The sequence below is a fragment of the Globicephala melas genome, chromosome 12 (assembly GCF_963455315.2).
Source record: "Globicephala melas chromosome 12, mGloMel1.2, whole genome shotgun sequence".
Taxonomy (NCBI): Eukaryota; Metazoa; Chordata; class Mammalia; order Artiodactyla; family Delphinidae; genus Globicephala; species Globicephala melas.
This window is the reverse complement of record NC_083325.1, coordinates 35,896,459-36,040,637: the sequence shown is the minus strand read 5'-3', so window position 1 is coordinate 36,040,637 and position 144,179 is coordinate 35,896,459. Positions and strand designations below refer to the sequence as shown.

The window sequence follows — 144,179 nt, the reverse complement described above, 5'->3', positions numbered from 1 at the left end:
CAGGCTCAGTAGTTGTGGCTCACGGGCCTAGTTGCTCCGCGGCATGCGGGATCTTCCCAGACCAGGGCTCGAACCCGTGTGCCCTGCATTAGCAGGCAGGTTCTCAACCACTGCGCCACCAGGGAAGCCCTCTCAAACTTTTTTTTTTTTTTTGCGGTACGCGGGCCTCTCACTGCCGTGGCCTCCCCCGTTGAGGAGCACAGGCTCCGGACGCGCAGGCTCAGCGGCCATGGCTCACGGGCCCAGCCACTCCACGGCATGTGGGATCTTCCCGGACCGGGGCACGAACCCGCGTCCCCTGCATCGGCAGGCGGACTCTCAGCCACTGTGCCACCAGGGAAGCCCCTCAAACTTTTTTAAAAATTAATTTTTATTGGAGTATAGCTGATTTACAATGTTGTGTTAGTTTCTGCTGTACAGCAAATCAGTTATACATATATCCATTCTTTTTTAGATTCTTTTCCCATATAGGTCATTACAGAGTATTGAATCGAGTTTCCTGTGTTATACAGTAGGTTCTTATTAGTTATCTATTTTCTATATAGTAGTGTGTATGAGTCAGTCCCAATCTCCGAATTTATCCCTCCCCGTCTTTCCCCCTTGGTAACCATAAGTTTTTCTACATCTAGGGGCTCTCAAACTTGACTAGCTTCAGACTCACCTCAAGGGCTTGTCAAAACAGATGGCTGGGCCCCACCCCCAGAGTTTCTGATTCACTGGGTCTGGAGTAGGACCTGAGAATTTGCCTTTCTAACAAGTTCCCAGTGACGCTGGTGCTGCTGTTCTTGGGACCACACTTTGACAACCACAAAGGGAACTGGCCTCCTGCCAGCTACTTAATTGTCCCCATAACACCCTCCCCTCCCCCCACCTCACCCCTAAGCCTTTCTCTCCTCCTTGGGCCCTTGCTTTCACCGCTGTAAGTAACCAGTGGGATCCCTGGCCTCTAGCTGCTCCCTCTGGGTGGCCCCTGCTGGGAGCTGACGTGAAGGAGTCTTACTTCCTCACAGCCCCTCTAATGCGTGACTCTTGATTTTTTAAATGAAAAGACAGACATAACTAGAGGGAATTACAAACATTAGTGGATAATGTGAAACTGAAGCTAAATGTGATTGTTCTAGTTCACAGAAGCTTGGGTTGAAAACCCCACCTCTGCCAACCAGTGATGGTGGCTCCATTACGATGGCCACTGTGGGCCATACTAGTGACTCCTACTTCCTGTCCTGGAAAAGACATTAGAGGTACCCGACTCGAGCCTGCTTATTCTGTACTGAGGAGTGAGATCCAGATGGGTGCCCTTCCTCTTCCTTTGCTGTAAGTTCAAGATTCTGTTTTTCTCCCAGATACTACTGGGATCTGTAAAGTCTCACTGTAGAGAAATCTTACAGGTCTGTCTGGGTTTAGGCTCCAGTTTTCTGAAGAACTGAAGGAAACAAAGTGACCTTTTTGGCTTCCAAATATGAGGTTAAGGAGAGACTACAGAGGAGGCCTATAGGTTTATGAGAACTTCCCCACATTTTCAGGAACCTCACAGTGAGCTCCAAAACATTTTCCTATGGTTGCCACACGACCAACATGGAAACCAAGAAAGGAAACAAGGAAGCTAAGGGTGAGGTCTGGACAAAGATTTCCCTTTCCTTCTCGAGTTCCTCTTCTAGTAGAAGCAAGATCCAATGACATCAGCATCTTTGGTGAAAAGGAAGACAGAAGTGGAGGGTATACAGGGAGGGGATTAATAGTCTGGAGGCACCCGACCTAGCAAATCCGGCGTGGGTGTCCAGCATCTTAATTAGTGAAAGCACCATCTGAATGTGGCCTCAGTTGCAGGTTTGGGCCCAGATTCATCTGTGACTTGACCCAATTCAAATCAACAAGTAAACATTAAGCAATGATTATGTGTCAGGGAAGTGTTATGGGAAATAGAAAGAAAAGCATGACATGGATCCTGCTTTCAAGGAATCTATTATCTAGAAGGGGAGAGAAGAACTGTATACAAACCACTAAGATGCAAGACAGACTGTGACTCTCTGGGAGCCCTGGGCTACGGCTGCAAATGGGCTCCTGGCCATATCCTGTGCATCTGGGCCACTATCAGAAGGTTAGAGATGGCTGAAGTAGAGGCCTGTGCTAGGGAGTTGGTGGCAGTCAGTTAGGGGATTCGGTGCTAAAGAGGTTATTAGTTGACTGCAGAAGCAACTACATACTTCTACCTAGCTATTTGTGATAATTGAGGCCAATTTTCAATTTTAATCTATATATTTGCATCCCTAATTTTGGTGAGGCCACTCTTCCCACTCACAAATCTGTGCTTGTAAATGACTAATTGTTGTTCTATCCACTTGAGTAGTTAAGCAACTAAATGACTGTATGTGCAAATTCAGGGGTTTGGAGACAAACACAACTGTGTTAGTGGTTGCATAACCCCAAGGTGAAAAGGGAAAATTAATAGGCAACCTGTGAAAATCATTACTAATGGTTTTCTTCTGAACTATCAAGAAATAAAATTACGTCTTGGTCTTTGGAACATGATAGATGGGGTAGACTATCAGACAAGGAACATAGCAATCTTCTGAGTAGCTGATGCCTTGTTATTTGAATCAGTAGAATCGGTATCAACAACAACAACAAAAATAAAACCAAACCATGAGATCCTGAATATTTTGAGGCCATTCCAATTTGTTTCAGTGGGTCTAGGGAGTTTGAAATTTTGTGTGGCTGAAATTGTTACGAGATCACCTAAAATTCATCATCCTCCTTCCATAATGGAACTGTTGCTGGGAGGTGGATTGAGGCCCAAAGAAAGATGAATCTTTGTGATCCCACAAAGATTCCTATGTTCCTGCAACCCTAGAACCACTTGCCTCTGCCTGCCCCCTCCTCCCTGATGGAATGCCACAGGAGAGGGATACCAGGAGGATGCAGACAGAGTAGAAACAAAGAAACATTTCCACTTCTCATTTTTGTATGAGGCTGTACCCTTTACATGGCTGGACTCTTTTGGGAGTACTGGAAGAAAAGGGTAGGGTCATTTAGGAGCTCCAGGGCCCTTGGAGATAGGCATGTTGGGTGGGTATGTGGGATGGGATGTGGGAACTACAGGTAGAAAGGAAAGCTTGTGATGGAGCCAAAGTGATACAAATGCCCAGGGGCTCCAACTAGCTAATCCCCAGGCACCTCCAGCAGGGCACTCTTATCTCTCTTGCTCAGCATGATGGTTAGGCTCCTGAGAAGAAGTAATTTAAAAAAATAAAAGTGAATTTTGTCATAAGAAAAAAATGAAATCATGCTCCAGTAGGTTGAAAAAAAATCTGTCGGGCTTCCCTGGTGGCGCAGTTGTTGAGAGTCCGCCTGCCGATGCAGGGGACACGGGTTTCTGCCCCAGTCCGGGAGGATCCCACATGCCGCAGAGTGGCTGGGCCCGTGAGCCATGGCTGCTGAGCCTGCGTGTCCAGAGCCTGTGCTCCGCAGCGGGAGAGGCCACAGCAGTGAGGGGCCCGCATACCGCCAAAAAAAAAAAGAAAAGGTGGATGGTGACTAGGCCTGGGCTTAGATCCTCACTGCACAGGGTATTATATCACATTACCCCCACCGGCAACACTCCCAAATGACACCATCAGCTCCAATTCCAAAATATTTTGGTGGGCAAAACTAGTCTTAATTTCTTCTTTGTTTTATTAAAAAATTAAAATAAATGTGTGAAAATTGGGAGATTGGAGTATTGTGTGAGTTGAAGCCTTGGCAACAGTGTGTAATATCTATATCTGGGAATAGTTGAAACCAAGAGTTAGACTGTGCATTGCTTAGTATTACAGGCTTCAGTGTATTAAAGGAATATAAAATAAGTAGGTAACTTTTGCTTCTTCCTTTCACCTGAAACGTAGTTAGTAAAGAGTAAAGTAAAGTTCATACCAAAAAATACATCGGTTTGAAAATATAGCAGGAAAAGATTTATTTTTTTAAAGAAGCCAAATCTTGGTGTTAACAAAGCACAAGCATTGTGATTCAAACTTTATAATTTGTTGAAAGTGCTTTCACATTGGTATTACTATTATTTCTAGTCTATTTTCCCAGAAGAGCAAAGTGAAGTTCAAGATGAGAGAACTGGCAGAACAGGAGGCCATAAAAGTGATGGAATGCCCAGAAGGCATATAAGAAACTAAATATTGATCTTTTTCTTTCAGCGAGGACTCTCAAGTTTCTAAGGATGTCATTACAGCTATGGTGGCGTTGGTTAATCTGATCTGCTATTCAGCTGTGGTCTTGCTCAGCACTGAAGGAACACTTTGTTCATGAGCTTCAGCTGACAACCAGAGAGTTCTCTAAAGCAAGGGTTATAGAGAGAACATTCCTTTCCATGTGTTATGTAAGATATTCAAGGTATGTAGGACTCCGAGGCAATGAATAAAACTTGTTTTAAAAAATGACACAACTAGCTAGTGGGAAGCAGCCGCATAGCAGAGGGAGATCAGCTCGGTGCTTTGTGACCACCTAGAGGGGTGGGAAAGGGCGGGTGGGAGGGAGGCTGAAGAGGGAGGGAATATGGGGATATATGTATATGTATAGCTGATTCACTTTGTTATACAGCAGAAACACACCATTGTAAAGCAATTATACTCCAATTAAGATGTTAAAAAAAATGACACAACTTATACATTCAAATTACTTTTTATCCTTCAAAGAGTCATATTGGAAGACACATACTTATCCTAGCAAAGCACTGCTCAAAGCATTTTGGAATTTTTTGTTTTAGTGTTGCCTTTAGAGCCAGGGTTAGGGTTTGTGAACCGCTTAGGACTAAATACTTAGCATGTCACCTCAATTTTTAGCCATGACATGGAAGGTTGATTACTTGTTTTGCTTCTCCATAGACTTAACTCTAAATAACTTGGGATATTTTTTTAAAAAAAAATCTATTCATTTACCCATTGATTCATTTAATCAGTAAATATCCATTCAGTGTCCTGTGTGCCAGGCTACATGTTAAAAGTTGAGGATTCAGCGATGTACAAGACAGAAATAGTCCCTGCTCTGTTGAAGCTGACATAATAGGGAAGACAGACCACATCCATCCCCACAGTAACATGCTAACAAACAAATTTTAAAAATACTTGCCACTTGGGATAAGTGGTATAAAGGAAACAAGGGGCTGAGCTAGAGAAATAACAAGAAGAAAACAGTTTGTTAGATGGGAAAGGTGACATTTAAGCACAAATTCAGCCTCTAAAGATGTCTACTTGCCACCATTGGGAGTATTCAGATGAATACATTTTAATTTTGGAGAACAATTTTGAAGCCCGAGTGGGGGCACAGCCCACTTTCCCCACAGCAAATTTTCTTTCTGTAGGATATGAAAGTGTGACCCTAATCAAAGAAGTGGCTTCAAATGTGATACCTCAGTTACCATAAATAATCTGATAGCAAATAAGTTGTATCTCACTTGGCAGCCCTGACCAACTGATAACAGCCCTTTCTTTTTTTTCTTTTGGATTAAACAAACATACACACAATTTTCTCCCCAGACGGTAGAGCTGTCTGACATCTCGACTGTCCCATTTGCAAGGCCCCAGGATCTTTAATCCTTCATCTACTGAGGCTCTCAGAGCCACCTGGGAGATGTCCTGGAGGTCCCCAATACTACAGAGGTAGTAGCACTTCATGCTATGTCCACTACTTGCAGGACAGCATCAGCACCCTGTTTAGGTTCTCAAACACCTTCTCTAGGATGATGCCAATGGTCTTGAGAGAGATTCTGAGTCTGTGCCCTGGCTTCATGGGAAACCATGCTGAGAACCATTAATGATGTCTGCTAAGGGCTTGGAATGGGGTCACATAATGTCAGTTTGCCCATTATTGGAGATGTTAAGTTTGATCACTTAGGTTAAGCTGGTGTCTGACAGATTTCTCCATTGTACAGGCACCCTTCTTCCTAAAGAGTATTAAGAAATACTCTGTGGGGTAACATTCTGAGATTATGTCAATTTCCTGTTCTCCAACAATATTTCACTGCCAAATGACTTGCCCAAGTTCATAGCTAATAAGTCACAGAACTGTGACAGGAGTTCTATTTCTCCAACTCCCAGCCCTGACAACTTCCACTCCACTGTGCTGGTTCCATTCATTAGCATGTGAACATTTCAGGTAGGATATGAAGAAGTCAGGGTTTCTAAAGACTCTAAGATAATCTAGGTGCTATTTAGACCTTCATAGACCTTCATTAAATGCATTGGAAAATAAAAGTTTCATTAGAAACTCCTATTTTGTGGGAAATAATTAGATTTCCCTCAATGTGGCTAAGGAAGCAATAAATGGTAACACTGCTAGATAGATGAATTGTTGCTATTGCTATTCAAAAGGAACAGACAGATATTGTGGCCAATTCTCCTGCCCCCAAATATTCTTAAGCAGGTTTGGATCCTGTTTCCTCTGCCCTTCTTCACTTGGAATTTTTGTTTTTTGGCTGTGCTGCTCAGCTTGCGGGATCTTAGATCCCTGACCAGGGATCAAACCCGGCCCCGGCAGTGAAAGCACAGAGACCTAACCACTGCACTGCCAGGGAATTCCCTGCCCTTCTGCACTCTGAATACCAGTATAGATTTGTTGGAAAGAAGACTCGGTGCTGAGTGTGAGTACCAGGATCTTTCCTTAGAATCATTAACTGTAACTATAAATCAGATGGATTTATGTTCATTTCATTTCTTAAACCACACTGTGGTGGTTTTTATATGAATTGAGTTCCTATTGTTGAGTCTTTCTAAACATCAGAAGCTGTCCCAAAGACTTCCTGTGGCAGTATAGTCCATGGGGTAATTGTATTAGGATAATAGGGTTGAAACATTTCATAATTTAATGAGTTCGTAGATTTCTTATTCCCAGAATTAAAAAAGAACCTCTATGAATGTCAAATTCCATAATTATCTGACAGAACAGAATTTGGCTCTATTTAACCAACTGGCATACTCTCCATAGATAACATGGCTTGATTAATATAAAGAGCCCATTTCCCACACCCCTCCACTCAGGCATCAGAAATTCATTAAATATAAAGCCTTACATAATTCTGTAAAGAAGCTCACTTCTCTGCAGTTTTTCTAGCTTCTAAATTAGATATTAAAGAAGAAATATCATTCTTTAGGTGCAGGCTTTCAGCTTTCCCTGAAATGGAGTGGCTGGTTATGGTCCAGCATACAAACTGGCTTGGGTTTGATGGAATTTAGTTAATAATAATAATAATAATAATAAAATACAAAGTCCCCTTGGTGTTAACAAGCAAATTCTGGGGAGAGAGATGAGAATAGGATGTGGATCGAGTCTATAAGTGGCCTAGGCCTCGAAGATTCCTTCTGGAACTAGGTACACACATTTGGGTTTCTTTGGATTAGAAACATAAAAGCATAATGTGTGCCTTTAATTAAATTTTTTTTCCAGTAGAACTCTTGCCAAATGGCCAAAGAAACATAGAGCTGGATAGAAACAATAGCTGACATTTATGTTCTAGGTATTTTACATGAATATTGTTTAACCCTCACAAACAACCCTTTAAGAAGGTACAATTATTATTTTCCTTCTTTGAAAGATGAAGAAACCGGAGCCCAAAAAGTTTAGGCAACATCCCGTAGGATAATCTGGCTTGCAAACACAAACAAACAGTAAGACTGCAGAGTCTGAGATCCTGAGGTCCCGAAGATAGGCCCTATCGCCTCCCAAACTCTGCTGCCTCTCCATGGAGGGGTAGGGAGACTTACAGTGCTTTTCACAGGAAGACTGCTAAGTGCTTCTCTTGAATATTATGATTATTTTCCACAGCAATCCTTTCATGCAGCTTATAAGCCAAGAACTGGGGGTCCATCAAGTGGAAAGTGACTTGTGTAAGACATTCCCTGTGTTCCTGGGAGATCCTGGCAGAAGGCGAAGAGGCTCTTACCATTACTCCTGGGAATTCACCAATGGCTAGTACTCCTCCCAGCTCCTCATTGTGAAAGACAAACAGCATCCGTCCTAGTTGGAGTGTACTCATTTGATACTTGTTCTGTATTTCTCCCTAGTGGCCAACATTCCTGGCAGAGAAAAGGAAACCAGGATAGTAACCATTGTAGAGTATGAAATTGCTTCTTATCTGAATCCATACTCTAAACCTCCTTCAGTGCTTTCATAAATCATCCCACACTGATAGAATTATTTTTTATGACTCATAGGTATATTTTACTTTTCCAGTTTTATCCTCTTTACTTTCAAGGAGAAGATTGGATGATGGAGAAGAGAGATTCACCTGCAGAGCTATGTTGGATTTTATTTAACCCTGACACATAGACTGTGGACTAAAAAAAAGAAATATGCCCAGCTTAGTGTTATGTATAAAAATACTTTTTAAAGTTTTACAGAATATAATCCAATGACAAAAGTCATTCACTTAACAAGAATTTATTGAGTTCTTTCTAGGTATAAAGCACTGCAATAGGTGCTGAAGTACAAAAATAAACCTACCTCATCCCTGCCCTCAAGATGCTTATACTCTTGGGTGTAATATTGTGTGACCATTTGTCTGGGCCTGCCTGAGGCAGTCTTGGTTTACACCTGTTTCCCCAATGTAATTATAAACAATACTCTCTTTCACTCTCAAAAGTGTCCCAGCTTAGATGACAAATTGCATATACCCTAGCAAGACTATTTCCCACTAGACGATGTTTTTAAAATACTTGTAATTCTTGGATATACTATAAATAAAAAGTACAAACCGCAAAGCTGCAAAAAGTATACTGACACACTGTCTTCATTTTGGAATCACTATTCCTGTCTCTATATGTCAGCTGAAGTAAGTTCATTGCGAAAGTGTGGCATTTGGTCTTACATTATTCTTTAAAATGCAACTACTGTTCAATCTCTATTGAGAGGATGAAATATATTGGCTAGAAAACTTAAGAAGATGAGAGAATCCTGCCATAAATGGAGATAATAATAGGTATCATACACTCAACCCCAGTTTTATAGGAGCCAAAGGTAAATAGGACACAGGAGCCCTTGGGGGCCAGGGAAGTGTCAGGTGGAGCAGAAAAAGCAACGATTGGAGGCATTTGGGGTCACGAGCCTCTGATCTCAGAGTTCAAGGTGGCGTCTTTCCCTCTCTTGGACTCTTTGGTCTCTCTCCCATTCCTATACGTACTGAACTCATTAGTTTTTAAAGTCACCTGCGATGTGCTTTTGTGAAAGGTTGGTGTCTGCAGAACTTCTAATTATACATTACTTTGTGTACTGTTGTCTGAATATGTATATGTACGTATTTTGATATTGAAGACAAGCTATTTTTAGTTTCCTTTTGGGTATGTTTGGAGAAACTCTTAACTGTGGCTATGCTGCTATGGAAACAGTATCCATGTATACTGACATGTTTACAATTGTTTAAAACACTATAAACTTTCTAGGGCAAAGGCAAACAGCTTACTTCCATCAAAGTTGCTCCCTGGTTTCCTTTTTTATTAGTTTATTTATTACTCTCAGACCCATGTTGGAATCTGTTTCATCTGTGCCTGCATTAAAGAGCTGTTTTTTGCTGACGCACATCATTTAATTGATTTCACATTCTTAACTACAGTAGCCCTGAGAACAGATGAAAAGTTTACCCTGAAATCAGGAATATTCTTTGGCCTTGCTAGAAAGTGAGAATTAAATACCTCCTAGGCTCCCAAATGAAAAAAATGGAATAATACCTCTTGAGGGTATGTTGACTATCTAGAATTTTCAAGTGTAGGATAATCATTTCAATGGAACTACTGTAATTATTATTTCTGTGTACAGAATGAATTTAAAGACTAGGCTAATTGCTTCAAAACATGCAAACCCAAAAAGGAGTTTTCTGGCTTATTCCAAGCATGGAGAAAAGTAGGTGGCTAAGAATCTTTACAATTTCTGGAAAAAGAATCTTAACAAAGCCACATGAATTGAAGTGAATAAGAACCATGTTTGTTTGAAAGTACCAGGAAAGTGATTTTTGGCAGGGTAGTTTTCCAGGAGCCAAAAAGTATTTTAAAGTGGAACCGGTAATTGTGAATCATACAATGGTGTGTCCTGACTACATAAAAGGGCACATACTCTAGCGGAGCATAATATTTTAAAGGATTTTAAACACAAAGTACTTACTCCTTAAAAAACTTCTCTTTTCCAAAATTTTGTATCTATTTGGGGTAAGTATACAGTAAAGAAAGTTTCAGCTGTCATGAAGTCTACTTTCCTCTCTCTTCTACTAAAATCTCATTTTTGTCATCTTCCTGAAACGGTCATTTAAAATCACAGATCAAGGGGCTTCCCTGGTGGTGCAGCGGTTAAGAATCTACCTGCCAATGCAGGGGACACAGGTTTGAACCCTGGTCTGGGAAGATCCCACATGCCGCGGAGCAACTAAGCCCGTGTGCCACAACTACTGAAGTCCGCGCACCTAGAGCTCGTGCTCTGCAACAAGAGAAGCCACTGCAATGAGAAGCCTATGCACCACAACGATGAGTAGCCCCCGCTCGCTGCAACTAGAGAAAGCCCGCGCGCAGCAACAAAGACCCAATGCACCCAAAAATAAATAATAAATTAAGTAATTAAAAAAAAGATCACAGATCAAAAAAAAAACACCCAATGGAGTATAGTTGATTAACAGCTATACTCCAGTATAAAATAAAAATTAAAACAAAAAACAAACACCCAGTGGAAGTCCTGCGGGAAGGGGCATGCTTAGTGGTGAGCTGGGACGTGGGCCTCAAGTGCACGTAGAGATCAGTGAGCCATAAGCCGACAGTCCCCGTCCCCCTCCCTCCCAGGCCCCTTTCCAACAGTGTTTATATACTTTCTCTTCTCCCACTCATCAGCGGACATTCCATTCTAAGCCCTTCAAAGGGACAAGGTTTCTATGATTCTGTTTTTCTTCTTTGTGGGAAGGATTCCTCCCCGACAGGAGCTTAGCAGCAGCTAAGAGACGTGACCCCAAGGCCACATTCAAATTAGAACTCAGTAAAACCCCAGGGTTTGTTGCTTCCTGGCTCTAAAGGAAACTCAGAATGACAACGGTGGCTGGATATTCTACCGTAGGTATGGAGAGTTTACAGGGGGGCCTCACGGGACGGGAATCTGGGAAGAGTGGGTGTCAAGTGGCTCTGACAACTGGGTCCCTTTAGGGTTGCCCTCAGGATCAGGATGAAAAGGTGGAAGCAGGGTAGCAGCAGCAGTTGGGCTTAACACAGAGCACTCCCCAGACAGCCACTAATTGGCTTACTCCTTTCAGACATCTCTTAAGCAGCAGATTTCCGTTTCTGTTCTGTTGCCTCTGAGGGGATTTCCCAAATTAACCTCCTCTAAGCTTTCTTGAGGGGCTGTTTTTGAGGGCTGGTGGGGAATTTCCCTCTTCTGACCAAACTGTTGCTGGGAGAGATTTATTGCTGATCTTCGTCTGGGGATTTTCTCACAGGCCTTTGCTACTTCCTGTTTCCCAGGAGTTTCTGCTCTCTGGGAACTGAAGAGCCATCGGGAGAAGGGGACAAACAGGCTTTAGGAAAAAGGAAAGCGGGCATGTTTGATACAATGTTACTCTTCTCTCCTCTTCCGGTTCTTTGCCATAGTGATACTGGATTTGAAGATCAGGCCCAGGGACCTTACTGAGGGTTCAACTGGATTACACTAAACATTCCACAGGAACTTGGGTTGGACAGTGAAATCACAAATCACATGAATGACTGGTTTATTAGAGTAGCTTTCCTTTGTTGGGGATGGATGGAAACTCTTGTTAAAAGAAAGCATTAAAGAATCATCAGTCCTTTTACTTAATGGTAATACTCTACCACTTCTTGAGTGCTTTCTGCGTGTCATGCATGGTGCTGGGTGTTGCATACATTTCTCATTTGATCCTGGCAAAAACCCAGAGAAGTAGGCTTTATTAAGGCCCATTTAACAGATGAGCAAACCAAGGCTCTGAGATGTTAGGTAATTTAGCCACATTTTCCTGGCTGGTATTAGGAGAGCTCCAATTTTGTGGAACCCCAAAGCCTATATTCATTCAGCTACAAATGTGTCAACTTGAGATTTGTTTCATAGATCTCTGAGGTGCTATTACCAGCAGAGTAGTAGAAAGGATCCTGTATAGAAGCAGCCCCCCAAAACCAGGAGTGAAAATATTTTACGGGCAGTACCGACAGTTGTTAGCTTAGCTCTGTATACCTGCCAGGCCCTTTTGCTGTATATTCACCATCTTCACATCACCTGGAAAGTGATGCTGCTGACCTGGGAGTAGGAATCAATATATAAAAGAAGCTCCACTTGAACCAATTAATTAGTTGTTTCTCTTAGAGAACCCTCTACCTAACCGCTGCTTTTCACCTTGCTATTTTCTGTCCTAGCTTTGTACATTTTATCAAGGTCCTTAGAAATAATTCCCCTGAGGACAGGTCCCAGAATATCTCTGACCCTGCTCTGGCCCAGGGAAAATAACATTCTTGATTGCTCTGAAGCTAGATTACTGTCTCTGTGTGCACAGGTATGTGTGTGTTTTCTTTTATGAGTTTCTCAGTGGGATAGATTATTAGCCACAGTTGACATTTGCGAAGTTCTCCATATACTTTCAGTTCCACCAGAGGAGTTATGAGTGAGGGTGAGGGTTTGGAGGGCAGTACCAGGACTGATATGGCAGATCCTGGGAGGTCCCAAGGGTCGGCTTGGACACCCCTTTCCCACTGCACACTTTGCTGCAGCATCTCCTCTCCAGGGTCTGCCTAGGAGGGCTCCTGACCATATCCTCTTCATCCAAATAGTGAACTCTGATAGCTACCAACTGTTGAGAGTTTACTAGTTGCCAAGTGATTTACCTGCCTTAACGGACCTGACCTTCACCCATGAAGGTAGACAGAATGATTCTCATTTATTTTACCAGTGAGGAAACCAAGGCCCCGGCAGGTTAATGATTGACCCAAAGCCATCTAGTAAGTAATCTGAGAGACTGGGACTCAGATACTGGTCTGTCTGATTCCTAGTTATGGCTTTGTTGTGGGAGAGGAGAGTAAACCTTATTTATGTGTTTATTTTTTATTTATATTGAGATATTATATTCGTTTCAGGTGTACAACATAATTCAATATTTTTATATATTATGAAATGATCACCAAAATAAGTCCAGTTACCATCTCTTACCATGCAAAGTTGTTACAATATTATTGACTATATTCCCTATGTGTACATTACATCCTTGTGACTTATTTATTAAATAGATGAGTTTGTACCTCTTAATCCCCTTCACCTATTTTGTCCATTCCTCCACTCTCCTCCCCTCTGGCAACCACCAGTTTGTTCTCTGTATCTATAAGTCTGTTTCTGTTTTAATTTGCTTGTTTGTTTTGTTTTTTAGATCTCATATGTGTATATATATATCTCACATCGTTTTTTATCTATCCATCTATTGATGGACACGTACATTGCTTCCATATCTTGGCTACTGTAAACAGTGCTTCAGTGAACATAAGGGCATGAGTTCTTTTTGAATTAATTTTCTTCAGATAAATACCCAGAAGTGAAATTGCTGGATGTTATGTAGTTCTATTTTTAGGTTTTTAAGGAACCTCCATACTGTTTTGCATAGTGGCTCCACCAGTTTACATTTTCACCAAAAAACGCACGAGGGCTCCCGTTTTACCACAACCTCACCAACACTTACTGCTTCCTGTCTTTTTGATAACAGCCATCCTGACAGGTGTGAGGTGGTATCTCACTGTGGTTTTGATTTGCATTTCCCTGATGATCAGCGATGTTGAGCACTTTTTCATGTTCTTGTTGGCCATCTGTCTTATTTGGAAAAACGTCTATTCAGATCTTCTGCCTAATTTTTAGTCATGTTGTTGGTTTTTTGATATTAATTTCTTCACTTATGGTTTGATGGATTCCTTTATTGTTATGTTTGGATTCCCTTCTTTTTGTGTGTGTGTATCCACTGTAGGTTTTTTGTTTGTGATTACCATGAGGTTCATACATATCAACCCGTATCTATAGCTGTCTATTTTAAGCTGATAGTCACTCAAGTTTGAAGGCATTCTAAAAGCACTACGTTTTTATTCCCGTTTCCATGTTTTATGTTTTTGATGTCATATTTTACATCTTTTTATTTTGTGTGTCCCTTAACTACCTATGTAGCTATAGTTGATTGTACTATTTTTGTCTTTTAACTGTCACACTAGCTTTTTAGTGGCTGATCCACTGCCTTTACTATTTATTTGCCTTTATGAGTGAGATTTTCCTTCATATATTTTCTTATTTCTAGTTGTGGTCTTTTCTGCTTAAAGAAGACCCTTTAACATTTCTTGTAAGGCTGTCTAGGTGTGATGAACCCCTTTAGTTTTTACTTATCTGGGAAACTCTATCTTTCCTTCAATTCTGAATCATAACCTTGCCAAACAGAGTATTCTAGGTTGTAAGTTTCTTCCTTTTAGCACTTTAGATATATCCGGCCTCTCCCTTCTGGCCTGTAAAGTTTCTGCTGAAAAGTCAGCTGACAGTCTTATGGGGTTTCCCTTGTATGTGATTAGTTGCTTTTTTTCTTGCTGCCTTTAAGACTCTCTTTTTATCTTTACCTTTTCCATTTTCATTTTAATGTCTTGGTGTGCATCTCTTTCAGTTCATCTTGTTTGGAGCTCTCTGTACTTCCTGTACTTGGATGTCTGTTTCCTTCCCCAGTTTAGGGAAGTTTTCAGCCATGATTTCTTCAAGTAAGTCTTCTATCCCATTCTCTCTTTCTTCTCCTTCTGGGATCCCTATAATGCAAATGTTATGATGCTTAATGTTGTCCCAGAGGTTCCTTAAATGCTCCTCAATTTAAAAAATTCTTTTTTCTTTTTGCTGTTCTGGTTGGGTGATTTCCATTATTCTATCTTCCAGATCACTTATTCGTTCTTCTGTATTATCTAATCTGCTGTAGGTTCCCTCTAGCATATTTTTTATTTCAGTTATTGTACTATTCAGCTCTGATTTGTTGTTTCTTATATTTTCTAAGTCTTTGTTGAAGTTCTCCCTAAGTTCCTCCATTCTTCTCCTGAACTCGGTGAGCATCTTTATGATTGTTTCTTTGAAAGCTTTATCAGGTAAATTACTTATCTTCATTTCATTAGGGTTTTTCTTCTAGGGTTTTATTTTGTTCTTTCATTTGGAACATATTCCTCTGTCTCCTCATTTTGTTTTATGTATATCTATATCTATCTACCTACCTACTTACATTCTTTTTCAGATTCTTTTCCATTATAGGTTATTACAAGATATTGAATATAGTTCTCCATACTATACAGTAGGTCCTTGTTGTTTATTTTACATATAGTAGTGTGTATCTGTTAATCCCAAACTCCTAATTTATCCCTCCCCCACTTTTCCCGTTGGTAAACATAAGTTTATTTCTATGTCTGTTAGTCTGTTTTGTAAATTAGTTCATTTGTATCATTATTTTTAGATTCCACATATAAGTGATATCATATATTTGTCTTTCTCTGTCTGACTTACTTCACCTAATATGATAATCTCTAGGTCCATCCATGTTGCTGCAAATAGAATTATTTCATTCTTTTTTTCATGGCTGAGTAGTGTTCTATTGTGTGTGTATATACATATATATATATATATATATACCCCATCTTCTTTATCCATTCATCTATCGATGGACATTTAAGTTGCTTCCATATCTTGGCTATTGTAAATAGTGTCACTCTGAACATTGGAGTGCATGTATCTTTTCGAATTAGAGTTTTCATCTTTTCCAGACATATGCCTAGGAGTGGGATTGCTGGATCTTACGCATCAAGGGTCTTTTATAGCAGAAATTATTTTATAATCTCTGAAATGACCTTATACCAAGAGTAATATTAATAGTTTGTTAAATAACTCCATAGTAAATAACCATGTTTAGGACACGTTTGCCTGCTTGAAAGAAAACAGGGCATTAATTTGGAAATTATTAATTTTTCATATTAATACATGAATAAACATTTCAGAAAAATGAGGGCCATAGTTCCATTTCTTTGTACTCTTTTAAGCAAAATTTTTTAACCAGTTATCTATATTTGCTGCCTCTAATGTCTCTCTTCTTATCACCTCTTAAAACTTGCTCCAAACATGTGTCTCCCATGAATGCTTCATTGAAACTGCTCTTTTCAGAGATGCCAATGACTGTACTTTTATAGGTCCATCTGTCATTTCTCAGGCCTCAGCGTAGGTGTGTGTCAGTAGCATTTGACATAGCTGGTTTCTCCCTCTACTCTGGAACAGTTTCTTCACTTTGCTTCCAGGACACACCCTCTCTTGGGTTTCCTCCTCCTCACTGGGCATTCCTTCTCAGTCTCCTTTGCTGGTCCCTCCTCTCCTCCCTGACCTTATAATCCTGGAGAGCTGCAGGGTCTTCTTCTTAGGCCTCTTCTCTTCCTTACTCCCTCCCTTGGTGATCTCACCCAGTTTCATGGCCTTAAATATCATCTACATGCTGCCAAAAGTGTATCTCCAGCCCAGACTCCTCTTCTGAACTCCAGGCCTTTATGCAACTGCCGACTTGACATCTCAGACTTAACAAGTCCAGACTCAAACTCCCATTCTTCCTTTTAAAGCCTGCCCCATCCACAGTCTACACCTCCCCAGTGGATGGCGACTCTATCCCTAATTAGTTCTGAACAAAAACCTTACAGTCATCCCTGACTCTTCTTTTGTCTTTTTTCTCACATCCAAGTCTTGCTGGCTCCTCCTTCAAAATATATATGGAATCCAACCACTTTTCACCACCTCCACCTCTCCTAGCCTGGTCTGAGCCACTGTCATCTCTCTCTTGGATAACTGCCATCACTTCTTAACAAGTCGCCCTGCTTCTAACCCTTGCCCCTTGCTTCTACTACAGGCTAGTCTCAAGAATTCAGTCAGAGAGATACTTCAAAAATAAAGTCAGATCATGCTACTCTTCTGCTCAGAAACCTCGCCATGGTGTCCTATTTCACTCAGAGTAAAACAAGTCCCCTCAAAGGCTTATGCAACCCAGATGACCTGCTTCCTCATCACCTTTCTGGCCTCAACTGCTGCTAACTTCACCTTCACTCATTCCCCTCCAGCCATGCTGGTCTTCTTGTTGTTCCTCAAACACCTCAGACCTTTGGCCTGGAAAGCTTTACCCAGATGGCCACATGGCCCGCCCCCTCACCTTCTTCACATGTTCCCTAGGTTTTCACCTTCTCAATGGGGCCACCCTGCCACCTATTTCAACTGAACTTTCCTTCCCTCTTCACATCTAGCACTCTTGAACTCTTACCCTGGTTTACTATTTCCATTTTCCATAACATTTATGCCTTCTAATGTCTATTGAAATCACTTACTGTATTTATGGTTTATTTTCTGCTTCCCACCTATAATGTAGTCTCCATTAGGACAGGGATCTGTTTATTTTGTTCACTGATGTATTCTAAGCACCAGATCAGTGTTAGCTGCCTGGTAGGAAATCAGTAAATATTTTTAAATGAATGAAAATTCAAATCTTCAGAGACAGAAATTACAGGTATGAGAAAAGTCTGTAAAGACCCTATCCATGTTGGTTCAGTGATTTTAAAAGGGATTTTTGTCTCTTACTTCTTAATGACAGAACTGAGCATATAACTTCACAAACTCACAAATTAAAAGCACCCACAACAGTCTGTTCACTTCAACTGTTGCTTTTGAAGAACTTGATAAAATATCTTGTCTTTCTATCCCTTCTTTTTTGGTAAGCCTCCTTTTAAATACTCAAATAACCTGGGTGTTACTGCTGGGAAGACATCAGAAAGCATTTAGGTGAAGGATAGAATTTATCAGGGCTCATGGTCAAAACAGCTCCTCAATATTTATTCTATATTGTCTTTGAACGATAATATTCATAGTTCCCATCTGGACAGGCCTCATAGTGTTCATGGTACTGTGAAGGGCCTTAAAATTCATGTGATCTGTTTTCTCCGATGAAAGTGGGAAGGATTCTCACAGCAAGTTGGTTTGTGGGTAAAAGCAATGACACCATTGGTCGAGGTCTGATGGCCACCATAGCTGTTACATGTTTATATTAATACTTCCCTTTTTGAGACATTTCAAGAAGTACTTTTCTCAGTAGTATGAGGCAGACTACATGTACTAATGACAAAATTTCTGAGGTTGCTCTTGAGTGTTTCCTGGTAAACCTAACCACGACATGGTGGGTACTTCATAAATGACAACATGGTGGGTACAGAGGTTAAAATAGGGTCATTCATCTCACAGTCTTTCTCAATGGAAGGCCCAAAATAATATATGCTATTTTATTCTCTAGTTTTCACCCATGCTCTTTTCCCCACTCCAGGGAAGGTTTAAGTGGATTTGCTATAACTGTGCTATGCATATGATAGATAGAATCTGTTACTATGATTAAATAATTGATTTATATTTTAAAAAAGCAATTGTCTGTTATTTATAATGGCAGTCCTATTACTTAAAGTAACTTTGTTTGGATAGATCAAAATTCATCACTCAATTTTTAACACTAGGGCTTGAAATTACTGTTTTTTTTTAAACAAAAGCATTAGAAGAATATACGACAGTTATAGGAATATGATAACATTATAGGAAGTTTGGACAATTAAAAAAACTACCTGTAATTCCATCTAACCATTATGATCATTTGTGAGCCAATAAACTAATCAGTCTGATGTTGGTTGTACCTAAGTTTTAAATCCTCTGCAAACCCACTTATTAATTCATTCTTTTGGCAATAATTTTTCAAGCATCTGTCTGTACCAGGCCCTGTGCTACACTATGGGTATTTTGTTGGTTCACAGGGAGAGGCCAAAGTCTCAACACTTTGCAAACATCAGCCATTCTGTGACTTCCTCTTTTGCCCAGAGATCTAGAAGCAGCACAGGGGGGATGCCAGTCCAATGGTGACATGGTCACTCTTCTGCTTTGCTTGAAGATAAGGGCACTAATTCCTTTGCTTCTCCACCCTTCATCTGCAGATTACCTGGGCCTAGACTGGCCTTAAATCTCTGAGACAGACTGAACCCTAATAAATGGGTTGCTGATCCTAAAATAAAATTGCGAATCAGGTTTGGTGTTTGATGTAAAAGCCTGAGAGACACAGGTTGCTAATTTAGATTACAAATGTCATCAAAAATAGAAAATAGATAGAAACAGAATCAAAAATAGAAACCAAAAAGGTTAGGTAATTTCTAAATTAAACACTCTTTCTTAGAATAATTACCATGTTACAGCATCTGTGTACTTTGGTAGAATTTGAATAACACTTTATTGTTCAGAATAATGTTCTATTCTTGTTACCAAACAATACTTGAGTACATGCTCTTGTACTCCCTGACTGCAGGAAGGGTGTTGCCCTGAATGCTGGTACACCCTCTTCAGTGAAGCTTGGTTTTGATGGAACTTTTCAGGTACTAAAAGAATCCCTTTTTCTATTCCCCATTCATTCACAAGCAAGAGACATAAGCTTTGTTCATTTGTTTTCTAAATCTAAGTGAACTGAGTCAGGCTTGTACAGTCACCACTAAGGACAGACCATGGCAGCATGGAAAATATGATTTGAATCTCCTTTCCATGGAAACTGGCTATGAAAAGGGTAGGTCCATCAATCATAATTTGAAAGGCAAGTTACAAATCTTCTGATGAAGCCGTCTCAAGCTATCATCACAGCAAGTAGAACTGAGAACCCGTTTTTCAGCTGAGGAAATACACCTGGTCATTTTGGATATTTCCATCTTGATAGCTTAGCCAGTGGGAGAAGCTTCCTGGGCTTAAATAATAGCGTTTCAGCATTTCATGTTTCTAAGTTTGAGTCTGAATTTAAGGAATGCTAATCTGTAACAGCAGTTACAGAATTCCACAGAATTTTGTCTAAAATGACATGAACTGGTTGTCATAGTCTGGGAGATAGTTCTTCACTAGGACACAGCTTTGCCTTTAGTCAAAGGTCATATATGCACAAGCAAACAATGGCTGTGTTTTGTATATTTTTCTGTTACTTTAATGCATTTAAATTTCAATTATGGTGTACAAGACACGAGTTGTATTATTAAACTCTCCTTTATGCTTCTTAATGAGGACTATTTTTTTTTCTTCGAGTTGAAAACAAACCTTTTTAGCTTAAAAGCCTGTGTATTCTAAAAATGAATAATCACTATACAGAGACCATGATCACTATGCTATTTGTCCCTTAATATGTGCTCTCCTCTCTTCCACAGTAATAGAACCCCTGATTCTTTAGCTGGGCATGTAGCTGTTCAGAGGGAAAAAAAGGCTATTTCCCAGTTTCCTTTGCAAAGGACTGAGTGGAAGTTTTATATGGAGACTTCTGGAACTTTCCTTAAGTGACAGTTGGTATGTACCTCTTGCCCTTTCTTTGTCCCGTCCTCCATCCTGCTGCTACAATTGTGGACACGCTAGCAGGAGCTCTCACTGACATCTTGGCTCATGAAGATAAGGGCAACACGGCAGATGAGTGGGCAGAAATGTCATACCAGCTTGCCTACCTTTGCAGCTTTATATGAAACAAAGATAAACTATCCTGTTTAAATGACTGCTCTTTTGGGTCTATGTTTTTCAAAATGAAAACTAATCCTCATGTACACCATCACCTATAATGGAAAATAATGGACTGTTTAATCTCACATGAAGAAATAAACATACTGTAGCAGACACCTATTGGCTCATCTGCCCGACACCATTTTCCAGAACTGACCCTCTCTCTGCCACCATCTACTTAGTTATAGTGAGAGTTTCCAAGCTCTAGAACATGACCTAACCTTTTTTTTTTTTTTTTTGCGGTACGCGGCCTCTCACTGTTGTAGCCTCTCCCTTTGCGGAGCACAGGCTCTGGACGCACAGGCTCAGTGGTCATGGCTCACGGGCCCAGCCGCTCCACGGCATGTGGGATCTTCCCGGACCGGGGCACGAACCCACGCCCCCTGCATCGGCAGGTGGACTCTCAACCACTGAGCCACCAGGGAAGCCCCATGACCTCACCTTTGACTGAAGGATGAGCCCCTGACCCAGCCTGGGCCAATCAAAAGCTTTCCCCAGGAACTTGAAAATAAAAAGGAAAAAAAGAGATTAGTCTCTTTGGAGTATAAGACTATAGTAGTAAACACATGAGCTACTGGCAGCTTTGTTTTCCAGCAGGTGTTGGGAGAAGTAGAAGAAAACAGGCTACAGTGGGAAAGAACAATGAATCAGAGTCAAAGAGAGAAGCAGAGGAACTTCCCTGGTGGCTCAGTGGTTAAGAATCCACCTGCCAGTGCAGGGGACATGGGTTCGAGCCCTGGTCCAGGAAGATCCCATATGCCTCGGAGCAACCAAGCCCCGTGCACCACAACTACTGAGCCTGTGCTTTAGAGCCTCCGAGCTACAACTGCTGAGCCCACGTGCCTCAACTACTGAGCCTGCACGCCTAGAGCCTGTGCTCCGCAACAAGAGAAGCCACTGCAATGAGAAGCCGGCACACCACAACAAAGAGTAGCCCCCGCTCGCCGCAAGTAGAGAAAGCCCCGTGTGCAGCAACGAACACCCAATGCAGCCAAAAAATTAATTAAAAGAGAGAGAAGCAGAGATTTAGGGATGGAGGCAGAGAAGATTCCTAGGTTCCCCAAAGTCCTCTCAGGCCTGGTTGTCTCAGCACTGCTACTTGCTTACTTAATATCCACTCTCCACTTTCTCCTTTCTAAGCAATGCTGATGTTCTGAAACCCCCTCTCCCCCCATCCTTAGAGGGGGTTATAGATCGGCTGAAAAAAATATGTGCCTGACAATCCCCTGGCAACTCTATTGATCCAGTGATGGGCATGCCTCTTATATTGGCCCAATCTGATTGAAAATTTATATTCCATTTCTAGGGGGGCAACTTATTCTTTTTCCTGCTGGAGATGAACAAGGAAGCACATAGTCCTGATTGCCATTGTCAGCTCTCTTGCCTCTATGAAGGCGACCATCCTGGGATGAGGGCAACACGAAGATGGCAGCAAGAAGAATTCTAAAAAGTGTGAGCCTTTGATAGCATTTTTAAAATTATTTATTTATTTATTTATTATTTGGGGCTGCATCTGGTCTTAGTTGCTGGCACATGGGATCTTTCGTTGCGGCGTGTGCTCTTTGTTGCGGCATGTGGGCTTCTCTCTAGTTGTGGTGCACAGGTTTTCTCTCTCTAGCTGTGGCACGCGGGCTCCAGGGTGCATGGGCTCTGCGGTTTGCGGCACTCGGGCTCTAGTTGAGGTGCCGGAGCTCTGTAGTTGTGGCGCATGGGCTTAGTTGGCCTGTGGCATGTGGGATCTTAGTTCCCCAACCAGGGATCAAACCCACCTCCCCTGCATTGGAAGGCGGATTCTTTACCACTGGACCACCAGGGAAGTCCCTGATGGCATTTTTGAGCCCACCCTGGACTGAATCAAATATATTTAGATAATAAATGACCTATTATAGAAGACAGGGGTCATCAAAGTTTTTCTTAAAGGGCCAGACAGTAAAAAGTTTAAGATTTGCAGGCTATAAAGTCTTTGTCCTGACGAATCTACTCTGCCATTGTAGCTCTAAATGAGCCTTAGGAAATACATATATGAATGGCTCTGAATGTGTTCCAGTAAAACACCTGGTGACCAACCTGAAGGCCGTCATTTGCCAACCCCTGTTATAAGCCAGTTTGAGTCAGTTTTCTGTTACTTGTTGCCCAAACTACCATATATGATACACAGGTCCTAGTTCATTTCTGAGGGCCAGCTACATCTTGCCCTTGGAGTCTATGAGAATCTCCAGTGTCCAGAGCAGATGGCCAAAATATTTATCAAAGGGTACAGCATAAACACCAACCAACCACGAACATGTACAACGGTCATCTTGGGGTGAACTGGCTAAATATTACTTTGCTATTATCTCTCTATGAAGTCCTCTTTGTTACTGAAACCAGCCAGGGTTTATTTCTGTTATTTATAAACAAAAGCATCTTCACCGTTCTTTTTAGATTTTCATTTTGAGTACTCCTTTAATGATTTTACTCTTTTTTTTGGTTAAAATGCTGATCAGTTTTATATTATTTCTTCTTTTTGAATCTTCCTTTCTTAAGTTCAGTATTCCAGTGACAAGATTGTAATACTGATTCTTTTAAAAACTGGCAGATGACAACGTTCCCTGATAATGAGCTCTTTTTTGAATTCCTGCAGGCCTTATGATCAATAACACACAGTCTAGCACTTGACACAGGGGGTGTGACTATAAAGTATCAAAAAGATTTTAGCACACATAACCACTGCTCAGACACCCAATGTAGTTTGTTAAACGCAGTTGCAACTATAAGTTATATTCCAGCAATGCCGCCATTTCTCAAAGCATCTTTGGAATTCATCCAATCTCCCCACTTTATTTTAATATCTGATGTTGATGGAGATCTATCGCACTGTCATCAGGTCTGGCTTTGAATGAATTCCTGCCATTTGCAAAAAAGTAGATCCATCTTAAATATTTGCAATCATGGAGTATTTTCTTTTTCCCTTTCCTCTCTCACATAATTATTAGGCACCAAGCTATGCCGAATATGCACCTTTAACTCTTCTAGGTGCTTGTGAGATAAAGTCCCTATTACCAGTGTGTTCATAGTTTAAAAGGAGAGAAAATAAATAAATTACTATGTAACCCAAATTTGTCCAGGCTTCACCAGTCCATGAGTACAAATATGGTCCTAAGTCAAATAACCCAAATTTCACAAGCTTTGCCCCACTTACATATGTGGGAACATAGCCTCCTGCCAGGCTTTTGACATGGGTTCCCACACTAACCACTTATGTGTTTCCATTTCAGGTCTCCTCTCTGCTGCTTTCAAGCCTCAAAGATGTCAGGTGCCTGGGTTTTTTTTGTTTGTTTTTGACTTTCAAAACTTTTCTTTAATGGTGAAGGAAAATGATACTATGTTACACTAGTTTAAAGCTTTTAACTTTGTTTTCAAAAAAATTCTAGAAAACCATCTAACAGGGGGTAAATCTCTGTAGTAGGTAGCCTGACTGGCAGCCAGCGTCTGTCAAACAGTTCAGAGTAGAGAATTCTTATTGTTTTCCAGACTGCCCTGCTTCAAAAAGGAAGAGGCAAGTTTAACCCAGTAAGCAAATGCAGAGCTAAAAGACAGGAGGAAAATGGGCCAAGAGAATGGCTGAGACATATTTTCTTTTCAATCGCAGACAGTTGCCCTCCTTTCTGGGGACAGATTTTAAAAGAACATAAATTTCTGCAGATGGTGCTTCCTGGTCATCACAGCAGCACTGAGCTCCAGGAAGGCAGGGGCTTTGTCCATTTTCTTCAGTATTGTATTCTTTGGGCCCACAACAGTGCCAGACACTTACTAGCAGCTCAAGACATACATGAACATAAAATGAATGAATGAAGCCGAAATAGAGTTAGTCCTTCATTCCACATTTCACTGCTACCCAGCTGTCTTCCACACAGAAATGGGAAGAATGCCCCGCCCTTCACTGGGTGCTACGTTTTGTTTTCTGGGTCCTAATGCCCTTTCTCTTTCTAAGTCCTTGATGATCACAGCCTTTTTCAAATTCTCTCAGCTCCTTTCTCTAAGAACTCAGGCCTGGTCCTTGGGTCATTGGTGGGAAAGACATACTTGAACCCCAACTATGGCCCAGGCTCAAACTTACTTTCCTGACTTAAAGATAATATGGAGTGATAAGTATTACACTAGATGCACATACAGGGACATAGTAAACAAGATGAGAAATTGAAGACAGTAGGAAATCATAGGGAGGGGGACAGATGGTGTAGAAAAGATGATGGATAAAACTGCCTGCTTCATAGTTTTGCCTTTTACTTGCCCTGAAAATTTTGTCTTCATAACCTGATTGTTAACGTCCTCCTCCTTGTTTTATAATTTCCTCTTTCCAAGTATGCAATAGGTGCTAGTTAAATATTTGTTGACTGGTTGACAAAGAGAATTAAGACCTTAGTGGAGTTTCATTGCTTTTCCCCTAATATTTGCTTTTCCATATTGATTGCTCTGTGGTCACACTGGTCTATGAGACACTGGATAATGAGAACTCAATGAACGCTCATTTGTTCAAATCAAAATCCACTTAAGGACTACATACAATGGGTCAAGGCTTGTGCTAGATGAAAAGCCCCAAAGATTAGTAAGATCTAATAAGATGCTCTAAAGAAGCATACAGTGTAGCAGTAGAGATAAAGCAGGTCAAATAACTCTAATGTAAGGTAGGAGTTCCATGGTGTACTAGAAGATCACATAACTTGCTATGGGAATACAAAGGAAGCAAAGAGATCTCTAATTTGTACGCTCTGAGAAGGGTACACAGAGGAACTCTATGAGGAATAAGTAGGCTTTTAACCAGTGGAGATGGGTGGGGGGAAGCATATGGGTAGCGGGAACTCCATGAATATATGGAGGTGAAATTCAATCTACAAAGGAATGTATATCATAGATGTTTCCAGTATTCTCTCCCATTGTTTAGCAGTTGTGTATCAGTCTCTTAAAACAGAACCAGTAGAACAGTGGTACGGCACGTTTTTTGGTTGTTTTTTTTCAAGTTTGCACTGAAGGAGAGGGTTTCATGAACAATGCTGCTGGCAGTATTTTAAAAGAAAGACTAAAGCACCACGCTGCATGTGAATTGCTCCGTCCAACTGTGCATGCAAAGCAGATGGTTGTTAAACATTTGTTCCATCCCTGGTATTGTCTGCCTTATAAATGCTAAAGAGTAGGTGAAACGGAGAATTCTATCATGTTAAAGGAATTTTTGCCTATAATTTGTTTATAACACACTCCTGACTAACGGGCAAGCTCCCTGCTCCCTGGGGCTATGCTCCAAGTGCACACACATTCCAGAAAGATTAGCCTTTCCCTTGTTGCTGCTAAGAGCCCTAAAAGCCATGGAAATCAATACATACAATGATTTATCACTAACAGATTAAAATTTTCCATTGATTTCTTCTGGAATGGAAATTTGTGTCCCCCAAGGAGCTTTATTCTTTTAATAGACAACTAGGCACTCAGTTGTAATTTTAAGTTTTGAAACGCTTTGGCAACAGTTTTTATGAAACACACAGACGAAAAATGGCAAGGGGCCCTGGATAGTTTCAAAGTCTGGCTGAGATGTACAGAAGTGAATAGCGCTTGCTTGCCTGGGCCCACTGTGAGCCTTGGTCCCCTGAAGCAGATGCTCCGTCCCTTGCCATTGCCATGTATCTAACGACTGCTGTCAATTTGCAAGCACCAGCAGTCTGGTGGGCTCCTTGTCTTTCTTTCCTTTCTGAAAACAACTGTCTACTCAAAATGTACTCTGAGGCTATACATCTCAAGAGACCAGCAGGCAGTTAGTATTTGGAGGATCCATCATTCAAGCAGGCTTTATACTCGTGCGTTTCAAAGTTGAATGTGTGCATGAGTCTCCTGGGGACCCCATTAAAGCTCAGATTCTGATTCTGGGGTGAGACCTGAGATTCTACAGTTCTAGCATGCTCCCAGGGTTACCTGGAGTGGGATTTTAAACTCATCCTTCTCCAAGGTAGGAAGGACATGTGGTATGTGACAAGGACAGTGTGCTGAGCACTCAAAGGCCACGTGATAACATGTCACCCTGACCAAATGTCCCACAAACATCAGGAACAGAACCCAGAGGGAGAGTCTGAGCTCTTCACTGGGAAAGCCTGACCTTATTTGTTTCTCTGAAGCAATATGGCGATGGGATAAACAGAGGAAGAGAAAGAAAATAGATGGTTCATTCCCCTATTCCACATGTTTTAATCCCCTACTCCGTGCCAGGCATTTTCGGCACAGGGAATATAAATATAATAAGAAAATGGACAGAGGAGTAGACTATTTTGGAAAGGCAGACATTGAAAGCATTCCCCTCAACTCCTTTATTTTTGTCAGGAAACTTCTGCTCCAAGACCCTGTAAGGAATCTAGCTGTTCAGCATCGCCCAGGAGAACAACATTATCTGTCGTTGTGCTTTGTGTTCAAAGATACTTCTGGCAATGATGTTACTATTCCTGTGTGTGAGTCTGGCAGAAAGCCCTAAGATGTGACCTAATTTCCAAATAGCGTGTCCTTCTGGTGAGCTGTTATTAGTAAAACCTGCTGTAGTTTATGACTCTACCCTATAGACACTGAGAAAATCGAAGGAAAAGGAGGTTTCCAACTGGATTCATTTGTGTGACTAGATGATCTTTATGGAATAACAGCTTATGCCCATTATATGAAGAGATGATGTAGAAACCAACACACCATCTTTTCTTTCTGAGAGAAGGGCTCTTAAAAGCCTGGAAGTGGAAGATCATTAGGTAATTTGTTGTTAGCTCAAGAAGGGCACATCCTGGTATATTTATAGTCATGCTGCCCAGGGGGAGAATGTTTATGTATGGACCTGTTTTATCATCCCTTCTCTCCTGAGTGGGTCTTGAAAGTTAAATTATAACATCGCATTATGCTTAAAAGGAAAGGATGCTTCATAGAAAAAGCATTTACTAAGTTCTTAAGGGACTGTTGTGCACTGATCAAATGACAGATGGTGTTCGGTTTTCACAATGTAGGAGTGCTAAAAGAATGTAGGGTCACAGTGAAGGCATGGAAAATCAGAGTAAAATATGGTGCAAGTTGTTCTCAGCCTGGCATAAGAAGAGGAGGTACCAGGAAAATGATCCTAACCACCAAGGGAGGAAAGGAAACTGAAATGAAAAATGACAGTACTTCAATTTTTGAAAAGCAGGTCTGCACCCTAATTTAGCTATGGGATTTTGGGTAGGTCACCAGTGTCTCTGGGCCTCGCTCTATGAGTGCAGCAGATAAGAGGTTTTCGATGATCTTTAAGTCCCCTCCCAGCTCTGTAACTCTGAGTGCTTACTCTGTGTTAAATGCACCATAAAACAAACACCTTCAGAAGCACCATCATCTATCTCTGGGAGGGTTTTTTTTTTTTTTTTTTTAAATCTACATTTTGCAAAAGAAACTAAGGTTTGGAGAGTTTAAGAAACCAGGCCAAGCTTACACATCTAATTGGAGACAGAGCTGGGATTCAAACCCAGGCAACTTGACACCACAGCTAATGCTTTTAAGCTTTACAACATGTTGCCTTTATAAGAATTGTATGGGTAAAGAAGGAATATTTTGTCACTTTCTTAGAAAATCAATTGGTGAGGTAGGGAGGTCCCTTACAATATTTGTTACATACCTGTTTTATAATTCTTGACATATTGGAGTTTGATCCTGATAAAGGAAGATGTTGTTACTGGTGTCATAATCTAATGTCCAGGAATTTAAGATGTGAGATGAGCAGCACACACCTTCCTCAGTTCCTGCCTTCCTCAGCTCACTTAGCTGCAGGTATTGATAGCTTTACTTCTCAGGTTCTGGCCTGCCCAGCTGAGCCCAATTTGTCAGGCCAGGCTGCTTAAAAGTAACCACAGGAGCACTGACTAGTGGCATCTTAGGATTCGTGTTCCTATCTCCTGGACTCGAGATCCTGGGAGCTGGGAAGTTCTAGGCTGCAGACAGCAGCTTCCTCTCACTCTCTTCCAACAAAATTTCCCACACCCACATGACAGGGTTCCAGTAGAGTTTCCTAGTTTGCACGTCGACTTTCCTCCTGAGACTAGAATTCTGCACTAAACACCACCCTGCCTGGATGGGGCTAGGCTACCCTCCTCACCCCTTGGAGGAGGTGTGACAAAGGGCAGTGGTGGATGCCACCTTCATCATTTTTGCATATTTGCATCCCACTTGTATATACTCTTATTTACTTATATATACTCTTATTTACTTATATATATATTTTAAACAGACTCACTTTTAAAATTTAAATAGCTTAATCTTTTTGAGAGAGAAAACTTTGTCAAGGAGGTTTATAGTTTTAAGTTTTATATTTAGGTCTATGATTTATTTTGAGTTAATTTTTGAAATATGGTCAGAGGTATGGATTGAGGGATTTTATTTTTTGCATACAGACAACCAATTATTGCAGCACGATTTATTGAAAAGATTATCTTTTCACCAAATGATTGTCTTTGCATCTTTGTTCCTCTCCTTGAGAGTTAGGCTGGGTTCTTTGTTCCTCTTGATTTCCAGCTTGGGAGCCAAAATTTGAGCTACCACCCACCTGGCTTCAACTGTTGCCCCTTCTAGGAGGTTCCTGCTGCCCATTCATTAGCCTGGACTCTATGTTTGCTATATCTTTGGACATTGTAATTTAGTCTCTTATTGACCTCTCTTTGGTTACTTCTGCTTAATAATATAACTCTCCCTTTTCTTAAGGGTTTACTAGGTACTCCAGCCCTAACTCTGCCAACCCTCCAAATTCTCTCTTTTTTTTTTTTAATATCAACTTGCCCTTGATGTCCCAAAAGTTACAACATACAAAGTGAATTTGAAATTTTTTAATTTCAAATTAGGAAAATTAGGAAAGGGTAAGAAAAGTTTTGAATTTTGTACAGAAGAAAGGGGTGGGTATTCATAAAGCAGTGTCATTAACTGCTGGCATGTCCCAACTGGGATTCACTATTAAAGGGCTCTTGTGCATAATGAGTTATTTCCCTCATGTGATTTCTGTTTTAGGGTAGGACCAAAGCATCTATGTTCTATCCCACATATATCCCACACACAAAGGTACACATACAGACATCAACGCACACACATACACAGATATCCGGAAATATTTTTGCACTTAACTGTGGCTCCCCTTCCAGTTAATTTACAGACATATTTTGTAGTTATACTATAGGGGAAATTTCTAAGTTATCGGATTTTAGAGACTATAAGGATTCATCTGGGTTAGGTGGGCTGTCAACTCTGATGAAATGATGGTGATGGTTTTGGAGCACTGCATTGAAAAGGATTGCCAGGCTGAGTTTAGCTCAGTGGGGAAAAACAACTTTCATTGATTAATCATGCCTGCCACGGTTCGGGGTGGTGGCATATATGTGGTATATTACTAACTCTGATCTAAGACTAGGCCACTCTGTTTTCCAGTGTAATAATCTCTTCTACACTATCTCTGAGTGCTGGCTTCTGTCTATTACAGGAATATTTTCAGTAACTGTGAGCTTGCTATTTTTCAAGAATGCTTACTGCATTGTTGAACAGTTTACATGTTGAGTCCAAACTCTATCATTGCAACTTCCGATCATTCGTCCCAATTCTACTATTTGGACCTGTACAGACCAAATTAATACCCTATTCCCCATCATAGCTCTTCAAATATGAGAAGATAGCTATTATATGATCTCTTCTCCTAGATAAACACCATTTCTTTCAGTTATTTTTCAGATATTGTGGTTTCTGGGTCTCCACCATCCTGGATGTTGTTTAATTTTTCCTTGCTACCTTTCAAGTTTGCTAATCAGAAAGGGACAAAGAATTTTGTCCTACCTTCCAGGTAGGATCTGACCAACTGGAATTAATTGGGACTCTCTTATTGACTTACACTTCCTTATATTAATAAGCTTTAGTTTGCACCTGAAACATGTTACTTGGCTATTTCACACTGAGCTTACAGTAAATATAAAAAAAAATTATTTTTATATAAATTACTTCACTCATTTCTTCTCTTTCCTGAGTTCATATTTGAATTTTTACCTTTTAAATTGTATCTTAATAATAACTGCCCTTTCTTGAGTACCGTGCTGCATGCTCTATTTGTGTTTTCTTTCATATCTAGAAGTAGATATTCATTCCAATTTAGCAGTTGTGAAAACTGAGACTCAGAGATGCCCAGTGTTACAGATCTAGTAAGTTGCAGAGCCTGCACTCAAATTCAGTTCTTTCTAGCTCTAGAGTCTATTCTCTTTTGGCTGCCAAATGCTCAATTTGATAATTTTGAAACCTGAATCCATCACAGAAAAAAAAAAAAAAAAAAGGTGGGAGGAGATAAATAGGCTGTCCTTTTGTCAAGATGTTCTTTATTTTTGGCATTCTGATGTACCAGTCAAGCACTTCATTTAAATACATAAATAAAAAGGAAATAAACTTTTCCTGACCAGTTCCTGGTGAACTCTTGTTGGTTCCTAGTGGTCATCTGTTTTAAAGTGTTCATGAGATGCCTGCTTAACTATCCAGTCTGGAACTTTTCTGGGGATTAATGGCAAGTTTATCAGTCTATAATTTCCAGAATCCATGATTACTGGGACATTTGTCTGTGTCCTTGGTCTGGTCCCTGTCCTACTTCCCATAAGATCTCACAGCTGCTCACTGATTCTACCCTTACATCTGCATATGTGTCCAGTTCTCTGGGATGGAAGTGGGGTTGGGGGTTGGGGAGTTGCCCTCCTTTAAAGTAGCTAAGTACTTTCACACCATATTCCCCTGTCTTTTTAAAATTTCTTCTCCATACTGTTATTTTTTCCATTTCCACTTTGTAGGTAAAAAGCAGAGCCTCTCTCTTAATGGAGGGATTAATGGAATAGACGCACTCAACAAAGTTTCCAGCAATTTCTGTTAAGTGAATTCTAAAGTGAACTCTTATGTCCCCAACAATAACAAAAGACAGTGAGTGCACTTTCCCGAAAGCCCAACTTGTATTACAAGTCAGTGAAATGCATTTGGGTACTATCCACTCTTTCAGATGATCTGTGCTGGGAAACTTCTCCGTCAGTAAAAATAATAGAGCCAAATATGAGTATTAATAGATAAGGAACCCAGCAGAACCCTGCAGGGCCCTCCCCAAGTACAAAACCGAGCAGTTGATGATTAAGACAACAGAGTCACAGACTTGGTGTCTGACGCACATTCCTGAGTCATTTTACAGATACTGTAACTGCCACGAGAGGACAAAAAAAGAAAAAAAAAAACTACTGATAACTGCATGATGACCAGACTGAAGCCATGACATAAGCTGCTCCAACTTAAGCAGTACTGAACCTATGGCTAGCACAATTCCAAGAGCTGGCCTTCAGAGAATAGGATTAACATTATTGCTCACAGTAATCTATATCTTTATGGGCATCAAAATAATTGCAGCTTGCTCTGCCCATCTATGTAAGGAGGCAACTAAAATAGTCAGCAAAGAGATGCTACAGACCCATGTTGACATCTTCCACTGTGAGAATACGGCGCCTATGTCTGCACGAAGAAGTTACAGAAGATGCATCTTTGGCCCTAATCCCACAGAAATGAAATGATGTTTGACAGTAGGGAATTGAAAGCAGCTCTTTTGCCCCTTTCCTGCTTGCCCATTTCTGTACCCCTCTAACCTTAAAAGAACCTAATTATAGGAATGAGATCACTAGGCAATTTAACCTAACTCCTGACCATGCTCTCCTGAATGCACACCATGCCTTGCCTAACCTGTTGATTCTTTTCCCAGATTAAAAAGAAGTACGAATGAAGAATTAAGCAGTTTTTTAAAAAAATGACTAGGTTTCTACCCTAACAGTGCCCCTAAAACAATCCTGCGGGCAGATCACTCAGGCAAGATAACATCTGGAGAGAGAGTCAGCCAGTCTGCATTAAAGGGAGAAAGATGCTGCGTTTAATGAACGGAACCTCCTGCCTCGACGATTCACTGAGATTCTTCACCACCACCCCCATTTTTCCCTTTAAAAACTGTCATGGGGCTTCCCTGGTGGCGCAGTGGTTGAGAGTCCGCCTGCCGACGCAGGGGACGCCGGTTCGTGCCCCGGTCCGGGAAGATCCCACATGCCGTGGAGCGGCTGGGCCCGTGAGCCATGGCCGCTGAGTCTGCGCGTCCGGAGCCTGTGCTCTGCAACGGGAGAGGCCACAACAGTGAGAGGCCCACGTACCGCAAAACAACAACAACCACAAAAAACTGTCATGGTTGAGCAGAATCTTCGGAGTTGGTCTCTGGACACCATGCCACCATCTCCCCAGACTGCCAACTTTTCTGATTAAAGCACGTTTCCTTTCTATTGACACTTGCCTCTTGAATTAGTGGCTTATATTAAGCGCAGTGGGCAGCCGAACCTGGTTCCATTAACAGGTGTGGTTAATTCCCTGATTACGTCCCAACTAGATCTAAGAGTATATGTATGTTGAAAGTTTAAAGTTTCTAGCCTATGACATAGCCTGACACCCATATAACCGTCAAAAGATCAGTAGACCGTGCAAATTAACACACCTGCCAGGACCCTGTGTGAGAGGGGTCCGGTGTTAACACAGAGCTGTTTCCTGGATAACAGTTAGGACGCAAGCACTTAATAAAAGCTTACTCTCGGTTGTTTTCATGCTTCCCAGTGCTACAAAGAGAGCTTGTCTGTGAAACACTAGTAATTGCACATTGTTGGTGTGGAGGGACATTGAAAAACGATAAACTACAAGGAGCAGCGAGCTCCCTTTATAAATCTTACCTCGCCTAGATTAGCAACCGTGGACTTCAGTTTCCATGTGCTCTCTCCTCTTTGTAGTCCTCAAAGGCAAGCCCTGACTAAGCCCAGCTCCCTCCTTCCTTCTGACTCCTTATCTGGAAGCCCCCACCGTCCTTCTAATCCCTTTAGAGGCTTTGAAATCCGGGTCTCTGAGCGCAGGCGGTCATGAATATTCATCTAGGGGCGTGGCCCCGCAGCGTGCTCGACTCCAGGCAGCTGGGATCTGCCGAATGGGCGCGCCAGCTGCGTGCCGGGGCAACAGTTCTCATTTTGTGTGGGGGGCTGACAAGATGTCCAGCCTCACGCCGGCTCGAGACCGCACATTGTGCGTGCGTGGGAGGGGCTTTGCCAAGACGAATGGACTTCTCTGAGGCAGGGCCTAGGAGCTGTCATTGGAGGGGCTCAAATCTCCCTGCCACCCACCTGCCAGGGCCTGTGAAATTCCATTGACAAAAATTCAGGCATTATCCTCTCCAGGAGTCTGTCACTTTTTAAGAAAACAAATATCCCTTGTGTGAATAACTGGAGGCTTTTATCCTTTGGTGGCACCTCCTCCTTTGCAATTCTCTCTGATGGAGACTCTTCTGCCTTCTCAGGACTAATCACAACTGTTCCTCACAGCAGTTTTGTTTTGGTTTTGTGTTTGTTTTTAAGATTATCAAGCCATCTTGTCTGTCTCCCCTCCTCTCCATCATCTTTATTTAGTAGTAGTATAGCAGTAGGGGTTAAAAAACAGACATCCTGAATTAAAATTCCAGTTTGACCACTTACAATCTGTATGAATGTGGCAAGTTAACTGCTTTTGCTTCAGTTTCTTCAACTGTATCATAACAGGAGGTAATAATACCACCTACATCATGGTGGTCTGAGGATGAAATTTCATTTTTGGATTTATTTATGTATACACATAAAATATGATACTGTAATATAAAATAGTCTAATATTAATCGGGTATAATATATACTTATATATTAATGTACGGTGGTTGCATACATTATCTACTATATATGATCATAAATATAAAATGCTTGTACAATTCCAGGCATGTATTAAACACTCAGTAAGTGTTAGTTATTGTTGTTGTTCTTTTGTCTTTTGACTGGACAGGACTGGCAGAAGACAGCTGAGTGTAAAACAGTGGAAGTCAGCTAGAGTACATGTTGCTGGAGGCGGAGTTCCATGAGAAGCAAAGGAGGCAAGAAACCACATCCACCCAAGGCAAGAAGAAAGTCAGGCTGAACCCAGAGGAAACAGGGAGGAACAGAGAGGTCAGCCTGCAGTGGGAGCTGGGATGCAGCTGAGAAGGGGGGTGCCAGTGGGGAAGTGTGGGAACCAATCCCCTTGAGGAAGCACAGTGTGCAGCAATAATGATCACAGTACCGCAACTCGCTCTTTCCTTTGTTTGATTTTAGGCTGAGTCCCAGACCCTAGTCTGCTCGCCACTGACTCTTAAAGCAACAGGAACCTCAGGCAGGCCCTAGGAGCAGGAGCTGGCGCTTTCCTTGGGGTGTCTCAGTTTGAGAAGCTTTTGCTCTAGGATTCTCCATCGACCCCATCTTCCTGTCTTTGCACTATTCCCATCTTTAAAATCCCATTATCCACAGCACAGCACTCAGGCTCTGAACCCCACCCAGTCCTTCTAGTTATGCTGGCTTTGACTTTACCTACCTTCCTATCTCTTCTGACATTGTCCACCCACCCTTTTATTTCCCCACAAGACGTATTACCCCCACCACCCCCCATTGATTTCCAGGTATTCCAGTCTTCCTATGGTTTCCTAAACATGTGGTTTTGGAAACAGTGCTGTGTTCACTACTTCATTTCATTTTCCTGGGCAGCTAAGAAGATATTTCCCAGTTAGGTTAGGACAATGAGCAAATTCTTAACGACAGAAAAGTGGGCAGAGGCATATGACACTTCTGGTTCAAGGAAGGTAAGAGGGGATCTGAGTTCTTCGTGGTCATCCTCTCTTGTCTATAATTCAGGAAGTGCAGTAATCTAAGACAGTGGTTTGCAAGATGGAAGCAGACTGGATCCCGAGTTTCTGTTGCAGGAACGCGGACCAACTGGAATTGGATTATTTTTTTTAATGAGAAGAAAAGCCATTGAGATTATGGAGTTTATGATCTCAGCAGATCCCATCCTATCCTGACAAATCATACCCATGCTATGCTCTTTCTCATTTTGGTGTGTCTCTAATAACATTATGCCCCTTGAAATACCTCCCTGATTTCCTACCCTGCAGTAAAGTGCTATTATCTTTGGAGTCTCCTCTGTGCTCTTATGTTGTGCTTAGGTTTCTGGCCTGAGTGATTGGTTGAATCTTGGCACGAGTAAATGAAAAGGAGGAAGAGGAATACATTTGGTAGAGACGAAGAGCTCCCTAATATGCATGATGAATTTGAGAATAGGATATCCAGGCAGAGATGTCCAGTAGGTATTTGGATATATGAAAAGTAAGATAAGAAGAGGGTGGAAGATGGGAAGATGGAGCTGAGTGAAACCCCAACATTTAGGGGAAGGCAGAGAAGGCAGAGCCCTTACAAACTTCCCTAACTTCACAGTGTCCCCCTAGGCCATTCACGGTTGAGCATGAATCTGGGCAACTAGCACGAGTTTGTCGATCAAAATTTACAAATGTGAAATTTAATTTCTGAAGAAAACAGGGTACTGTGCAATCAAAGCTGTTGGATAGACATGAAAAAGTCTTTGAAGGTGGAATGGCTTTGCCTTTATTACTGAGAAAACTTCCCTTGGAAAGTTTAGCTTTGATCATGTTAAAGGAAACCATAAATTGGTAAATTTAATTTAAATCCTACCCTGGTTTTTATATTCCTGGCTTTCCTCAACCTGAAGTCTTCTGGCTTAGATCAACCTAAAGGAGTGAGAAGGTTGCGAAGATTTTAAACTTGCTTATAGGAGTCGATTGTTTTCACTATCCTCTGTTTTGTTTTGTTTTTCTTCATGTGATTGCTCATTGCAGATAATTATAAAATTATTCTAAGTGGTCACCCTATTACTGCAGATCCTTTTTTTTTTTTTTTTTTTGTGGTACGCGGGCCTCTCACTGTTGTGGCCTCTCCCGTTGCGGAGCAACAGGCTCCGGACGCGCAGGCTCAGCGGCCATGGCTCACGGGCCCAGCCGCTCCACGGCATGTGGGATCTTCCCGGACCGGGGCACGAACCCATGTCCCCCACATCGGCAGGCAGACTCTCAACCACTGCGCCACCAGGGAAGCCCCTACTGCAGATCTTTAAATGGCACCTGGACTACCTTCATGGGTCAAGAGAGGTGTAACCGGTGCATATATCAAGGCTATCAGCAGACCACTGAGGTTCTTTCAACACAGATGCTATTTAACATCTGCAGTTTCAGAGGCTCCCGGGCCCAGATTTCTGGAGTATCTCTCCCTCAGAAGTGTAACTCCCTTTGAAATCAGTTCCATGTGAAAAGGGGGTGGTTTCTGTTTGATACAGAGGTATAGATAATATCAACCATTATATTGTCAAATAAAATTCCAAATGCAGCTCAACATGCTGGTTTAATGCAGTTTGGGTTTGGAAGGTGAGAACCCCCAAATGCATTTTCAGTAGCCAATTTTGTCACAAATCCTACCATTAGATGCAGCATTAAGTAATTTAACCCTTTCTTAAGTCTTTGGGCAAATTTAAGTGCCTATTACATCTGCCCTCAATCTTGGGAGTCTGTAGTAAAAATGCAGTCTGTATGGTATATGGATATACCACCATGCAGTATATGGTGTATTTGATGAACATCATACATTAAAAGCCATAACAGAGAGTGAGGGAGAGGAGAACAGACAGTGAAAGGCATCCTGCCCTGTGTCAAGGGCACCACTCCAGAGTGACATCTGCTCATAAGCTGCTGGACAGCATTTCTCCCACACTGAAAAAATTATCCTTGTGATCTGCAGATTGAATGTCTTGTCCATGTGTTTATTAATGGTTTTACATTTCCTTTCATCAAGTCGGTAGAAACATTCACATGTCCTCTAAATGTATGTAGCTCTGTTGTTCTTTGTGGAATCATGGCTGTAACTAGCATTTTGTTTGTCTCTGAGTGCCTATTATGGACTAGTCCTTATGTTAGGGGTTTATATAACATCTTCAGTATCCACATCAGCTCTACAAGATGGCCATTACAATTTTCCTTGTATAGATGAGGAAACTGAGTCTTGGAGAGGTTAGTAAATTGCTTCGGGTCACAGCTGGTGAGTGGTAGAGTTGGATTCAGAGCCTCCAGAGTGCATGCCCTTTCTGTGGGACCTTGCCACTCCTCAGTTAGTCTTCCTTGTGCCATCTTAGAGCTTTTCCTCCATAGCTTATCACTTGACCTTGGAAGTTCCAATTTCCTGAGCCAGCCCCTGGGAGAGTTTGATGAGTTAATTCAAGTTTCTTCATCTGTTGAGGGAACTGAAAAATCCCTGAGTGTAGACCTCAAATTCCATTTACCTTGGATTCCTCCCTCCTCAGCAAGTGGCCTCATGAGTGGCTGACCAGCTCAGTGGTGGCCGGTGGGTGTTTGTGCATCTGGTTCTCGTCTTGGCTCTGCCTCTAACTCACAGGGTGACCTGAGGATGTCACTTAACCATTTCATGTCTCTGGTTCTCCAAATATAAAATGGAGGCATATTAAGAATGATCTTTCCTGAAGACTTGCATGGACTAGCTAATTAGGCCCTGGATTACATTGTAGAGCTAAGAATCATATTAATTCAATTCAATAAACATTTATTGAGTTGCAGAGTAGGTGGAGGCCGATGTGCCTGGCCTGTGGATGCACTATTCTAAACATTTCCTTCATCTGCACCCCTTTGAGACTTCATGCCACCTCTAAGGATGCCTTTATCTCCACCTACAAGTTTCTTTAATTTGTGTGCTAAGACTCACTCTTGAGTGCTTCTTCATCCTTGCTCACTCTACTTTGTTTGCAGGGAAACATAGCATAGTTCCTTCTTGTTCTTTAGGAAATTCTGTTAGAATTCAACCAGTTTGGAAAATGACCTCTTCCTGCTCTACTAAACTGGTCTCGATTCTCTGGGTTGGAGCGTGGCATGGTCCATACAGGTCTACACTGTTAGCTCAGAGACGCATACTTTTTTTTATTTCAAATGTGGCACCTGACCTAACACTGAGTCTTCCCACGGTGAGATCACGATCGTGACAATAGAAATTTCATGTGTTTGGGCTCTCTGTCAAGTGCATCCATGAGCCTGAGACACAGCATTCCTGAGATTCCCAAGCCAGATCTTCCTTGGTCTCTGTGCCAGCCCATGAGATAACAGCATGCTGTGAACCCATACAATATCGTGTTTACCCTGTCTGGAGCCGGCTCTCCAAAGGTTGAAACTTTACCCTATTTTGGGGGGGAACCTGTTTTCTTATATTTTCATTTGGGATCTTTTAGTAACAAGATAGCCTTCTGGGACTGTGTTGTGAGCAGTTCTGGAATTGATGGGTATTTTTACATGTGTGTACATTTGCTTCTGTTCCTTTTTTGGTGACCTAGCAGAGGGAAGAGTCTCCATTTGGCTGGAAGCCTGGGATGATTTAATCTCTACTGTTTGAGTGGCATTCATTAATGTAGCAAATGTCTCAGAAACTTAGTTGTCTTAGGAATACCAGGGGAAGGTCTTCAAAGAATCTGTACCATAATCAAAGATATGTAAAGAGTATATCCTAAGAAGAATGAGCAGCCCTGTGGACCAAGAGCAAAACTGCTGAAAAGCATTGGTGGAGGATCATTAGCTCCCTAGTGGGTCTTAATGCTCCATTTCCTCAAGTTTGAGCAGTGTCCATTTCATAAAGCTTTTGGTTTGTGGTAGGTGTTGTTCAAAACATGATGTACAGTGACTTGAAGCAGTGGACTAAAGGGAGAAGAACTACTACTTTGGAAGAATAACAACAGTTAAACACCTAAACTTGCAAAGCAAAGCAAAACAAAACAAAACACCCCAAACTCAAAGCAACAACAACAAAAACGAGCAAACAAAAAACCCTAAACCCACAGGAATACTGTTAAAGCCACTCTTCTACTTCTTCTGGTATCATCTCTGGAAACCAAATTTTATTAGAAATATGAAAATGGGATAAAACTTTTGAAACAATTTCTTGTCTGTTGGGTCTTTTCTTCCCAGTCCCTTGATTATCAGATCTCAATTGTAGGGGATCCAAATACATCTTAAGAGCTTTGTCTTACCCATTAAATTTACCTGACAACATGTAGGTTTGAAAGATTAAAGATAGCAGGGAGGGTTTTACAGATTGGGGATCTATTTGTGTTTTCTGAGATTGGGATCACTTTTTTTAAAAAGCTTTTCAAGGTAATGACTGACATGCCAGAATGTGCGACGTCGCAAATAGCTATCACAGATGAAGTTGTTCAGTGAAGTTCATTAGCTGTACTGTTTTTTACTGCATCCCATAGCATTTCAATATCTGAGATGCATTGCCCTTCAAGAACGGCCACTGCTGAAAGGCATCCTGTACAATAAGGTTTCCTCTAGGTGGGAACATCGTGGCTCCTAATCTTTTGTTTCTACCATTAACTTTGGAGGAACTTTCACTCCTCTAGGAATGTCAGCCAAGCTGACTTTCCCATAGACCCCGAGTCGTATTAGTTATGAAATCAGTGATTCTATTCATTATTATGTCACAGTAGGATGGGCTTCATACTAATTTTAGAAGCTCTTTTCTCTTTGGACCACACATGCCATCAAATAGCCTGGTTTGCCTTTTAGGAGGTAAGAAATCAAAAGTATTCAGTTTTGACCTTTTAAAATACTTAGTAGTCTAGAAAACTAGAGATTTTTCTTGGAAACATAGTGGAGGGGTTCATGATTGCTTTGTAAGATTATCAATTGCATACATTTAAAAACTCTCCAGAATTAGAAGAAATATCATGACAAGTATTTTAAATATTCACTGTCAGGAATGTACCATAGGCCAAGGTCCTGCCATTCCCAGATGGCTCCTTTAGAATTTCTTTTAATTAAACATTGCTAACATTTTGCTGCTTTGATTGAGGCTAGATGAAGAAATAATAAAGCAACTCAATGAATGTAAATTAAAATGCTAAGTGTTGTTAATGCTGTTAAATGTTTTGAAGTTGTTAGGTTTGTGCTCTGTGAATTAAAGGAAGGGTATGATCTCAGGCCTGGGTAAAATATGTGTGAATCCATGTTCTTCTCAAATACAATTGGAAATATTGGCCCCTATAATTTGATCCCTTCAAAATATTAAATTTACTCCAAGCAAATAATTAAGGACATATGCAAAGATTTAGCTACGAGTTGATAATAGCAAAAAATTGGAGGTAACCTAACATTTAGGTTGCCCTATCTTAGAGGAAGAGTTAAATAAACAATGGCACATGCATGCAATGGAATTCTTATAGCCATTTGAAAAGATGTTGCAGAGGAAAGTTTGATGATGTAATAAGATGATCAAGATGTACTGAGTGAAAAATGCAGTTCACAAAATAGTATACACAGCATTCATTTTTAACTCTTTTGGGGTCCACATACCTCTTTGAATGTCTGAGTAAAATGTACATTACTCTGGGCTTCCCTGGTGGCGCAGTGGTTGAGAGTCCGCCTGCCGATGCAGGGGACACGGGTTTGTGCCCCGGTTTGGGAGGATCCCACATGGGCCCGTGAGCCATGGCCGCTGAGCCTGCGCGTCCGGAGCCTGTGCCCCGCAATGGGAGAGGCCACAACAGTGAGAGGCCCACGTACCTCAAAAAAAAAAAAAAAAAAAAAAGTACATTATCCTGGATGGTATTTCCCAAGCTTTGCTCTTAGCAGTTTACCCATAAAACTTGAGTTTCTCCTTGGTTTGTAAGTTAGGTAAATCATGTAATACTGACTTTGAAACTTTCCCCTAAATTTTATATAAACAAAAAATTTCATGCATAACTTGTTTAAGAGGAGATCTACTATTCATTCAGATGATGTTAATGTTCTTAGTGCTCGTTTTTGAAGGTCTTTCACTCATTCATTCTCACATGTGAAATACTCAGCAGAAAGCCTGACAAGTAGTAAACAAACATACAAATGATACTGTTATTTTCACTCACATGCATTGATTTATCCATTCAAATCCTTATTGAACAACTACCTTGAAATGGCTAACCAGTGATAAATAAGACTGATACAGTTCTGCTCTCCTACAGCTTTTTTATGCCTATTGGGGGAAGCAGACATCAACTGACAACTAAAGAAAAAGGGAGACAGTGCTACAAAGTGGAGAGAGAGTACCATGCTAGCACAGGTGGGGGCACTCAGCCTCTGCTGAGATGTCAGGGAAGCTAAGATCCTAAGGGTGAACTGACATTAGATTGGAAGTTGGGGTAGAGTGGATGGGAAGGAAGCAGCATTCCAAACAGAGGGAACAGCATGTGCAAAGGGCTCTGAGTCAACACTTGACCTGGATTCCAGTAGATTTTCATAATTTAGAAAAGGTATACTCTTAATCATTGGCAGTCAAGAGAAGTATAAGCATCGCTTCTTCAAAATGGACTTCTTTCTGTTTTCAAAGTTTGTCTTCCTTAACTCTATTTAGATTGGATGTCCATTGCAATTATGGTGAACTTCCCAATACCTCCAAGTATATGCAGGATGTATTGTGGGAAGTAAGCCAGCAAGATTGTTCAAAGACAAAGATCGAGAAAAGACAGCATTTGATCACCATTATTTTTCTGGGGGAAAAAAAGGTTCTGCTTGCCCCATAGTGGGTACAGATGATCCGACTTTCTTCCTTCGAAGCCTCTTTGAATATATAAATAGATGCAAGTTCACCAGGAATTAAAAATATGGTAGATCGTTTTGCAGGCATATTTGACTAGACTGGACCCTCTTATCAAGTGTCAATTATATCAAATTTTGCAGCAGGCTTGAGTCCATGAAACCAGACTTTGTGGAAGAGAAAGTTCAGTGCAAGTTCACAGGCAAAGGATGTGACAGAACCACTTTGCAAATACGAAAGATTGAAAGAAACGTTACTTCCCCATATTTAAGCATTACTAGCCTCCCTCCTCCTACATAACATAGTATAAGATAATATTGCAAACAAATGCCCAGACAGATGCTGAATTATTTATAAGAACAGGCTACTGATGTGGATTAGAGAGAAGAAATAACAAAGCAAGAAATAATAATGTTATTGAGACTGATAAAGTAAAAGTACATAAGCAAATGTGAGTGAACAATATCTCTAGAGATTTACACCCACAGAAAAGCTGTATGCTGTCACTTGGTTCATGTAGATCCTTACTTGAGAAGAGAAACAACACCTGGGGAATTAGCTGTACTGTATTACTTAACATTTATTTATAACTTTTCAACAATTTCCATAACCAGCATTATTTAGTCACAGATGTCTCGGTAATCAGGATCACGGGCTCTGACAGCCATATTTTTTTTAAAACAGATGATTTGTAGTATCTCAACGATGTTTGACAATTTGGAACTTTCCAGTCCTTGCCTATTCACTATTGTATTTTTACAACAGACTGCGTCAGCAATGGCAATTAGAAGATTTAGAAGCTCTATTCTAGCGCTCTTTTCAAAAGAAATATCTAAAGACTGTCTGTTTCTGAGGACTTTATTGTTCTGTTTTTTTCAGATGTGAGTGGCCAAGATAGTATTTAGGTTTTGGCTATGAGCCAAGAGGAAATCTCAATGGTTACCACTGAGGTAGGGATACAGAAGAGCTAAGAATCTTAAGAGGGTCCTTTCTCTTTTCAGAAAGTTATTCTAGGGTGAAGATGTGCTCCCAAAGCTTCCTGATGTGCCACATCTACTAAATCCTCCTAATTTTAAAGGACTGAATCAGGTTTCCTTACAGTATAGCAAAACCATATTTAAATTAAATCGTAGCTTTAAAAATTAAAATATCGATAATCCTCTCTATTCCTGATTAGGATTTAGAAGGCACACAATGTACCTTGCAATGTATTCTTCCCCCGTGTGGGCAGGGACTTTTTCATGAAGTCAGATTTGTCTTTTTTTGTTGTTCTTACTCTTTTATCCCCAGTGCCTAGAACAGTGCCTGGCCCAGAGTAGGTGCTCCACAAACATGAATGAATGAATTAATGTATTTAAGCAATTAAAGTAAACCAGAACAGAAACACTCATGTGACCTATACATATAGACCTTAGCAGTCTGGGACCACAAAATTGAGTCACATTTGATGCCCACTTTATGATGGCTTTGAGCCTCTGCCTGGCTCTATGGGAAGCTAACCCTCAACAAGTAGCCCCAGGTATTTCTTAGAGGTCCTGAATGTGAGGGATCCTGTGTGTTTAGAAACAGAACCAATAGTTTCTTCTCTAGCCACGTGGCTGAGCCATCCTGCCCCAACCAGACTCCATCTGTAGCACTGGGAGAGAGGTTACTGTTTTCCTCTTTGCTACTCCATCCCAAACCTGACACAGACCCTTTCCTTAATTCCGCATGGCACAGCTGAAACCAGGCTGCAATTTGGGGTAGGACTTGATTGAAAGTTTAGTACAGGGTGTTAAAAACAAAATTCAGTGGAGTAAATTTGAAGATCTAACTGGCTTTATTCAACAATTCATGAAACGGGCAGCATCCCATCAAGCAAATAGAAAGATATTCTGAGGAGCCGTACAAAATAAGAGAGTTTTATAGAAGTGGGCAGGGACAAGGAAAGAGCAGATTACCTCATCTTTCTTTGGGGAACAGAAGGAGTCTATCATGTGGATTACCTCACTAGTACTGACCTGGAAATTCCAGATGGACCGGTTTAAGATTACCTGGGAGGAGGTGAGGCTGCAATTAGGTTGGGTATTAAGTCTTGGTTTGCTGATGTGGGTCTTAGCACAAGTGACTCCATTTTGGACCTGTTGTCTCTTTTTAACCTGGTGAACATCTCAATGATTGCTGCTATGTTAGGTTGTGCTTAGAGCCCATGAATCCCAAATCTGGCGTCATGAGACTGGAGGCACTGTCTCCACGTGGCAAGGGCCAGTTCCTTCCCACTGCTGGGAGTCCCCTTCCACTAGGTCACACTGCCTTCTACAACATTTGCAAATACGTGAGTGCCTAATGCTTGGTCCAAACAACAAATGCTAAGGACATTCAGGTCCAGGTGGTCAAGGGTAACTTTACCATAAAGGTAAGAGCTGTTGCTACTTGAAAAATATAGAAATGAGCTAAAAGGTGATCCTGATATTAGGTAATGCAGCTAACTACCTTTGAACAGAGGAACGTCTGCTTCTCAGGCTAAATAGTCAGAAAGTTTAGTCCGGGTAGAAACTGCCCTGGATTATGTCAAAAAGCCAGATTCTACAGCATGTTGACTTCACATTCAAGTGTAAAGTTAGGCTAGATTTTTTTAAAAATCAGGAATCCATAACAGGTCTTTTATTTTTATCTGTTGAGGTTTAGATTTGCTTTTGAGGCAAAATACTAGAAAGAATGTGATGCAGAAGTAGTGGTCACTTTAACACAAGTCCACTCCTTCCTCCCCACCAGTTTCAGTGGAACATTCCATCCCCCAAAATTCCATTTGCTTTTGGTACCCACCCTTGGTTCCCCCACTATGTGGAGAAACCTAACCATCCTGAGTTCTCAGTGTAATGAAACATCTTACTTGTGAGTTTTATATCAACAGGGAATCGATTACAGAACAACCTGTGTTCTACAACTTTTGTCAACCTGAACCTTTGTGAGCAAGGCACTGGCATTTCCTTGTCTATCGGTATTGAGCTAACTTTGTGGCATTAAATGGAGACGATGATGGCGTTGTCACTGAGATGACAAGCAGGACTGTGGGCATGGCCCTTTCAGGGCCTCCACAGACCTACCAAACTCTGCCTACTTGGATGGTTTAAATGAATCAGTAATTTTGCTGAGGCTTTTAAAAAATGTTACCTTGGGCTTCCCTGGTGGTGCAGTGGTTGAGAGTCTGCCTGCCGATGCAGGGGACATGGGTTCATGCCCCGGTTCGGGAGGATCCCACGTGCCGCGGAGCGGCTGGGCCCGTGAGCCATGGCCACTGAGCCTGCGTGTCCGGAGCCTGTGCCCCGCAACGGGAGAGGCCACAACAGTGAGAGGCCTGCGTACCGCACAAAAAAAAAAAAATGTTACCTTATGTCACCTCCAAATTTTATATTTCTTCCATGTTTATAAATACCACGTGAATTCATCTTATTGAAGAGAGGAGATGCGATGTAACAGTTAAGAACAAGGACTCTGGAGGCAAGTGGGTCAACTCTGTCGTGTTCTAGTTGCATGACCTGGGACAAGTCATTTCCTTTCTCTGAGCTGACTTTGCAAAACAGGGAGATAACTCCTTCCATCCGGGGCTGCTGAGAGATTTAAAGGTAAAACTGTATGAAGGTACTTCACAAAATGCCTGCCACAATGTCAATGCTCAAAAAGGGGTAGCTACTATTATTCTTGATTTTGTCTCATGTTTCAAGTTTCTTGGTGGAAGAATCATGACTATTTTTTTTCTTCCATTCGTACCCAACAAGATTGTTGATGGTGTTTGTGTCTATACCAGCATTATCTAATCACCAACATAAGTCATGGAAGCAGATGTTCTTGCTTCAGGTTTATTCCTCTCCATGCCCTGCTTGTGGGTGGGGTGGTCTCTCCCCTCTCCCCACTTACCTCGTCCTCCACCCCTTTATCATCCACTTTCAGAATCAGGGTAGAAAATGTGGGCATACCACTACTAGTTTTTAAGCACAGTTTTTTAAAAAAACATCTTTATTGGAGTATAATTGCTTTACAATGTTGTGTTAGTTTCTGCTGTATAACAAAGTGAATCAGCTATATGTATACATATATCCCCATATCTCCTCCCTGCGTCTCCCTCCCACCCTCCCTATCCCACCCCTCTAGGTGGTCACAAGGCACAGAGCTGATCTCCCTGTGCTTTGTGGCTGCTTCCCACTAGCTATTTTACATTTGGTAGTGTATATATGTCAATGCCACTCTCACACTTTGTCCCAGCTTATCCTTCCCCCTCCCTGTGTACTTAAGTCCATTCTCTACGTCTGTGTCTTTATTCCTGTCTTGCCCCTATGTTCTTCAGAGCCATTAAAAAATTTTGTTTTACATTCCATATATATGTGTTAGCATATAGTATTTGTTTTTCTCTTTCTGACTTACTTCACTCTGGATGACAGACTCTAGGTTCATCCACCTCACTGCAAATAACTCAATTCTGTTCATTTTCATGGCTGAGTATTATTCCATTGTATATATGTGCCACATCTTCTTTATCCATTCATCTGTCGATGGACACTTAGGTTGCTTCCATGTCCTTGCTATTGTAAATAGTGCTTCAATGGACAGTGTGGTACATGACTCTTTTTGAATTACGGTTTTCTCAGGGTATATGCCCAGTAGTGGCATTGCTGCATCGTATGGTAGTTCTATGTGTAGTTTTTTAAGGAACCTCCATATTGTTCTCCATAGTGGCTGTATCAATTTACATTCCCACCAACAGTGCAAGAGGGTTGCCTTTTCTCCACACCCTCTCCAGCATTTATTGTTTGTAGATTTTTTGATGGTGGCCATTCTGACTGGTGTGAGCTGATACCTCATTGTAGTTTTGATTCGCATTTCTCTAATGATTAATGATGTTGAGCATCCTTTCATGTGTTTGTTGGAGATCTGTATATCTTCTTTGGAGAAATGTCTATTTAGGTCTTCTGCCCATTTTTGGATTGGACTGTATTTTTTGGATATTGAGCTGCATGAGCTGCTTGTATATTTTGGAGATTTATCCTCTGTCAGTTGCTTTGTTTGCAAATATTTTCTCCCATTCTGAGGGTTGTCTTTTCATCTTGTTTATGGTTTCCTTTGCTGTGCAAAACTTTAAAGTTTCATTAGGTCCCATTTGTTTATTTTTGTTTTTATTTCTACTTCTCTAGGAGGTGGGTCAAAAAGGATCTTGCTTTGTGATTTACGTCAAAGAGTGTTCTGCCTAGGTTTTCCTCTAAGAGTTTTATGGTGCCTGGCCTTACATTTAGGTCTTTAATCCACTTTGAGTTTATTTTTGTGTATGGTGTTAGGGAGTGTTCTAATTTCATTCTTTTACATGTAGCTGTCCAGTTTTCCCAGCACCACGTATTGAAGAAGCTGTCTTTTCTCCATTGTATATTCTTGCCTCCTTTATCAAAGATAAGGTGACCATATGTGCGTGGGTTTACCTCTGGGCTTTCTATCCTGTTCCTGTTCCATTGATCTATATTTCTGTTTTTGTGCCAGTACCATACTGTCTTGATTACTATAGTTTTGTAGTATAGTCTGAAGTCAGGGAGCCTGATTCCTCCAGCTCTGTTTTTCTTTCTCAAGATTGCTTTGGCTATTCGGGGTCTTTTGTGCTTCCATACAAATTGTGTGAAGTTTTTTGTTCTAGTTCTGTGAAAAATGCCATTGATAGTTTGATAGGGATTACATTGAATCTGTAGATTGCTTTGTGTAGTAGAGTCATTTTCACAATGTTGATTCTTCCAATCCAAGAACATGGTATATCTCTCCATCTGTTTGTATCATCTTTAATTTCTTTCATCAGTGTCTTATAATTTTCTGCATACACGTCTTTTGTCTCCTTAGGTAGGTTTATTCCTAGGTATTTTATTCCTTTTGTTGCAATGGTAAATGGGAGTGTTTCCTTAATTTCTCTTTCAGATTTTTCAACATTAGTGTATAAGAATACCAGAGATTTCTGTGCATTTACTTTACCAAATTTATTGATTAGCTCTAGTAGTTTTCTGGTAGCATCTTTAGGATTCTCTATGTATAGTATCATGTCATCTGTAAAGAGTGACAGCTTTACTTCTTCTTTTCCCATGTGGATCCCTTTTATTTCTTTTTCTTCTCTGATTGCCATGGGTAAAACTTCCAAAACTATGTTGAAAAATAGTGGTGAGAGTGGACAACCTTGTCTTGTTCCTGATCTTAGTTGAAATGTTTTCAATTTTTCACCCTTGAGAATGATGTTTGCTGTGGGTTTGTCATATATGTCCTTTATTATGTTGAGGTAAGTTCCCTCTATGCCAACTTTCTGGAGGGTTTTTATCATAAATCGGTGTTGAATTTTGTCAAAAGCTTTTTCTGCATCTATTGAGATGATCATATAATTTTTATCCTTCAATTTGTTAATATGGTGTATCACATTGATTGATTTGTGTATATTGAAGAATCCTTGTATTCCTGGGATAAACCCCTGTTCATCATGGTGTACAATCCTTTTAATGTGCTGTTGGATTCTGTTTGCTAGTATTTTGTTGAGGATTTTTGCATCTATGTTCCTCAGTGATATGGGCCTGTAGTTTTCTTTTTTTTTTTTGACATGTTTGGTTTTGGTATCAGGTGATGGTGGCCTCATGGAATGAGTTTGGGAGTGTTCCTCCCTCTGCTATATTTTGGAAGAGTTTGAGAAGGATAGGTGTTAGCTCTTCTCTAAGTGTTTTATAGAATTCACCTGTGAAGCCATCTGGTCCTGGGTTTTTGTTTGTTGGAAGATTTTTAATCACAGTTTCAATTTCAGTGCTTGTGATTGGTCTGTTCATATTTTCTATTTCTTCCTGGTTCAGTCTCAGAAGATCGTGCTTTTCTAAGAGTCTGTCCATTTCTTCCAGGTTGTCCATTTTATTGGCATATAGTTACTTGTAGTAATCTCTCATGATCCTTTGTATTTCTGCAGTGTCAGTTGTTATATCTCCTTTTTCACTCTAATTCTGTAGATTTGAGTCTTTACCTTTTGTTCTTGATGAGTCTGGCTAATGGTTTATCAATTTTGTTTATCTTCTCAAAGAACAAGCTTTTAGTTTTATTGATCTTTGCTACTGTTTCCTTCATTTCTTTTTCATTTATTTCTGATCTGATCTTTATGATTTCTTTCCTTCTGCTAACTTTGGGTTTTTTTTGTTGTTGTTCTTCTTCTTTCTCTAATTGCTTTAGGTGTAAGGTTAGGTTGTTTATTTGAGATGTTTCTTGTTTCTTGAGGTAGGATTGTAGTGCTATAAACTTCCCTCTTAGAACTACTTTTGCTGCATCCCATAGGTTTTGGTTCATCATGTTTTCATTGTTATTTGTTTCTAGGTATTTTTTGATCTCCTCTTTGATTTCTTCAATGATCCCTTGGTTATTTATTTCGTAGTGTATTGTTTAGCCTCTATGTGTTTGTATTTTTTAGTTTTTTTCCTTGATATCTAGTCTCACAGGGTTGTGGTCGGAAAAGATACTTGATATGATTTAAATTTTCTTAAATTTACCAAGGCTTGATTTGTGACCCAAGGTATGATCTATCCTGGAGAATGTTCCATGAGCACTTGAGAAGAAAGTGTATTCTGTTGTTTTTGGATGGAATGTCCTATAAATATCAATTAAGTCCATCTTGTTTAATGTGTCATTTAAAGCTTGTGTTTTTCCTCATTTATTTTCCTTTTGGATGATCTGTCCATTTGTGAAAATGGGGTGTTAAAGTCCCCTACTATGATTGTGTTACTCTCTATTTCCCCTTTTATGGCTGTTAGTATTTGCCTTTTGTATTGAGGTGCTCCTATGTTGCATGCTTTTTAGCATAGTTTTAATCAAAAGACATTTTGCCTTTTGTATTGAGGTTCTCCTATATTGGGTGCATTTTAGCATAGTTTTAATCAAAAGACATTCCATATATTCCCTTAACACTAGGTGGTTTCTGTTTAAAAAACAAAACAAGACCCAGAATTATTTGTATAGACCAAAAAACATATTTGGTAACTGGATTTAAAAAGTTTTTTCAACCAGTCATGCAATGTACACTTAATAGAACTCTGAGACTCTTTGAGAACAAACTAGCAGGAATTGATGAAACATTTTACAGACTAAAAATTCCATTTAAGTCCTTGGTTTTGACCTGAGCGAATAAAGGGATAAGAATGCTGAATGGTCTACCCCCAAGAAGGGGGCCTGAAGCAGGGGAGGTCACCACCAGTGGGGTGTCACTGACAGTTGACATGGCCTCAGCCACACTTCCTGACTCACCTGCAAGTGTCCCTTGGGTATCACTCAGGCTCTGGGGAAGCTCGCCTCCACCCTACACTCCTGCCTTGGCCATGCCTTCAGCGCAGCAATCCTTCCTCCCTTCCCGGGGAATTAACGCATTCATGACACCTATTAGAAGAGATGGTAGATCTGGAAAAGGAAACCAAAATGTGGTAGAGTGGGCAGAACACAGTTTGGGGAGTCATTGGCAAATCTAGCTTCAAGTCTGGGTTCTAATATGCTTTGGCTGTGAGCCTTTGAGTAAATCATTTAGCTTCTTGAGCCCAGTTACTTTATCTGTAAAACAGTGCTTCCATTTTTCATAATCAGATATTTATTGAGCACTTAGTAAGTGCCAGGCATTGTTCTAGTACCCAGTGTGCCACAGAAGGGGGTTAGAGGATGTGGGTAAAGGGTGTGGGTACAGAGTCCAGTTTTAAAAATAGGTCAGACAGAGGCTCACTGAGAAGGTGACTTATGAGTGAACATTTGAAGGAAGTAAGGGAGTGAGCCTTGAGGGCAACTGGGGGGAGAATGTTCCACGCAGAGAAGTAGCTAGTGCAAAGGCCCTGAGGTAGGAGGGAGACTGTTGTGCTGGAAGAACAGTGGGGAGACCAGTGTGACTGATGCTGGTGAGGAAAGCAGACAATAGTGCAGAGGGAAACAAGAGGGAGCTAAACTGTGTGCAGTTTTGTGGGTCACAGTGAGGACTTGGATTTTCACTGTGAGAGAGGATGGGAAGTCCTTGGAGGGTCACGAGCCAAGGACTTATGTTTTGGAAGGGTCACTCTGGCTGCTGTGTTGAGGATAGACTGTAGGTGGGCAGCGGTGTGAAGCAGGGACACAGGTTAGGAGGCTATTGCCTCAGGCGAGAGAGGATGGTGGTTTGGACCAAGGCATAGCTGTGGAGGTGGCTGGATTCTGGACATATCTTGAAAGCAGAACAAACAGAGTTTGCTGATGGATTGGATTGAGCATGAGAGAAAGAAAATAGTTAAGGAGACCTCTGAGGGTTTTGGTATGAACAATTGGAAGAATTGTGTTGCCATTAATGGAGATGGGAAAGCTGGGGGAGGAACAGATTTGGGGTCGGGGGGAGATGGAGAATTGAGTGATAATGATAATATCTGCCCTGCCTCCCTCACGGGATTAAATGTGATGATTCATGGGTAATCTACCCTCCCAATATGCCTTACAGTTCCTAGTATTCAAAGACTCTCTCCCTTCCTATTCAGAGACCGTCTGTTCTATGGAGAGTTGCCTCTCTTCCCCTCTCAGGTGGTTGCAGGTGGTGGTTGGGCTCCTAGCAAATGGACTCTTGGATCTGACAAGTATTATCTGAGCTATATTTAGGTGGATATTTTAGGATGGGTCTTCACAAACGTGACTCAAGTATGACTTAGCAGTAGATACCTTTATTTCTCCCTAGCAGAATATTGTTTCTAATTTTTCTTTTATATAGCAACTGATGTTGCCATGCAGATCCCTTGGTTGCTATGAGATGGTAACAATACTCTGCCCCGCGATTGGTGGGGGCCTCCTAAGCGGTGTGGTTCTCGCTTGGGTGACTGACACTGAGCTGTTACTATGGTGAACTTTACAATTTCCTTTGATTGGTGCATTTTAGAAATAGGTCATCAGTGGAATTCATTACATTTTGTAAGTAAAAATGAAAAATAAGTATCATAACTTTTCCCCATCTCCAACATGAAGGAAACGTGACACTTAATGACATAATGAATCGCTGTTGGATGACTTAGGAATCTTTTGAGAACCGAAGAGTGATGATAATCCCGTGCTAAATTTTGGTGGGAAATATTTTCCTTCCTGCTTTGAGTTGATTATTCAGAGTTAGGGACATCAGGCTGACCAGAGTTGGGGTGGGGTTGGGGAGATGTGCGTGGATTGAAATGTAGACTCCCTTCTTTCTGTGGGAATAAAGGTGATGCTGGGGGCCTGAGTGTGGAGGGCAGGAGGGATGCGGGCTTCAGGCAGTGCTGATTAATGCTGCATCTCAGGACCAAGTATTCTCGTGGTCTCAGGAGGGTGCTAAGACTTGGGTCATCAGACTCACCTCCAGAGAGGAAAGCCACTGAGTGCTCCTGGCTGGACATGGCTTGACACAGGGGTCTGAGAGTCCAAGCAGGGCTTGTGCTATAGCTGAATCCTCCTCACTCCCATTCCCTCCCCAGCTTCACTCAGGTGGGTAGGCAGGTCCTGAAGGTTCAGTCTTCTGCTCGTCTTTGCCCTCAACAAATGGGAAAAGAGGGTAGAGGAATGAGTTTTAACCTTTCTGATTTTGTAACCTAACTTCCTCTCTACAAGAAAAAGTGGGAGAAAGCTGGAAGAACCTGGGAGGAAGGATGAATTATTTTAAGTACATCTGATCTACCTTTTTCCAACACTTGACTAACAGGTCCTGTTTGGAGTGATGGGTGGGGGAGTGGGGGTGGAGATGGGAATGAGGCTGTGTGGGAGGGAGAGAGTCAGGGAGCCCTCAAACAGAACATATAACAGATTAGGGTGCTAGGGCTAATATGTGACACCCAGAGCTGATAATTTCTAACACCTCCTTCCTACATGACAAAATTATTTTTAGTAATAATCACACAATGAAACCAATAACAATAGTCATTAAAGAAATTTTACTTTATGAAACTTTGTGCCATATCAATTAAAAAAATAAAATAAACATCACAATCTAAAAAGGAAGAGTTATGAAGTAATATTTTCAATTTCATTAATGTATTTTTGAAGAAAGAGATGAAAACTTAGACCTACCTATTGGTCTTTTACAGTAATGAATAATAATGTTACAGTGTCTGTTTTTGCAATTAACTTCTGCAAATTTGTCAGTGACTTTGTCAAACTTGTTTTTCTTCCCATATTCATGATGTGTCGATCCACCTTTGATCAAAGAATACTTTTCATTAGAAATTTTAATTTTGGAAGGTTTCTTTCACATGAACAACAGTTTAAATAAATAGGAAGTCTTCAACATAAGGCCACATTTGGGAGAAATGCATAAAAATCCCATTTCACAGTAAACCCCAGAAACTTTAAACACAATAAAAACTCCAAGTGGTCAAAGAGAATGACAGAATTGAAGTAACTCAAGTTCTGTTTGTCTTTACAATCACTGTGCTATCGTTATTTATTGTGAATCAATTGTTTGAACGCAGGAATTTGAAGGACACACAGGCTGGACACTTGTGCCCAAAGCAAGCTTTCTTATGTACTCACTCTCAAAATAAATGCACAGAGTTAATTCTCTGAATCAACTTCCATGTAGAATATGTTTACTAAAGGAAAAGCAATAAAAAATGTGCTAAACTGAAGCTTACATTTATGTTGTTAAAACTCAAGAGCAATTGTTTGGAAACTAGACCAACAAAAGACTTTTTTTTGGTGAAGAGAGAGCAGTTTATTACTGACATTGTTTAGAATTGCTTGCCATGGTGATAATAGAAAGCAGACTGGCTTTTTAGCTGGTTTTATTGTTGTTTTTTAAGTGTTCTCCAGGCCATGAACCCCTGGATGGGCCTCTGGGGTGGACCACTCCACCCGCCCCGGCACTGCACTGAAGTAGAATCGCTCTGATTGTGTCTTGCTGGAGCCAAAGCACAGTAAAAGGTGATGATGCAGGGAACTGAAGGAATGACAGACCCTGAGAGGCTGTTGGTCAGCAAATATCTGGTAAATTCTCTGACCCTGATACAACCAAATGGATTGTTTTTCACTTTTTACTCTCATAATAAAAGGAAAAAACAATCAAGCATCATAGCTTAAGTATCCTTCTTTCTCATAAAAACATTAGTGATTCCTGCAGCTTTGCGTGTTATTCATATAGCTCTTGTGTAGCCTGACATTTTCCCCTGAACTTTTTGCTATTTTATTCTATTCTGGGCCATTGTTTCTGATGCCTAATTTCACTGTGCACTGAACTCAGCACTGAATTTATTTTTACTAATAAAACATGTGACATGCTTTGCTGCGTCTTCAGAACTGGTTTAGTCATGGGGCAAAGGCATTGGACGTGTGAAGTTGCAGGAACCATTACGAGGGCTAGAATGATTGGTAAGGGAAGGAGGAAGAAAAAAATAGCAGAAGTCACGACTTAACCTTCTAGGTTTGCTATGTATGACACTCCCTTTTTTTCCTGTCACCGCATCAGACATATATTTAGATCCACCCTTATATTGATAGATGGTTTCCTGGGTAGGGCAATTTAAAAGTGCTCATGCCTGAACTTCTACCATTAATTAGTTCTGTATATTCCTTTAGGTTAAATATTGTTTGCTCTCCACGGGCCTCTGGAAAGCAGCTACCTCTGGAGTGTAGGTACCTCTGGGAGGAGTAACACATCAAGTCTCTAACACTTTAGTATAAATGAATGTATTTGATTGCTCCTTCTGTTACCTGATTAGCAGGATATGCACCCTGGGTAACTAGAAAGTCATGGAGACACTTCTCAACTCAGCCCTGACAGCCTGGAATGTGTACGTTTGCTATAAGGAATTCCAAGTCCCTCTCTGAGAGTAAACAACAGAAAAAGGCCCACCCTGTTGATAAGAGGTCTGAAGGAACTTCATATGTAAAGAATAACATGTTTTCATTTCATTTCTCTCCCAAGAACCAGAACATCCTCCTAGCCTACAACACAGCCCCCCACTTTGCCCCAGGAGTGCTGGAGGCTTCGTGCCATCATTTGTGTCTCATTTTTATTCTACTCGCATATGTCTGGGGAGAGGGCCCTCTGAGATTTCTTCTTGGCTCTGCTTCAGGCTCCATAATAGCAATGGATCCGCGCTTCTTAATCCAGGGAAGGCAGGTGGCAGCAAGCCAAAATGGCCTCCATGGAGTGCGTTTGCAGGAGTGTCACTTTCAGCATGCATTAAAAAATCAGCAGCCGGGCAGGACAAAAGCCCAGACTGACAGCGTGCCCCTAAGAAGGGTGCCTGCACCAAGGTTTAAAAAAGAAAGAAAGAAAAGCATTTTCCTTTCTATGGAATTGAGTTAATGTTCTGTGCCAGCTTTTGTTCCCAGAAGCATCGTGTGTGTGTGTGTGTGCGTGCACACAAGCCTGTGGACATGCGTGTGACTAGTTGCTCACACAGCTGCTACCTGAAAAATCACAGGGCAAGTTGTAGGGATGTTGCTAGAAAGTGTTAAGAAGGCAGCTGAGAGGATGCCCATCAAGGTTACCAAGAACAAATGAGGTAGGGCTTCCCTGGTGGCACAGTGGTTAAGAATCCGCCTGCCAATGCAGGGGACATGGGTTCGAGCCCTGGTCCGGGAAGGTCCCACATGCCGCGGAGCAACTAAGTCCGTGCGCCACAACTACTGAGCCTGCGCTCTAGAGCCCGCAAGCCACAACTACTGAGCCCACGTGGGACATCTATTGAAGCCCGCATGCCTAGAGCCCATGCTCTGCCACAAGAGAAGCCACTGCAACAAGAAGCCCGTGCACCACAACGAAGAGTAGCCCCTGCTCACCGCAACTCGAGAAAGCCCGTGCGCAGCAACGAAGACCCAATGCAGCAAACAATAAATTAAAAAAAAAAAGAACAAATGAGGTGACCTTGACTTTGTTAATACTTTGTCTCCTCTCAAGGTTTAAAAATATATTTATGTCAATATATAACCCCAAAATGTTCATTAATTGCCTATTTGGGTGGTTCTGTTCATAATATGTATTTATCTCAAACATAAGTTGTTAATAGAAAGTATGAAAACTGCTCTAGATGTGGAATAGGGTCCATTATTTTAGGGTTTAGAACCACATATATAAATATGGTACCACACAAATTCACACTCTTTTTCATGAGCCATGGTCCTTCACTGTACATAGGTATTTTCCCAGGAATGTGTTTATAAGATAAATATTTTCAAATGAAATCATATTTTGCTTGCTCTAAAAAATGAAAATTCCTGTGACAAAACTTTCCTTTCTGAAAAGTATGAGTTAGGAATGAGGTCATTGGCCTGGTCATTTTTCCTCTGTGGGCTCGATTTTCTCATCTACGGAATCAGAGGTGAGGGCAATGAATGATTTCTAAGACTCCATCACAGCTTTATCCTTCTGTGTTCCAAAACTGTTTTTAGTGTAAACAATCACCCCATAATTTGTCCATCATCTTTTTAAATCCAGAATTTTGACTCTGGGCTGCCTTACTTAAGGTTCACCTGAACTGGTACTAACAGGTTGTCTGAATTCGTTATTCCTTTCCATTATTCTTTTGGGATGAAGTGGAATGAGTCATAAGTGAGGAGGTTATAAAAGCACACACAGATCAACAGGAAGACAGAGACAGGAACGGGTAGCAAGACACGTCAGCATTTTCCCCCAGACAGCTTGAAAGCAAAAGCAAAGGCCCCATTGTTTGCTCACAGCTTTTGTACACTGACCTGTCAGAGTGGGACACCCGGCCACAGAGCATAGCCAGGAGCATTTCGTGGAAGCCGGCAGGCTTCAAATGCAAGCAGCTGCCCTGCGGGTGTCTGCAGGAGAGGAAAGTCTGGGAACTGTATGAATTACAGGAAGTGAGTCTTAGGTAGGACTCCTCCCACCTTTACCCTATTTGACAATTTCTTGAAATTCTCTCCATACCAAAAATGCCTTGAAAGAGGTTTTTTTTCCTTAGTATTTCCAGTTTGGGAAATTAAAACCCTCTTCCTTGGTGATAGTAAAAATTCAGTAATTTTGCACCATTGGTGGCTTTTTGGTGATATAAATCCATTCTTCTGGAAATGGCCTATTGGCTAAGAATATTTATTAACATATTTTGAAGGAAATTGACAGTGAAATATGATCTGCCTCTAGATCATCACACAAATTACTCAATTTGTAGATATATAACCACACCATTTACAGAAAAGAATAACTTGATTTACCTTAACAGCCATTCTCTGAGCACCTATTCTTTGTCCAGTAGTGTGCTAGGGGTGAAGCGATCAAACCTTGCTTGCTGTATTTTAATATTCCTGGATGCCCTCCACCTATGGACCGAATGTTTATGTTCCCCATAATTCATATGTTGAAAGCCTACCCCCACAATGTGATAGTATTAGAAGGTGGGGCCTTTGGGGGGTAATTAGAATTAGATGAGGTCATATGGATGGAGCCCTCAGGAATGGGATTAGTGCCTTTGTAACAGTCATGAGAGAGCTTGCCTCCTCTCTCCGCTCACCACCATGTGAGGTTACAAGGAAAAGATGACAGTCTGCAATCCAGAAGAGGACCCTCACCAGGACCTGACCATGCCAGCATCCTGATGTCAGACTTCCAGGCTTCAGAACTGTGAGAAATAAATTTCTACTGTTTATAAGCATCCTAGTCTATATACTTAGCTATAGCAGCCTTAACTAAGATACTCTCTGTTAATATGTTCCAGAACTACATATTTATCTATTTTTCCTACCTCGGATTTTGTGATGTGCAATAGCACATCAATAAATTCTAGTTTATCTTTGGTGGTTACAAAGCAGCAACCTTGACAAAATTCTCTGTTCTGCATTTTGACTGTATGCCAGTCAGTTATTTTCTAGTAATGGTTGTTTTCTAATATAGTCTTCAATTCATAGTATGCAGCTAGATTAGTTGAACACCACTGGCTTGTCTATCGCATAGTTTTAGCACAATTATTATGGCAGCTGCTGTCATCACAGAAAGGGGTGTAGAGTTTACTCTCCCATTGGTGACTGTATTTATACATAATATCAAAAGGCTGATTTTTGTAAAATCATTTTAAAAAACCACAACCCTCTTATAAATTGTTTTCACAAACTCTTATGTCATCAGAAAACATACTTTGGTTATATTTCACCTAATCTTGGCTGAATGGATGCAGGTAAATACAAGAAAGGCAATCTAACCTGGAGTAGGATATACTCCTGAAAGCACAGTAAAATGTCAAAGTTCTCTAGATACCTCATTACTCGTGAAAAGTTGATGGTAAGGGATCTAGGGCCACTATCTGCACCATATAATATTATGTCATAAAAAAGATAACTACACCCCAAACCTTATAACAAAAGAATGAAAACCCAAATCTGAAATATGGAAGAAAATAGAGATTTAAAGGGAGGGGTGTAGAAAAGGTGATAGGATTCACAGAAAGATAGACAAAATGAAAAGGCAGAGACTATGTACCAGATGAAGGAACAAGATAAAACCCCAGAAAAACAAACTAAGTGAAGTGGAGATAGGCAACCTTTCAGAAAAAGAATTCAGAATAGTGATAGTGAAGACAATCCAGGACCTCAGAAAAAGAATGGAGGCAAAGATTGAGAAGATGCAAGAAAAGTTTAACAAAGACCTAGAAGAATTAAAGAACAAACACCTAGAAGAATTAAAGAACAAACAAATAGAGATTAACAATACAATAACTGAAATGAAAAATACACTAGAAGGAATAAATAGCAGAATAATGGAGGCAGAAGAATGGATAAGTGACCTGGAAGACAAAATGGTGGAATTCACTGCCATGGAACAGAATAAAGAAAAAAGAATGAAAAGAAATGAAGACAGTCAACAGACCTCTGGAACAACATTAAACACACCAACCTTCACATTACAGGGGTCCCAGAAGGAAAAGAGAGAGAGAACGGACCCGAGAAAATATTTGAGATTATAGTCAAAAATTTCCCTAACATGGGAAAGGAAATAGCCACCCAAGTCCAGGAAGCGCAGAGAGTCCCAGGCAGGATAAACCCAAGGAGAAACATGCCAAGACACATAGTAATCAAACTGACAAAAATTAAAGACAAAGAAATATTATTAAAAGCAACAAGGCAAAAACGACAAATAACATACAAGAGAACTCCCATAAGGTTAACAGTAGATTTCTCAGCAGAAACTCTACAAACCAGAAGGGAGTGGCAAGATATAGTTAAAGTAATGAAAGGGAAGAACGTACAACCAAGATTACTCAACCCAGCAAGGATCTCATTCACATTTGACAGAGAAATCAAAAGCTTTACAGACAAGCAAAAGCTAAGAGAATTCAGCACCACCAAACCAGCTCTAAATGCTAAAGGAACTTCTCTGAGTGGGAAACACAAGAGAAGAAAAGAACCAGACCTACTAGAGAATGGACTTGAGGATATGGGGAGGGGGAAGGGTAAGCTGTAACAAAGTGAGAGAGTGGCATGGACATATATACACTACCAAACGTAAAATAGATAGCTAGTGGGAAGCAGCTGCATAGCACAGGGAGATCAGCTCCGTGCTTTGTGACCACCTAGAGGGGTGGGATAGGGAGGGTGGGAAGGAGGGAGATGCAAGAGGGAAGAGATATGGGAACATATGTATATGTATAACCGATTCACTTTGTTATAAAGCAGAAACTAACACACCATTGTAAAGCAATTATACTCCAATAAAGATGTTAAAAAAAAGAAAAAGAAAAGGACCTACAAAAACAAACCCAAAACAATTAAGAAAATGGTAATAGGAACATACATATCAATAATCACCTTAAATGTGAATGGATTAAATGCTCCAACCAAAAGTCACAGGTTCTCTGAATAGATACAAAAACAAGACCTATATATATGCTGTCTACAAGAGACCCACTTCAGACCTAGGGACACATACAGACTGAAAGTGAGGGGATGGAAAAAGATATTCCATGCAAATGGAAATCAAAAGAAAGCTGGAGTAGCAATACTCATATCACATAAAATAGACTTTAAAATAAAGAATGTTACAAGAGACAAGGAAGGACACTACATAATGATCAAGGGATCAATCCAAGAAGACATAACAATTATAAATATATATGCACCCAACACAGGAGCACTTCAATACCTAAGGCAACTGCTAACAGCTATAAAAGAGGAAATCTACAGTAACACAATAATACTGGGGGACTTTAACACCTCACTTACACCAATGGACACATCATCCAGGCAGAAAATTAATAAGGAAACACAGCTTTAAATGACACAATAGACCAGATAGATTTAACTGATATTTACAGGACATTGCATCCAAAAACAGAAGATTACACTTTCTTCTTAAGTGCACACAGAACATTCTCCAGGATAGATCACATCTTGGGTCACAGATCAAGACTCAGTAAATTTAAGAATATTGAAATCATACCAAGCATCTTTTCCGAACAAAACACTATGAGATTAGAAATAAAGTACAGGGGGAAAAGAATGTATAAAACACAAACACATGGAGGCTAAATAATACGTTACTAAATAACCAAGAGATCACTGAAGAAATCAAAGAGGAAATCAAAAAATACCTGGAAACAAATGACAATGAAAACACGACGATCCAAAACCTATGGGATGCAGCAAAAGCAGTTCTAAGAGGGAAGTTTATAGCTATACAAGCCTACCTCAAGAAACAAGAAAAATCTCAAATAAACAATCTAACCTTACACCTAAAGGAACCAGAGAAAGAGGAACAAACAGAACCCAAAGTTAGTAGAAGGAAAGAAATCATAAAGATCAGAGCAGAAATAAATGAAATAGAAACAAAGAAAACAATAGTAAAGATCAATAAAACTAAAAGCTGGTTCTTTGAGAAGATCAACAACATTGATAAACCTTTAGCCAGATTCATCAAGAAAGAGAGGGAGAGGACTCAAATCGATAAAATTAGAAATGAAAAACGAGAAGTTACAACGGACACCACAGAAATATAAAGTATCCTAAGAGACTACTACAAGCAACTCTATGCCAATAAAATGGACAACCGGGAAGAAATGGACACATTCTTAGAAAGGTATAACCTTCCAAGACTGAAACAGGAAGACACAGAAAATATGAACAGACCAATCACAAGTAATGAAATTGAAACTGTGATTAAAAATCTTCCAAAAAACTAGAGTCCAGGACCAGATGGCTGCACAGGTGAATTCTATCAAACATTTAGAGAAGAGCTAACACCCATACTTCTCAAACTCTTGCAAAAAATTGCAGAGGAAGAAACACTCCCAAACTCATTCTATGAGGCCACCATCACCCTGATATCAAAACCAGACAAAGATACTACAAAAAAAGCAAATTACAGACTAATATCACTAATGAAGATAGATGCAAAAATCCTCAACAAAATACTAGCAAACAGAGTCCAACAACACGTTAAAAGGATCATACACCATGATCAAGTGGAATTTATCCCAGGGACACAAGGATTCTTCAGTATACACAAATCAATCAAAGTGATACACCATATTAACAAACTGAAGAATAAAAACAATATGATCATCTCAATAGATGCAGAAAAAGCTTTTGACAAAGTTCAACGCCTATTTATGATAAAAAAAACTCTCCAGAAAGTGGACATAGAGGAACCTACCTCAACATAATAAAGGCCATATATGACAAACCCACAGCAAACATCATTCTCAATGGTGAAAAACTGAAACCGTTTCCTCTAAGAACAGGAACAAGACAAGGATGTCCACTCTTGCCACTATTATTCAACATAGCTTTGAAAGTCCTAGCCACAGCAATCAGAGAAGAAAAAGAAATAAAAGGAATACAAATTGGAAAAGAAGAAGTAAAACTGTCACTATTTGCAGATGACATGATATTAGACATAGAGAATCCTAAAGATGCCACCAGAAAACTACTAGAGCTAATCATTGAATTTGGTAAAGTTGCAGGATACAAAATTAATGCACAGAAAACTCTTTCATTCCTATACACTAACAACGAAAGACCAGAAAGAGAAATGAAGGAAACACTCCCATTTACCATTGCAACAAAAAGAATAACCTAGGAATAAACCTACCTAGGGAGACAAAAGACCTGTATTCAGAAAACTGTAAGACACTGTTGAAAGAAATTAAAGATGATACCAACAGATGGAAAGATATACCATGTTCTTGGATTGGAAGAATCAATACTGTGAAAATGACTATACTACCCAATGCAATCTACAGATTCAATGCAATCTCTATCAAACTACCAGTGGCATTTTTTACAGAACTAGAAAAAAAAATCTTAAAATTTGTAAGGAAATACAAAAGACCCCGAATAGCCAAAGCAATCTTGAGAAAGAAAAACAGAGCTGGAGGAATCAGACTCCCTGACTTCAGACTATACTACAAAGCTACAGTAATCAAGACAATATGGTACTGGCACAAAACCAGAAATATAGATCAATGGAACAAGATAGAAAGCCCAGAGATAAACCCATGCACTTATGGTCAACTAATCTATGACAAAGGAGGCAAGGAGAGCCAATGCAGAAAAGACAGTCTCTTCAATAAGTGGTGCTAGGAAAACTGGACAGCTACATGTAAAAGAATGAAATTAGAACACTCCCTAACACCATACACAAAAATAAACTCAAAATGGATTCGAGACCTAAATAAGACTGGACACTGTAAAACTCTTAGAGGAAAACATAGGAAGAACACTCTTTGACATAAATCACAGTAAGATATTTTTTGACCCACCTCCTAGAGTAATGGAAATAAAAGCAAAAATAAACACATGGGACCTAATGAAACTTAAAAGCTTTTGCACAGCAAAGGAAACTATCAACAAGACAAAAAGACAACCCTCAGAATGGGAGTAAGTATTTGCAAATGGATCAATGGACAAAGGATTAATTTCTAAAATATATAAACAGCTCATGCAGCTGAATATTAAAAAAACAAACAACCCAATCCAAAAATGGGCAGAAGACCTAAATAGACATTTCTCCAAAGAAGACATACAGATGGCCAAGAGGCACATGAAAAGCTGCTCAACATCACTAATTGTTAGAGAAATGCAAATCAAAACTACAATGAGGTATCACCTCACACCAGTTAGAATGGGCATCATCAGAAAATCTATAAACAACAAATGCTGGAGAGGGTGTGGAGAAAAGGGTACCTCCTTGCACTGTTGGTGGGAATGTAAATTGATACAGCCACTATGGAGAACAGTATGGAGGTTCCTTCAAAAACTAAAAATAGAATTACCTTATAGCCAGCAATCCCACTACTGGGCATATACCCAGAGAAAACCGCAATTCAAACAGACACATCTACCCCAATGTTCATTGCAGCACTATTCATAATAGCCAGGTCATGGAAGCAACCTAAATGCCCATCGACAGACGAATGGATAAAGAAGATGTGGTACGTATATACAATGGAATATTACTCAGCCGTAAAACGGAACGAAATTGGGTCATTTGTAGAGATGTGGATGGACCTAGAGACTAACATACAGAGTGCAGTGACTCAGAAAGAGAAAAACAAATATCATATATTAACGCATATATGTGGAATGTAGAAAAATGGTACAGATGAACCGGTTTGCAAGGCAGAAATAGAGACACAGGTGTAGAGAACAAATGTATGGACACCAAGGGGGGAAAGTGGGGGGTGGGCGGTTGGTGGTGGCGGGGAAAAAAAAAAAGAAAAGGTGATGGCAAGTTGAAACATACTCACTTGCTCAACCATTTTTATGTGGACCATGGTGGTAGCAGTTATCAGAACAAGACTAGAAATGATTTCAGCACCCCTTTTGGCACACTGTATAAGTGCAAGGCAAGGCACCTTTAAATTTAATGTGTTCATGTGGTACATATTTATACACAGTGGAATATTACTCAGCCATAAAAAGGAATGGAACTGTGCCATTTGCAGAGACGTGGATGGACCTAGAGACTGTCATACAGAGTGAAGTAAACCAGAAAGAGGAAAACAAATATCGTATAATATCACTTATATGTGGAATCTAGAAAAACAGTAGAGATGAACTTATTTGCAAAACAGAAATACAGTCACAGATGTAGAGAACAAACGTGTGGTTACCAAGGCGGGGAAGTGGGGGTGGGATGAACTGGAAGATTGGGACTGACATATATACACAACTATGTATAAAACAGATAACTAATGAGAACCTACTGTATAGCACAGGGAACTCTATTCAATGCTCTGTGGTGACCTAAATGGGAAGGAAATCGAAAAAAGAGTGGATATATGTATATATATGACTGATTTACTTTGCTGTACAGCAAGAAACTAGCACAACATTGCAAAGCAACTATACTCCAATAAAAATTAATTAAAAAAAATTGAATGTGTTCAGTGTAAATTGAAACTTTTAGTCTGAGGATTCATTCCTACATGAAGAAGAGTAGCTTCCAGCTCACTTTCCTCCTGCTTTCTTAGTAGCTGCACCCTGAGTTGCTTACCGGTCCTTCCCAGGGTTAGGTGGAGCTGCCTTTTTGCTCTTGGATCCATTCTTCCTTCAAATCCTATGAAAACACAATGCAACGGAGGATTGTGAGCTCTTGCTGCCTTTGATCTCTGAGCAAGGAAAGGTGAGTGTATATGATTAATGAGCTCAGCTGGACTTTGCCCAGTGGCCTAGAGGATGATATGGGCTCCCAAGAACATTTAGAGGAGGAACGGGGAGAGACCCAGGATGTTCTGATGGCAGCTGGTGTCTTGGAAATGTGTAGGCTTGGAGGAGATGTCCTAGCCCAGCAGGGTTGCCTGCCTTGGTGTGACAGAGACATGCTGGAGGGGGTGGCCGCCCATCCACTCACAAAGAATAATTACACCCTTCTGCTAGCTGTGTGTTCCCTCCAGTTCAAGGAAGTTTCCATTCAGTGAGGCAGCACTTAAATTAATGGGAGAAATGGGCTTGAGTGGGATACAGAGAGGGGCTTAGCTAAGAGGGAGGACCAGGTAAGGGAGATGTGCTGGACTGGGACCAGCTCTAGTTCTCCAGCTCAGAAAGACTGTCCTCACTACCCAAACCATACTAAGTTTAGACTGTAACTGGCACCTTCTTGGTAAACCGTGCAGTGTTTATGGTCCCGTATGGATTCAGTTCTTCTCAGTAAGGTTATCTTTCTTTTGAGAAACATACCCTCTTGGTGAAGGGAGCTCTCTGAACTGTGTGGGCCCAGGATGGTTGTACCAGCTGTGCCTGGGCAATGATGCCTTTTCGTGGTGAGGGACTCGAGCAGGGGCTGGATCTAGCCCACTCAGCTTGCTGAGCTGAGGCCTGGCCCAGGGCTGAGTCAGCTGAGGGAAGGAGCACCTTTGTATAATTGGCCTGCCAATTTCTAGTTTGCACAAAGCCCCGCTGAAGTGCTAGTGCTATATGAGCCCCATCCCAGGAGGGTCCAGGAGCCGTGTGGGATGACATCCTGGTGCTCACCTTGGGCAGCTCATAGGCACATCTGAATGAAGCCTCTACCTCTTTAGGCTGCCACTTACCACTCTTGTACCGGAAGAGTGACAAAACCGTGACCTTCAAGACTTCCACAAACGACTGCACTAGTCTCACTGCTCTTGACGAGGCCCCCGGTTTCCTCCAGCATGAGCTCAGAGAATAAACCCCTACCCTGAGAGGACTCTGAAGACCTGACTTTTTCTTCTGAATCCACCTTCAACAGCTGTTTGATCTAAAGTGAGTCATTTAACCCTTCACATCCTTCATTTCCTTACCTGTAAAAAGGGGATGACAATTTTCATGTCAGAGGATTGTCCTGAGGATTAAACAAGAGAATGTTTAGGAGAACATTTTGGGATGTAATATACTGAACAAACGAATGTTAGGAGTGACCATCAATCCCGTGCATCACCTTGAGATGGGAAACCAGATGCTCTGTTTCCATTTGGTACAGCGGCCATTTCAAAGTCTCATGAAGTCTGCCTAATAATGCCAGTGAGAATCGGGCCCCTCTGTTCTGGAAGAAAGGCTGCACCAGGAGCTCGCTGTTGCTGCTTTCTTGGAGGAGACTTCTTTATAGATAAATAACACCGCTCATGGGAACTTCAGAGAGAAAATCTTCGGTGTGCCATAAAAAAGATTTATTTTTGTGAAGTTAGATATCTGTGAAAAGTAAAAAGGCAAAAGATTAGGGGACAACCAAAGTCAGGAATCTGACTCTCTTTAACTGGACCTCAGAATGTTTTTGTTAGTCTTTAAGTGATAAGAATAAACATTTGAGTCAGGCGGAGACAAATTATAATCTCTTGGGTTGTGTGTTTTCCTCTCCACAATGCCAGCTGCAGCAGTCCCAAACTGCTTTCAGACCGACCTCGCTTTCAAGTCTTTCTCCAAACAATTGTAACCCTTTATCAAAATCCTCAGTAGGTGGTCCCACAACTGGGTTGATGGGCAGGTGGAATAGATAGTAACTGAACTTAAGAAATGCCCCTACCCCAAAGTATCTCCTGAGTATCCCACTGCTGATGAGTAGAAGCCTGCTATTAGCCATTACTTTCTTTAAATTAAGAAGTTACCTCCTATTAAAATCCAAGTAATGGATCTCTTCTCCTGGAGAAGTAACATATTAAAACTGTAATACCTTAGTGCGAGGGACTTGATTTAGGGGCTAGCAGACTTTTTCTATAAAGGATCAAATAGTAAATATTTTAAGCTTTGTGGGCCATAAGGTCTCTGTTGGAGCTACTCAACTCTTGTCATTGTAAGGCAGAAGCAGCCATTGAGGTAAGGAATAAGCATGGCCAGGTTTCTATAAAATTTCATTTACAAAAACAAGAGATGGGCTCCATTTGGCCCGACGGCTGTTGTTTCCAACCCCTGACTTAATTGAATCCTTTTGAAAGGAGCAACCAGCTGAGAGCAGGGGAAGGAGGACCTGATACCTGGTGTGGGGGAAGGGAGGTGACCAAAAGGGTGGGAAAATGTAGGACAAAGAGCCACAGGGAGAGATGGGCCCTATAAGCCAAACTTCATAAGAGTTAGTCCTGTTTAGGCATTTTTGACATTTTTTTTTCTGGTCGAAATAATTTGACTCAATCAGTTTGTTTACTACATATATTTCTACAATTTTTTATTTGGTAGAAGGGTGATACTCATTTTAATTGTATTTAGTATATCATTCTTACTTAGTGTATCAATTTAATAGTCACAGGACGGGGCTTCCCTGGTGGCGCAGTGGTTGAGAATCTGCCAGCAAATGCAGGAGACACAGGTTCGAGCCCTGGTCTGGGAGGATCCCACATGCCGCGGAGCAACTGGGCCCATGAGCCACAACTACTGAGCCTGCGCGTCCGGAGCCTGTGCTCCGCAACAGGAGAGGCCACAACAGTGAGAGGCCCACGCACCGCAATGAAGAGTGGCCCCCGCTCGCCGCAACTAGAGAAAGCCCTCGCACAGAAACGAAGACCCAACACAGCCAAAAATAAATAAATAAATAAATTTAAAAAAAAAAGTCACAGGACAAGGCAGTTCCCATTCTACCATTTAACAGCTTAGAATACTATTCACATGTCATGAAAATTGCTGAACATTAAAAGGGAAACACTTTTGAATACAAAAAAAAATTCTCAGACTGTATTATGCTCCCTCTCCCCTTCCTCTGTTTGCGTTGAACACTTTTTGACACTTGAATTAACTTATGGGTGGTTTGAGAAGTGAATGGTGTTCTGATTTTCTTGAAGCTGTGTATGAAAGAAGCTTTTTTCAAACAGTATTTTCTTTCAGGATCAGTGGAAGCTGATACATGGTGCTTAGTCTTAGCTGTGACGTGTTCTTGAAGGAAAAAGAGAATTATTTATAAGCCTTTTCAAGCCTCATTCAGGTGTCAGTGGGCACGTGGGGAAAAGCGCACGATATCCACAGAGCTGGCACAGCTGACTCACGCCATGGAGGGTGTGAGCTTGGGTGGTATTCCAGGAGCGGGGTAGGATTTGACTAAGACATGACTCCTCTTTGCCAGTTCCTTCTGTGTCAGACAGTGCAACATGGAAGATGACAAATTTAGAATTAGCAATGGAGCCTGCAGCTGTGGACCAGGCAAGTGAGAATCATAACCACAGCCTCTGAGAAGACTACAGCTGACCACTGGGGTGGGGAGAGGAAGGGCAGTGGGTTGTTAAATTGGTGCCTGCATGTCACTCTGAGACATGCTGGCTTCTCTCCATTGTTGGGAATAGGCCCAATGCCTTGGAGACAGTCTAATTATCTTTTTATACATTCATAAAGAAGTTTATTTTGGTAAAGTCACTCAAACTGGAATCGACTTGATTGGTTTATATTGGAAAAGTAATTTGGGGCTTATCATCCAAATTACATTAAAAATGCTGAAATGCATTCTCGCTATTACCTAATCTAGCCTACTTCTTTCTTTATCAGGGAGATGGAATACCATCCAAATTATAGGGCTTGTGTATATTTTGTGTCCCTAAGTATGACCCAGTAAGGGAAAAACTGCTTTTAAAAGGGGACTGTTAACATTCACTAGATGGTTTATAGTGAACTGGTTTCCTCCTTCTGCAGAATATTGTCAGAGATCTGAATGCAGAAAGGACAAAAGGCCCTCATCATCTGTGCAGTGTACAGCCAGCCCTGGAGGAGAGGGTGGTACTGCACCTGCATCAGTTTGGGTGCCTCCAGAGAAACAGAACCAGTAGTGCGGATGCCCGCGTGCATGCTGCCCTCCCCACCCCCCACACAGAGTCAATTCTCATTATTCATGGTAGTTATGTCCCATAAAGTCCCCACAAACACTGAATTAGGAAATACTGAGCCACTGTTCCTAGGGGGAATACAGGGTTAGGTTCCTGTGAGCCTCTGGTCACATTCTCCTCAACCGATCAGAATATAACTTTGTTTTATCTGTATTTCTGTTTAAAGACACCTTACTTAATATACACTGTTGATTCATTAACATTGAACTCACAGCCCACAGCACTATAACTGATGTCTGAATGAAGCGTATTTCCTCACAAGGCAAATCACAGCCTTCTGGCATTAAGAACACTAGACGGCACTTTAGCAAGATGCTTAGGAGCCACTGTAAACAGCAAAATCACCAACAAAAAGCACAAAAATATGAAAATCATGGCGCTGCATAGACCACGTAAAGGACACTTGTTTACAGTCTGAGAGCTGAACAAGAAGTTGGAGTCACGTTGTTCAACCTCAGCTGGAAAAACAGCTGCATCAGGTGACAAATTTTTCACCACTCTACACGTGTCCAGGAATAACTGTGGAAGCACTGTGAGTGTTAATTTGGCATTATAATAAAGTTTAGCAAGTAGGCAAATTCACAAATAGAGAATCTGTGAATAATGAGGATCAAATGTATACGGAACAAGATTTATTCAAAGCAAGTAGCTTCCATGATTGTGGGGAATGGCAAGTCTGTGGTCTGTGGGGTGGAGCAGCTGGCTGGAAACTCTCTGGCAGGAGCTGAAGCTGCACTTGACAGGTGGAATTTCTACCTCAGAGAAACCTCTTTTGCTCTTAAGGCCTTTCAAGTGATTGGATGAGGCACCCAGACTGTCAAGACCTTTACTTAACATCAGCTGATTGTAGATGTCAACAGCATCTACAAAATACCTTCACAACAACACCTAAACTAGTGTTTAATTGAACAACAGGGTGCTATCGTATAGCCAAGTTCATATATTAAGCACCCAATTTAGAGCCCAGGAAAATGGACCTGGAGGAAATCTTCCCTTTTCATTATCCTAGAAGGTTAGTACGAGAGAGCAACAGCTCATAAACCCCACCCTCTGCCCGGGTAAGCATTTGTTCAACGTACTTTGACGACTTCCACTCTGCAGAGGGACCTCAGTCAGAGCACTGACCACAGTGGGTAGGAGTGATGAGGATCTTTTATTTGAGGTGTTAAAAAGGGACAGAGATTTTTAAGCTTTTCCCTCTGATTCACCAAATATAACCCATCTTTGTTTCTAATTTGATAATTTTCTTATGTCCATTGATCAGGCTCTTTCTGCTCTGAGCCTCAGCCAGCAGCCAGTTGCTCAGCCCCTGCCCTGGAATGCATGAGAGGGCTTGGACTGCTCCCAGCCTCTGGGCTGCTGTGTCCTGTCAGCAGTTTTGTTGGGCAAGAGTGGTGCTATTGCCCAATCTCCAGGCTTCCCGGTTCCTCTAGGGCCCATGATGGTTAGGAGAAAAGGAGGAGGGACCCTGCCCTGTGCTGTAGCCCCTGTATTCCATGTGATGCATAAACCAGCAGCACTGGCATCACCTGAGAACTCGTTAGAACTGCAGAGCCCCAGACTTACTGAATCAGAATCTGCATTTTTAGCCAGGTTCCAGGCGATTCATATGTACAGTAAAGATCGCAAGCATGCTCTAGGTAGCTATGTGGAGCCTACAGTCCTTCAACTCTCAATGTTTAGGTCTTGAATCCTGACCCATCTTTCCACCTATTTTGAATCAGATATTCCAGAACAACCCTGCTCCACCTGGTGCTGGTGGATGGACACCTCCACCCTGCTTTCCACAACTGGAAGCCCTTGAATAATCCCCCTGCCAAAGCTGGCCTGCATTTTTTCTTCGCCTGGTTGTGCATGACTCTATTCTCAGCGCCTGCCCAGGAGCACTACTTCTGCCCCATCCTGCCCTCTGATCCTGCCAGCTCCCTGCCCCCTGAACTCCTGTCACGTTCTACACGCAGACGTGGCAGGGAGGAGAGACTGGAACTTCCTCTTCAGAACTGACTTGGACAGATTCAAACACTGATGAGCACAGTTCAGAGAGGAAGTAGAATCAGCTGAGAGATTCAGGGAACAGGGGGTCAGTTTCCAGATGTCTCATTTCCAGAGCAGCCTGAGGTCAGCATATGAGCTCTATTTAAGCCTTCATTGCCTAACTGTAAATTGACAAGAAAGCTACCTTTGAACCCCTTCTGTGAAACCCATTAAACCAGTTTGGAACCTCAATTTTCTCTATACATTTGCTTTTGAGGCCAGTTTAACAGGGGATCTGTGGCCAGCAAAGAGCTACAGTATTGACTTTACTAGAAGTCTAATGGTCCTTTTTTTTTTTTAATTAAGCATGGAATCCATTAACCTGTCATTATGGGATTCCACCATGCCATGGAGTCAAATGATTAATTTGCCGTGCACTTAATAGTATAGTCTGTAATTATAAAGGCTATTTTCCAAACCTCACATTTGATCATTCCTGAAGAGGGAGGATTTCTCACCCAGAAAACCAGCTTTAGGCTTGGATAGCAATTACTCATCTTTCCTTTTCCTGGCATTATGACTATAGGAGTAGACAATGGATTGGTTCCCAAAATGACCTCAAGCTTTTCCCACTTAAACTGTGTTAATTTCTAGGCTCATCTCCCATGTCTCCAGAAGTGGAGAACATATAGTCATAAGCCGATCGATCGAGTCCAGCCTGCAATTTGCTGAGGGTCATTTTCTTGACTTGTCTGAACCATCACATGGTTAATTTGATTGCCATTGTGTCCAGATGGACTAGGTGCATGTCAGTAGATGTGCAAGTCAACTTGAGCAAAGGAAATTAACTATACAAGTGAACTGACTTACATGTGCCTGAAACACTCTGAGCTGCTGCGCTGCACAGCTCTCAGGGATGCCACTGTTGTCCATGTGAATGGAGTGCATGGGCAGTGCACAACCTGTGGGACTGCATGTAGTAGCTCTGGGAACATTCTTTTCCTGACTCTGCCTGTAGTTGTTGCCTTGTCAACCATCTGTTTCAGCGTAAGTATCACCTCCTCAGAAAAGCTTCCTTGACCATTTAATCTAAAGGAGCTGCATCCTTACTCCCCATTCTATTTATTTCCTTCATTGTACTTACTACAGTCTGAAAGGATCTGGTTTAGTCTCTGCCTCTCTCTATTAGACTGGAAGTTTCTGGAGGGCAGGGGTGTTGTCTGTTTGATACACAGTAGGTGCTTAATATGTATTTGTGGGATGGGTGAATGAGATACTCAATATGTGCATTTAAAGCAATACCTACAAGAAGGGAGATTACCTCAGGAATCTTTTATCCTATCACCAAAATGCTAAAGTAAGCTTTCTTCCATGGTTATTCTTTCTGGAATTTTTTGTTTTGTATAACTTCTTCTGTCCTCTTTACTTTGTCTTGTCTTTTATCCTCTGCTATCTTAAGGTACAAATAATAACCTTAAACCTCTCTAAAATGAAAGAACCACCTGGTATATGAGTGCCCACTGAATACCAGGCATGGTTACAAATGGAAAGCAGTCAAAACCACGGTCCTTATATCAATGATGGAGCAAGACATAAACATGAAATGTTGATGCTTTTAAATTATTCAAGCTATGCCTATGTTCTTAAGGACTAATAGAGAAGGGGAATATCTTTGCTCAATATCCTCAGAATCAGAAAGATATTCCTTTAAAATATATTTTTTCTAGTACAATAAAAATTTTAACACCAATTTGAGGAAAGAACAAAAGAGTTGTCACAAGCGAAAACATGATTAATTATCAAATTAGTTGTACAACCATGATTGCTACAGAGGCTTATAAGTTTATTTAGCCTGAGACAGAGAAGATTTGATAAAGGTTGGTGCTAAGTCTGAGGGTCTTAAAGGGAATGTAGTGGGATTCCTGGTTTGAATCTAAACTCTTTCTACCAGCAAGACTAGAATATATCCAAGTACCTCTGAGTACATCCAAGTACAGCCAGACACATAGCTCTCGGATGTGCACTTGCATGAGTAAACTGTCAAGGGTGCCCTGTGGGGGGTCAGGGACAGGAGACTGGGAAGGACTCTGGTCTGAGCCTGTTGAAAGAGCGCAGATGACCAAGGAGCTGCTATGAGGAAGGATCTGAGTCATAGAGCTGTGAGTAGTGTCCCCTGGAGTCCAGGGGGTGCAAGCTGGCCTACCACCTGTGCCTTAAGGACTCCAGGGGACACAGTGCTGGCACCTTGAGGGTTGAGTCTTGGGCTCATCGAGAGAAAAGACATTACAGTATTTGTGGAGGGTACATACAGGAGTGGTGGCCTTGGCAAAAAGCATAAACGTGGGGCATAAGGGTGGCTGGCATGGGAAAGGAAGAACATGGCAGGGGCCATGTGTTTGTGGCATGTTGTGAGTACATGTCAAACAATGCATGGGGTGAAATTTCCGGGTGTGACTCTGAGAGGCCTCAGAGATCTCGCAGCACTCAGGTGGAGCAACGGAGGAAGCTGCTATTGCTGTGACACATAGGCCAATAAAGCTAGACAAACTCAGGTTTTGAATGAAAATGTTTGCAAATGAATGCAAATATTTGAATAGAAGAGCTGTGCCCAGGGTGCAAAGATAGACGGTGGCCAGAAGCAGAGGCCCCAAATGACCAAGCTAAGGAGGTTGCCTTTGGAGGCTGATCAGAAGGACCGTGACACAAAGGAGTCAGGATTCAGGGAGGCTTATCTGCCCCTGGTGTTTAGCAGTAGTTTTCAAACTTGCTTTAGCATTGAAAACATTTTGTGAAATGAAATCTAGTGAGGATGCTTTGTAGGTGTGAAGTAGATCAGAATGATAGAAAGGGACGGGAAGGGTGGAAAAAATGGGGCCTGGGTTGCAGGGTGATGCCCAACAGTTACTTCTTGGTGGTGAGGTAGTTGGGAGTTTAAACTTTTTTTTTTCTAACCTGCATTTCCTAATATAAACAGTTAGTTTTATAATGAAAAATTCCAAAGTTGGGACTTCTCTGGTGGTCCAGTGGGTAAGACTCTGCACTCTCAATGAAGGGGGCCTGGGTTCGATCCCTGGTTGGGGAACTAGATCCCACATGCACGTCATGACTAGGAGTCCTCATGCTGCAACTAAGAAGTCTGCATGTTGCAACTAAGACCTGGAGCAGCCTAAATAAATAAATAAATATTTTTTTAAAAATTCCAAAGTTATTTTAAAAACTAAAACAATTCATTGCTTTGTATTTAGAATCAGTTCATAGCTCACATCCTCAAGAAACTTTCCTTCTTTCTCTGAACCTCACGCATTTCCTTCTCTATGTATCTATATATATCTTCTCTATATGTCTCTATATATCTTCTCTATATATCTATATATATCTTGCATGCTCTTTGGAACTTGTGGATAGTTTGCAGAGGTGCTGTTTTGGTCTGTTCAGGCCACTGTAACCGGATACCATAGACTGGGTGGCTTATAGGCAACAGAAACTTATTTCTCACTGTTTTAGAGGCTGGAAAGTCCATGATCAAGGCACCAGCACATTTGGTGTCTGAAAGCCCGCTTTCTATATATATATATATATAAATGAATGAAATGATGAGGTACAAGGAACACTGCCCAGATGCCAAATTCATTAGCCAGTAGACCTGAGATTGGTAAAAAGTCCTGCTGGTCTCTCCTGTATATACTTATCCCAATAGATGACTCACTCAGATTCACACTGGGCCCAATCACAGAGGAGGCAATCAGTGGCTAAAAGTGACTAAGCACTTTAGGAAATTAGCATTCTGGTTTCTTGAATATTGGGTCTGATTATATTTTCACATCTTGGGACCTACCTCGCTATGGCACAGCCTCATCCAGAGAGGCTGTGGGGCAGACACAAGAGCCTCCAGCGCTTGAAAAGAACTTTGGGAGACTAATTGTCTATGGAGATGAATGGTTATAGTCACTGGGCTCTTGAAACTGGAATGTAGCTTATGAAATAGAGCATTATTATTCCAAAACCCACTCTCTGCAGAGGAAGTGGAACTTCTCCAGCCGGTTGGTGAGCTTCTCAGTTGTTTATCTCTGGATTTCACTTCCAAGGGGAGCATTTTTCCTAGGCCTCACCAGCCACAGGGAAAGAAATCAAGGGTCTGAGTTACAAAGAGGTATTTGATTTCGAGCACCACCTGGTTTCCCAGGATGTCAACGTTTGCCAGAGCTCAGAGAAGCTGCTTGGGCTGTTCCCGCCCCAGGTCTGAGGTTGTGGCCCCGTAGAGAGGCAGTCCTCCCCATGGGCCTCAGAAAGCATAGGCCTGCTAGTATCAGATGTCTGTCTGATGAACCAGAGACCAGTCCCAACCAGACCAGTTGGAAAGGGGCCAGGGTTGATTTTCTCACCCTTTTTGGAACCCTGAGCCCAACCCCTCCCACTCAGGGCAAGTTCTCCATCTCATAAAGGCGTTTCGGGAGTCTCATCTTTCTTCTTCTCCTTTACATGAGGATCCTAATCGCAAAGTCCAGGACTTGGAGAAAAGTCTTCCTTTTCCTTCAGATCCTCTTTGGAGCAAAACGCTGGCGGTCGCCTGGACGTTCCAGGTCCCAGAACCAGGCAGGTAGGTGAGTTCCGGCTGCTGCCTTCCCTGTAAACAGGTACTTAGGTACCCTTTTTGTGACAATACTTGCAGTTAAATACAGGCATCTTATTCAAACAGGAAATTCACATTTTACACATTCTTTAGCCAGAGTTAAAGAGGATGCTACAGAAGCAGCAGTGCAGATTAGGAATCTGTGGAATGTGAATGTTCTTCATACTTCTCCTTCTGTTGGAAACAGCGGTACCTTCTCCATCCTCTTTATCCTCTGGTGTGACAATGCTCACTCTTCATATGGTGAGAGCTCCTAAAGGACTAGAGCATGGAATGATGCTTACAGGATCAGCCTTTGGTGTTAGAACAGACCAACTTTCAAATCTCCAGGTTACACCATCATTTAAAGTGTAGGGCTCGAGGAGGAAAAATCAAGGGAGAAGAGGAAGGTCTGGTATCTGGAAAGCCAATAAAAGTGACAGAGTCTGCCATAAGCTGGACACGTAAGACAGGTATGTGGATGGGGTCATGAAGGAATGGACTTTTCCAGGAACTTGGCTGTGAGGGAGAGGGACAATGGCAGGCAGGTTGGGGAGAGAAGTTTTAAGAAGGGAGAGACCTGATCATGTTTCTAGGCTGCAAGGGAGGGACCGGAAGTGGGGAGAAGAAGTAAAAAGTAGAGAGCAAAGGCCCAGGAGAGATTGGATCCAGAGCCCCAGAGGAGGCTCTCGGCAGGAGAGAATCCAGCTTTTCCTTTGCAAACGCTGGAAGGTAAGTGTGACTGCAGAAGTGCCTGAAGTTTCAAGGGTGGGTGTTGAGGGAGTTCATTAAATAAAAGCTGTTATGGACTAAATGTTTCTGTCCCCCAAATTCATATGTTGAAGTCCTAATCCCTAATGTGATGATATGTTGGAGGTGGGGCCTTTGGGAGGTAATTAGGTTTAGATGAGGTCATGAGGGTAGAGTCCCTATGATGGGATTAGTGTCCTTACTAGAAGAGGAAGAGACCAGAGCCTTTTCTCACCCTGCCACATGAGAGAACAGCAAGAAGGCAGCCATCTGCAAACCAGGAAGAGGGCTCTCACCAGACACCAAATCTGCAAGCAGCGTGATGTTGGAATTGCCAGCCTCCATAACCGTGAGAAATAAATGTCTATTTTTAAGCCACCCATAAGTCTATGGTATTTTGTTATAACAGCCCAAACTGCCTAAAACAGAAGCCTTGGTCATCTGCTGAGAGAAAGGTGGCCATGGTTGGGGTGTAGTGGTGAAGGTTTAAGATGGCAGCTGGGAGAATCAGGGGAGGAAAGGATGCTGATCAAGGGCCTGTGAAAGGGTGGCTGTGCTGAGAACCCAGCTGAGGTCAGAGGACATGGGTTGTCAAACCCAAACCACAAGACTGTGAATCCCTATGCCACCCTCAGGGGCCCTCACATAGGAAGAAAGTAGGAAAATGGTTGGGGTGATCCACAGAAAAGGGTTTGTGGGACTGACACAGCAAAAGGAAGGGGGCAATGAGGCTGAGGCTGGTCACAAGAGAGTGACAGAAGAGTTGTGTCCTGAGGTCCAGCCATGTTGTCAATGATGGACTAGGAGAAAAGAGTAGAGATGAGCAGCAGCTGAACTGGGAGAAAGGGGTGATGGAGCTGAAAGAATAAGGGATGGGTGTGATGAGAGAAAGAGAGAGGAGACAGAGATAGAAAGAGATGATAAATATTGAATAGATGTGATAAAGATAGATGATAGAGAGATTGATAGATGACAGGTAGAACAGGTCTGAGTTGCTAAAGTGGAGTAGGGTTGAAGTTTTCTGCTAAGATGTTGTCAAATAATCTTTTAGAAAGTTAACCTTTTCCTGAAAGAAAATAGAGGTAATCATACCCCTTAGAAGGCTAATGCAACGGTGTAGATCAGAGGGCATGCTGCAGTCTCCCTCCTGTGCCCATGGCGATCACCATTAACGGTCAACCACACTCTTTCCTGCTAAACACAAAATCCTTTTCAACATAGGGCTCTAGTAGCCACTACCAATTAATTGGAATTGGCCTGTGAGATGGAAACTACTTTCAGTTCTGGTCCAGATGAAAGGTAATAAGCCTGGGCCAGGTTTTTAGCAGCAAGGATGAAGTGACAGCAACATGTAAATAAAGGTCTATAAACTGACTAAGGTCAGCTTGTCATAATCCATGTATCCTTCCTATTCATCAGTAGGTGCTCAATTAATGCTTATTAGCTAAGGAAAATCCTTCTGCTAGACTGGGAGGGAGCAGGACCCAAAGCTCGCCTGTAGCCATTAAAGCCCTATTTGGAATGTGGCCTACAGCTTTAGGGACTTTTGCATATATCTTGAATGTTGACTTGTTTTTAAATTAATTACTGGATTCCTACTGCTATCCGTAATGTTATATATTTGGTCCCAGCCAAAAGAGACTGCACCTGAAGAGATTCTGCCACTTACTCAGGAGAACTTTAATCTTTTACTAATTAGGTTAGGAGAGGACACAGGAAGAAGTGTGGGAGGCTGGATGCTAATTGAGGAAATATCAGGAGATGGGTAACAGGGAGCATGTGTGTTACTCTCAGGCTTCAAATCTGCCAGGTGTGTGTCTGGTCACAGGTATTTCATGTCACACCTCCACCTGCCCACCCCACACAAGGCCATTTTGCTCTCTCATCCTCTCTCCTTCTGCCCTTGTGATACACACCACACACACACACACACACACACACACACACACACACAATCTCAGCGTTGTGCTTTCCTTTGTAACTCTTTCAATAAGCCTTTGGTTCTAGTAAATCCTAGTCCCTTTTGGATCATTGAACTCACTGGGGTTTTCCTCTCTAGTTCTTGACTCTTCTGGTAAGTGCCAAAGGGGAAACAAACATGAACAAAGAGATAAATGACAAAAACCAGTCCCAGAAGCCTTCACATTTAAGTCACCTCATTATGTAACAACAATTTTAAAAGTCCTAAATAAGTGGAGACCAGGATGGTATACAGAAGAATTATTCTTTTCAATATTAATAATAGTCTAAAGGAAGTTGTGGTGACAAGTCAGGGATTAACTCTTTACATGGATATCTGATCTATTACCACCACTGGGCTTAATGGGATTCAGCAGTCTCAGTCATATTGTGCAGTCAGAGATCAGTTTTGCCACAGCTTAAGACAAAGGCCTAAAATCAAGGAGTTCCAGCAGAGAGGAAAGAAATGAGGCTTCCTGCCAGCTGAAGCTGCTCACCCAAAGGGAAAATGGATTAGATACGGTGAAATGTGTTTCTCAGAGATGGGCCCAAAGCTGCCTCTGTTTTCTTGTAGCCTCAGGCTGGGTCTATCTTTTAGGAAATTATGACCCAGAGTGACTAAAGGGAATTAACTGCATCCTTCCCTGGGATCCTACCAAGCCAGGGCCAGAAACACTCATCTACCCCCGACATGGAAGATCATTGAGTCATGAGATTTGTGGTTTGTCTCATTCTCCAGCTCTGGAAGCCAGCCATGGCTCACTGACCTGGGTTTTCCATCTGGGTCAGCGAGGGGCAGTCCAAGTGAGCTCTTAGGCTTCAGTACAAACTGGCCTTAGGGTGTCCCCAGAATTGAGATCTGGGGATATCCTGAGAGCCAAGGGATGCTCTCAGGGTTCTGTGGACCAGTGAGGCTGGGCTGTGAGATGTCCTTTCCTCCTTAAAGAAGCATTAATTGAGTACCTACTGATGAATAGGAAGGATACATGTATTATGACAAGCTGACCTTAGTAAGCTTAGAGACCTTAGTTCACTGGTTAGGAAGAAACATTAACACACCTTGGGCAGTAGGTGCTGCCTGCCATATATATGGACTGACTGTTTGTGTCCCTGCAAAATTCACGTGTTGAAACCAAATTTGCAGTGTGATGGTATTTGGAGGTGATGGTCTTTGGGAGGTGATTAGGTCATGAGAGTGGAGCCGTCATGAATGGGAGTATATGCTTATAAAAAGAGACCCCAAAGAGCTCCCCTGCCCCTTCTGCCATGTGAGGATACAGTGAGTAGATGGCATATATATATATATATATGAATATCTATGTATGAATATATATATTCATACATATATATATTTAAGAGAAATAGCCTTGGGAAATAACACTTCAACTGTTTTGCTAGAAGATCAGCAGTAGTAGTTCACCTCGTATGTAGTTTCCTCAGCATGAATACTGAGGGGTTTCCTTTTTCTAACTTGGTGGTACAGATTATTCTAGTGTTTAGCCTATGGGTGGAATCCATACTTACTTTCCAACCCCCAGTGGAGCTATGGAATGCCGAAGGAGATGGCAGGAAAGCACTTGGGAGAGCCACCCACCAAAAATGAACCCAACCCAATTCCAGATGACTTGGCTCCATTTTGAATGGGACTTTCTTATTGTTCTTTTTCCCTTTGAAATTGGTTTTCATTTTACATGTTTCCCTAAGTGGATGAAAACTGAAAACTGTGGTTATTACATTTTAATTGGAGCTGGTACTATTCTAACAATTAGAAATTTAACTGATATTTTTTAGAAAACTGAACTTGCTGACATGAAAAAGATACTTTTGCCTCAATTTTTCATATGTTTATGCAGGAGTGTAGGGAAAGCCATCAATGTCCCAAATAAAATAAAATATTTTCAAATAGTAAACTATCACTCAGTTCTACATTTCTTTTATTGCCTAAGAGATTATGGGAAACCTTGTAGGTGTCACCACCAATGGGTACCTGTTATGACAAATATCACCCCATAGCACTCTTACTTTCCTCATTAACTCTTTTTTTTTGCAGGGGGGGGGATTAGCAGACAAAGATTTTATTTTATTTTATTTTTTCTGAATTTTTGAATTTTATTTTTTTTTATACAGCAGGTTCTTATTAGTCATCAGATTTTTCTGTTGTTGTTTTGTTTTTGTTTTTTTTTGCGGTACGTTGGCCTCTCACTGTTGTGGCCTCTCCCATTGCGGAGCACAGGCTCCAGATGCACAGGCTCAGCGGCCATGGCTTACGGGCCCAGCTGCTCAGCGGCATGTGGGATCTTCCCAGACTGGGGCATGAACCCATGTCTCCTGCATCAGCAGGCGGACTCTCAACCACTGTGCCACCAGGGAAGCCCTAAGGTAATTATTGATATGTATGTTCCTATTACTATTTTCTTAATTGTTTTGGGTTTGTTTTTGTAGGTCCTTTTCTTCTCTTGTGTTTCCCACTTAGAGAAGTTCCTTTAACATGTGTTGTAGAGCTGGTTTGGTGGTGCTGAATTCTCTTAGCTTTTGCTTGTCTGTAAAGATTTTGATTTCTCTGTCAAATATGAATGAGATCCTTGCTGGGTAGAGTAATCTTGGTTGTAGGTTCTTCCCTTTCATCACTTTAAGTATATCATGCCATTCCCTTCTGGCTTGTAGAGTTTATGCTGACAAATCAGCTGTTAACCTTATGGGAGTTCCCTTGTATGTTACTTGTCTTTTTTCCCTTGCTGCTTCAATAATTTTCCTTTGTCTTTAATTTTTGCGAATTTGATTAGTACGTACCTTGGCATGTTTCTCCTTGGGTTTATCCTGTATGGGACTTTCTGAGCTTCCTGGACTTGGGTGGCTATTTCCTTTCCCATGTTAGAGAAGTTTTAGAGCATAATCTCTTCAAATATTTTCTTGGATCCTTTCTCTCTCTCTTCTCCTTCTGGGACCCCTATAATGCTAATGTTCTTGTGTTTAATGTTGTCCCAGAAGTCTCTTAGGCTGTCTTCATTTATTTTCATTCTTTTTTCTTTATTCTGTTCTGTGGCAGTGAATTCCAGCATTCTGTCTTCCAGGTCACTTATCTGTTCTTCTGCCTCTGCTATTCTGCTATTGATTCCTTGTAGTGTAGTTTTCATTTCCGTTATTGTATTGTTCATCTCTGTTTGTTTGTTCTTTAATTCTTCTAGGTCTTTGTTAAACATTTCTTGCATCTTCTCGATCTTTGCCTCCATTCTTTTTCCGAGGTCCTGGATCATCTTCACTATCATTATTCTGAATTCTTTCTCTGTAAGGTTGCCTATCTCCACTTCATTTAGTTGTTTTTCTGGGGTTTTATCTTGTTCCTTCATCTGGTACATAGCCCTCTGCCTTTTCATCTTGTCTATATTTCTGTGAATGTGGTTTTTGTTCCACAAGCTACAGGATTGTAGTTCTTCTTGCTTCTGTTGTCTGCCCTCTGGTGGATGAGGCTATCTAAGAGGCTTGTGCAAGTTTTCTGATGGGAGGGACTGGTGGTGGGTAGAGCTGGCTGTTGCTCTGGTGGGCAGAGCTCTGTAAAACTTTAATCCACTTGACTGGTGATGGGTGGGGCTGGGTTCCCTCCCTGTTGGTTGTTTGGCCTGAGGCAACCCAACACTGGAGCCTACCTGGGCTCTTTGGTGGGGCTAATGGCGGACTCTGGGAGGGCTGACGCCAAGGAGTAATTCCCAGAATTTCTGCTGCCACTGTCCTTGTCCTCACAGTGAGACACAGCCACCCCCTGCCTCTGCAGGAGACCCTCCCACAGAAGCAGGTAGGTCTGGTTCAGTCTCCTGTGGGGTCACTACTCCTTCTCCTGGGTCCCAATGCGCACACTACTTTGTGTGTGCCCTCCAAGAGTGGAGTCTCTGTTTCCCTCAGTCCTGTCAGAGTCCTGCAATCAAATCCCGCTATCCTTCAAAGTCTGAGTCTCTAGGAATTCCTCCTCCCGTTGCCGGAGCCCCAGGTTTGGAAGCCTGACGTGGGGCCCAGAACCTTCACTCCAGTGGGTGGACTTCTGTGGTATAAGTGTTCTCCAGTTTGTGGGTCACCCACCCAGAAGTTATGGGATTTGATTTTATTGTGATTGTGCCCCTCCTGCCATCTCATTGTGGCTTCTCCTTTGTCTTTGGATGTGGGGTATCTTTTTTGGTGAGTTCCAGTGTCTTCCTGTCGATGACTGTTCAGCAGTTAGTTGTGATACTGGTGTTCTTGCAAGAGAGAGTGAGAGTACGTCCTTCTATTCTGCCATCTTGGTTCAGGGCTTCCTCATTAACTCTTGTTAAGTGGTTTGAGACAGAACACAGTTCTTTCCAACTCTAGCACTTCCAAAAAGAATGGTTTTAAAGAATTTTAATCGTACCCATTATTAAAAGCAAACCCAGAATATATGTGATGTGATGTATTATCATACATACTCCATTTGTGAATATAAAGACATCAAAGAGGAATTAATCTGTTTGCTGCAAACTTAGGGAGACAAATTGAAATCCCCATTCTATATTAAAGATCTAATTAATTTATCAGCTATTTGCCTCATCATTTGAACAAGTAAAAAAATATATCATTTATAGAAATTATATAGTTTTGTCATATTTTATTTTCTAGACTAGTTTTATAATTATCTTAGCCAATAGATTTCAGCTATTTTATGTCTTTTTAAATTTATTATTGTTGTTCTTGTAATTTGGAATGTACATTGATGATTAAAATGTTCTTTATAACATAAAAACCATTTACCTTAAAAACTGGACCATTCAGTAGTTCAGTATCTAACCTACGCCGAGGAAATAAAAATTGACTAAATTTGAATCTCAATATTAGAGCTACACTATTTCATAGAACCTAAATTTAGCCTTCAGAATTTTGGAGGGAGAAAGTGGAAGGAGAAAAATGACTTAGTTTTTAGTTGGACAGAACACAAATATACCTGCTGCCCCTAAATGGTCAAAGGTGAAACCACATTGATGCATCAACCTGCGAATGTTTAAAATCCGTCTACTTCAATTCTTTCCAATGTCTGGAACATTTAGGAATGTAAAATTAATTAAAAAAACACGCTTTAAAAAATGTTTCAACTCACTTCCTTGGAGGAGGAGTAAAAAAGCTGGTAATCATCTGATCAGACCCACTGTTTCCTCAAGAACTCACAGAATACTTATGATCTTTCCATTCCTACCATACTTGCTTGTGTTATAGACATCAGGGTGTTAGACTAGTCTTGTTTGTACATTTCACTGAGCAAGGTAGGGGAGACTGGGTGAAATCTGAAACCAGGATTGCCTGATTCTTGTTATTTGGTTACATAATATGTAACATAAACAGAATGAGTGTTGCCCCTTAGAATTTAAGTTAAAGCACTCAGAGCAGAGTGGACCTTGAAGAGAGTCATGTGGTTGTAAACGGACCCCAGTAGCTATTGCCTTTGCTCTCATTAATTACTTCAATTCCCATTTTTGCTTCCAGAGATTATTAACGTACTGGCCCCCGATCCTACTTGAATCTCTTGACTGTATACTGACTGCTATAAAAATAATACTAGAAGGTATCTGAGGATGTGAGTTACACTTACACAGCTATAGCTCAAAAAACATAGCTAGAAGATTCAGGCTGTATCCCTGTGCAGTTGGACATCGAGGAGGTTCAGGACCATGATTGGGACTTGGCCACTGACTGGTCCAGGAATTCCACAGCTATGATAGCTGTCATAAGCAGGTGGGCTAGGGGTCTGCGTGATTTTCCATTAACTCCACACCACCATGGAGTGAGGCATATAGGATCACCTACAAAGCAGAATAAGCCTGTGCTTCGGCCACCAGCAAAGCAAATGCCAATCCCTCCTTCTCCCTGCCCATCTACCTGATCAGTTCAAGGCCTTAAAAGATTGATAACCCCTAAGAAGGAAGAAATTCTGCCTTTGGACTCAAGACTGCAACATCACCTCTTCCCTGGGTCTCCAGTCTACCATGCAGATTTTGGACATGTTAGCCCCCACAATTGTGTGAGCCAATTCCTGAAACTAACTCTGTCTCTCTTTCTGTCTGTCTCTCTCTTTCGCTCCATCTGTCATTCCATCTGTCATCTATCACCTATCCATTCACTACTGGTGCTGTTTCTAACTAATACAGTGACAGAAGTGGACACTGAAGAAATGGGGCAGAATAATATTCCTGAAATTTTACTGGTGTTTTATGTTCCTATTACTTCTCCCTTTTGCCCATCCCTCAAGCCAAGGTGCTCAGTACTCACTGCTTTACAGCAGATGTAACAGAAAGAAATGAGTCTTTCTTGCTTTGGTTTCCAATAGCCCTATGGTCCTTAGGGGACTGTACAGACTCCATTCACAGCCAAAATATTTGGGAGATGTGGGGTTTCAGAAGAGCAGTGTTTCCTCTGGACTAGATAAGTTACCCCAGGCCTTGGAAGGGGAAGTGGAAGGGACATAAATAGGCCAGAGATTTTGTTAGTCCTGAAGATCTTGTGGGAGGTGAGGGTGTGGGTCAAGAGGAAGCAAGACCCTAGCTAAGGAATGGCTGTGCAGTGAGTCTGGACAAACAGTTCTTACACAGCCAGGCAGAGTCCTGGCTCCCAAATGAGACATGAAAGCCACAGGAGAGCCCGGACCACTTGTGAAGAGGCAAAGAGACCAGGAACACATCTCAGTGATGACCAACAGGTTTCCATGGCCTACAATTAGGAGAACAAAGGATGTCTCAGTGGACACCCTCATGGTCAGGTGACTCAAGACCAATGGACTGTCACCAACCCAGTGACCTGATACAACTTAAACGTCAAGGAAGTTAGACACTGCCAGAGAAACTCCAACTTGCCTTAGATAAGTTTCTATGATTCTGGAGAATGGGAACTCAATGGTTTAGAGAATAAATATGTCTTAGTCACCGGAATTGTGACAAGATATGAGAGTGGAACGGCTTTGGGGAACTGAAAGATGGCCATGATGGTGCAGTGCAGTGAGTGAGGGGAAGGTAGCCCAAGCTGAGGTTGGGAAGATGAGCAGGGGCCAGCTCACACATGCCTGCATAGAGCATGTATTGCAGGTGACATGGGAAGCTGTTGAAGGATTTCAAGCACTTCCCAACTCCTAAAGGTCACATTGGCTGTTGCATGGAGAATGGATGGGGCGTGGCCTGCATGCAGGTTAGGAGAGCAGTTTGAGAGGCTACTGCGGTCATCCAGGTGACAGAAGATGGTGGCTCGAACCAGGTTGGTGGCAGTGGAGCTAGGGGATGGATTATTGATATGTTTTAGTGTAGAAGTAACAGGTCTTGTCATTGGGGTGTATCTGGGGAATGAGGGAAAGTGAGTGGTAAGAACTGTCAGGTTTCTGTTTAAGCAACGAGTGGAAAATGAAGCCATTTACTGAAGGAGGGGATGTCTGAAAGAAAACAAGTACATGTGAAGAAATCCAAATTTCTGTTGTGGATGTAATAAGTTTGAGATACCTGAGAGACAACCCCATGGAAATGTCCAGAAGGTATAAACAGAGCACAGAGAAGTCTGGGTTGGAGGTAGGAATGTGGCTGTCATCAGTTTTAGCCTTTGCTCTTCCTTATTTTGTTTTATTTTGCACCTGCCTAACTCCCATTCATCCTTCAGGTGTCAGCTTAAATGCTGCTTTCTTGGCAAAGCCTCCCCCCCGCCTCCCCCAGTAGACATCAGTATGAATTAGGTGCTCTACTAGGCTCTCTCTCTTTAAATTTTTTCTTCAAAGTACTTATCGCGGTTAGAAATTGAGATTTATGTTTGCTTGTTCTTCAGGGATGAATCTCAGCCCACATTGAGCTGCTCTAGAAAAAAAACCTGACTTTATTTTTCTATAATGAAATAATTTAGGCCCTAAATTTTAGAAAAAAGGCAGGGAGAAAAGAAAAGAGGGGCCAGAGCTGAGTGCAGATAGACTGACACATTTATGTGTCGAACAGAAGAGGAAGCTGACAAAAGGAGCCCAGGAGGAGCTTGGAAGAAAACAGAGTCTGGGATGCAAGGGGAGACAAGCACTGAGGGTGTGTCGCTATATCAAATTCTGCTACGAAGACTGAAGTGATGGTTGGATTTACACCATGGTGGGCATGGGGTGCTTTGTAAGAGCAGTTTGGGTGGAGACATGTGGATAGAAGGCAAGTTGCCCTGAGTAAAGGAACAAATGGAAAGGAGGAATGATAAATAATACATGAAGACTACTGTTCCGAGGAGTTTTACTGTCTGGGGAGAGAAAACTAGGGCAGTGGCTAGAAGGCTATGTGGGGTTACAGGAGGGTAGCTTTGGGGGTAGTGAAGTGTATGCATGTGTAGATGGGGACAATGGATTGCGGGGGTTTGGGGAGAAAAAAAACAGAAGGAATTAGAGATGAATTAAAAAAAAGAAGAGAAAGGGAGAGAGCAGGTAGGAAAGTGGTGACACAGACAGTGGCGCCAAGAAGCCTTTGCAGGCCATGCCGGAGAAGCCTCAGCCACGCCCACGGGGTGGCAAGGCGATGCCAGCTGCTGCTCGTGGAGGGGGAAGCCATTGCTGGCTAAGCGGTTAGTCAGTCTGTCAGCAGCCAGACCCTGGCCCCTGGCCAGCCACATATTGGGAGCAGAGTAACGAGTCTTCTGGCAGGCGTCGTTGAAGAGAAAGGACGGTGTGGCTGAGCGCTGAGCAGCTGGGAACGGTTTCAGAAGGAGCAAACTCTGCGGGAGCCTGCAGGGGAAGGGCCAAGAGATGCCACCCCTGCGCCCCCTTTCTCTAGCCTACACAGCTGCAGCCAAAGGGGTGCGGTGCAGTTTCACTCATTGCTCGTACCGCCTCGCAGTTCGACCACTACGCGGGGAGCGGCCCTGCAGCCGCAGGACCAGGTGGGCACTGCTCCAGGCTGCCTGGGAAGGGGAACCAGGGAGACGCGGCGGCATCCCCATACTGACCTCACCTTCCCGGTGCAGGGTCCGAAGCCCGGGACGGGGATGGTTCTGGCTGCCCGGTGGGAGGCCCAGGCTGGCTGAGCCCCAGAACCACACAGAAGAGCAGACCCGGGCTCCTGGCAGAGCCCGGAGAGGGCATCTGCTACAACACACAAAATCATTCAGTGTCCCCGCTCACCTAAGGCCGGTGCTTTTCAAACTTTAATGTGCAAGAGAATTACCAGAGGATTGTGTTAAAATGCAAATTGAGTCCATAGAGCTGGGGTGGGGCCTGAGAGTCAGCATTTCTAACAAGTTCCAGGGTGACGCTGACACTGATGCTGCTCTGACCACGCTCTAAATAGCAAGGCTTGAGAGGCCTGATGGGGTGAGGACCTCCTCTTCCTCTGAAATCACATCAGCTCATACGCACAGACCCTTCACACCAGGTGAGAGTCACATGGACAGTGGAAGCTATTCCTTGTGGTTTGCCCCCCAGGATAGTGACCCGTGCACCACATGGTTATTGTTAAGTTGCTGCCCTTCCCCTAACTCCATCCCAGAAGGTTTCAGAATTGACAGGACATCAGAATCACCTGGGTCACCTGTTTAAAAATACAGACAACCTGCCCCCTTTCTCATTCCCAGAGGACCAGATTCAATAGGCCTGGGGCAGGGTGCAGGAATACACATTTTTGTCAAGTTCCCCAGCTGTTTCTGATCCAGGTATTTTCAATGAACCACCTGGAAACACCAAATACAAACACTTATATGGTTCATGGTTTCCCAGAAATACGTGTACTGATATTTGAAAATCTGAAGACTTGAAGGAATAAAGATACGACTGAGGAAGGTTAGGGGCTGAGGTTGGTATTTTTGCTCAGGGACCCTCCCAAGCATTCTCTCAAATCACCCTAGAGTGATTACCATGACTGCACACTCGATTGAGCCTACCTTTCAGTGGACAAGTTGCTGCCCCTCCAGGAAGGTTAGAGCTATTTTTCAAGCATTTCTGATGGATTTGAAGTGGCTGATGAGGTTCCCCAGGGGACTAGGGACACCTCCTTACCAGGTGCTCTGTTCTCCCCTTTGTGGGAGGGTTCTGGGGTCTTTCAGACACTTTCAAGTCGTAGGACAAATCTTTCTCCTGCTAATGGAGCAGGCAGGAATCTTATTCCGTTATACAGACACCTGAGAAATGTCACATTTATTTGCTTTATTTCCATCTGATTCTAAGTCTCTGGTCCACTGGGCTGGCAGGAAATTTGAGCTCAGTCATTGAGATCTTAATACCTCTAGGGTGGTGTAAAGATCCCAAAAGACCTTCAGATGTTTAGCTCACGTTGGTCCCTTTTCAAGGCCCCTTCAATCCAGTGACTTTAATCAGAACTGTTGCTCTGTACTTGGATCTTGTGGAGGCTGGGAACGCCATGCTTAGGTTCTAGCCTTCTAGTTGCCCTGTTTAGCATTTCCCTCTGGAAATCCTGCTTCTCTTCTGGGGCTCTGTCCCAGACTCTGTCCCAGACTCTTTAGGGTCTGTGGGACCATCACCTTCCCAGCCTTGGGGAATCTCCCAACTCTGTCTCCCCACTTCTGCCTTCTTTTCCTCCCCACTTTGCATAAACTCAGAGGCAGCTCAGGGTTTTGAAAAACAAAAGCCAGAAAAAGAGTTTGTCTGTAATATAAACCATTTTTGAAGGAGTGAAAACTTTTCAAAAGATTGAAAAGCATGAGTCTCATGTAAATACGGCATGAACACATGTCAAAGATTACATTCAACTCCAATTTATGAGGGAACTGGTAAGACATTAAGACTAGTCTAAAGAGCATTTGAGAACCTCGTATCTATACACAACTTATTAGATTGCTGGGTTAGATACAAAACTGGTTAACGTCCAACAGGGCCATAAACCATGACTTTGGGGGTTATCTGTTCTGCTGGACAGAAATTATTTGTGTCTCTACCCAATAAAAATCTATACGTTAACCTCACCCCTACAGAGTTGTAAAATTGCCTTAGGAAGCGAAGCAGAAAGTCAAGTCAAGGACTGCATTTAACACCTAGCACTACTCTCTCTTGCCTATTTCCCAGTTTTGGAAAATTCTTCTGGCAGAAGGAACCTCAAAGAGCCCAGCTACCTTCTTGGAATGTGGGAGGAAAAAAAAAATAGCAAGAACAAACCTCAGAATAATATCTCAATTATCCCATCACAGAAATATATGACCCTCATTAATATGACCCCATTCTTATGCTAACAAAGTATCTATATCTTTACTCTGTCTCACCAAGCCTCCACTTCCTACAAGGGGAGGAGGATGATGAGGACACAGAACCTCTTCCTGTACCATATTAAACACTCCAGTGGAGACTCAGCCCTCTATCCTGTCCCTGAAGCACATTTACAGATCCTTCTGAACACTGCTTGAAAATCCACAAAAACAGAGAACAGAGGGAAGGTCCACCCTTGATCTCATTAGTGTGAGACGTTAGCCCCCTCTTCCATTGTCAAAATCTGCACTCTAGGGCTTCCCTGGTGGTGCAATGGTTGAGAGTCCGCCTGCCGATGCAGGGAACACGGGTTCGTGCCCCAGTCCGAGAGGATCCCACATGCCACGGAGCGGCTGGGCCCGTGAGCCATGGCCGCTGAGCCTGCGCATCCGGAGCCTGTGCTCCGTAACGGAAGAGGCCACAACAGTGAGAGGCCCGCGTACCACACACACACAAAAAATCTGCACTCTTACTACTGCTTGCTGTCTGCCCAAAGCCTGGCTAAAGTCACAAGAAAAGAGTTGGATACTTTGTGACAAATCACACCTGTAGCTGCACATTGTTACACAGAGGGGAGCAGCCAGAGAAATGCACCTGTAGGGAGAACTCTCCTTCCTTAAGTCAACTGCAATGGTCTCTCTCACTTCCCCAGGTCTCACTTTGTGCATCTGGGCCACAGAGAAGACCCACTTCCTGTGAGCAGGGAAGTGTTTGTTTGCTTCCTTAGTTCTTGGGTTGCACCTTTGAGTCTCCATGCTGTGCTGTTCCCCTTCCCTGCTTGGTCTGCCCCATCTTTTCCTTGTTTCATATGCAACTCATCAGTAAGTCAGTCTTGGGGCAGGAGTCATTGTAGCCTGTGGTAGGGATCCTGAGTGGGAGATCAGAGAGATTGTGAGAAAAATGTCAATCCCTGCTCTGACTGGAAATGTCCCAAGATGGGAGGAAGGTGGGTCTCACAGAAGACAAACTGTTATTCATCTCAGTCTTTTGGATTTGGAAGCCAGAGTTACACACAGAGTTTAGGGAACTGAGTTAACCTGTAAGCCTCTAAAACATTCAGCTGGCCAGATTCCCCAGTGGACTACAGTCTGAAACATTGCTTTATCCCTCTAGATTTATAGTTCTGAAATGTTAGCATGCACCAGATCACCTGGATGGCTTGTTAAAACAGAATCCTGAACCCCACCCCTCAGAGTCTCTCATTCAGTGACCAATGAATTTGCACCTTTAACAAATTCTCAAGTGCTGCTGCTGCTTCTGCTCCCAGGAGCACACTTTCAGAATCACTTCTCTAGACCAATGCTTCTCAGACTTTAATATATACAAGAATCCCCCAGAGAACCTCCTTCAAAGGCAGATTCTGAGTCAGTAGGTCTGGGATGAGATTCTGCATTTCTAGCAAGTTCCCAGATGATATCTGTACTCTGGTCTTCAGACCACACTTTGAGAGGCAAGTCTCTAAAGCAGTGGTTCTCAACCCTGGCTGCGTATTAGAAACATCTGGAGGGGTCTTGAAAGAATCCCCATGCGCAGGCAACACTCAGCCAGTGAAATCAGAATTTCTAGGAGTGAGGTCCAGGCATCAACAGTTTTAAAATCTCCCCAGATGAATGCAATGCGCAGCCAAGATTAAAGACTATTGTGGGACTTCCCTCGTGGTCCCGTGGTAAAGAATCCACCTTCCAATGCAGGGGAGGCAGGTTCGATCCCTGGTCAGGGAACAAAGATCCCACATGCCACAGGGCAACTGAGCCTGCGTGTCACAAACTACAGAGCCCACGCGCCACAACTAGAGAGAAGCCCACGCGCCACAATGAAAGATCCCGCCTGCCTCAAAGAAGATCCCGCGTGCGCCACTAAGACCCAACGCAGCCAAAAAAAAAGACTATCGTTTTAGAACAATGGTTCCCAGCCCTACTGCATATTTTAAACGTATGGGATACTTTTGCAAAATATCTATTCTTGATTCATATGCCTAATAACTTTCTAACCGGTCTCCCCAGTCTGTTATCCAAATAAACATCAACACACACACACACACACACACACACACACACACACACACACACACTTTAAAATCTTCAATAGCTTCTCCTTCCCTTTAGGAAGAAAACAAACGTCAGAATTTCTGGACATGGACCTGTGGTCTTTATATTAAAAAACACCCCCAGTGGTTCAAATGTGCAGCCAGGATTGGGAACTGCTCTAGACAGTCTCTAATGACATTCTACCTGCTCTTTAACCTTTGCCCATTAAATGTGGTCTGCCCACCCAGGCATGCAGAAACCTGCCCTGGGCAGCAGCCTCTGCTTGCTGACCCCTCCCACTCGCCTGCTTAGCCTGCTATTCCCCACTTTGATCGCTGTCAGTTTGACCCTCTGCATCTGTACTTTGCCTCCCCAGAGCTGCCTTGGGGTTCCTCCATGTTTTACTGGACATAGGCTCTCCTCTCTGGGTTCTGACCCTGCTCCACAGTCTCCCACACCCTGACTTGGATTTTGGCTCTGCACACTCCCCTCTTGGCATCAGCTTCCCCACCATCTCCCAGTACCGGCTGCCTGCTTAAGCCTCCCAGCCTCCACGTCAAGTATGTAGACTCTGCAAATATTTACCAGGGGCCTCCAAGGTGCCAGGCACTGTGCTGGGCAGGAGCTGCCTTGTGAACCAAAACAGAACCAATCACTGCCCTTGGGGAACTTCACATTCTGGTGTGGGAGACAGTATCGGACAAATGTAAAATTGCTACAGTATTATGTGCTGGGGTGGAGAGGGCACAGTGCCATGGATGTCTATCAGAGGGAAGACTTGCCTGAGGAGCAATATTCAAGTTAAAATCTAAGAGAGCAGTGGGAATTACCTAGGTGAAGAGGAGAGGAGAATGGAGGAGGAAGGGGTGTCATGTGCAAAGTCCTGGCTGTGAGAAGGAACGTGGCATACTGGGGGACGAAAGGTCTGGGTAGCTGTGGCAGAGGGAGAGGAGGGTGTGAAGTGGCGTTAGACATTCTATAACCTATATGACACCCACTCTCTGGCCAAGGTTCAGCACACAGCAGTCACCAACCCTGATGTGGCAGTCATTTGGTAATCGGCTCTGGTGGGCCACACTCTGCACAGCTGTGCAGGTTGTATGCCCTGGTTATGTGCATAGCAAAACAGAATGTTTCTCTTCCCTCTTCCTGTTCCCTTTCCCCGGGCTTTTTCCTCTTTTCTAGGGAAACGGGACAAATCTACTGACTATAACAGGAAGAGACGAGTACCATGGTTTATCTCAGTTGGCCAGGCACAGGCTCGACATCCAGAAGAATGTTCAAAACAGTCCTTTATTTTAGATTCAAGCTGTGCATCTTCTAACTCATATGCTGTCCACAGGGGTTGGATGTCTGGGAGGCACTCCTCTATCCCATTCACTTGTCCCCCACATCCTCAGCAGTTGGAATGTTTCCTTACATCTTAGCTTCTGGAGGCCAGCGCCATCTCCTGTAACCCCTGGATAACAACAACAGCAGCAGCAACAACAACAAACTTCCCTTTGGACCCTCATTTCCAATAGAGTGTCCTAGGAAGAGGGACTGTCCCAAAGGACTCCATGATTCAGCAGGGAACTCCAGAGCTTCTTACCTATGGGGTATACTCCCAAAGAACGTACGCAGGTCCTTGAGTGCCAAGAATAGATAGGAATCAGCCCTTGTGCTAGACCCAATGAGAACAGCTCAAGTCAAAGGAGGCAAGATGCTAACAGAAATAACTGTAATTAAAGGTAGAAAAAAATTGATGTGTTAGAAAATGCTGTAACTTCCTCAACTTGATAAAGACAATTTACAAAAACCTTACAGCTAACGTCATGCTTATCATCATGCTTGACATCGTACTTGAAATCCTTGCAAATGTAATATGCAAGAAAAGGAAATAAAAGGTATACAGATTGGGAAAGAAGATATAAAACTGTCTTTGTTCACAGATGACATAAGCATCTATGTAGAAAATCCAAAGAATGGACCAAAAAACTCCTGGAACTAATCAGTGATTATAGCAAGTTTGCAGGATACAAAGTTAATATACAAAAGTCAATTGTTTTCCTATATAGAATCAATGAACAAGTAGAATTTGAAATAAAAAAGAATACCATTTACATGAGCATCCCCCAAGAGATATACTTAGGTATAAACCTCATAAAATATGTACAAGATCCATACACAAAACTCTGATGAATGAAATCAAAGAAGAACTAAATAAATGGAGAGATATTCTACGTTCATGGATAGGAAGACTCAGTATTGTCACTATGTCAGTCCTTCCCAGTTTGATCTATAGATTCAATGTAATCCTAACAAGAGCCTTGCAGAGAAAGGCAGCCTACAAAGAGAATGGAGAAGACAAACAGAGCAAAGAAGAGATGAGACGCATCATGGTTTCAGAGAGAGAGAGAGACAGAATCATTATGCCTACTTTCTAAACTGACACTCCTAGGAGATTTCCCCTTTCCTTAATTACAAATATTTTAGTTCCTTTGTGTTTCAGTATCTTGTAACCAAAGAGTCTTCAACCAAAACAAGTAGAAATCAGAGCTTCAGAGATGACCACAATGACATAAGCCCAGAGGAAAACCTAAAGAAGGCTATGAAGACTAAAGGTGAAAGAAATCACACAGCACCTGCAGCAGATTCTGCCCGTCCTTATTGAAGGACTATTTAAATTACTTTGTTTCCAGAAATGTACATTTAGTCAAAATATTTCAGAGAGTAACAAACAAGGTCTGGTGAGGAGATAACGCATGCCTGGGACTCTGTGTACCACTCCAATTTACAGCTGACCTGCAGAGAGATTTGATCATCTCAGATTACAATGAAAGTTTAATAACCAAGGTGAGAAAATTGACCAGTAGTAATGGCTCTCAATCCTCACAAAATCTGATTAATGATGTACTTTTCAATGATCCTTCTGCTATACAATCATTCTTTCTTTCCTGTAGCCATCCCGCCATCCATTGATTCTACAACTATTCATTTAGCACCTACTAAGTAAAAAGCATTGGAAATACCAAGACAAATAAGACATACTCTCTGTCCTCAAGGGCAGTGAGTACTGTTCATTCACAGAATTTTTACAGCTTGTAATTATACGCATTTGTAGGATTCTTTGTTTAATCTCTCTCTCCCTGACTATGTCAGTTTTATAAGGGCGGGAATCATGTCTTTTTTGGTTCACTCTTGTATCCTAGCACCTGGCAGAGTTCCTGGCACACAATGGGCACTTGATACACATTTGGTGAACAAAGAATGAATAAAGGGCTTTCAGTCTATTCAAGACTTAGAATTGTCTTTCTTCTGTTTTTATTTAACCCTTATTATATCCTACTCCAGAAAAGGAGATTTTATAGGAGAATCAGGCAATTACATTTTGAAAGCTAGGTGACTAATGTCCCACAGTGTTTGAAAACTGCAAGCTCTGTGACAGGTGCCTGAGCTAACAACCTGGTAACAAGAATCCTCCCTTGTAATGTGGATCCTTGGCGTCTAGGGACCCTTCCTTTCTTGGTAGCTCTCAGATTAAAACTGCTCAGGAGAGGGGGGTTCATAGAATGCGGCTGATTCTCTGACCCTGAGGAAATGGACCGTGGAAAGAAGACGTGGATGTGTGAAATGCCCATCTTTAGACTGGCAGGAGGAGGTGGGCAGAGAGGACAAGAGATTCCTTGTATGGCTGTGCAGGTCACATCCTCCACAAGGCACCCAGACAAGGGGGAAGTAGGGGCTGAAATCTAGCCAACCTCTTCTCGCTGACAATGAACTCGGGCAAGAGGCTGTGTCAAAGGGGCCCCAAGGAGGAGGTAGCCCTTTAGTGAGGAATCCTCACATTCTGAAGAAGACTGACAAAGTAATAAAGGAGGGTGTGGAAAGAACCTGCCTTTAGCGTTCAGTCAGAAAGCAGAGAGGTGGAGTGTTGCCCACTCTGAGGGCCTCACTCTCTGTGAACCATTGTTTGCCCGCACCCACCGCTCATACCCACTCCAGCACACCCAGTTCTCAGAGTGATAAGGGCTTGTCTCCTAGTAGGAGCAGGGAGATTTGTAAGAGGACGTCTAAAACCAAAACTGTCAGCAAGGGGAAAAGAGTCACCCCGTTTCCCTGAAGACGAAGGGGGATGGGATGGTCGACAGCAGGGCTATGAGGCTGCAGGCCCAGGTCTGTGTCCTGGCTGGCAGCATAAGGCTTCCTTTCCCCAAATGTGCAGAGGCTCTATCAACACAGCAAAGAACTCATGTACACAGCCTAAAAGAAAAACTATTTAGTATCAAACAGCTTTTCTAAAAAAAAAAAAAACAATTACCCACATCCACCCCTGTTCTGCTCTTTATGATACATGGAAACACCAGGGCTATTTCTAGCTCGAGATGCAGGGGTGCTGATGAGCAGCGAGGTTTCTGCAGCCGATTACTGATAGGCCCAAGCTGTTGCCACGCTGCTGAGGTGCTAGGGACAGGCAGCTTAACTACACATGGCCAGCACATGGTAGGTGGGCGGGAGGACGTCTGGCTGGCTCTGGGTGGAGGAGGAGGGGACGGAAGTGGCTCTGAAACTGCATTTTGGGAGCAGTAAGCTGAAGACATTGTAGTTCTGTGTGCTTCCAACACCACCTTCCTTCCAGAAGGAAAGAATGAAAACTCTAGGGATATCAGTGCAGCTTCTGCAACTGTTTCTCTTGCTTCCAACCTGGAATGTCATTGCAGGGGGCCAAGATGCAATTCTTTTTCCTGACAGAGAATGAGTAATCTTGAAAGAAAGTGATCAGATCTTAAGGAAGGTCATCAAAACATCATGGGGAGGTAGGGAAAGGGAAGGATTGACTTCAACTCTAAAATTTCATAGACTTTGAAATCCTATGAATTTGAGTTCAATTCCTGTCTCTTTCATTATCAGCGGTGTGACCTTAAGCAGGTGCTTAACCTCTCTGCAACTCATTTCCCTCATTTGTAAAGTGGGAAGAAGCCAGGACTGGAGGGTTTTATTTTGGTGGGGGGCAGCCCGTGCATGGTCATGCTTCTAAACGCTCATTTTTTTGAGTGGGTTAGTTATTCCAAAATCCAGGATCCTGCTGAATCTTGTTCATCCTCTCCTAGGAGAGTACTCATTGTTTTTCTTCATTTTTATATTTTATCTTAATGGAAAGCTGGCAATTTTTGCACAAAGAACAGGTAGAAATGTGATTTATGTCACATGTTACGTTACTTACACAGCAAAATCCACACACTGCCTTGTTTTCAACAGTTTAAATAGTTTTGCCCTCTAGGATGTAGGGTGTCAGACATTGCTCTCCCTCAAAGCCATGTCTAAATTGATAGTAATATGTACATTGAAATGATTTTTGTAAGAATTAAGCATATGAATATTTAGCTCCATGCCTCGCATATAAGTGCGAAGAAAAAAAAAGTGGCTTTTGGTGGTAGGTAAGTGTTTTCAAACACCACACTTGGGTACAGAATTACCCGATTACTTTCTAAATCAAATTACATCTTATCCTGAGCCTCTGCTTTCTACATCTTATTCATTATTGGGGCTAGCGTACTCTCCTCAAGTCATGAGAAGGTCTGAGGACCCTCACACAGAGCAGAACTAACCAGGAGGCTCTCTGGCCTTCAGCCCACACTGGTCACTTGCTGATGTGTTCACTGTCCGAGCACTCAGAGGGGGGCTGTACTGCTGCCTCCACTCCTTGCTTAGGTTCACAGTGTTTGCAGGGGCTGGAAGCCAGAGCCCCTAGCACCCCAGTCCCCCCACCTCCCCAGCCCTCCAGCTTACCTCCTAGCTATTCTCCTCTGAGACTGAGACATCTCTCTGGGTGACTGCAAAGAAGCAGGGACTCTATTAACCTGAGCGTCCCAAAGACTCCTGGAGCCCAAACCATCATTCCCTTCTCGGGCTCAGGGACTATCTTCTTTTCCTGGAAGGGAGGAGGGGGCCAGGCAGGGCTGCTTCAGCTTCTACTCCTCCAAACACCAGGTAATCTCCCTCCAATGGGGCCATTTCCCTCTTAATTCACCTTTTTACTCCATTATCATTATCATTATTATTTTTGAACAGGATTTATCATCTTACCATGGGAATTTAGGACTCTTTTGTCATATTTTTATTTTGAGAGTTATGAACACTCTCAGAATCCCATTCATTCTGATACCAAATGAAGATCTAGCCCCACAGAGCAGAAATTCACTTGGGCCCACTGAGATACAGAAATCTGTCTTCTAATTCTTTGTTTCCTGTTCCCTTCAAGATAGCACCGTGCTTTAAATTCTCTGTGAAATATCCTCTGCTTACGCTTCTCTGTTAGAGAACTTTCCCAACTCATCTATGAGATATTTCACTTGACTGTACTGTGTACTGGGGAGAGAGTGTGGGTCTGTTGAGTGTGATCATCTCAAGAAAGGAAGTATGTTTGCCTGTGATTTTTCTGCAGAAGGCAGCCAGCAACACAACTCCGTGGCCCTGTAACTAAAACATTGACTTTCTTACCAACGTGGTTATATCTTCTGTTTTCTTACTCAGCAAGAGCTTGCTGAAAACTGACATTGTAGTTGCTGGCTGGGATCACAGCTCTGCAGATTAATTTAATGGTATGCATCGTTTCTAAAAGGAGTCAAGCAAGGTCAGCACAATGGGTATTTGTCTGATAGCCTCTGGGGTTAATGAGCATTTTTGTTTACTTCAAGAAGAGAATGAAGACCTGTGATCTGCAGTCCAGAAAAGTTCTGCTATTGGCTATTACCATAGATGTTTCTGAATTTTTCCATCCATGAGGAAGTGACTAATAAAATATGCACAACCTTAACAGTCAGCTCTTAATAGGTTTATTTCTACTATAATTAAATGCTTCTTAAAAGTCATCAGAACGTTGAAGAATTAGATGTGCCCTTGTTGGCAATTCATACAAGTAAGGAAGCCCCAAAGGAGAAGGATGAGAATTAGCCCAGACGGACATGGCCAATCTTAGAAAGTCATAACATCTCATCACAGAATTTCCAAAGCTCTGGTTCATTTGTGAAAGTGGCAGAGAGTTAGGGAGGACTTCAGCTAAAGATGATAAACACACAAGTGGAAGCCCTTGACTCACTCCAAACACTTAAGAACTTCTGGATAAAACATAATCAAAGTGTTTTTAATATATAAATAGGCATGAAGTCAAGAAAGGAAAATCACCAAGTTGCAGAAGCAAAAAGAGAATTCAAAGTCAGAGGTGAATGGGAGTTGTACTGTGTATAAGGTGAGATCTAATCTCATATTATCTACAGAATGTGGAAACCCAAGCTGTGATACTACTGTTAAAAACTTGTCTTGACCTCGATGTAAAAATATGAGTTCATTAAAAGATAGGTTTAAAAGGCGTCAAGATGAAAAATAAATCAGGTTCAAGGATAAGAAGATTCACTAATATGAAAATCAATTTGCCCAAGTTTATCAGCAGTTTCAATCAAAATTTTAATGGGAATATTTTGTGGATATTCTGCAGAAAAATCTCAGCTGCTTATAAAATGTATATGGAAGGGCAAAGGGCCAGAAAAAGGAGAGGTAATCCTGAAGAGGGAGAAGTAGAAGAAGGAGGGAGAGGACTTGCCTTGCCAGATGGCAAGAATGGACTGTAAAACTCTAGCAATGAAGACTTGGGGGAGGGGAGAATTGATGGGGATGGGATAGGCAAAGAGACCATTCCAGGGGAATGGAAGAGAACTTAGAAATAAACTCACTGTACGAGAACAAGTTGATTCATAACAGAGCAAGCGTTACAGATAAGTAAAGAAAGGAATGGGATGATCAGAAAAGGAGCTGGGACAAATAAATTCAAAATGGATTAAAGACTTAAATGTAAGACCTGAAACCGTAAAACTTCTAGAAGAAAACATAGACGGTTTGCTCTTTAACACTGGTCTTAGCAATACTTTTTTGGATCTCTCTCCTCAGGCAAGGGAAACAAAAGCAGAAAGAAACAAATGGGACTACATCAAATTAAAAAGCCTTTGCACAGCAAAGGAAACTATCAACAGAATGAATAGACAGGCTAGTGAATGGGAGACAATATTTGCAAACAATACACCCAACAAGGGGTTAATATCCAAAATATACTAAGAACTCAACATCAATTAAAAAACCCAATTAAAAAATGGGCAGAGGACCTGAATAGACATTTTTCTAAAGAAGACACACAGATGGCCAATAGGCACATGAGAAGATGCTCAATAACACTAATCATAAGGGAAATGCAAATCAAAACCACAATGAGATATCACCTCACACCTGTCAGAATGGTTATTGTCAAAAAGACAACAAATAACAAGTGTTGGTGAGGATGTGGAGAAAAGGGAACCTCATGCACTGTTGGTGGGAATGTAATTTGGTACAGCCACTATGGAAAACAGTGTGGAGATTCCTCAAAAAATTAAAAATAGAACTACTATATGATCCAGCAATTTCACTCCTGGGTGTTTATCCAAAGAAAATAAAAACACTAATTAGAAAAGATATATGCACCCCTATGTTCATTGCTGCTTTATTTACAATAGCCAAGATATGGAAGCAACCTAAGTGCCCATCAATAGATGAATGGATAAAGAAGATGTGACGTATATACAATGGAATATTACTCATCCAGAGAAAAGAATGAAATTTTGCCATTTGCGACAATATGGATGGACCTAGAGGGTATTATGTAAGTGAAATAAGTTAGACAGAAAAAGACAAATGCTGTATGATTTCACTTATATGTGGAATCTAAAAATTAAAACAAATGAACAGACATAACAAAACATAAACAGAGTCACAGATACAGAAAATAAATAGCTGGTTGCCAAAAGAGAAAGAGGTAGGGAAAGGAGAGAAATAAGTGAGGAAGATTAAGAGATACAAACTTCCAGTTGCAAAATAAATGAGTCACAGGTATGAAATATACAATGTGGAGAATATAGTCAATAGTTATATAATATCTTTGTATGGTGACATATGGTAACTAGACTTCTGGTGATCATTTTGAAATGTATAGGAATATTGAATCAGTATGTTGTACACCAGGAACTAACACAGCGTTGTAGGTCAATTATACTTCTAAAACAAACAAACAAACAAACAAACTCATAGGGAAAGAGATCAGATTTGTGGTTACCAGGGAGTGGGAGGGAGGGGGAATTAGATGAAGGCGTCAAAAGGCACAAACTTCCAGTTATAAGATAAATAAGAACTAGGGACTTGATGTACAACATGATAAATATAGTTAACACAGATGTATGTTATATATGTAAATCCTAAGAGTTCTCATCACGAGGAAAAATTTATTTTTTCTATTTCCTTAATTTTGTATTTATATGAAATGATAGATGTTCACTAAACTTACTGTGGTAATCATCTCATGATGTATGTAAGTCAAATTATTATGCTGTACACCTTAACTTATACAGTGCTGTATGACAATTATATCTCAATAACACTAGAAGAAAAAGAAATTTTTAATGGGGCTAGGACAATTGGTCAACATACCAAAAAAAAAAAAAAAAAGGAGAAATAGAGTTCCTACAACATGCCACACAAAGAAATCAATTCTAAGTAGATTGAAAAGGCAAAACAAACATTTTATTTAAAATGTAGAATGTTCTTATGAACACTGAGTAAGGAAAATTTCCATAAATCACAAAATGTGTAAAAATAGAAAACATTCATAATTTGAATACATAAAAATGTATTTACCATAACATGTCACGAAAAGAGTGAAAAACAAGATATAAAATGAGAGAAGATACTTGAAAGAAATGTAAGTAGCAAAAGATTAGTATTTTGAATACGTAAATCAGTATTTTGAATACGAATTCTAATTAATCTCTGAATTAATAAGAAAAAGACAAGGTTGATGGGATACCTGATATGTTTGAACAGGCTAAGAGGAGGCTGAAACAACTGTTAGAGGGTTGGGGTTAAATGAGAGAGAAATTCATAGAAAACTATGCAATTGAGAAAAGTAGTTACTGATGCCATGGAAATCAAAAACTGTTACAGGAAAGGAAAAGCATTCTTAGTACATTACAGGGCCCAGCAATCAAAGGTGTTTACATAACCACAGTAATCTAAACAATGAATCAATCTAATTAAATAAGGAGAAAACTTGGAAGGATGGAATATGGAGCAGGATGGGTGGCTGGTGGGGCATGAGGATGAAAGAGAACTAAACCCTTATTTTCTACAGTGGGATTGCAACATGATGCCGCCCACCAAAACAAACTAATAAGCAGACGAGAAACAACAACACAAATGTGTTATTTAGAGATGGAGGAGCAAACCCCAAACAATCAGCTGAAAGAGCTGAAAGTGACTTCTCTGGGGAGGAGAACACAGGATCCCCTTACAGGACTATTTGCCTCTTTTAACAATGAGCACATATAACTTTATAACAATAAAAACTGACTCTGTGACTGATAAATAATAACAAAGAACCAAATTGAAAGTCTTAGAATAAAAAATGAAACCATTGGAATCAAAAGCTCAAGAGATGGATTAAACTGAGGAATAGACACAGCTCCCTCTGGAGTTTTTTGGTCCAACCAATAAAACAGGGAAATTAGGAGAAGAGTGTGCAGAGCAAGGAAACTGAGGCCTGTTGAGCAGAGTCGGGTGATCTCTAAGCCATTTACCACTGCACAGCCCTCTCCTTCTTCTCTACACTTTGGCTACACACACACCTGCCTGAAGTCTTCAGTGAAATAGCAAGTTTATCGCTGAAAACAGGTTAAGGATCCCTCCTATACCACAAATGAGTGTGAGCTGGAAGTAGAATGAATTCACAAAACAAAGGGATGCATAATCGTTTATTGATTTTTATTTATTCTCTACCTCAGTTTCAAAAAAGATATAAAGCAGCTTCCAAAAGTGTCACATCTAGGAACTAAATAAAATATGAGCAAAGTAAGAAAAGAGCCAAAGAAAGTGGACAAGGGATGATGCCAACAAAAAAGTCAAGAAAGTTGCTATATCTGAAAATAAACCCAAAATATGATCCTCCTAGCAGCCAAGAAAAAGCAAGAAATGCAAGTAATTGCAAAAATCTCATTATAAAATGGGAGTTGATTGAATGTTGATATGATGTACAAGGTAAGTGCATGACAGAATAGGAAGGGGAGGTGAAATGTCATGTCATTACATATGGTGTCACTGTGATTTTGGAGAAAGTCACCGCCTTTCTTTCATCAATTTGGAGAGTAAATTTGGAAAAGCTTTGCACAGGCCTTCTGTCTGCCTTGAAGATATCTGGCTCTTTTCTTAGGCTCACAATATTAAAACCACAATGCAGACTGCTTCCCTAGGTCAATGGAGCCATCCTTAAGATGAATCAAGCTAGTGCAGGGTAAATAAAGAAAGCAACCAGAACAGAGCCAGGTGGGACTTGAACCCAGGGCTGCAATAGTGCAATAATATTTCCTGCGCTCATGGGGCTTGTTGGCACCCCTCTCCCTCTGCTGTGTGGAGGAGTTGGTTGTGCAGATTTTGGAAGGCTGGGATGGAGGCCAGCTGTGGACAGGCAGCCAAGTGCGCCAGACGTCAGAGTTGGGAATAGAGTCCTTAGATGCTCCTGGGATCTTGGGTACTCAGGGAAGATACTAGCCACAGCCACCATGATATTTAAGGGAAGAGAAGACAGCCAACCAGCTAGCAGTGCAAGTGCCTGAACCCTTCCTTGTCTCCTTGACCTGATAGCCCAGGCATCCTGGCACCCTCTGTTTTCTGGGAAATTGGTATTGACTCTAAGCACAAGAAGACTTGGAACTCAACAGAAATTCAAATAATCATTGAAGGTATCAAGATGGTCTTCCCTGTTGGGGCTGAGTCCACTCCGAGCACAGCCATCACACCCTCCTCCAGCAACCACCCTATCTCTCTCTGCCACAGCCAAACTTCTTGAAAGAATTGTCTACACTTGCTGTCTCTACTTCTTTATCACCCGTCCAATATTCCAGTGAAACTGCTCTGGACAGAGTAGCTAATGACCTTGTTTCTGAGTGGGCACAGCTCTTGTCTTCCTTGGTCTCTTTGTAGCAGGGTTATCCCTTCTTTGGAAATGCACTTCCCTTCGCTTCCATAACTCCATCCATAATTCCATCATCTCCTGACTTTCCTTCTCAGGTTCTTGACCCCGGGCCCTGAGTTTTTAGTGCCCCTCCCCCTGCACGCAAACCTGCTGCCTTGTGAGCTCTATGAGGGGAGGGAAGATCTGCTTGCTCTCCATTGTTTCTCTCTCTACAGTTTGGCTAAAGTTCCAAGAGCAGGGAGGGCAGCTGGTGGTGCCATCTCCTCTCCATCTCTGGGGAAAGACTTGCAAAATGCTGAGCACATAGAAGGTGATCAATCAATCAATCAATCAATATATATATATTTATTTATAACATTTTGTTTATTTATTTTTTTTTTTTTTTGGCTGTGTTGGGTCTTCGTTGTTGCACGTGGGCTTTCTCTAGTTGTGGAGAGCAGGGGCTACTCTTCATTGAGGTGCACGGGCTTCTCCTTGCAGTGGCTTCTCTTGTGGAGTACGGGCTCTAGGCGCGTGGGCTTCAGTAGTTGTGGCACATGGGCTCAGTAGTTGTGGCTCATGGGCTCTAGAGCACAGGCTCAGTAGTTGCGGTGCACGGGCTTAGTTGCTCCATGGCACATGGGATCTTCCCGGACCCGGCTCAAACCTGTGTCCCCTGCATTGGCAGGCAGATTCTTAACCACTGCACCACCAGGGAAGTCCCTCAACAAATATGTTTGAAGGAATGAACAAATATAAGTTTTGTTCATGTTTATTTAGGATTTGTATCCTGATGACCTCAAGAAAAGGACTGAAGGTGGTTTATAATGTTAAAATATATAGAAAAATATAACAAAACATTTAAAGAGAGAAAGAAATGATGGAAACCAAATGAAAGTGGAATGAGATGGATATACCAGCTTCCTGGAATGAATTAGTTACTGCAATGGAACATTCAATTTAGTTCTGAGCTTCCTGGTAGGCAAAGCAAAATGAGAAATACATCAGGTTATATATTTCCTCACTGGCAAATAAAAGGAAGCTTACAAGTATGAGTAAGAATAAAGTATGGATAGAAATATTTTCTGGTACTGAATTTAGTAGGTGTTCTATCATACAGTTACCTTTATAAGGAAGGGACATTAGTAATATACTGGGCACTTTCTTTGACCATCATTTTTCAAAATATCTAGATGCTTCTCCAAATTGTTCTTTTAGACACCTAGAGGATACTAATAGAAAGGGTAGGTATTCCAAGACATACCAGAGCTATCTTAATTAGGGAAGTGAATTGAGACTGAATGGGATAAACTCCTTCTGGGTATCAGGCATTCACAAGATACATTCGTAAAATGGACTCAAATACCATGGGTCTCTTGCCCTAGTTGGAAAGCCTAAGTACACTTTGGTGGAGGCCAAGGAGGACCAGCTATACTGATTTTCACAAGGAAACACATACAGAAACCCTAGTTCCATTTTCCTCAGAGATCTAACACCACTGGTTCATAAAAGCTCTAACTTGGAAATGCTCTAGGGACCATGTGATGTTAAAATCCCAAAGGGAGGCCAGGTAGGATTTCTGCTCATGCATCCCTCTCCTACCAGATTTGGGCTACATCCAAAGAAACCACAATTCAACATGAGGTACAAAGTTCAAAGTTCAAAAATTAGGTACAAAGGTATAGGAAAAAAAAACAGATTATTCTTAATGTCCTCTCAACATCCAACTTAAAAGTAGACTTAAGAAAGTGAGTTTAGAGGCAAGATTTTCACTGAGAATTTTAGAGAAAGCTGATGGTATGCTGAGGACCTCCATCATCCTTTCACACAAGTGGAAGAGATGCACATGCTTCCCCTCACAATAGAGGAGCTTATGGAGAACTTAATGTGTGTCACCTTCAGTTTGGGGGACACAGTGGATTGGACCAGCCTGGGAAACCTACATGGACTGGCTAGCCACCTTGATGGCAGACTGAGGAGACAGGATTGGGTGAATGGGTGTGGGTCAAAGAATGCAGGCAGCAGACCATGTATGCTGAGAAAAGCAGCATGGGGACTTGGATGCTGCCTCCCGAGTCATCTAGGGGTGGGGTAAAGGGACCTCAGCTGAGAGAAGCAGAGACATCACTGAATTTCCAGGGAGTATAAGCAACTGCTGGGATCTAGATCTTGTTGTCCAGGGGTCCACAGGTGAGAGAACCCAGGGATGCTGACGGGGGGAGGTCTCTGAAGACTGAACTGTAATACTGGCCAAGTCTTGAAAAGGCCCTTCCTAGAACTTTCCTGCTCCCTTCTCCAGACCTCCCTTTTCCTCCAACTGTGTGTGTGTGTGTGTGTGTGTGTGTGTGTGTGTGTGTGTGTGTTTGGGAGGGTGGCGGTCAGAAAATGCAGTCAGCAGTTTAAGGGAAGAGAAGAAGTAGGGAAGGAAAGTGAAACACAGCTGCCCTCCCTCCCATGGTTGGCCTGACCTAGAAGCCAGGAGAGACCTCAACTTTAAATCTGGTTCAGAGTTTTTATTATTACATAGGACTGGACATTTTTATTTCTGGATTGAGACTCTATTTTGTGACTTAAATGACCACAGGCCTCTTTTTTTTAGCTAAGAGGGACCAGAAAAGTCAGAGGGCCTGCCTGAGTTTCCTTCCAGGGCCAGGGGAAAACCCACAGTACGAGTTTTAAGGGATCCCAGAAGACAAAACCAAGCTTCTGGGTGACACTTGCCCCCAGTCACACTGGCACAAAGTAGCAGGGACATGAGCAGGCCCAAGCCCATCCCTTCCCTGGAGCTGGGACAAGGAGGGTGCAGAGTCCACTGAGGGCAGGCTTAGGATTCCAGCCTGTTCAAAGGAGAGGCCTGTCCCTGGAGGCAGAGGCAGGAAGTCGAGCTCACTCTGGCACCGGGGAGTCTGGGAAATGAGGGCACCAGTGGAGAGGCTCCCAGATCCTGGCAGGAAGGGACAGGACGGAGTCACGCAGCGCTTCTGAACCCTACCCCCTGCAAGGTCAGGTTCAGCCACCAGGTGAAAAGCTCCTCCATCTGATAACAGGGTGGAGGGCAGGCCAAACACCCAGGAAAGTTAGCCCGGTGATGCGAACCTTGTGCCCCAGGCTCTGGGAAGGAAAATTAGTTCGGAACCAGAATCCAAAGAAGGTGTAATTAGAATCTGCAAGTAGACACAAACGGACTCTCACAGCTGAGAGTGCTTGGAGCACTTTGGAAGAAAGGCACAGTGAAAATACAAAGTAATATTATTATCGCCTTAATTATAATTAGAACCTACAAGTCAAGTCTTGAAAGACATTTATAGCACATCCTTACTTGTTTAGGTCAGCTTCCCAGAAAGAGGGGGAAAGGCAGACTTGGACTTTTAAAATTTAGGCAAGAAACAGATCAGTCTACGGGTCAGGGCTACTATCTGGAGCTCCCCTATTTTAAGGACGCCCTTTGGGGCTCAGGTATATTAACTGCTAGAGCCTAAAAGCTCAACGTGGTAGAAAATAGGCTTGTTTTTTAGCCTCGGAGGGCTACAGGCCAGTTGGAAGCTTCCACCCACTGTGAAGTAATGCGACTGGTAAAAAAGCTGGTAAATCATCCATGACTCAGGGCCTGATGAGTGATGCATCTGCGAAGCAGAGCGTGAAGGGAGGATGCTGAACAAATATCTAGGGGAACCCCAACGGTTCCTGGTTATTACAGGGCTTATTGTCCTGGGTGAGGATAATTCAGACTCACTGACATTTTTCCTCTCGCCTCCCGCCCCTATTAGAGGGCAGGAGGCGGTGGAGTGGGGCCGGAGGGGGAAACGTTGCCTGGTTATTTAGGTATTAAGGGCAGCTCTGGTAGGAAAATCCATGTGAGCAGGTCAGGGCTGATGGTTGCAATGAGTCTCAACCTCTGTTGATTTCAGGTACCCCCGCTGCCCCTGTGCTCAGAGCACTTTGGAAGGGAACAATCCAGAACGCCTGTGATCGGCAGAGACACTGAAACCAGAACTGCGTAGACATGACGGAAAGAGTCACACCACTGTGTGGTGCAGCGAGGTTTGAGGCTTTGTGACTGATGAGGACAAGTGTTGCCTAACAACAGCTTATGAAAAGCTGGTTTTAAAGTATCTGTATACCTGTGTCATAGTCAATGAGGACTCATTGGAGAGGCAGCCTGGGATGATCTGCTTCTATTCACCTCCTATTCCCAAAACGTAGGCACCCAGGCTTCCTGGGCTACCCAGGTCCTCCTTCATGCCTGGCACTGCCCATCTCATGCTCTGAACCCATTACTGGATCCCCTTTCCCTTCTCCACTCAGTACCACATTCCAAACGTACCCGTCCTTAGTCTCTCCCTTAGGGACTCTGAGAGTCTGAAAATCAGCAATGTTGGATTAACACATCCCTTCTTCCAGATAACATTTTACTTGACTTTGTGGAGATGTGCCTTCACCTAAAAGGAGACTGGTTTGAGCCTTTGAGGCATCGTGTAGCCCAACAAAGTGTGGGTAGTTGGGTGCAGGGTATCCCAACATCATCAGACACACACGTCTGAAAAGGATCTTTTGTCCAACGCTGCTCTGAGGTTTTTGGCTACTATCCTCACTCAGATAAGCTTTCCTCTTCCTAAGTTTCTAATCCCTAGGTTTGTCATGACTCACACTGAAAACAAACAAATTTTACTTTTTTCCGCCTAAGTGCTGGAGCAGTTTTTCCCTGGGTGGGAAGAAACTTAAGAGTCTGCTCCAAAAACTTTAGAAAAAGGAAACTCCAATCTCTCCAATGATCACTATGTATTTTTCACTCACAGGGGGTTTTACTGAAGTAAGGAGCATTTTTGTATGCCTTCTGGGTAATTCTGTGCAAAATTCCACAGTGTCGAGAGAACATGGTTATTAGCAGCAAACTGTACAACCCCTTATCTGTTTCTTCACAGGTTCTAGCCACAGGGGTCAGAGCTAAGCGCCAGCTCTTCATGCTAAAAACGTTCACAATTTGGTCTGTGCCAGCAGTGAGGACTGCAGTGTGAATTCTTGCTCCAAACTGCCTAGACGCACACTTTGTAAATGTCATTTCTTGGGATCCTGTTTTATCTGAGAAACCAGATTTCACCAGTGGCACTGACATTAGCTGATGATACCGTACAAGTTCTGAATCCTGCAGGGAGAAGGTCTTTTGAGGCCCTTTTCAATACAACTGACATGCTTCTCACTTAGAGCCTTTTTAGGATGAGGTTAAATCCTCAAATCACTCTACGAATCTGACAAAATGAAAATCAAATGCATTACTTTTACAAGCTGCTCAAGTCTACCTTCTCCTCTGCAACATCTGATGTAACTGCTAATACAACAGAAAAATTTAAAACCTTCTCCTTGCTTTCTACCAATGGAGTTATATGGGTTCAATATACGCCAAAATACAGAACTTAAGACGTATTACAAATTTAAAATACAGATTTTATATAACAGGATGACCATCCTGGACCTCCCTCTTTAAAAATTAATATCATCATCTCCAAAGTATTTTTTGACCATGCAAAGTCAGTATCAGATAAACCTCAAATTCTAATTCTAGGATTAGTGATGCTATCTCAAAATAGAAGAAATTGTCTTCCAGAATCATTACGTACTTGGATAGGTATGCGATAAAAGAGTCAAGCTGACAGTTAAGCTGGTCTCTAGGTATTTATTAACCTAAGAAAGGATAGAGAGAAATATACCATGTATACAATCTTCAATCAGATACTCTGCTATGCTCCAAAATGAGCTTCATTAAGGTTTGTATTCAATAGAACTACTATCCATATATATTTAAATGACATATTTTCCCACTAAATGGAAAAGTTAATAAAAATGGGTGTCGTTATTTTGGCAGGCAACAAATAACAAGATGAGGGAGCTACAAGTTCAGTAAAATTAAAATTGAGGTTGAAAAATGACCCTTTATTGTTCGAATTACAATAAATTCTTGTTTGCCTGGTATCCAAACTGCTTGAAACATCAAATAACAGAAGTGCTTTGGAAACACTGTTTTTATGATGTGACTAGTAACTAAGCTGATAAACAGATGTATGTAGCTAACAAAAACAAAACCTTCTAAGCTGCACCTTAATAGCCATGTGGTTTCATCCCAGGATATCTGCCATCTGAGGTTATGGCCCTCTGCTCTAGGTTCTGTGCTCGTGGGAGGGCTCTGAATGGTTCTGAAGGGTTGTGTGCACCCAAGGCCCAAGTACAACACCCACAGAGCAAAAAGGCAGAAAATGGTAGTGGCTAAGTGTGTGGACTCTGATGGCAGCTGGCCTGGGTTCAGATCCTTGCCAGACCACTTACTAGCTGTGTGACTTTGCACCAGTTATTAATCTGCTTTAGCTTCAGTTTCCTTATCTGTTAAAATGCATCATAGGGCTTCCCTGGTGGTGCAGTGGTTGAGAGTCCGTCTGCTGATGCAGGGGACACGGGTTCGTGCCCCGGTCCGGGAGGATCCCACATGCCGCGGAGCGGCTGGGCCCGTGAGCCATGGCCGCTGAGCCTGTGCGTCCGGAGCCTGTGCTCCGCAACGGCAGAGGCCACAACAGTGAGAGGCCCGCGTACCGCAAAAAAAAAAAAAAAAAAGCATCATAGACTTGTTGTGAAGAATATATAGACTATACAGTGTTTAGAATAATACTGGCACATAGAAGGCAATAAACATCAATGATTATTATCCCCAAATGTTTTTCTCCCAATTGATCCCAACCTTCAGTCTATGCCTTGACCTGACTAAAGATAATGATAGGACCGTATTCAGGAGGGTTACCATAGAAAACGGTCACCTTTCTATTGCCCCAGGTACAGCTCCTAAAATTCCATCACTTGAGCAAGTGTCAACAGAGTATATTTGGATGTTGAACACAAGTGTTACTATTAGCAGTAACAACAGCAAACACTTTTCTGCAAGTATTACATGCTCTGCCTCAGGAGCCAGTTGAGACGTAGGGCTCTGGCCCATCTCAAATCCAGAATTCCCAAGGTCCTGCTCCCTATGTGTCCAAACACGAGGTTCATCATTCCATCTTGGCCTTCTGACCAATTACAGATTTTCTCACTCTTCCTAATGACTGTGCGCTCTAGATTTAAGAGGAGCGTATCTCCTTTCATCCAGGCCAATGCAGAGCAGGCATGAAGAAAACATTTGTTTCTCTTCTCTGCTTGGCTGTCAGGTGTTTGGGAGCTGGCCAGGAGGAAAGATAGTGCCACAGGAAACCGCAAACCCAGTGTCAGCTGCCTGGATGTCACAGGTTATACAGACTTCTGGGGTGACACTTTTCTCCAGCATCAAGCAGAGTGGCAAGGACCCCATCCCACATGTGGTGGAAGCCAGCGTGCCCCTCCCCACAAGGAGCTTACTTGTCTCCTAGTCACCTCTTTTTTCAGATTTCTTGCTTCCACTGCACTCTTGAGCTACCGTGTGTCTTGCCTCCTAGAACTGCTCCATTCTCCCCACTGTTTTGTCCCAGGCTGGACACTGCCCTAAATCCTTCATTTTCTCCAAAGCACAACATGAAGCAGTGGCGTAGAACAGTGCTTGGAGCAATGGAGCGGTTACAGGAAAAACAGGAACAACAGACCTCATTGGTGTGAAAGCCCATCAATTACTGCCACCTGGGGAAATTTCCCGCTGGCCGTTCCATCCCTTGGGCCCATCTTGATGCTGTTTCTCAGTTGCATCCTTCTCCTCTCTCCAGGCCTTTCTTCCCTTTGTAGGGGCCAGTCTTCTCCGGATTTTGATTTCTTTCTCATGCATAGCATCTAGCTCTCCATCCCTTGCTCCCAACTAAGCTCACGTCTACCTTTGCAGATCTACCAGCTCACCAAGGTGCTTTGCTAAGCAGAGGTCTCTGACTTCGGGGTTCTGCCCTTAAGCTGCATGAAGACCTGACAGAAGCTTTGCAATCGCATGATCAAAGTTATAACTAGGACATTTGTTCCCCACAATCTCTGTAAGAGAGAGGAGGACAGTATATTCGTTAGGATAGGATATCGGTGCAGCTCGATGTCAGAGACCCACAATAACAGTGGCTAAAAGAATCGAATCTTAGCTTCTCCACACGTAGACGTCTGAGCTGGACTTGGGACTCTGCTACCTGGAGTCATCCTCAGGGACGCAGGTTCCTTCTATCTGATTGCTCTGCTGCCCCTAAGGTGTTGTCTTCATCACCTGGTTCCAGATGGTGCATGGCTACCTTCCATTCCACCCAGCAAGAAGGAGTAGAAAGCCAGGGGAAGCCGTTTTCTTCCAGGGCATAATGTGGAAGTCACTTACAACACGTGCCCTCACATCTATTGGCCAAAACATTATCACATGCCTGCAAGAGAGGCTGTGAAACAGTCTTTATTTCAAGGGACGGTGTGCCCAGCTGAAAATTGGGGCTATGCCAGAACTTCACTGCTCAATACTGGTAGCCACTACCCCCATGTGGCTATTTAAATCTAAAAGAATCAAATAAAATGTCAAATTCAGTTCTTCAGTCAGCCTAGCCACACTTCAAATGCTCAACAGCCACATGTAGCTCATGGTGACGGCATTGCACAGGGTGGATATAGAACATTTTCATCATCACAGAAGGTTCTACTGGACAGTGCTGCTAGAAGAGAAAGGGGCACGATTGGCAGTCACTGTCACCAGCAGTATAAAGATTTACTCTGCCCCTTTCAAGAGTAAGTCCCTTGGGGTTGGGGACTTTGTCCAGTACGGCTCTGTGCTGTGGTTGCCCCCTCGTTTGAGCTAGCTGTGCACCCTGCAGTATCCTTGGATCTAACACAGGCCTGGCACAAGTAGACAGTCACGAGATGTCGCTTCCCTATGTGCCCCCTACCCGCCATGCCCTCATCCACACTCACGGTTCCCCTCCCCTCTATGGAACTTAGTTACAAAGTCCTGTGCCACCACCCTGATGGGGAGACATCATTAATCACTTCCCCATAACAGAGGAGATGAGACTTGGCCAAGGTGAGGGAGTGAAGTGTCTGCCAGGGTGAGGGCTCCAGCTCTCTCTCCCTCCACTCATCAGCGTCTGCTTTGATGCAAGAGAAAGCCTGACAGTGCAGATGACCACATTCTCAAGCCTTTTTAAGAATTCATGGAAAGAAAATAACCCCACTTACTTCCAGAAGAGAGGGAGGTTATTCTGACTAACTTGGCCCTCAGCCTTCAGGTACGTTTGTCTTGGACAATATTTGCTGGGAACCTCGTGGGCCACCTGAGAATCCATGCCAGGTCTTTATGCTGAAGGACTGCTGGACCCTCAGAGCCAGGGCACTTTGTCCCTTCACCCTTTGCTTCTAGGTGCTCTGTGACATTATATCCCCTTTCTCTAGACCAGGAATTTACATGCTATGACATTCCAGAGCCCCTGTATGGTAAAGAGGTGAGGGAGGAGGCCAAGGGTGTTTGAAAGTTTCAGCATTAGTCCCTCAGGTCAAACATCTGTGTTTCGGCTCTTGGGAGAGAGGGAGGAAGCGTGAAATCGCGAATTCTTAAACTTTGTGGGGTCACATTACCCGTATGAAAATTCGAGACTGTCTCCTCAGAAAAATGCATGTACACACCAAAATCCACAAACATCTTGGAAAGTTCACGGACCAACTTAATTAAATTGTGTTATCATTTGGCTTGAAGTCCCAAACGGTCACTGTGGTTTCTTAACGTTTTATGAGAGAGCATTATCAAGCTTAAAGAAGTCCTCCAAGGCCCTAAGCTCATTAAGGGCCAGGCTTAATAGAGGCCAGTCGTAGACTGATGTCACAGCTTGTAGGCTCCATTTTCTTTCTTTTTTTTTTTTTTTTTGGATTTCTTTGTTTCTGGGAATATGAGGAACTCCTACTCTAGAATGATGCCCCAGGGATAAAAGCAGCCACATCCACCAGGGCTGAGAAAATACCCGAAGGTTCAGCCAGGAGCACAAATTACCCAGATTGGAAGATAGGGAAATGAAAATGCATGAGGCTCAACGGCACAAACTTTCAAACGAGAAAATAAAATTCCTGATTTGAAATCTCCTTGGGGAGCAGAGTTCTTTGCTCTCTGATGGGAACAAAAGGTTACTGCCTTGCATAGTGGATGTTTTCTCCTTAGAGCGTGGGCAGCTCGTTGAGAGGCTTCCTGAGGCCTCTTGGCTCAAGTGCAGGGAGCGAAGCGTGAGTGGAAGGTGGAGTGAGGCGTGGAGGGGCCACACGTGCAGAGACTGGATTATTAGGATGTGTGCTGTCACGTGAGGCTGCCATCTATGACACTCTTAACCCTTTCTGCTTTGCCCAGAGCTGCAGCTCCCGGGGCAGCTGGTGTTCATTGCCTCAGAAGCTCTGCCCCTTAAATCAGTGGTTCTCAGCCCTAGCTGCGCATTAGGACCCCCTGGAGACCTTTAAAACTACTGCTGCCCGGACACCGCCATTTGACTGGTCTGGCATGGGTCCCAAGAGTCCCTGGAAATAAAAGCTCCCCGGGTGATTCCAATGCACACCTAGGGCAGAGAATCATCACTTTAAAGTGTTGCTTGAAACTATCAAAAGTTTTCTGAGGAGCTGTAGAGAATTAAGAAACTTAATAATCAGAGAAAAGCTAAAAGGACTGTTCCTTTAACAAACATGACTGCCTTAGAGATGGGAAAACCATGTCATCAGAGAAGGTTGACCAGGAAAATGGGCTTGTAGGTCTGACATTTGTCCTCCTTTCAGTCCTTAAATAACAGATTCTGATCAGCTTCAGTAATGAAACTGAAGTTCTGTTAAATACTTAATAAGATGAGAGTTTCCAGAGAGAATTAATTAAGAATGAGTTTAATACTATTCCAATTAGGTGTGGGCTAAATAATGCACTGCATGATAATTCAAACCAGAGATCAAGTAGGCTGTGGGAGTCCCTCTGGTCAGGGAGGGGGTTACTGACAGCTCAAGGGTGGGGAAGTTTGGCTGTGCACATTACTTGGCAATAAAATCTAGTGAATTTGCACTTTGACAGGGTTTAATACTATTCCAACGAGGCTAAATGTCACTATTCTTCCAACTAGATTATTCTTGTTTTTAGGAAGCAGATAGAAGATTAAGGGTGACCCCTGGGGACTGTTCAGTCATATGTCAGAGCAATCAGTAAGTTGGAGGTTTTAGTTTGGGTTCCCACAGACTCGTGCTCCAAAACAAGGATTCCAGGACAAGTAGTTCATTTGGAAGGTGATCCCAGGAAACATTGGAAGGGCAATGGAGAAGGGATACAGGGAAGGAAAGAAAGGCTCTAAAGGATATGTAATTAGGTAGTTACCACTGAGGGCAACATGCAAACATGCCTCGGTCACCCCAACTGAGATGCAAGGCAACTGGGCTTGTTATCCACCAAGTCCCTATCCACCATGGGTTGAGGGCTACTTCTAGAACATTAACTCTCCTCTTCTGGCTCCCAGGCCTCATGTGCTCCCCTGGCCAGGCAAAGGCTCTCAGAGACAGAGTGGCAGGTATGCGAAATAAGCAGCCTTTGGTGTGTAGAGATAATATGGGCAAGGCACTGACAGTGTCTGCTGCAGTGGATGAATACTGAGAATAAGGCTGTTATTCATCCATCGATCCATCCAATAGAATCATAATCAAATGGTAGACATATACAATTCAGAATAAGGGCTGGTCACATAAACTCTTACAGATTTCTGTACAGTGGTCTTGCGGAGAAGAACCAGGAGGGTACACCAGTCCACCACATTTCTTTTCAACTGCCTGCCAGTCTCCCAGCCCACCTGATCATTAAATCCAGGAAGAATTGTTTCCTCTGACTCTCCAAAAATCTGGTGTGCTTAAAACTTCTTCCTTCTATCACCCACTCCCATTCCAATGCTCAAAACTCAATGACAGGTTAGCAGGTGGGATACCATTAGATCTGGCCCATCAGAGATAAAGGGAGAAAAGTCACTTGGTAAGAGCCACCGACACTAAAGGAGATGAGAATTGCCTGACTGAGCTGGGGCTGGGTCCCCTGACCTTCTTGCCATTATTAACTGCTCTGCTCCTGTCAAAGCAGCCTTTTGCCGTGACCTCCAGACCCAACTAAAAGCATGAATTCTTCAACAGCTATCTGATATTTCTTTCTACTAACTGAGTAAAGAGATTCTTACCAGTAAGAAGCCAGAAGTGAGCCAGAATCCAGGGTCATTGCAGGCAGAGGGGAGGAACCATCTCGGGTGAGTGAAATTCAAATGCAGTCATTTTATCCTTTAACAGAGCCAAACAGAAACACCTACTAAATCTTCAGGCTTTAAAAAGTAACAAATGCCGTGCAAAGTCAAATAATCTCACTCCATCCCTGGCCTTCCTTTCTGCAGGGCAGGGTTTGGGGTGAGGCAGGGGATAGGGAAGGATGCAGTGGAGGAAAGTGAGGGCCAAGAAAGGGGGAGCTTAAAGGGGGAAGGGCTGACACCACCTGGCACAGAGAACCAGGCTCCTGTGTTTGCTCTGCTCATCTCAGGTGCCATCAGTCAGACAGACAGCAATTGCCCCTTCTCTGAGAGTTCGCTCATATCTTAATGGTCCGCCTCTCAAACTCTCTGCTCCATCCCTTAAAGGTAACAACACACTGTTGTGTGGGGGACAATGAGGACCTTTGAACCATACTTTCTTACTTCAGAATGCCCAGAAAAACGTCAATTAAATTTCTAGGGCTTTAAAAAATACTTTCTATTAAAGACATACATTAAATACATTACGCTTCCTCCCAACTTATGATTTTTTTAGAGACAAAACTAATGTAGCCCTAGAGTCTTACCCAGTTCTGGCAGACTTTAAAAATTCTCTTTATGGCCTTTTCTGGTTATAAAAATACTTCACCTCATAAAAATTCAAACCAAACAGAGATCAAGAAGACTGTGGGAGTCCCTCAGGGTCAGGGTTGGGGGTTATGAACAGCACAAAGCCAGGAGTGTCTGCTGTGTGTGTCACTTGGCAATAAAACCTCGAGACTTTGCACTTTGACGGGGCACTAATGTCAAAATGGCTTCATCACACAGGCCTCTTTCAAACGTCTCGCCTCCTGGGGATGGTGAGGTGGAGGCAGCAGGCTGCTGGCCCGTCCTACTATACAAATCATGTCTTCTATTAAAGACATACATGGAACACGGTTCCACACGTGTTCGCTGAGTCCCCAGCAACGAGAAGGCATTGATGAGCAGGGCAGACAGGAGACAGATTTCTCCAAGATCTCGCCTCTCCACGGCCGGTGGTGAAGGGAGATAGACCTAAATAAAATAGCCACACACTTCACGCACAATTGTAATCAGTGACAAGAAGTGCTGAGGAAAGGAACTTGGTTCTAAGAGAACATGTAACAGAGGACTCTGCCCTAGATGGGGGTTAAGGAAGACTCCCCTGACGAAATAATGCTGAGATTAGAAGGAGGCGGCGTTAACTAGAGGAAGGGGTGGGGCAGTAGGATGGGGAGCCCTAGGCATTGCAGATGGCAGCAGTGCAAAAGCCCTGTGGTAGGAGAGGATCTCTGCATTTCTAGGGACTGAAGGAAGGCTTGTGAGGAAGAAAGTGGTGGATAATGCAGTGGAATCAGGCAGTGTTTGTCAGTCAGGCTAGGGGTCTGCGAAAACTCAGGAGGGTTTAAGCAGGATTTGCGAGCATGTGGGTCAGTGGGGGATAGAGGCATGCTCACGCTTGTTGCAGTCGGAAAGTGGACGGGGCAGGGCAAGAGAAGTGGCAGCGTTGTTGATGGGTGTAACCCCAGCTGGTGGGCTATTGCAGTTCTCCTGGCCGAAGCAGCCGGACATATAGCAGCCTCCAAACCCTCTTATAGCCAGAAACACAGCATTATTGCTTCTGCGACTGGCTTCCAGACACCAGTCCACCTCACCAGCCCAACTGCATCAGCTCCCCCGAGGGAGCTTCCTGAGCTCCTGTAACATATCGATTCTTATTTAGTAGGTCTCAGGAAGGCCTGGGAATCTGGAGTTTTAAAGCTCCTCCAGGTGACTCAGATGTGCGTCCACATTTTTTCAAGTTTTCTCCGCAAAGATTTGCTTGGGAAGATGGTGTTGAACCCTGAACTGAGCACTGGATGCTAGTTCAATTCCACCACTCCTAACAGTGTGACCTCAAACAAACGGCTTCACCTCATGAATCTCAATTTCACCATCTATAAAATGGGGGTGATCATTTTCTTCTTGTGTGCCTGGTGGGTAAGGGGTGTTTTGAGGATCTAATGAGATGATGAATTTGAAAGCATAACACAAATACCTGATACTCCCTACCTGCCAACAAACAATAGTTTTCAGTGTGGAAAAGGCATTCCGATTTTATTACTTGGTGCTTTGGCCCTTTTTTTCTCTGGCTACCTTGTGTAAGGGAGGGCTGTCTAATGGTGCTTCGTTCCAAATGCCCCCTCCCAATTCACTGAGGAGCGGGTGCATCTCCCTCCCCCTTCCTTAAGGATCTGCCCTCCTTCTAGGCAATGGCCACTGTGTCCCCTTTCACATGCTCATACGCTCGTCCCTGCAGCAGCCAGTATTGCTGTTCCCACTGCCTTTGCCTGCACATCAGCTAACGGTTGCTACATGCCAGGCACTGAACTAAACTCTGTACACATATTATTAAAAATTGTCCCTATCATCCCCCCTAAAAGACGAGGAAACTGAGCTGTAAAGAGGTCAAGTAATTTACCGAAGGTCGTGTGGCCAGGAAAGCAAGGAGCTGTTTGAACCGATTAAACAAGCTGTTGTACCATCATTTGTAGGAGGGGTCTGACCATTAGGATCAAACTTCACCTTTGCCTTTCTTCCAGAGGAATAGAACGCTATCAGGCAATGGTGACTCCTGGGGTGAGTGTAGACCCAACCTTGAGCCTCATTAAGCAATGGAAATGCTCATAAGGTTGTGAGCCCCCTGGGGGCAAGGACACCCTCGTTCATCTTTGTGTGAATGGCACAAAGCAGGCGTTTGGTAAAGTTTGTTGACGAATGAAGCATTGGCAAGATGACTATGGGGGAAGAAAAGCATTTATCAGTGTACTGCTAGCTTCCAACACTTCGTGTTGAATCTGGAACAATAACAATGTTAACTTAAAAGGTAAGTGGTGCTTTACAGTTTACACGATGTAGCAACATAATATTTATCCCGTGAGATGATTTTTATCCCCATTAGAAAGAAGACAAAAGTGAGGCTCGGGAGGTTAAATGACTTGCAAGGCTACAGTGTGAACTGCTGCAGAGAACACCAGCATGGAAGTCAGACAGACGGATTATAGCCTCGATTGCCCTAGTTACCATGTGGCTATGTGGCACTGAACTATGTATTCATGCCCTAGAATCCCCACATTACTCATAGGTAAAATGGAGATGTTTATAGCATCATTTACATAGTATTTTCTTGAAGATTAAATGCGATCATGCATAAAAGCACCAGGCACATAGTAAGTGTTCAGTAAAACTAGCTCTTGCTAGTGGAGATAGAACTGGTGAACTCTGGTCATCTGACTTCAGTTGAATGTTCTTTGCCCCAGATTTGAAGTCTGTGGCCAGTATGTTTATATTGAACAAATACATGGCAGAATATTATAGAGAATTTATGAAAATATTTACCAAAAGAGTTGGCATTTGCATTGATGAAAACCAAAGTAGTAGGACCCTCAGGTCTGACCAGTGCTGGGTGTCTTTGACAAACTTGGGTCCTTATTTTGAAACTAAAAAAGATGGTCCCCTCTGCTCATAACTATAGTGGCCAGCACAGTGACCCTGGCTCATCGTTACCAACTAATTTCAGTAGTTACATGAGGCATCACTTGAGAATGGAATATCATTCATTCATTCAACAGTCATTTATTGGGCACCTATTGTGTGCCAGCTACTGTGCTGGGAGTCAGGATGCGATGGTGAACATAAGAGGCCAAGTCTGCAACTGCATGAAGTTCACAGTCTAGTACGAACACTGGAGAGGTTGCTCTTAGCCCTGGAGAATCTTGGGACCCAAAGAGCCACACCCCTGGTGGAACACAGGACCTCTCAAGCAGGCGGTGACCAGGGTATGTTATGATCCATTTTCTCTTAGTGGTAAAGCTGTGAGCAAGTCTCAAAGCCTTTCTTCTTGGAGGAAGCACAGGTAAGAACTGGTTATAGAAATAAAGCAGAGAGGAGAGGGTCTTCTTTGAGTGGGGTCCCAGGACCCATGAAAACCTCTCCTGATGGCATATATCCTGTGGCTGGAGAGAAAATCCCATGCCTTATTCTAATCTAATCTGACCGTCCTTTTAAATGTTATCGCAAAGGATGTGTATTCTTGACTGGATGGGACAGGGAAGGAAGCCCCTTTGATCTTCCATGATGAGACTTACTTCCCTTCAATGTAGATTCACAGAGAGCTGGTAGCTTCGTAGAGAGATTTAAGTTATCCAGAATTAACAACTGGAAACATAAGCAACATTTATTGTCTTAGCCTCTTAGCTACTGATATAGAGACAACCAGAGTTAAAACATTGGTTTACAGGTTCTCTTCCTAAGCAATGTGTTTATTTCCAAAGAAAATGTGTTCTCATTTCCAGACCATATTTTCTGAGTGTCCCAAGCCCAGCACTGGAGCTGGCAGAAAGGACCTAGCTACAATTTGTGTTGTGCCTTTTCAGTTGTATGAAAGGCAGGGACTTCCCTGGTGGCGCGTGGTTAAGACTCCATGCTCCCAATGCAGGGGGTCCAGGTTGGATCCCAGGTCAGGGAACTAGATCCCACATGCATGCCTCAACTAAGAGTTCGCATGCCACAACTAAGGAGTGGGTGAGCCGCAACTAAGGAGCCAGACTGCCACAACTAAGACCCAGCACAGCCAAATAAATAAATATTAAAAAAAAAAGAAAGAAAAAAGAAAGGCAAATGTCTTATATAGGACCTGCCTCATAGAATCAGCTTGGGAATCAAATGAGATCATGTATGTAAAACACTTAACTCAGTGCCTGGAATGTTATAAGACATAACTATTTGTAGTGGATCTCTGATGTTGGTCTGCCTGACACCCATCTCTCCTTTGGGGAACAGTCCCCCTCCCATTTCATATGGCCTTGGTAGGCGTGGAACCCAGACTGGGCTGATCGTGGTACCCCTTCTCCCACCTGTGGCAGGAGAGAGTTAGGCCAACATGCAAAAAATGTGCAGAAATGAAAGTTGGGTGGACAGAGAGAGGGTCCTGGCATACTTGGGACCAGTTTTGGTCCCTAAATCCGGGTTCCTATGCAATAGCTCCTTATTCAATTCCATGAGCTTCCCTGAGTCAAGACACAAAGGTGAGCAAAAAGTTCCCCTTTTGCTTAAGTTGGGTTTCTATAACAAACTGTTAGGATCATGAGGTTGTGAGGGCATGAAGCTGTAAGCCCGAACGACAGGAGGATGGGGTGAGGCACCGCCCTTTCAGGTGCCCACAACTGAGAACTGAGAATGTTCTTGGTACATTCCCTGGGTCTTAGTCACTGATGTTTCAGCAGGCTGCAGAAAGTCTCCTTTCATCTGCCTCTCACCTGTCCTGGATGAGTCACATCACTTGACTCACCACCGAAAGTCACCCTTCCCTTCCGAGTCTCAGAGACAACAAGTAAGGCGAGAACTTGAACTGTGTCTTAGTGATGGGGACCCCTCACCTGTTTAGATGAGGAAGGATATCCAGTGGTCTCTGTAGGTCAGTCACAGCCCAGGCCAGGGGCTGGAAGAAAAGCAAAGTGGGCATAATGAGCAGTGACATTTAAACTGGAAAACAGATATTAATACTAGGGCACTTTCTGTGTTTTAGTCACCTTTGGATCCCCGGTGGGAGTGCAGTATCAGGTACTTTATTAAGTTCCCTATTAAGGTCTCAGTAAGCGGAAGGAATTTGAGCACGCAAGGAACATGTCTTTAGTTCACTCCGGTTATAAGGCCACGCTGCACAAGGCCCTTAAGGGGTGAGTTGAAAAGGCTTGAGACCTGCCTCCTGCCTTTAAGGAGCTCCATCGGAGTGAGGGAGGTGAGGAAATTGATGCACTGGGGAAGTCAGTGTATCGTGGAAGATAAGGTTCCAAGTCCACGGGGTGGCGCTCTCTACTGAGAGGTTGGAAAGGCCGGGAGAGTGGGGTTTCTGCTGGCATCAGAGGGTGAGTGGGATTCCAAAATGTGGAGAATGAAGCAGAAGATCGGGCAGATGTGGGTCAAGGGAAGCAGGCGCTGTAGACCTGCAAGGTCAGGGAGATACAGCTGAACAGATAAAATAAGAAGTGTCCTGGAGGGCGTAGGGGTCTGTAGCATTAGGAGGTGTGGAAGGGTCAAGGAGCAGTTTCTGCTAGCCTATTCAATTTTGTTGACAAGGTAGCATTTGACCTTGACCAACTGGAGGGATGCAGGGGGGAGGGGTGCCCTTAGTGGCAATGGAGAGGTGTGGGCAAAGTGTGGTTCCTGACATGCAGCACCTGCAGCATCCAGGAACTTGTTAGTAAGGCAAATCCTCCACCCCACCCCACATCTGCTGATTCAAAAACCCCAGGGGTGCGCCCCTGCTGGGTGTGTTTTAACAAGCCCTCCAGGTGACTCTGATGTCTGGCCTAGTGCGGTCAGCATGCAGAGAGTGTCTGAGGGGGCCAGGCAGGCAAGGTGGGCTGGCGTCTGATTGCAGGATCCTAAATACCAGATTCTAGAATTAGGGCATTTTCCCTGTACCATTGAGAAGCTACTAAAAGTTTGTGACCATGAGTCATTTATTCACTCATTCATCCAGCCAATATTTACTGTGCACCTTCCATGTGCCAGGCCCCATACTGGGCACTGGGACCCAACAGAAAACACGCCCATGTTACTTCAGGCCAGTGTTTTAAGTGCGAGCTTATCTGTAGACGAGATTGCTATTGCCTGTCTTTTTTTTAAATCTGATTTACTAATGGAACAAACACCTATTACGCTCTCCAGAAACAACTCTGCTGCTTGTCTCTGCCAACAGAAGTTGTTTGGTTAAACATTTACTAAAGTTTCAAACACTAGTGATGGGAACTGATGGAGAGAAAACAGCTTTCAGATATAAAATAAATAAGTCCTGGGGATGTCATGCACGGTGCGGTGACCATAGTTAGTAATGCTGTGTTGTATATTTGAAAGTTGCTAAGAGAATAGATCTTAAAAGTTCTCATCACAAGAAAAAAATTGTAATTATGTGAGGTGAAGGAAGTTACCTAGACTTATTGTAGTGATCATTTCACAATATATACACATATCGAATCACTATGTTGCACACTTAAAACTAATACACTATTACATATAAATTATATCTCATTTAATTTTTTGTTTTAAATAAAGGGGTGGGGTCAGTGGGAGGAAGCATTTTCCTTCAGTCTGTGCTTCCTGCCAGAGAGCTGCATTTTACTGAGTTCTCAGATGGACCTGCAGCCTTGGACTTTTGGACTGTGAGGGCCAATTAGCTCCAGGTGTTTCAGGAAGCTGTGTGCCCAGAGGGTGGGGCGGCGAGGGGAGGGGAAGAGAACGAAGGCGGCAGCTGTTGGGGACTCGGTCCTGTTCTCCCACATCAATTCTGCTGGTTGCTCTCGAGGAAACTGGAGCTTGATTTCAAAGGCAAACAGGTGTTTTCATCTGAGTTCAATGAAACAGCTAATGTGCTCTTCTGGAAGGTCAGATATCCTCCGGACAACTTTCAGTCCTCTTTACTGTTTGGACAAGGGCCAAAGTGGGGGTGAGGATGGGAGGTTGGAGCGCCTCTGGGGTCCCGGTCTCAGGCCACAAGGCTCCTATCGCTTCCCACCCGGCTGACTGAGCCTGGTGGGCATGGCCCTCCGCTCGGAAGAAACCAGCTAAGGCGAGCGGTGGTCGCACCAGGTGGCAGGGGACAGGATTTGGAGGTGTCCCAGGGCTATTCCAGTTTGAGCTTGGGCTCTCTGGCCTCTAAGAAAACAGAGACGGCTTTCTGATCTTCCCTAAACCCTCCGTCTCCCGAGTCAGCACCCTTGTCAGGACCTCGGAAAGATTCCAATTCCTCTCCTACCCCAATAAAGCAATAATCGTTCACTCCTTCCACTGAGCCGTCCTCAGTTCGCTCCAGATCAGAGGAAAGGACCAGGAGAGAGAAGCTGAGAAATTTGTGTCCAGCGTTGCCAATGCCACCAGCCCTACGTCCAGTTTCCTTGTCCCATGTGTGATAATACAACAGCAGCTTGATGCAAGGCCCCCTCCTCATTTGCTTCCTGGGGATTGTTTATTGGAGACCAGCATTTCAGAGAGCGAGCGCCAACTTTAACATATCCGTAGGCAGTGCACTGTCAACCCCACGGTAGATCTTTTTTTTAAGTAATTACATTACAGAGGGGTGGGTGGCAGGGAGGAGAGTGGGTATTATAGCTGTGGGAATTTTTTTTAAAGACCCAGTTTAAAAAAATCTCAGACTTAATTTAGTAAATTTCAATTACAAGGAGAGTTACTAAGCTGAAAATCATTTGCATCGTATCCTTAATTACCACTTCATTTGTACCTGAGATCATCAATAGAGATTCTTGGGAATGCGTAGTCAGAATAAGTGGTGGATTCTAATGAGGTCTTTGTTCTTCCTGAGTCTCTCTTAGGAAGCTCTTTCCTCCCTCTGTGCAAGAGGCACAGCGTTTTCCAAACTGGGTGGAGACGCCTTAAATTAGAAGTGGAGCGTGTGAAGAAATCGAGAAGTTTTCAAGCTGGCTTCACCAGGGGGAGAGAGGATGCCACACCCCACCTCCGGCTCTCTAACAGCTCCTCCTCAGGGTTTTATTCCTCTCCCCTTGAATGCATTAGTTCTGCTGGGCTGCTGTGGACGCGTTTGCTCCTGTGCTGGCCACAAACGTCCATCTTTATTAGCCGGCAACAGAGCAAATAGCTTTTCTGGGCCTTCCTCTTGCAAATAATGGATGTGCTGCCATCGATCTTCCTGCTTCTGTTTTTCCTGCTTCCTCTAAAGAAAGCGCATCCAGCAGTCCCTGGCCCCTGGGTCTTTATTGGAAAAGCTGTTTTCCAAGATCAGTTAGCTCTAAAAAAGTGATGAGCCCTCAGAGACTGCGAGAATGTGTGTGGGTGTGTGTGTGCGTGCGCATGTGTGTGTTAAGATACACTTTGTAAGAGACGTCTCTCTTTTTGGATGGCGGGGTAGGGGGGCAGTAAGGAAAGGGCCAAGTGAATAAAAATCTCTTAACTAAATCCTGCTAATGCCCACTGTTCGTTCCTTCATATGCTACCCCCGACCCTGCAGCCTTTACAAAGCACTTGTTCATCTATTACCTTGTAGGTAATTTAAAAATTGCCCTCATTCTACAAATTCTACAAATGAGGAAACTGAGGCTCAGAGAGGTTAAGCAACTTGCCCAAAGTCACTCAGCTGCGGGTGACAGACTGAGGATTTAAGTCCAGCTCTCTTAATCCTGTGCTCCTTCCAATACCCCAAACCACCTCTCACGGGCTGCCGGCAGCCTGGACATTGACCCCATTTGTGGAGGTCGGCATTTGTATCCTGCTACAGTGTGTTACCCATTTAAACTTTATTTCTGAATCTGTATATTTAAGCAACAATTTTGTTTCAGAGGACTCCAGAGAGTGGCCTTACTTAACCTTCCTCTGGAGGGTGTGTGTATTTGGTGGAGAGTGGTGAAGGGGGTGGGGGAGGAGGGGAAGGGAGGAGCCAGCAGGGAATTTTCTCAGTTTTCCACTGGATGAGGCCAAGACCCAGGGAGGCAGACAAATCCACGATTCTCCTGGCAATCTGAACGTTTGCCAAATCCCTGCTCTTTGCTCTCATTATTCCTCTGGGCTGGTTCCAAGTGTGGAGTGTAGTCTGCGGAAGTGTTTGTGTTGGGGTTAGAGGCAGCAGGACTGATGCTGTGAGGAAGGAGGGGTGTTAACACCAAGAGTCCAGCCAAGCCTTGGGGTCACAGGGACTGGTCCAAAGTAGGAAGTGTCCTGTGAGCTGGAGGGGTGTTTGACTTCTGCAGAACCTCCTGGATACGGTAGCTTCCTCTGCACTAGCTGGCTACCCCCTCATGGTGCAGATGGAATACTCTGGTGAAATGAACAAAAGATATGAAGCTAAATAACTGGGTTCAAATCGCACCTCTGCTTATTAGCTGACAGATCCTGGGTAAGTCACTTAACCTCCCCAAGGATCAGTTTTCTTACATATAGAATGAGAATACTAACATCCACTCTCTGGGCTGTGCTGAGGTTTAAATGAACGATGTACAGCAAAGAGCAAATGGTGGCTTTGATTAGTAGATGGTTTGAAGCAGCCAGGAAGGGGGAGGATAATAAAAGGAGACTGCTTGTCCCACAAAGACATTAGCAAGGGGTAGGAGTGGGTTCAGTGATGAGACAGCTTGCAAGGACTTGTGTAAATAGCCCATATGCTGGCTCTGGGGGAACACTGAGAACCTAGTTTGAAAAGCATAAAAGTCATAAAATAGCACCAGTATTTTTTTCCTTAGTGTGAGCAAAAATATTCAAGCAGACAAACCCAAGCCAATCTTCTGGGAATAAGACTCTAAATATTACTTGAGAGTCACCTCATCTTCCTTCCAAGAGAAAGACACCCCCATTCCTTCACCCCACACCCCCATCTATGACGCATTAGAATTGTAACTTTTCAGCTTCTCCCACCAAAATCATAGACCCTCGTCGTGGGCTTGAGGACAACCCTGTGCTCTGTACTGTGTTTCCTCAGTTCAGCCCCTTTGGTGGTTACAGTCAGTTTCCAAAACACCCTATCGAAGGAGCGGGACGCGCGTCAAGCCCCACAGTAGACACTAGGTGGCGCTGGACCCCATGTTATTCAGGCAGCTAACACCGCATCGCTTTCTGGAAAATTATTTCTGCAGTGAGGTCCTCTCCTTCCCAGAGACGTGGGACGCTATTTCAGTTTATGCCACAAGCATAAAGGGCCACCAGAAGATCGCCCCTGGCTTTTCTGCTAACTGGGACAACTGTCCAGGGTGGCTGCAAAAGGCAGCTCCCAGCCCTGAGGCTGAGCTATATATATAACTTGTTAGGAACAAGAAGGTCTTTTCAATTTCAGCTCTGCCCAGAGGGGCAGGAAAGAAAAGAACTTTCTCCCTTAGGAGGAGGTGGGGGGAAAAAAAGAGGCAGATCCATGATGCTCCTTTGTGAGCTGCCCAGAATCTGCCCTTCCCTCTGGGAAGGGAGCTGAGGGACTTCTGACCCTGACCCCAGTCCATTACATTCCAGGCCCCACCCCCTCTAAGGGTGAGACCATCCATCTTCAGTGGCCCCAGGAGCTGAGTTATGGGTTTATTTTCTGTCCAGGGCTCTGAGCTGAGGTTGACATTTAGTACCCGCTTAATTTCATTGTACTGACCCTCACATGTATCAAGAGCATACTGGCATCCTGATTGCTGTGATCACAACGCTCTTATGAACAATAGCAATAAGTGGCAGTTATAAAGTATTTCCAGTTTTCTAAGCATTATAAGCACTCTTTATACCCCCAGAGGCAGGTGAGTTTCATTTTCTGTTTGCAGATAAAGTGACTGACACCCCGGGGTCTCACTGGAACTGCTGGCACTGATGTTGTCTCTTTGAAACAGTGATGATCATTGTTGCTTATTATCATTTTCACTGTTATGTTCCCTTCCATGTGCAAGAGGCCAAACAGAACACTTGCTTAAAGACAGCTTTTGGCTACTGGGTTTCTGTTTGGGTGGTACTACCTGGGCAAAGGAGGGCTGAATGTGGAGAACCAACAAAGTGGGGTGAACACTGAGCAGACCCTTGACTTCTTGGACGAGCGAGAGTTTCCTTCGGTGGAGGTGGGGCTCTGCAGAGTCGGAGGGCAAATGTGTTGGGAGGGCGGGTATGTTGGCAGTGCTGTTAAGAAGACAACTGGGGAGTCCCCATCAACCAGCCAAACAGCACATTCATGGGTACCTACCATACAGAAAAGAAACGGTGTGCCTCTGTGAGGTCACAAAGACCTTTCAGTCTTTGCCTCCAAAGAGCTTGTGGTGCACTGTCATTGGGGCATATATAGCATGTACAGATAAAAAGAAAATTACTGACTCACAGAAGTTCTAGAGAATATCCTAGCTTGGTTGTGCAGGGCTTCCCTTTGGAGCTATGAGAAGGGAAGGGGTTGGCAGGGCTGGAAGGAGATGGGAGGAAGGGACCAGCTGGGATTCCTGGTGGCCTGGGCTGGACCTTATCATCTGCATAACATGGGGCTTGCCCCCAGTTCATGTCCAGGCTATAAATATCCTGCTGGGGTCAGAGTGCCTGGGTGATGTTTTGTACCTTCCAGATGCCTGTGTTGTGGCCTCAGGAAGTCAGAGGGAAGTCACCTGGGGCAGGTGAACTTTCTACCTTCCAACCCTCCTCCCTACAAGGTTCTGTTCCCCAGGTCCTCGAAGGTGTGGGTGCAGTTCCAGGCCCATCACCCCCACTTCCAGTCAGTCCTGGCAACTCTGCTCCTAACTTTCCCCTTCTTCCCTGCTCCCCCCACCGCCTCCACCCCCAACACCACTGACACAGTTCAGGCCTCATCACACCTGGTCTGAAGGGCTTTCCTTTTAAAAATAAACAAAATGATTTCTATAGGAAATAAATGCACATGGAAAGGAATGCACATGCATAAATCTGACAAAAACATTTACAGTAAAAGTAAGCCTCCCTTGCACTCCTGGTCCCCAGCCTCCCAGGTCCTCCCTCAGAAGCAGCCACTGATCCCCTACCTCCAGTCCACCCGCTTCTCTCCCTACCGGCCCAAGCCTTGTCCAACCACCCTTTTCTGCTTTCCAGAATCTTGTTTTTTAAAGCATAAATTGATCCTGTTTTTCTTTGTCCTTGGATATGTGAAAATGCAAACTCCTTGGCCCAAGCTACAAGCCCTTTCCTATCAGGCCCCACAGACTTCTCCAACCTTCTCACCCCCAGCCCCACTCACAAGCTTTGTTCCAGCCAGGCCCAAGCACTTGCAGTGGCCTAAATCCATGTTCTCATCTGGCACAGTGTGTATTTAAAAATAATTTTTAATTTACTTTTTTGAGTAGGTAATACTAATACACACACATATAATATCTTACTTCCCTAAGCACCACTATTCACTAATTTCTTGTAGTTCCTTCCAGATAATTTTTATGCATATTCCTCTCCCTTTTTTTACTCAAATGATAAATGTAATTGACACTTTCTACATCTGTGTTTTAAAAATTTAGTAATAATATCCTAGAAACCTTTCTATAGCAATTCATAAAGAGCTTTCTCATTGTTTTTCATAGCTCTGTGGTAATCAATTGCTTGGATATACTCTAACCTGGCAAACTTTTTTGGACCAGATAGTCAAGGATAGTCAGGACAAGAGAGTCAATATTTGAGGGTTTGTGGGCCATCCAGTCTCTGTGAAAACCACTCCCCTCTCTGCTCTAGTGTAAAGGAAGCCCTGGATGGTGCGTAGACAAAGGGCCCCGGCTGTATTCCATATACCTGTACTTATAGATGCTGATGTTAGAATTTTATACGATGTTCATGTGTTATGAAATAGAATTCTTCTTTTGATTTTTTTCAACCATTAAAAAATGTAAAACGATTCACAGCTGCAGGCCCTGCAAAAGCACGCAGAGGGCCAGTTTAATGAGAGTTCGCTGACCCCTAACTTAGTTAACCAGTTCTCAATTAATGAGCATTTAAATCACTTCTAATCTTTTGCTGCAATTTATAATCATGTACATATGTCACTTTATATGCATCCAAATACTTCTCCCTGTAGGGTCAGCTCTAAGAAGCAGGGCTGCTGGGTCAGAAGGTGTATGCGTTTATTTTGATGAGGATTGCTAAATTACCCTTTTAAGGGCTGTACTAGTGGACATGCTCACCAGCAATGGATGGGAATGTCATGTCTTCACAGCCAAACTTGGGTTTTTGCCAAGCTAATAGGTTTAAAAAAATAAGAGGCATCTCAGCACACAGCCATTTGTATTTTTTTTTTTTCTGAGTGTTGTCTTTTCACATCCTTTGCCCATATTTTTATAAATCTTTTCTTTAGAGGTTTGTTTATATTTTCATGGTTTAAGGAGATTAGCCCTCTGCTGAGTTGTGTATATTCTTTGCAGATTTTCACTTGTGTGTTACTTTGCTTATACAGGTTTGCTCGTTTGTTTGGTGTGCACAAGCTCTAATTTTTTTTTAACTTTTATCAGCTGAGTTTATCAGCTTGTTATGTGACAGCCTGTGGTTTTTGAGTCATAATTAGGAATAATTTTCCCACTCTAAGATTATAAAAGAATTCTCCCATGGTTTCTCTTGGTACCTGTGTGGTTCTCTTGTCAACATTCAAATGCTGAATCCATTTGGAATTTATTCTGGTATATGGTGTGAAGTATGGCTTCAACTTAATTTTTTATTAGATGGCTACCCAGGAATCTCAACACCATTTATTGAAGAGTCACTGGATTTGGAATGCCACATTTATCATATACTAAATGTATTTATAGTCTTCATAAAATATATATATTCATTGGTCTGTCTATTCATGTGCCTTGAAGGTTTTTTGTTTTGTTTTACAGATTTCCTTTTTTCTTTCTTTGGGCCACTCTGCGTGGCTTGTGGGATCTTAGTTCCCCGACTAGGGATCGATCCTGGGCCCTAGGCAGTGAGAGTACAGAGCCCTAACCACTGGACCCCCAGGGAATTCCCTATGACGTTTTTAATGATCAAAGTGCTATAGTTTGTTTTTATGTTTGTTGATCTCGTCCAGGATTTCTCAACCTCAGCACTATTGACATCTTGGGCCAGATATCCTTCTTTGTTGTGGAGGGCTGTCCTGCACATTGTAAGATATTGAGCAGCATCCCTGGCCTCTGCCCACTAGATACCAGTAGCAGGCGTGCACACACACACACACACACAGAGTGATAAGCAAAAAAAAAAAAAAGAAGAAAGAAAAAAGTTTCCAGATGTTTCTAAGTGTCCCCTGGGGGACAAAATCACCTCAGTTGAGAACCACTGGTTTAGCCATGCCTTGTTGCTTTTTTTTTCTTTTCCATAGCTTCCCATTTCTTCTTGTTTATTTCACCACAATGATCCCTCTACTTGGAATGTCTTTCACGTACTCACTTTCCTCTCAGCATTCAGCTCAGGCCCTCAGGAAGCCTTCCTGAACCACCCTGCTCCGTCCTGTCCCCACCCAACCCGGTGTGACCACCATGAGAATTTCCATGAAATTTGCTTGTCTCTCGCCCCTGACCGGGCTGTCAGCTCCTAGAAGAGAGGGGTTTTGTTCCTGCCTTTATCTCCTCTGGCACATAGCCTCTTGCACTGAGCTTGGCACAGGGTAGGTGTTCCATCACTATTGTTGGATGAATGGGTAAGTGGATACTTCTTTTACCCACCTCTCACCAACAGCCACAAGTTCAGTCAAAGCAGATGGGTGAAGGATGGGATCTGTTACCCAGAATGCATCCCTGGTGCTGAGAACCGGGGTGGGGAGAGCTTGTGTGTGTCCAGGCACACTAGTCGATGAGATGTGTGCAATCTCCTGTTTAATACCCTGCAGTCCCCAGCTACTAAGATACACTCAGCTGCTTAGGAACAGGAAAAGGAAAGCTGGGGACAGCTAGCCTTGGTGGTTTCCTGGAAAAACTGGATAAATAGTGTTGACAACATGAGCCCTGGAGTCTGACAGCTTATGTCAGATTCCTACTCTATTCACTTACCAGGTACTTAAACTCTTTAAGCCTCAGTTTCTTCATCAGTGAAATGGGGGTAATAATAGTACTCACCTCAGAGGCGAGCAATGCCCCCTTTGGCTGGCTGTTTATAGTCTGATGAGTTCTCCCAGTTCTCTTGCCCTGAGCACCCTGGTGAGAGGAGAGAGAGACGAAATGATTACTCCGAGGTACAGGCCAGACCATGTGGGAGAGAATGATGGTGTTTGGGGGCCCCTGTCTGACTTTTCTCTAAGGCAAGGAGACCCTAGCACTGATGTGGGCCTCAGGAGCCAGGAAAGAATCAGACACTAGGTAGGAAGTCTCCCCCTCCAAAAGTTGACACCACAAGCATTTACCCAAGATCTTTTTTTTTTAACTTTTTATTTTATATTGGAGTATAGTTGATTAACAATTGTGTGATAGTTTCAGGCGTACAGCGAAGCCCAAGATCTTAAATGAAGTGAAATGATTCAGTTCTATGCATAGAAGATAATGATAAGTAGAACCTATCAAGTTAAATAGATTAAACGCCAGACACTGTGCTCACTGGTTTACATACAGTTACATAACAAATCCCTACACACCTTCCTCTCTCAGAGCAGGTCTTCATCTGGTGACAGGATGGGGTGGAATTGCTATTCACAGCCCTCCTCCCCCATCATCGAGGCATGGACATATATACACTACCAAACGTAAGGTAGATAGCTAGTGGGAAGCAGCCACATAGCACAGGGAGATCAGCTCGGTGCTTTGTGACTGCCTGGAGGGGTGGGATAGGGAGGGTGGGAGAGAGGGAGACGCAAGAGGGAAGAGATATGGGAACATATGTATATATATAACTGATTCATTTTGTTGTAAAGCAGGAACTAACACACGATTGTAAAGCAATTATACTCCAATAAAGATGTTAAAAAATTTTCTTTATTTATTCTAGCCCTGTTTATCTACAACCTAAAAGCTCTCTCCTGGCTGCCACACCCGGCTCTGTGTAGGCTAAGCTGGAGCTAGAAGCACACTGAATGAATCAGATGTGAGTACAGGCTCTAGTCTCGATTTTAGAGGCTTTTAACTCCCAGCCGCTCGTGACTGTGCAGCATGGCCCTGCCTGCACCCTCACACCTGCTGCCTACAGTACTGTAAAGAGCATGCCTGCTGCTGGCGAAAACAGGAGTTCCAAGAGAGAAAACAGACATTACCCAAAGAACACATGCTTCTCTTTTGCATTTCTTCTGATGCCTGCTCAGAACCCATGAGTGCTGAGAAGATATCGCTGATGGGTTTACCCTGGACTTAGTTGCATTTCTATGGATGTGGCCCATAGAGGCAGTGGGGTACATAGGTCTCCTTTCAGAGGTTCTTCTAAGAAGGGAAATGGTGTGCCCCATTTATTTTGTTTCCACCACAATCTTTATCCAGGCCATCTGTCACCTTTTCCCCCAGAATCTACAGCCCTTTCAAGGATGTCTCTGACCCTAACCTCTACCTGCCTGTGACACTGTGATTTATAATACGAGATATATATTTGGTCTTTGACCTTCCGTCTTTACTTAGTGAAACTTTACCTGGTGAATGCATCAAATAGCATGTAAATGTCACTTCCTCAAGAAGGCCTGCCCCCAGTTGGTCATTACCAGCTCTCATGGCTCCAAGTACCACCACTTATCACAGTTGCAATTTTATATTGTTTGTGTAATAATTAATTAATGTTTTCTCTCCCAGTCCATGAGGGCAAGTGGTTTCTTTTTTTCTTACCACTTATCCTCAGAGCTTAGCATAATGCCTGACACATAACAGATACCTGGCATTTATTAAGTGAACAGTAAATAACGGGTAGTGTAATCTAGTAGATAATGCTAATATTTATGTGCCAGGAAAGTTCTGAGCATGTTAGAAATACTACGATCTTCCTACCAATCTATGGTTTGGGTAGTATTACCCCTACTTTACACACAGGAAAATTCACCCATGATCCCATAACTGGAAGAGGCAGGATTTGAACCCATGGAGCTGGCTCCAGAGTCTGAACCTTTAACCACTATGTTCTAGCCTGTGTTGTTCTCCCATGTTTTAGTAAATCCACAAATTTCATTTGGTTCTAGGTTGTTATTATATCATGCCTTGTACCTCTTACTTGCAATGAATTGTACTCCACTTGATGTGACATTAGATAATTTCCTTGACAAAGTGTTTTATCTGCCAAATAGCACTGTAGTAATATGCATCCTGTGTTTTAGCAAAAATAAATTGTACGTATGAATAAAAATTTGGTAGCAAACCTGTGAATGGACAGTACATGGGTTGAGAACCACTGGTCTACTGGCTGATAACCAATCTTTAGTATACTTATTAATCCCATTCTCTTTTATGGATTATAGATAAAATCTTAGTCACCATTCCCCTGAGAAAAATGTTTTCCTGGACTTGGTGGCATGCTTCATCTTTCTGCTCAGGAACCTTTGATCCAGAGGAGAAGCAAGGTCTCCTATCCCTAATGTCCCAAATACCCCCTCTCTGACATTCGCAGTGGTCCACCTCAAAGGGCAAGGCCAAGCTTGTATTCAGAGGTTTTGATTTCTTTACAGCTGTGTTCCTGGTTCCTTGGTACTTTGCAAAAATCACCCTCACCCCCTTGCAGGAAAGTACCAGGGACATTAATCCAGGGCTTTCTTGGGTGACCGGCACATTTTCACTTTTCTAAGATGGAATTGGAAGTAGCCTACCATCCCTGGTAAAATATTTTTTAAAAGACGTATTTTTAGCAAGGTGTATAAGTGTGTATGTGTATATATGCGTATGCATATATATAGTATCTATATTTTATACATGTAAATTAACAGACTAGAGATGGGGATAATCTCTGTCAAGAGTGCTTACCTCCAGAGGCAGAGGTAAGAGTGAAAGAGATGATGAAGGGGAACTTCTTCAGATTTGGGGAGGTGGTTTGCTTCTGAACATTTGGATCTTTACAGTAGGACTATATTTACGTATCAGATAATTAACTCCTTCCTCCCAAAAGAAGAGAGACAAAGAAAGAATTATTATTAATGCTGAGGAAGGGAGGGAAGTGAGGAGGGGCAACAAATGAAAGGACTCTCATTTTTGACTCTGTATACTTCCGTATTATTTGAACTTATGCATCAGGGACACACGTATTTCTTGTGCAACTATATTTTTTATCATGCAAAGGCTCACTGATTCACTAAACAGCTAATATTTTTTACTCTTCACTCGATGCTGAACACTGTGTTCTGTACTTGATCTGCCGAAATCCGTGCAATATTCCATGAGTGACATACTGTCATCCCATTTTATAAAAGAGGAATTTGGAGCCCAAAGACTGGTTAGGTCATCTGCCCAATGGCCCATCTAGGTAGCAAAGAGCAGGCTGGGAACCAACCAGCTCTGCCTGATTCGATGTGGGTCATGGTGGTGGGTACCAGCAGGAATGAGGCTTCCCTGCCTTTATGTAAGTGGAACCTAGTCAAGATGGAAAACATGAGAGAAAGGCTAAAGAAATGAACAGACTGAGGAAAATAAACAGAGACATTTAGCAGAAAGAAATGCTCAGAGAAATAACCCTAGTAAACTTGAATGACAACAGAAAGACAGTCAGAGACGGTTTGGTGCCCCCAAACACCCGTAAACATTTTCATTTGACTCTGCACACCCTAGAAGCCTCATGTCACACTGCAGCTCTGTCCAGACGATTCTAAAAATAGCCTGATAGAATCCTGTGGTTGGAAGAGACTGTGAGAGGTAAATGAGTCCGTCCCCTGCCTGCAGAAGGGAGTAAGTGTTCTCCTTACAGGAAAACCGAGGCAAGAGTAACTTAAATTACTAGATCAAAGTCACTTCTCCACCCCAGCGCTAAGTCAGCCAAAGAGTTGGAGCTGGGGTCAAGGGCACCGATAGCCTCATGATTCAGCATGTGGAAATTATATTCATATCACAGCTCTTTACAAAGGAAACTTACTGCCCACCCTCTTTTCCAGCTGTAAAACATCTGGCTGGCAAGGGTCGGGGGGTAGGTGTCAGCTGGGAAAATGAAAAGGAGTCACTGTAATGCCCCTTCTCCCAAGGCAGCATCAGGAGGAGGAATGCGGATGGTGTTAGGGGCTTGGGGCTCAGAAGGAGGTGGGCGTCAGTTGTTCTTGCATTGTCGGTGTCATTCTTTATTCCTGTAATCTACCTCGTCAGGATGGGGTTCCATTGGCACACCAGATCAGGCTAAGTGTGTCATGAATGATTAAAGGCCTTGCAAGAGATTAAGGGAATTACATTTGTATGCTCCATATAGCCAATGGCTGAAGGACAACTGCAGGCAAGCCTCTGAATAGCTTTACACGTGAAAAATAAGAATAACTGAAGATGGTTCCAGGGCTTAGCGCTTTAAATCATGAGGATGTGATGCAGAGACAAGTTCTCTGAGGGCAAGTGGCTCCTCAGTCATGGGCACTGAGGACGGTTGATGGTTGTGTAGGATTTGAATGAAGATACAAGTCTGACAACATCGATCTAGGAAGCAATCCATAGGGCCGCCTTTGGGCCACTGTGGTTAACTGGGTCAGGACTAGGGTGAAGCTCTCACCTCCAGTGCAAAATTTAAGGGGACACCAAAAAACTCAGTCATCAAGAAAAATAATATTTTAATGCCACATATTTTTTTTTTGTTGCTGTACGTGGGCCTCTCACTGCCGTGGCCTCTCCCATTGCGGAGCACAGGCTCTGGACGCGCAGGCTCAGCGGCCATGGCTCACAGGCCCAGCCGCTCCATGGCATGTGGGATCCTCCCAGACCGGGGCACGAACCCGTGTCCCCTGCATCGGCAGGCGGACTCTCAACCACGGCGCCACCAGGGAAGCCCTAATGCCATATTTTTAAAAAATAAAAATTAATGCAAAAAAATCCAAGATGAACAAAGACTATTACGGGGCCGTAATATATTGGAGCCTGAGGCAAAAGGAAAAATGTAAGTCCCTGGCTTTAGTGGAAGCAAACTCATCAGTCATATTTTCCACATCTACTTCTCTGCTTCTCTCATTTTTAATTGAGAGAATTGTCATGTTTGACAGTTTCTCTTGACTAAGTGACAATCTTAAATAATTTTAAATTAATTAAGCAGAACTAAAATCAGAATAAATTCTGTTGGGGTATAAATCAAATATTCAAACTTAAAATAATGTGAGTTTTAATGTACCTACTTTCCAATCTTTCAATATTTTTTCAACTACTTTAATGTTCTGGAAAAAAGTAATAATTAACAACTACATATGGGGGCACAGAGCTTTCCTTCTGCTTTGGACTCCAACACGGCCCCCATGGCTTGGGTGGTAAATAAGCCACATCCGCTGGTCTCCATTTGGAAACACGGTGTGTCTGTGTCAAACCTGGGTAATCCTGCCGATTACTACGCCCCTGGGTCTACAAAAAACCCTTGGGCTCTCTGGGGATGCCCTTTAGGATTGGGGATTCAGGAAGTCATCTCGTCCCGTTTCACACCTTTCTATAGGCCACGAGATTATTGGGAACTGGGGAGACATTATCCCACCCTCACTGCTTGATGTGTGGGAGTCTCTGACTTTTGGGGAGGAGTCACCTGGAGTCCAAGGGCACATAGCACATCCTTGATACAGAACATAGGACTAGTACTTCTGTACACCAAACAACTTTAAGAAACACCATTTGGAGGTTCTTGGATAGAAGAAACTTTCTGAGATAATGAGGTTTTTCTTATTCTTTTGCCTTAAAACATATAATATGCTCACATGGTTCAAAATTCAAAAAGAAGTAAAAAGGTAAACATTGAGAAGCCTTTCTCCCACCCTTGTTCCACACTCTCCTCCTCACGTACAAATAGGCAATAACTTTTAGTCATTTACTGGCAATTGCGGCTTCTTTAAAATTAGCATTCGAATAGGTTTTATGAGTTAGACTGGGACCCACCCAGCTCCTTCTGGATGAGACGATCTAGCTGGTGACGAGGGCTGAGCAGAGTCACATGTGTCACATTTTGTGTATGTGGCTGACACTGGCAACATGGAGCCAGCATCTTTTCAGGTGCCACCGGAGCCCACAGGCATCCAGGCCTCTCTTCCAGACTGGCACAGCATCTAGTGTCAGTGCTACTGGATACCCCAGAGCCAAGCCAATGGGGAACAGGTCTGAGGCCGTCAGCACGGTTGGCATCTTGGTCTAATAATAACAATCCCCAAAGAAAAGGGTATCAGTGTTTCCTAGAAACACATGACGGAGTTTGTAATCTGTCCCCATTGAACCGCAAGCAAGCTTCTGCATACTCGGGATTACACGCATCCTCGCAATTGGAATGACATTCCAAACCACAAACACAGCTCTTTGTTTTTGTGGTCACCATGTACCCTCAAGATATCAGTTGCTCCCAAGGTGACTGATTTCCTCTGCTCTCTTGGTTATGGTTGAGGAGGTCACTGGGAGAGTAGGAGGGAGGAACCCTCTTAGAGCCAGGGTCCCACAAGACCCAGAGTTGGAGGGTAAGCGGAAGCCAGGCTGGAAGAGATCTCAATACCAACTGGGGAGAAATGCTGACTGAACCACCAAGCCACGTTAGCTTTATAATGTGTGGAAGGCATCTTCTCCTCACGCCTCTTTTGGCCACATCCCTACTCACCACTCTTCTCTATAAAGTTGTTGCCCACTGAGACACCCTCTAGGGCCTGCTGGCAAACTTTCAATTCCTTCTGGCTTTCAGCTGAGAGGCCCCTCCCAGACTTCTCCACTCATTCCCACCCTTCACAAGGCCTTGGAAACTTTGTTGAAAACTTGGGTGGTGTGTGAACACCCAGGTGCCACGGTAAGTCCTGAGTAGAGTGAACCCCTCTGCTCTCTCTGAGCCCTCAGTCTAATTCAAATTTAGGAGGACACAGAGGCTACAGGGTAAAGAAAAAGCAAGCAGAGTTTGTGGTTCCACCCTCGGGCAGCATTACCTAGCCTAGAGCAGACATGTTTTTTGGTTCAATTCAACTAGTGTTAATTAATGCGTTCAAAAAGTGGTGATCGGGCTTCCCTGGTCGCGCAGTGGTTGAGAGTCCGCCTGCCGATGTAGGGGACGCGGGTTCGTGCCCTGGTCCGGGAAGATCCCACATGCCGCGGAGCGGCTGGGCCCGTGAACCACACGGCCTCTGAGCCTGTGCGTCCGGAGCCTGTGCTCCGCAACGGCAGAGGCCACAACAGTGAGAAGCCTGCGTACCGCAAAAAAAAAAAAAAAAAAGTGGTGATTGCTGTGGAGGCAAATTTAAGAGTAAGAACCCTCTGTTGAGCAGGAGGGACAACGAGTGGTAGCCAGTGTTCAAAGAACAGGAAATGTCTCTGGAAAGACAGGCTGTGAAATCATGACAAGGATCAAATGCCTAAATGCTGAAGGAAATCCACGTGAAGGAAAGAGAAGCTGCAGGGTGGGTTCTGAAGGGAGATTACCGGAAGAAGCAAGATCCAAAGCACTGTCCCTGTTTTCCTCAGACCCAGGCAAGCCTCCCCCTTCTTTCGTTTGTGCAGTGCCTATTTGCACCTGCTTCACTATGGGCACTCAAGAATTGACACAAATAATGTATTTCTCGGCATATTTTTTCTGTCTCCCTGGATATCTCTTCCTCCATTTTTGAGAAGAAACATAAAGAAACAACTTTTTCTCTGGAAGACTGATTTCATCACCAACAGTCCATTTCCAGAGATATACCATATCTCAGGACATATCTCGTGTGCTATGTCCCAGGAACACTTTAACACATTTTCATAAATAATTGTCAAGGGTTATTGGCTATTCTTCTGTCAGTGAGTGGGGTAAAGCGTAGAACATTCTCTCATAAAGTTAGACAAAAACAGTATCTGGGTGTTGCTTTGGCTTTCCTGACTGTTGGACTATGACATTTGCTATACTTTTTCTAAAACTCTATGATTTTGAGGTCACATTGATGGAATGCTCCTTTGTACTCTTGCTGCTGTCTGGAAATATTTGTTTTCATCTTATGGATTAAAGAGAGCTCAGAGTTCTATAGTTTAATAAGTTCGACCCAGATAGTGATGAACAGCTCATGCTTCACCCGTACCATTCTGATATAATACAGGACATCCAAATATGCCTTTTGAAATTCTGATTAGCTCAGGGCAGGAGAGTTTGAATCACTTACCTTACATTCCACTTGCTGTTAGAGGAGATTTCTCCCAGGTTCACCTCATATACACACACCACCTGGGGGGAAAAGAATCAAGAAATATTTTCCCTCACAGCAAAGTTGAATAAATGTTAACTTCCTTCCTTTGCACGTGAACAGTTAGATATCCCTCATCTTACCAAATGTCAGCTTCTCCTTCCCACGGGATGATTCCCCTCATCTTCCCAAGGTCTTCACTCCGCAAGGAGTGAAGTCCTTCTTTTTCTGCTGCTTTGATACCTCTCTCTCTCCTGAATCATTCCCATTCACAAAGAAAATACACATGAAAAATTCCCATCCTCTCATATCCCCTGGCTACAGCCCCACCTCCCTGTTTCCCATTGTACCCAAATTTCTAGAATACTCTGCCCACTGCCGAAGCCTCTGCCTTCATGGCACCACTGAAATGACCCGTCTCGGGGTCCCCAGTGACTGCCCAAGTGCAATGGTTGTGTTTTTGTCCTAATCTTTTCTCTTTTTTTTTTGCGGTACGTGGGCCTCTCACTGCTGTGGCCTCTCCCATTGCGGAGCACAGGCTCCGGACGCGCAGGCTCAGCGGCCATGGCTCACGGGCCCAGCCGCTCCACGGCATGTGGGATCTTCCCGGACCGGGGCACGAACCCGTGTCCCCTGCATCGGCAGGCGGACTCTCAACCACTGCGCCACCAGGGAAGCCCTGTCCTAATCTTTTTTGATCTGACCATTCCCTCCTCCTGGACCCTAGCTTGGCTTCCAGGTCAACCTATCTGCTGGTTTCCTTCCTTCCTCCCTCCCTGCCACCATCTGCTTAGCCTGTTCCATCCAACTTCATATGTTGGGACAAATGGAGGGTTTTGTCTCAGCCTCTGTCCGCCTCTACCTATGCCCTCCCTGGGTCATCTCATCAGTGCCCAGGGACTGAAATTCCCTCTTTATGCTGTTGACGCCCAAATTTCTACCAACTGCGACCTCTCCAGTCCAAGACTGGCTCACAGAACTACCTGCCATTGTGGCTTCTCCTTGGTCAGTGTCTCAAGGATGTCTCACAGCCAACCAATCCAAAACCAGGGCTGATCTGCATTTCTGAGCATTTGGAAATTAAACGAATTTATTCTTGTCTTCATCCTGGGTGATAATGCCTGCTGCTAAAATCTGTGTGTGTGTGTGTGTGTGTGTGTGTGTGTGTGTGTGTGTGTGTGAGAGAGAGAGAGAGAGAGAGAGAGAGAAGTGTGGTTTGGGTGTGTGACCTAGAGTTCTATCCTCACTCGCCATGTGTACAGTATCCTGATAGGCAGCTGTGTGTCATTTTCCCTGGGTTTATTTCTATTGGACTATTTACCCTTTTCCTACTGATTCCATGATATTTTGAATCATGACTTCCATGCCCCAATACCAACAAAAGTCCACTTCCCACATATTTCCTGGAATGTTGGAAAATGTTCTATAAACTATGATGATTGCCTTGCTGGGACCACGGGGCCAGGTCATACCCTTTCAGTGGGACTTGAGAGAGGGTTTCCCTGAAGGGAAGAGATGTTCTCACTGCCATTCAATCACAGAAGAATTAGTTCTGCGCCTTAGATGTAAGTTAGGGAAACCATAATCTCTCTGGGTTCAAGGCCTGAGGACACTGAAAAGGCTAGTAGTGGGCAGGTTCCTGAGTTACACGAACATAAAACAACATTTGAAAGCTTTTTTGTGTGTCATCTTACTCACTTGTCCATCTCCCACCGTGGCTGTCCCCTAAGGTCCTAACTCATCAACCATGAAGTTTCCAACAAGGGGGATTCTCTGGTGCAAGACCACATGAGAGGGGCCGTGAAGCTCTGGCCCATAGCTCTCCATCCTGGTATGCTGGAATTACAGTGGGAACTTTAAAAAGTGCTAAGGGCGGAGACCTTCCCCAGAAACTCTGATTTACATGGCCTGGGTGTGGCCTGGTTTTCAGTTTCCCAGGTGATTCAGATGCACAGCAAAGTTTGAGAGCTCAACTCTGGGACACACTGGCACCAGCTTCACAAGGTTTTTCTTCACCACAGATGATTTCTAGCAGTAGGATTTCAGCTCCAGAGAGCCTTGGGCTTGCATCTATCACATGGTACCTTCCTGTAATGTTCAGTGTAGATTTCTCTTTCCCAGTAGACTGTGAGTACTTTGAAGACTGGGGCTGTGTCACTGCATCTGCTTCTCTATGTCCAGTATACCCTGGCGCTCAATAAATGTTAGCTCAATGCATAGGTGCACGCCCCAAGTAAGGTGAAGTGGATGGCTGCCCCCAGATACCATGCCCTGGCATTCAAGTTCACCTTCAGAGACCCCACACCACCTGCTGCACATTGGGTGTGTACTTTGCATCACAGTACATTCCAGACTCGGTCCCCAGGTTCCCAAGCGGGGCAATCCGTGTAGAATTGCTCTGCTGCTGCCTCCTCCACAGGGCAGGAAACTCACCACAGTAGGTTAGCTCCCTATTTGCTATGGCTGGGGACTGTCCGCCAAGAACGTTTCATCAGCCACTCTAAGCCTGCTCTCCCACTGGCCCAGGAATGTGGTTCCCTGAACGCTGGAAGGTCTGCAACCAAATGGGTGGTTCTGAGAAAGCTCCTAGATGCCGTGGAAGCAAGTGTTTCGTGAGGGATGGTTTCTCTTTGGGATGTGTCACTGGTTTGACATTGTCACCTGTCATTCTCTGAGTCTCAGGATGACATCATCTAGCTCAGGTCTCTGGGTGTGGTAGGAGGTGGTGCTGGCATTGTTTGTGTTTGGTTTTAGGCAGCTCCATTCCTTGGGACTGAATCCTTCAGAATGGGGTGTCTTAACCCAGGGCTGATAGATGGGTCTTGGGGAGCAGGGCCCATGACTCCCTGAAATTATATATGGGGTATTGCATCTGTAGGCTTTAAGCACATTTCTCTAAAGAGAGAGCCCTCTAATTTTCTTCAGATATTTTAAATTGTCCATGAAACTGCAAAAGTTTTGGCCCATCAACTTCCCACTGTCTTCCCCACAGTTTTAACTTTCCGCTGTTCCTAGAAGGCCTTGAGCGGGTAAGTTCTAACATCATTCCGGCACAAGGTACAGAATGAGGTTATCTGGGTTAGACCAGCCTCTGTGGACACAGAAAGAGACTATGGGTTACTTGGTTTTCTGAGAGCGTGAAAGGTAGAGGAGCATATTAGTGGCCACCTGTCACCCTCTATCTTGAACATTGATGAGTGTGTGAGAGAGAGAGAGAGAGACGGTGTGAGAGTGTGAGTGTGTGTGTGAGTGTGTATGAGTGTGAGAGAAAGTGTGAAAGAGTGAGAGTGTGTGTGTGAAAGTGTGTGAGTGCATGTGTGTATGATATGAGAGTGTGAGTGTGTGTATGAGAGTGTGTGGGTGTGTGAGGGAGTGTGTGACTGTATGTGTGTATGACAGTGTATGAAAGTGTGCGAGTGTGTGAGAGTGTACGGGTGTGTGAGGCAGAGTGTGTGTGTGAGAGAATATGTGAGAGAGTGTGAGACGATGTGAGTGTGAGAGCGAGCAAGCGCTGCAGTCCTCCTCCCACTGAGCGTGCGTGTCACACGACAGGCGGCCGTATCTCATGTGCCTGCCTTTCCGTGTTCACAGCCCTAGTTTTCCCAGTTTCTGTGACACTCACCCAGAATGACTGGAATCTCCTCCAAGACGAACCTGCTGCCACCAACACCCCCACCCCTGTCCACCCTGAACTCCTCACACAGCGCCCCAGCCCCATCACCCGGTTCTCTAGGTCCGGCTGGGTTTATTTTCAGCAGGACGCACGCCCGCTCCCCTCCTCCTCCCCCTCCCCCTCCCCGGGCAGGGGCCGCGGATGAAGCGAAGCCTTGTTCCCACCGCAGAGCGGTGGCCCCAGCGCTTGGCCCCACCTCCTCCGCGGTGGAAACAGTGGCCGGCGGCTCCATCTCCTCCGCGGTGTAAACAGTGGCCGGCGGAGGACTGAGGCCGGGAAGGCAGCGCCCGACTCAGAGAAGTTGGGGGAGGGCAGCCAGTGCTGGAAACGCCAGGCCTGCTCCCTCTCTGCTCTGGGCCCACCAATGTCCTGGGGAGAGCGCGACGCTGGAGGCCTCCCTCACTGCCTGGGGCGGGCAGGGGGTCGGGGGACATCAGCCTCTAACGTGGCCTCTTGGCTCACAGCCTTGTATTCCCTACCCGAGGGCTGGCAGCCCTCCCTCCTCACGTCCCTGGTGCTGGGGTACTAAAAAGGCAGCATGGTGCCAGGGGGCACTTTTCTTGGCAGATGCCGGGCCCTGAATTCGGAGAAGTAGGTCTCACGTGAGGAACATGGAAATCCTGGGCTTTGTTATGAAACTGACTGTGGGGCCCGAAGCCTTGTATTCTCTCCTTGCCCATAATTTTCTGTGTTTAAACCCCACGCATGTATGAGCACCTACTTAGGTACATAGGGGACCGTAGCTGGCGCCTGCCCTCAAGGAGACCGCAGTGTACTGTGGAACACATATCTGCGCACAAGAATAACGACTATCATTTCAAAACGGTAGCTGGCATTTAGGAAGTGGGGACCACACCAGATATATGTGCTTCGCACGTTACACGGATGACCCGTTTTCATCCTCACAGTACACCTGAAGCAGGTACTGCTGTTACGAGAGTTTACAGAGGAAAGTAAAGCTCAGAGAAGTTAAGTGACTTGCTCTAGGTCACACAGTAGGTAAGTGGCTAAGCCAAGCATCAAGTCCAAGTCCAAGCCCAAGTCCATCTCCAAAGCCTGTGACTGAACCACTGCTATGAGCTCCCCCATAAGGATGCCAGGCAACCTGAGCAGCCCCAAGAGTGGCACAGGCAGTATGTGATATGGGCATTCAGAAGAATGAAGGAAACAGGTGATAAGAGGAAGGGGACAGAGCAGAGTGGGAGGGGGAATTATAATTCTGGAAAAGAACGCCTTGGACTCTGCCCTGAAAATCCATTAGTTCCACTGAAAGCTTGATATTGAAAGGGTGCCTGTGGTGATCTCAAAAGCTGTGCCCAATCTCTCCAGTCTGA

At 43.1% G+C, this 144,179-nt stretch overlaps 1 protein-coding gene and 1 long non-coding RNA gene across 4 annotated transcripts in view; both read right to left on the bottom strand.

Moving 5' to 3' along the window:
* Positions 1 to 33,472, bottom strand: part of PELI1 (pellino E3 ubiquitin protein ligase 1) — a 149,540-nt gene extending 116,068 nt beyond the window's left edge. For 2 of the 3 annotated variants that reach the window (XM_060309568.2, XM_070046870.1), the window contains exons 1-2: positions 33,330 to 33,472; positions 7,922 to 8,054 (exon numbers count right to left, since the gene is read on the bottom strand). The gene's annotated coding sequence lies outside the window, so the exon portion shown is untranslated. The remainder of the gene's footprint in view (positions 1 to 7,921; positions 8,055 to 33,329) is intronic. The other variant, XM_030877379.3, reaches the window with a different exon arrangement.
* Positions 33,473 to 64,542: 31,070 nt separating this feature from the next.
* On the bottom strand, positions 64,543 to 131,141 carry LOC115864023 (uncharacterized). The gene is made up of 6 exons (XR_004043772.2): positions 131,062 to 131,141; positions 120,931 to 120,992; positions 115,433 to 115,529; positions 65,949 to 66,199; positions 65,812 to 65,852; positions 64,543 to 64,607 (listed from the first exon to the last, which is right to left on the bottom strand). It is a non-coding gene; the product is annotated as an uncharacterized lncRNA (long non-coding RNA).
* Positions 131,142 to 144,179: the final 13,038 nt, after the last annotated feature.